Raw genomic sequence first — 144,179 nt, forward strand, 5'->3', positions numbered from 1 at the left:
CCAATAAATCTCATTTTTACCTTCATGTCATTTTAAAAAATGTGTGACCCACTGGGTTTAATTAGGGTATTTTGTATGGCCATAGATAGGAGGTTATTTGCTTAGGTAATATTTGCTTAGGTAATATTGATAGGAGGTTATTTACAGGAGCATCTTTAACTTACCAGTGGCCACACCGTTGACGAAAATTACGCCCTTTCCCCGGCTACCATTAACTGAGATACAGCCTCTCAGGGAAGCCAAGAGCTTCTGGAATTTATTAGTTCGTCTAGGCTGGCTGGCCAGTGTGTTTCAGAGACCTGCTGGTCTGAATCTTGCTGGTGCTGCCGGTGTCATTGCTCAGACTTTACTGGGTGCTGAGGAACTGAACTTGGTTCAGTTGATACTTTACAGGCTTCACCAACTCCCCACCCACTGAGCTCAGTCCTGGTAGCATGATAGTTTCGTGAGTTTGCAAATTTGTTAAAACTGATAGAAAGTATGCTTAATCTGGGTGTTGTGTTCTGTATATAAATTATATATCAATAACATCAATTTTCTTTTTTCATAATAATGGACCAGAATGACAGAAAATTACTGCTTTTGAAAGCAGATCCAGTTGGCTCTAGTTTTCTCTGTGACAAGACACACAGGGCCTCCATCTACATTAAGCTAATGACAATGGACATAGCTCTTGGGAGCAGACGGATGGGATACACGTCAGGAGTGCGGCAGCCCTGCATTACTGAGACTAGTCTTATAGGTTGAATGAACATTAACGAAGTACAACCAGAGAAAGGCAATTAGGGAGTCTGTGGAGCTGGGGGTACGGATCGATCGATGGGTGGAAATGTAGTCAAGCCTCTATCTCAGCACCACAGTGTGTCAAGAAGAACAGCCCGAGAAGGGGTCAACAGCTAGCACAAGGGCACAATTCTGGAGAGCGAACCCATCAGGCCCAGCGTCTTTTGCTGTTGTTTGGATCCGTGTGTTAAAGATTTGATCCTCAGGGTGGTACTACTCAGGTGTAGTATTAATTATTAATATGACACAGCAACTTAAGAGAAGAACAGCTTTAAAGATTTACTTTTATTTACGTGTGTGTGTGTTTGTGAATATCCACATGTTCGTGCAGATGCCCATGGAGACCACAAGAGAGTGTCAGATCCCCCAAGAACAGGAGGTACAGTTGAGTCATCTGACATCAGTCCTGGGAACCAAACCCCGGTCCTCTGCAAGAGCAGTACACACTCTTAGCTGCTGAGCCATCGCCCCAGGAAGAGTCTACTCACAGGTTGAGGGTACAGTCCGGGATGGGGGCAGGGGAGCTGGAGTGTGAGGTCACTTTGCACCCACAGTCAGTGAGCAAAGAGATAAACACAGGTGCTCTACTGGCGGTCTGCTATATGTGCATTCTGCATGGGCTCCCCCCCCCACAGATGTTAGCAGAGGCTAGCCTAATCCAGATGACACCTCCTAGGCTTGCCCAGAGATTTGTCTCCCTGGTGATTAGAGACTATCAGGTTGCCAATCAACATAAACATCAAAGAGGTGGAGGAGCCTTTAGGAGGTGGAGCCTATTCAGAGGTCTGTAGGTCATTGAGGGCATGCCCTGAAGGAGGTTGTTGTAGGGACTCACCCCCTTCCCCCCCCCCCTTTCTTTTTTGGCCGGGAGGTAAGCAATTTGTTCCATCACGTGCTCCCCACTATTGTCATTTGGATCACCAATCAGAGGGTATGATTGGCCTGATCTTGGGCTGGAACCTGGACAACTGAAAGTCCATATTAACCTTTTCTCTTTATTTTTTTTCTTTTTTTTTATTTTTATGTGCAGTGGTGTGAAGGTATCAGATTCCCTGCAACTGGATCTTCAGACAGTTGTGAGCTGCCATGTGGGTGCTGGGAATTGAACCCGGGTCCTCTGGAAGAGCAGTCAGTGCTCTTATCCACTGAGCCATTTCTCCAGCCCCCCAACCTTTTCTCTTTGTAAAGGGATTCTCTCCGGTGTTTTGTCCTAGAATAAAAAACTGAATAACATTCCTTTGGGGGTCTTATTTGCTTGTTTTGTTTTGTGGGTTTTGTTTGTTTGATCTGTTGGTTGATTGGATTTTTTTTTCAGACAGTCTCACTCTGTAGCCGTCACTGGCCTAGAGCTCCCTGTGAACCAAGGTAGTCTTTCAGCTTGTGGTACTCCTCTTAACGCCTGTTCCCGAGGGCTGAATTTACAGGTTAAATTTACAGGTTAAATCTCTTCCTAGATTGAAATGATCACTCTTTTGCAGGGAAGCTCCTCAAACAGGTAGGGAAACAACTCAAGAGAGCTTCAGGAAACCCCCCCCCCACACACACACACACTGATCAGATCCACTAGGTCCCTCCTTGCCAGAGTAGGCACTAAAAGCTGAAGTCACCCTCAGAAGAGCAGAGCCAAGCTGCAGGGAAGACTCAGATGAGCAAAGCTCCCATAAAGACTTGAGACCAGACCAGCTTCCTGGGTGAAGCCACAACCAAATAAGCTCCCTGGAAGAGGTTTTAAACCAGTTGTGGCCCCTGGAGGGGACAAGCTCCACCCTGTTGAGCTGCCTGCAGGCTGGGTAGTGTGTCCCAGATCCCCAGCTTTTTTTGAGTTGGAAAAAGCAGAAACCAGTGGCGCTCCCTGTAAGAGTTCTAAATCATCTGAGACGCCCAAAAGGGACACACTCCAGCCTGTTGAAATGCCTGTAGGATGTGCAGGGTGTCCAGGTCCCCAGCTTTTGTGAGCTGTCACTCATGCTGGGGTGAACTTTGGTGATGCAGCGTCTTTGAATCCTTTCTGCTCTGTAAATAACTTCTCACCCATAGCCCTGGAAGGAACACCAGTACAGCTCACAGGTTCAGTAAGTTGGACTTGGGTTGAATCTACATGGGTTCCCTGTCGGGGTGAGTAGATTTCTGTGTTGCGTTTCTCTAGGAAACGTTTTATCACACAACGTAGGCGCCACCGCACTTGGCTTAACCATCTTTGCTTCATTCCCCACGTTATTCCCAAACCTCACCCTAAGTTGTGGAGGTATATACCTATAATTCTAGGAATTCTAGCACTTGGGAGGAAATTGGCGGCCAGCCTGAGCTACATAGCTGGACCCTGTAACAATAACAATAATGCAGGAACTGAATCCTAGAAGCAGGGCCATAGGCTCTGTCACCCCCGCTCTTTGTGCCTCTGCTCTCTGGCCTTCTTTTCTGGTCTGGTCTGCCTTTGCACTCTAAGCAAAGTTCACATCCTGAAACATACTCCTTGGTTCTGTGTGTTACTGGTATTTGGAAATGGAGATTTTGAGATTAGATGAGGTTGTGAGGGTGGGGCTCTCACAATGACATCAGTGGCTTTATAAACAGGAAGAGACTCCCAAGCTAGGACAGGAAGTCTGTTTGTTTGTTTGTTTGTTTTGGTTTTTCGAGACCAGGGTTTCTCCACGGCTTTTAGAGCCTGTCCTTGAATTAGCTCTTGTAGACCAGGCTGGCCTTGAACTCACAGAGATCCGCTGTCCTCTGCCTCCCTCTTTTTGACAATGCAATGCTTTCTACTATTTTTATGCTTCAGTATTGAGTTTCTCTCCTGATCCACAGTGCCTTCTGGCCTTTGGACTTCCCAGCAAGAACACAAGTTCAAAGTCAGACTAAGCTCTGTAGTGAGTTCAAGGCCAGCCTAAATAATCTAGTAAACTCTTACCTCAAAATTTAAATAAAAGTAAAAGAGAGGGAAGGAAATGTAATTCAGCATTTGGCAGCTTACCTAGCATGTACATGTATGAGATCTGGGGTTCAATCTCAGCAACACACACATACACACACACACATGCATCCACTAATAAAACCCAAAACACAACTATAGAAATGGCTCAAAGGTTGAGAGTGCTTGCAACTTTACCAGAGGACCATAGTTCCAGAATGCCTAAGTCATGACTCAGAATAGCTCTAGGGGATCTGATGGCCTTTTCTAGACTCTGAAGTCATCTGCCCTTTACATCAAGCACGCACGCAACAAGTGTGCGTTCAAATTTAAAAACAAATTAAAACATACCCAAACCAAACAAAATACACAGTAACTTAAGTTTTTTGATTTTTTTTTCATGGAGAAACAGGTTTTTTATTTATTTATTTATTTATTTAGAGACAGGGTTTCTCTGTATAAACTTGGTTGTCCTGGAACTCTTTTTTTTTTTTTTTTTTTTTTGGTTTTTCGAGACAGGGTTTCTCTGTGGTTTTGGAGCCTGTCCTGGCACTAGCTCTTGTAGACCAGGCTGGTCTCGAACTCACAGAGATCCGCCTGCCTCTGCCTCCCGAGTGCTGGGATTAAAGACATGAGTTACCACTCTGCTGTGAAATAAAATTTAATTATTTTTGTCTATTTTTAAAAATTTAATGTGTATGGGTGTTTTGTCTGAATGTTTATCTGTGTGCCACTTGTGTGCCCGCTGCCCACAGAGGCCAGGAGAGGTCGTCAGATCTTCTGAAACTGAAGTTACAGACTGTTTGGAGCTGCAAGGCAGGTGCTAGAATTTAAATCCGGGCTAGGGCTCTTAACCATTGAACCAGCTCTCCAGCCTTTATTTAACAAACGTTGAATAGGGGCTGGAGAGATGGCTCAGGGGCTAAGAGCATTGCCTGCTTTTCCAAAGGTCCTGAGTTCAATTCCCAGCAACCACATTCACAACCAACTGTAATGAGGTCTGGTGCCCTCTTCTGGCCTTCAGGCATACACAGAATATTGTATACATAATAAATAGCCGGGCGGTGGTGGCGCATGCCTTTAATCCCAGCACTTGGGAGGCAGAGGCAGGCAGATCTTTGTGAGTTCGAGACCAGCCTGGTCTACAAGAGCTAGTTCCAGGACAGGCTCCAAAACCACAGAGAAACCCTGTCTCGAAAAACCAAAAATAAATAAATATTTAAAAAAAAAAACAAACGTTGAATAGAATGTATGAATGTTTTATTCTTGACCAGATACCCTTGGGGGAGGGTCATTTTACCGACCCACCTGGTACAAAGAAAAACCTCAAGAGGGGACAGATAAGAGGTCAATCAGTTGATTCCATGATCAGCTGCCTATACCTCCCCAACCCCCAGCTTTAAGAGGAGACAATGACCCTGGGGTTCAACAGTTCCTTGTCCTCCTGCCACAAGGGGGAGTCAAGGCTCTGCCGCTGTGAAGCCCAGATGAAGGCCCGCTAGGCAGCCATCTCTATGGTCTGGCTCACCAGGCCCCTCCTCTCCGGCCCTCCGCGTGCCTCTATGGTTCTTCCTGTCATTAGTCGGGAGGGGGCGCTGCGCGCAGGCGCGAGGTAGACGCCGTGGCGCGGCCGGAAGGAACGCAGTAGCGGCCTCGGCGGCAACGGCGGCGGCAGCTGGGGCAGCGCCGAAGCTTTTCGAGCGGCTGCTTCAGGTGACTTGAGACTGAACTCCGGGCGCCGATCCGCGCTCGCGGACCTGGGCTAGCTGCGCGGCGGGTACGTGACGGACCCGCGCGCGTGGGCTCCTCGGGCGCGGGTCGAGTGAGGCGAGTGGCCTCCCGCCAGGGCGCCACTGGGGTGGGGGCGGGGGCCGAGGGGGGACGCGCTCGGGAGTCCCGGGGGTCCGGGGGGCTCCGCACAGGGGGTGTCGGGAGGGGAGCGGCGGAGACGGCCGCGGGCCAGCCGGTTCTCCTCCCGCCACTTGAGGAAGTTTCTCTGGCCGGCCTGCTGCCCCGGGGGCGACGAGCCGCCGAGAGAAACGGTTCTCTGGCGGCTCTGGCTTTGGTGGCCGCGCTTCCCACCGCGGCCTGGAGGAGCGGAAGAGGCGACGGACTGTTGACTTTGAACTCCAGCCCGGGATAGTTCGGGCCCCTCGGAGTCTTGAGTTGACAAGCCTGTCATCCCAAGCAGCGCTCCGGAGTAAGGGGACACACAGCTCTTGCAAACGGAACCCTGGTGCTCCCGTGGCGCGTGGCACGCTGGGTGAGCGCGAGACCCACGCTCGAGTGGACGAGGCGGCCCCTTGTGGCTCATCCCGTGATTCCCAAACTCCCCGCCTGTCCAAAGGGTGCAGTGACCCTGGGACCCTCTCCTGCGTTGTCGTTTCCCAGTTGGGGTTTGCTTGCCTTCTTTTGAGAGTCTCACTGCATAGCCGAGGCTGACCTGGAACCTGAGAAGTAGATGAGGTTGGCCCCTGGAACTCGTAGGAATTCATGTACCTCTGCCTTGGGAGTGACGGGGCTAAAGGTCTAGGCCTAGGAAAGCTGCGACTGCTTGCTATTTTAGCATATGAAGAGAAAGGGCTTGTGCCTGCCCTTCTTAGGAGGAAGGGACCAACAATATTTTGTTTTCAAAACAGGGTTTCTCTCTGTGTTGCCAGGCTGGCCTTGAACTCAGAACCTTTCTTTATGACCTCTTCCCACAGTTTAGTTTATACGAACTAAGAAATAACCAAGCTTTGCATTCTGTTTGAATCCAAATTGACAGTGCCTAGGGTATAGAAAAGGTGGTGAACTTCAGGAAGTGGCTGAGGATCTTGAGTTTAGTTTTTGAACAAATTCTTGAGCCTATTGCATTAGGGACTTGAGACTTTTAAATTTTATTTATATTTATTTTTATTTGTTTATTTATTTCTTTATTTTTGAGACAGGGTTTTTCTGTAGCTTTGGAGCCTGTCCTGAAACTAGCTCTTGTAGACCAGGCTGGCCTCAGAACTCACAGAGATTCGCCCTACTCTGTGAGTGCTGGGATTAAAGGTGTGTACGCCACCACCCAGCAGGGCATTTGAGATTTTTATCAAAAGAGGACAAGAATGGCTAATAAGAAGATCTTGAAGAGAAATCTAATAAAATTGTGACTCATGGAGATTGAAAGTTTATGAAGTCAGCCAGGCCATATTTAGTGCTCGCCTTTAATCCCAGCATTTGGGAGGCAGAAGCAGTCGGATCTCTGAGTTCAAGGCCAGCCTAGTCTACTAGTTCCAGGACCCGCCCAAAGCTACAGAGAAACCCTGTCTCAAGGGGTTAAAAAAGTGGTTTGTAAAACCTGGTGAGACTGTTTACTAACTATAGTATGAAGTACTCCTTTTATGATTACTGTATTCTAGGCTTTGCCATATTCCAGACATAATGAATTCTTATATTGCCATCACTTTTGTCAAAACAGTGTTTCTCTGTGTAGTCCTGGCTGTCCTGTAATTCACTCTGTAGATAAGACTGGCCTCAAACTCACAGAGATCTGCCTGCCTCTGCCTCCTGAGTGCTGGACTTAAAGGCGTGTGCCTCCACACTGGGCTCAAAACCTTTAATTTTTAAAAACATTTATTCAGCATGTATATGGGCACGTAATTTCACTTTATGGTCAGAGTACAGTTTTTGGAAATGAGTTCTCTTCCACCATTTGTGATTCAGGCAACTAACTCAGGCTTTCGGGTTTAGCAGCAAGTGCCCTTAACCTGTTGTGCTGACTCAACAGCCTTATCTGTACAAAACTGATGCTAAGTGTGATGTACGTACAACTCTTAAGCATTTTTCTTATTCTTAGCCCTATCAATTGAGGTAAGTGCTCCAGTATCACGCTTGCGCGCGCTCGCTCTCTCTCTCTCTCTCTCTCTCTCTCTCTCTCTCTCTCGTGTGTGTGTGTGTGTGTGTGTGTGTGTGTGTATGAAGGGAGGTGCTGAAAAATGAAACAAATGTAGTAAGGTTCAGAGCTAACTCTGAAACTCATTTGGTTGCACAGTTCTTGCCTCTAATTGATTACCCTGTTGTACCTTGTTAATGCTATTCAAAATGTGGTTTTAGACCAGCTTCTTGGTGCCTGGCTGTGTTCTTGTCCCCAGGCTTTGGAAGTATTGAGTAAGACATGGTCTTGCGCATTTGGAATTTAAGTTCCAGGAGAAGAGGTTAACATTAAGTATAGTTTCTTAAATTGTTGAAGTTACTCTGTAGTAGTTGAGAAATTGAGGGATGTTTTTTGAATAAACGGGTCAGGGACACTTACAGGTTAGTCAGGAAAGGTTTTTCTCTGAGGGAGTAGAGAATTGAGGGATGAACATAGGTAACTTGGCCAAAGAGGCAGTCTCACAAAGAGAATTCAGCCTGAGAAAGTAAGTTTGGTAAGATCAAGGAACCAAGACATTGTTGCTAGAGAATGGGGAAAAAACTATCAGGTGACACTACTTGGATCAGCAAATGCTTGATGAAACCTGTTTTATATACTGTGGTAAGGACTTGGGTTCTGTCATAGTGACACTTGTAATTTAAAAAGCAGCCAGGTGTGAAGGTGCATGCTTTTAATCCCAGCAGAGGCTGGTGTGGTCGACATAGCATGTTGCAGGTCAACCAGTCTGGAAAACAAAACAAACAAAAACAACCCCCAGTGCTAAATAGGTCAAAGTGTGGAGCCTAGAAGGCAGAACTTGAACTAAAAGCAAGATGCAATGCGTTGTAAGCTCCGAGATGATTTTCAAGGACTAGGGCTGTATGGGACTTAGCACCTGCCAGGCCCTGGGTTCAGCTCCTTGTACGGTGCCCCATCACCAGAAACATAATTGAAAATGTGAGTGACTGTTTACTTACCTGCTCCCATTTCAGAATCAATTTTCTAACAGTTGAGAAAAATCTTAACATTTTATGTTAACTTTTTCTAAAACAGTTTCTTGTCATGCAGGCAGTCTGATCTCAAACGCACTATGTAACTCAGGATGATCTTGAACTAGTACTATCTATCCATTCTGCCTTTTCTGAGTGCTGGAATCAAAGGTCTTTACCAACATTTCAGGATTATGTGGTACTCATTGAACTCGGCTTCCTGGCTACCAGGCAGACCTGTCCTTGTATTAAAATCGTCAGCTAACTCTGAGGCTATTAAAGAGCAGTTGCTGTTCTTGCAGAGGCTCTGGATTTGGTTTCCAGCATCCATGTGGTGGCTCATAAACACCTGTAACTCCAGCTTCAGTACCTCCTTTTGGCCTCTGTAGGTACTGGACACACGCATAATGCACGTACATATATTCAGACAAACATTTGTGTGCACAATTAAAATAAAAATATTTAAAAATGTTTAGCTAACCAACCTGAGGATTGTGAATTTAATTTTTGGTGTGAGTTTTAGTGTAGAAAAACACTGATATAGGACTTTTAGATTTTTTATTATCTGCACACTTACATTTGTAAACATGGATATTATACTTTACGTATTTTATTTTGACTATATATTAAAATTAACATACTAAATTTTCTTATTCTGAACTCCTTGTTTGTTTGTTTTTTTTTTAAAGATTTATTTATTATGTATTCAGTGTTCTGCCTTGCATGTATCCCTGCAGGCCAGAAGAGATGGCTGTGAACACATGTGGTTGCTGGGAATTGAACTCAGGACCTTTGGAAGAGCAGGCAAAGCTCTTAACCACTGAGCCATTTCTCCAGCCCCCTCCCTTTTTTTTTTTTTTTTTTTTTTTTAGTTTTTCAAGACAGGGTTTCTCTGTAGCTTTGGAGCCTGTCCTGGCACTAGCTCTTGTAGACCAGGCTGGCCTCGAACTCTCAGAGATCAGCCTGCCTCTGCCTCCCGAGTGCTGGGATTAAAGGCGTGCACGCACCACCACCGCCCGGCTCTTGTTTGTTCTTAATAGTCCTGCCATTCTCCACTTGATCTCACCATCTAGGTCAATTTAGACTCCTTTCTTTTTCTTGCCTCATAGCCAATTATATTCAAAATTCTACCTAAATCTAATTCTGTATTCAGTATCTGTGCCCCCTCCCCTTATATACTATTATCTCTAATTCAGGCTTCATAGGCTCTTGTTTACTGGGTTTCCTGGCACAAAATGTCCCTGCGTTGCCCATTGCGGCAAAGCTGATCTTCCTAATATGAAGCTCTCATTGTTCTGTTTCCCACTGGCTGGAAAACATAATTTGAACTTCAGTTCAGCATCCTATCAACACCACAAACTACCTCCAAACGTACTGGCAATATAATCATTTAATCTTTTGATAGGAGTAAAAGAGAGAGGGAGAAGGAGCGTGTGTGTGTGTGTGTGTGTGTGTGTGTGTGTGTGTTTTGAGAGGAGAGGAGAGTGTGTGTGTTCGATAGAAGAGCGAGTGTGTGTTTCTTGAGTCTGGGTCTTGATATGTAGACCAGGCTAAAGTTCCCAGCTTTTTTACGGTCTGGAGATAAAAGAGGACTCACCTGGTGCATGTTGTCAGCTAAAATGGCCATTTTTTTTTTTTTTTTACTCACAAGCCTTGTCAGAGATCAGAGACTGCTAGAAGTCTTGGGTTTTGTTGTCTATAGTGCCAGAGGATTCCATTTGACTCCAGCTGACCATGCAGACTTAGCCTTCCAGAGAGAGCTCTTAAAGGATAAGATGGATTATGGCACAGCACTTGGTGGTGTTTAAAGTGGCTGGCCTTGCTAAATGGTTCCTGTCTACCTCTCCTGCTTAGGATAATTTCTGTGTGTATGTGTGCACATGTACATTGTGTGCTTGGATGTGCAGGTGTGTGTGTGTGTGTGTGTAGACCAGAAATCAACTTCCTTAGGAGCTGTCCAACTTGTTCTTCTACTGGCCAGGAACAAGTCAAATGGGCTATACTGTCTAGCAAGTGGGCCCTGCAGATCTACCTCCACAGCACTGGAATTACAAGTTTGGGCCACCATACCTGGACTTCTGTTTTGATACTGAGGATCACAACTGTGTTCTCGTGCTTTCATGGTAAACATTTTACTAGCTGTTTGTCTCTCCAGTCTCAAGTGATTTATTTATTGCATGACTATCACATAGAATGTACTTGACTTTCTTTTACTCTTCCAAGTTTCCTTTATTTGGGGGGGAGGGGTTCAATTTTTTTTTGTTTTATTGATATTTATTGAGCTCTACATTTTTCTCTGCTCCCCTCACTGCCTCTCCCCTCTTCCCTTCAATCCTCCCCCCATGCTCCCAATTTACTCAGGAGATCTTGTCTTTTTCTACTTTCTACTTCCCACGTAGATTAGATCTGTGTAAGTCTCTCTTAGTGTCCGCATTGTTGTCTAAGTTCTCTGGGATTGTGGTTTGTAGGCTGGTTTTCTTTGCTTTATGTTTAAAAACCACCTATGAGTGAGTACATGTGATAATTGTCTTTCTGTGTCTGGGTTACCTCACTCAAAATAAAGTTTTCTAGCTCCATCCATTTTCCTGCAAAATTCAAGCTGACATATTTTTTTCTGCTGTGTAGTACTTCATTGTGTAAATGTACCACATTTTCCTTATCCATTCTTCAATTGAGGGGCATTTAGGTGTTTCCAGGTTCTGGCTATGACAAACAAAGCTGCTATGAACATAGTTGAGCACATGTCCTTGTGGCACGATTGAGCATCCTTTGGGTATATACCCAAAAGTGGTATTACTGGGTCTTGAGGAAGGTTGTTTCCTAATTTTCTGAGAAATCGCCACACTGACGTCCAAAGGGGTTGTACCAGCTTGCATTCCCACCAGCAATGCAGAAGTGTTCCCTTTTCCCCAAAACCTCTCCAACATAAGTTGTCATCAGTGTTTTTGATCTTGGCCATTCTTACAGGTATAAGATGGAATCTCAAGAGTTGTTTTGATTTGCATTTCTCTATGGCTAAGGATGTTGAACATTTCCTTACGTGTCTTTCAGTCATTTTAGATTCCTCTGTTGAGAGTTCTCTGTTTAGGTCTGTACTCCATTTTTTTGTTGGATTATATGATCTTTTGGTGTTCAGTTTCTTGAGTTCTTTGTATATTTTGGAGATCAGACCTCTGTCTGTGGGGCTGGTGAAGATCTTTTCCCATTCTGTAGGCTGTCATTTTGTCTTGTTGATCGTGTCCTTTGCTTTACAGAAGGTTTTCAGTTTCAGGAGGTTCCATTTTTTTTTTTTAGTATTTATTTATTATTTTGTCTGTGTGTATGACTGCAGGCCAGAAGAGGGCACCAGACCTCATTACAGATGGTTGTGAGCCACCATGTGGTTGCCGGGAATTGAACTCAGGACCTTTGGAAGATCAGGCAATGCTCTTAACCTCTGAACCATCTCTCCAGCCCAGAAGGTTCCATTTATTGTTTCTCGCAGTGTCTGTGCTGCTGGGGTTCTGTTTAGGACGTAGTTCCCTGTGCCAGTGTGTTCAAGTTTATTTCCCACTTTCTCTTCTATAAGGTTCAGTGTGGCTGGCTTTATATTGAGGTCTTTGATCCATTTGTACTTGAGTTTTGTGCATGGTGATAGATATGGGTCTATTTTCATTCTTCTACATGTTGATATCCAGTTTTGCCAGCAACACTTGTTAAATATGCTTTCTTTTTTCCATTTGATATTTTTTGTTTCTTTATCAAAGATCAGGTGTTTGAAGATGTGTGGATTGATATCCGGATCTTCTATTCGGTTCCATTGGTCCTTTTTTTTTCTTAATGTATATGTACTGAGCATTGGTAGTGCACACCTTTAATCCCAGCACTTAGGAGGCAGGGACAGATGGATCTCTGAGTTCAAGGCTAATCTTGTCTTTCAAGTTTCAGGAGAGGCTCCAAAGCTACACAGAGAAACCCTGTCTAAAAAAGGTGGGGGGGAGTAAAAATTGCATGTATGTGGTGGCAGTGTTTTACTAGCATGTGTATCTGTGCACTGTTTGCATGCAGTGCCTACAGAAGCCAGGAAGAGGATATTGGATCCCAGGGAACTACAATTATAGGAGGCTCTTAGCCACTACTTTGAGATCTGGGAATTAAACCTCTCTGGTCCTGGAAGATCATTCAGGGCCCTTTAGCACTTACCCATATTGCTCTAAGTTCTTTAAAACAATATTTTCCATGAGGGATTTTCTTTTGTATATCTTCCTCATGCATCATAAAATCTTTGTGCCATGTAGCAACACACTAAATATTTGCTGAATTCTTTATTGTTTGATTTTTTTGGGGGTTGGGGGCATGGTTTCTCTGTGTAGCTCTGGCTGTCCTGGAACTCGTTCTGTAGACCAGGCTGACCTCAAACTCATAGATCCAACTGCCTCCTAGATTGTTGGGGTTACCTCATGTACCACTACCATCCACCTTATGTTCTTAAGTTTATATTGTGGGCCAGTGAGATGGCTCTAGTCTGACATTGAACTCCCAGAGATCTGCCTACCTCTGCCTCCCAAGTGCTGATTAAGGCCATGCACTGCTATGCTCTGCTGCCCTTCCATATTCTTTTCTTAGAATTTATCTGTTGTTGAACTTGGTCCCCTAGACCTATGATTTCCCAGAGTCTTAATAAATATTTGTTAGCCTTAAATTACCATTTCCCTATATAGAATTGTTTAGAAATTTTTGCCCAGTTGGGGAGTGGTGGCACACGCCTTTAATCCCAGCTCTTGGGAGGCAGAGGCAGTTGGAGCTCTGTGAGTTCAAGGCCAGCCTGGTCTACAGAGTGAGTTCCAGGACTGCTCCAAAACTACAGAAAAACCCTGTCTCGAAAAATCAAAAAAAAAACAAAATAAAAACAAAAATCTTACTAAATTTCAACCAGGCACTGGTGGTGCACGCCTTTAATCACAGGTCTTGGGAGACAGAGGCAGATGGATCTCTCTGAGTTTGAGGCTAGCCTGGTCTACAAGAACTAGTTCCAGGACAGGCTCTAAAACTACAGTAAAACCCTGTCTGGGAAAAAAAAAATTTCCCTACATGTCTTTTTCTTGTTAAGTGCTGTGTAATGAAAAGTTCCTCAGGCTTTCATTCTAGAATGTGGCCTGATCAGACTTGCATTCTGTTTTGTTTGGCAATGTAACATTGTTTCCTTAAAAAGGGCTGATTCTTTTTTTTCTTTTTCGAGACGTGGTTTCTCTCTGGTTTTGGAGCCTGTCCTGGAGCTAGCTCTTGTAGACCACGCTGGTCTAGAACTCGCATAGATCCGCCTGCCTCTGCCTCCTGAGTGCTGGGATTAAAGGCGTGCGCCACCACCGCCCGGCAAAGGGCCTATTCTTGCCCCTAAAGAGTTTTCTCCAGTAGCCAGTACTTGTTAGTGTCTAGAGTTGGCAATTCATTGAAGGCTGAAAAATGATGGTTATCTTTTTTTGTTGTTGTTTTTTTGTTTTGTTTTGTTTGTTGTTGTTGTTTTTTTTGAGACAGGGTTTCTCTGTAGCTTTGGAGACTGTCCTGGAACTGGCTCTGTAGACCAGGCTGGCCTCGAACTCACAGAGATCCACCTACCTCTGCCTCCTGAGTGCTGAGATTAAAGGCGTGCGCCACCACCGCCCGGCTAATGATGGTTATCTTTTTATTAAGTTTTTATTTGTAGCCAGGCGGTGGTGCCACACACCTTTACTCTCAACACTCAGGAGGCAGAGGCAAGTGGATCTCTGAGTTCGAGGCCAGCCTAGTCTAGAGAGTTCTAGTACTGGCTTCATAGCTACTGAACAACCCTGTCTTGAAAAAACAAAAAATTTTGATTTGTTTTAGTTAGAATACTTTTATAAAGAAGCCACTTATTTGGTCACTCAGTTTATGTAGGAAAAGTAAGGGAATGTCAAATTATTTGTCCTTATTTAACAATTTATTGATTAATTTTGTATGTTTATTTCTTTGTAGTTTTGTTTTTTTCCTAGACAGGGTCTCTCTATGTAGTTCTGGTCATCCTAGAATTCACTATGTAGAACAAACAGGCTGGCCTCGAACTCACAGAGATCTTCCTTCCTCTGCCTCACAAGTGCTGGAATTAAAGACATACACCATTACATTCTGATGTGGTTTTTTGTTTGTTTGTTTGTTTGCTTGCTTGCTTGTTTTGAGACATGGTTTCACTGTAGCTTTGAAACTAATCCTGGAACTCACTAGGTCTAGCCAGTCTAGCCTTGAACCTGTCTGCCTCCTGAGGGCTGGGGTTAAAAGTTTGCAGCCACCACTGCCCAGCACGCATTGATGTGTTCTTGTTGTTGTTTGGTTGGGGTTTTTTTTGTTTGTTTGTTTGTTTATTTTTCCCCCTAGACAGGGTTTCTCTGGGTGTAGCTCTCATTGCCCCAGAACTAGCTCTCTAGACCAGGCTGGTCTCAAACTCAGGAATCTACTTGCTTCTGCCTCCTGAGTGCTGGAATTATAGATGTGTGCCACCACTGCCCTTTCTTTAGAAAGGGTCTAATGAGCCTAAGTAGGGCTCAAACTCATTCTGTAGTTGAGGAGAACCTTGAATCTAATCTCTTGACCTCCCAAATGCTGGAATCTCCACATTCAGCTTTCATTTGCTAGATAATTCATCTATTGCTTGTCATCATCTGAATATGACCTTTAACAAATTACAGAAGCTAAGGAGATAGCTCAGTTGGTAGAGTTGGCTGTGAAAGCATGAGAACTTAAGTATGATTACCAACAGCCCTGTAAAAAGTGTTAATCTTAGTGATGGGGAACTGGAGACAGGGGAATCCTTGGGACTTGTTGGCTAATTAGCCTAGCCGTATTGGTTGGTGAGTCCCATTTTTCAGTGAGAGAATTTGTCATAAAACCCAAAATTAAAAAGTGCCTGAGGAGCCAGGCAGTGATGGCACAAGCCTTTAATCCCAGCACTGGGGAGGCAGAGACAGGTGGATCTCCATGAGTTCAAGACCAGCCTGGTCTACCAAGTGTAGCTCCAAAGCTACAGAGATACCCTGACTTGGTGGGGGGGAGGAGGGGAAGTGCCCGAAGAATGATACTCAAGGTTTACCTCTGGCATCCACACACATGCGGGCACACACCACACAAAATTATAAACTCTCATTTATACACACTGAAGAATTCCATGTTAAATAAATTCATATCTTTATTGAAAGTGAAGATTTTCTGTTTTAGGGCAGTGGGAACTTCTCCAGACTTGTTTTCTAGTTTTGCCAGAACCCAGTTTTGACACATAGTCTTTGTTAACTCCTTTGATACTGAATGACAAGATGCTCCAGACTCATTTTGTATGTCTCCAGCCCAAACCTGTAGTTGGTAATTGTCCAAAATTACTTTTGGTAAAAAAAAATTTAAAAATTAGAGAAAGCCCTATTTTGTGTGGTTTTCTTCATTACCTTCAAAAAATTGTTTCATATATTTAGTCTTAACAGTAGTTTTATATAAAAAGGTTTCAAAGTTGGTCTATACGTGCTGAGTTATGGCCAAAATGAAAGACTCTAGAGGTCAGTAATAGTGTGTCAGTGGTCTCAGGGTTGATTGTGAGCATTGTCAACATTAACACAGAGAAGGTGATTAGAAATGCCTTACTTTAGTTTGTCATTATGTTGTTACTATCTCAGACAAGATCAAGGATCATAATTCAGATATCTGGTAAATACCACTCCCTTGGTATATCACCCTTAAAATTGTATAAGATTTCTCTTTTTTTGACTTTTTTTTTTTTTTTTTTTTTTTTTTTTGAGGCAAGAGTTTCTCTGTAGCTTTGGAGCCTGTCCTGGAACTAGCTCTTGTAGACCAGGCTGGCCTAAAACTCAGAGATCCACCTGCCTTTGCCTCCCAAGTACTGCAATTAAAGGTATGCGCCACCCACCACCTGGCAAGATTTTAATTTCAATTTTACAAAAAGGTTTTAAGTTTTAGTGGTAATGGAGTGGCTTTCTAAAATTTAGACTAGATTTCATTATCCATTTACTATGCTGTAGATGGTGTTTTTGGGTTTGTTTTTTTTTTGTTGTTTGTTTTTGTTTCTTTTTTTCGAGACAGGGTTTCTCTGTGGCTTTGGCGCTTGTCCACTGTCCACCTGCCTCTGCCTCCCCAGTGCTGGGATTAAAGGCCTGCGCCACCACCACCTGGCTGATTCTTTTAACTCTTTATGTGTTACACTGGCTGGCATTTGCAATAAAAATTGACTTTATTACTGTTCTGGAGGCTTGAAGTCTTGGAAATAGGATTGCCAGTCTGGCTCTCATGAGGACTTTCCTTTAGGATCACAGACAGCTGTCGTCTCCTCAGTGGTAATCGAGTAAAAACCTAAGCAAGCTCTTTGGTTCTGCTGCTTCTGAGGGTGCCAAATCATAATTGGGCTTCATCCCTTAGCGTTCTGTTATATTACCTTACAAAAGACCTGCCTGCAGCTCCTGTCATAGTGAAGGATTTGAGTCAATTCAGGGAGCAGGGAGATAGTTATTCTAGATTCCGGTTTCTCTTAATGAAGGGTTTTGTTTTGTTTTTGTTTTTTAGGGTGGGATTAAGTAGCTCTTTGAATAACTTTTGAGTGGTAAACCCTGCATATCTAAAAATAACTTAGGGGGGCTGGAGAGATGGCTCAGCGGTTAAGAGCATTGCCTGCTCTTCCAAAGGTCCTGAGTTCAATTCCCAGCAACCACATGGTGGCTCACAACCATCTGTAATGGGGTCTGGTGCCCTCTTCTGGCCTTCAGGCATACACGCAGAAAGAATATTGTATACATAATAAATAAATAAATATTTTAAAAAAAATAAAAAAATAAAAATAACTTAGTCCTTATTCAGAACTGTTTTAGCTGATTGATTCTAGTTTCATATTTATGTTTTATAACCCTTTGAAAGTAGTTTTCATTATCTGAAAAATTATTCCTTCTAAAGAGCCAATGTTTTATCTCTACAGTTTTTTGCCGTTTTGAGGCAGTGTTTCTATGTAGCTTTGGAATCTGTTCTGGAACTTGCTCTGTATACCTGGCTGGCCTCAAACTCACGGAGATCCACCTGCCTCTGCTTCCCAAATTTGGGATTAAAGGTGTGGGCCACCACCACCAGATTTATCTCTACAGTTTTTAATGGTTTTAATCTTTGTCTTTAGGATACATTTAGGCATACTTTTATTTGCATGCTAAATAGTTGTACTTTCATGACAGAAAAGTCATTAAGAAGTATCTGAGTTGAAGGCCAGCCTGGTCTATAAAGTGAGTTCCAAGAGAGCCAAAAAAAAAAATCACAAAAGAAAAAAATGAACAAATGAATAATTAATTTACCCAGGTATGGTGGCACATGATTTTAGTGGGAGGCAGAGGCAGGCAGATCTCTGTAAATTTGAGACCAGTCTGGTCTAAATAGTGAAATCCAAGTCATCACCCAGGGCTACACAGTGATGACACCATGTGTCAAAATAACAAACAGGAGTCTGAGGTTGGCATCCTTAGCAGGGGTGGGACTGGAAATTGCAAATGGCTCTGCTGCGAGGGGTAGAACTGCTCCAGAGGCTTTACTGGTCCTTGTTACATTGTTCCTGACAACTCTCAGCAAGCACACTATCAGGTCAGACAGTTTACAGTTTCACTGCTTGAAGAAAAGCCTGAGAGAATTCAGCAGATTATTAAAAAGAGCCATTGAAGATGTTGACTGAATCATGAATAAATATTAAAAGAAAGAAAAAATAGGGCTGAAGAGATGGCTCAGAAATTAAGAGCACTGCCGGGCGATGGTGGCGCATGCCTTTAATCCCAGCACTCGGGAGGCAGAGGCAGGCGGATCTCTGTGAGTTCGAGACCAGCCTGGTCTACAGAGCTAGTTCCAGGACGGGCTCCAAAGCCACAGAGAAACCCTGTCTCGAAAAACCAAAAAAAAAACCAAAAAAAAAGAAATTAAGAGCACTGACTGCTCTGCTCTTGCAGAGGACCCAGGTTTAGTTCCCATTACCAACATGATAGCTCACAACTGTCTGTAACTCCCATTCCAGGGAATCTGGCACATTCACATAGACATACGTGCACATAAAATAAAAATAAATTTTTTTAAAATATTTATTTATTTGTTATGTATACAATATTCTGTGTGTATGTCTGCAGGCCAGAAGAGGGCACCAGACCTCATTACAGATGGTTGTGAGCCACCATGTGGTTGCTGGGAATTGAACTCAGGACCTTTGGAAGAGCAGGCAATGCTCTTAACCTCTGAGCCATCTCTCCAGCCCCTCCGGTGACTTCCTTTTTTTTTTTTTTTTTTTTTTTTTTTTTTTTGGTTTTTCGAGACAGGGTTTCTTTGCAGCTTTGGAGCCTGTCCTGGAACTAGCTCTTGTAGACCAGGCTGGTCTCGAACTCACAGAGAACGGGTGACTTCTTATACAGAGGAAAGTGGGCTTCAGAATCAGGCAGCTATGGATCTGAATCCCAGAGCATACAGTTTCTCTCGAGTGCTGCTTGCAACTCAGTTTCCTCCCAGGGGAGGACTGAATGAAAAGGAAAAGTGCTAACACAGTCATTGTACATAGGGACCTTAAAAGGAAGCTAGTGCCCTGGTTTCTCTCCCAGCTCTAGATTTGCTCTTCCATACTCTGCATCTTCTCTTAAGAACTCATCTGAGCCGGGCGGTGGTGGTGCACGTCTTTAATCCCAGCACTTGGGAGGCAGAGGCAGGCGAATCTCTGTGAGTTCGAGACCAGCCTGGTCTACAAAAGCTAGATCCAGGACAGGCTCCAAAACCACAGAGAAACCCTGTCTCAAAAAACAAAAAAAACAAAAAAAAAAAGAACTCATCTGTGATCTTGTCCTGTCCCAGCTCAGACCTCCACCTGCCTTATCACTCACATGCCCTGCACTCTGCCAAATTGCTGCCCCTCCTGACCCTTTCACTCCATGCCCAGAGAAAGAAGTCCCAGTCCTTTGTGGTTTTAAAATATGTAATAATACGGGATGGAATACTCCCTGAGTATACTGAGCCAATATGTCCTTGCAGTTATGTGAGTCAAAGTGGCATCTGCCTCTGCCAAACTGATAATGAAGTAAGTGTATCAATTTGTGACAACTCAGAAAAAAAATCTTACCTTTTAAAATATTACTTTACATAATTGATTCTCAACTTTTCTAAAGCTGTAACCCTTTAATACAGTTCCTCATGTTGTGGTGACCCCAACCATAAAATTATTTTGGGGGGCTGGAAGAGAGGATGGCTTAGCAGTTAAGAGCACCATTGCTCATACAGAGTTCCTGAGTTCAATTCCCAGCAACCACATGGTGGCTCACAACCACCTGTAGTAAGATCTGGTGCCCTCTTCTGGCCTGCAGGCATACATGCAAACAGAACACTGTATACATAATAAATAAATCTTTTTAAAAATTATTATTGTTGCTACTCCATAAGTGTATTTTGCTAGTTATGAATCATAATGTAAATATCTGTGTTTCCCACTAGTCTTAGTTGACCCCTGTGAAAGTCTTTTGACCCCTACCCCCCAAGGGTTTGAGCTGAGAACTGCTGCTTCACATAATTTCTTATTTTCTTCTTCTGAATTCTCTGGCACTTCTGTGATAGAACGTTTGTCTTCTATGACTAACCTCTCAACATTTTTTTAGTATAATCTATATTTAAATGACATGAACAGATAACTGAGGATATAATATGACCCATTCCCAGTTTGCTCCATCTCAACAGGTGCATGTAATAGACTCATGTAATAGATAACCTCTTCGAACTCTAGAACACTTTTTCCCCTCAAAAAGTTGCTCCATAATCTTTGAGGTCATCTTTCCTTTCACAAAGTAGTTCTTGATTTTCTGTCATTATAAATTAGGTTTTTTCCAGCTGGGCAGACCTGTAATCCCAATGTTTCATAAATGAGGTTGAAGGATTATATGAATTCAAGGCCTACCTGGGTTACTGAGTGAGGCCCTGTGTGAAAAAGGAAGAAAAACTACATGGTGGTGAATGCCTTTAATCCCAGCACCCTGGAGGCAGAGACAGGAGGATCTCTCAAGACCAGTCAGGGCTACACAGTGAAACCCTGCCTCAAAAATTTTTTTTAAAAAGCCAAAAAGGTGTATTTGTGTAAATGTAACTCATATATTTATATGAACTTTCACATTTGCAGGTCTTTTTTGTTAGTTTGTTTTTTAAGACAGGGTTTATCTGGCCTGGACGGCCTGGATCTCACTCTGTAGACCTGCCTGACCTCAAACTCAGAGATCCACCTGCCTCTGCCTTCTGAGTGCCAGGATTAGAGGTGTGCACCTCCCCTCCAAGATCACACTTGTAGATTCCTTATTGCAATGAAATATTAGGCTTGTGGAGGGTATAGTTCAGTGGTAGATTGGTTGCCTAGCATATGCAAGGCCTTGAAGTTCCCCAGCAATTCAGTTTGTCAGTCATTAATTTTAAATTCGGTTTTTTATGTGTCATCATTAGCTTTTATTGAAATACTTAGGAAGTAAGTTTAAATCCTGTGAAAGTACCATAACACTGGGTTTAATGGTACAGCCTAGTCTTCACAGCAAGGTCCAGGTATGCCAGGGCAACAAAGAGAAACCCTATCTCTAGAAAAAGGAAAGTACTGTATGAAAAAAATTATTTTTCTCTTGGGACTGAAGATTGAACCTAGGCCCTTATTCTTTCTAAGCAAGAGCTCTGCCCCTGAGCTCGTCCCCAAATCTCTTTAATGGCACGTAAACTATATTCCCTTGTTGTATTTCTTTGATTCAGCATTCTGTTTCCGAGATTCATCCATGTTGCATATATTGTGTTGATTCCTTGTTTAAACAATATTCTTACTAATTTGAGAGTTTCATGCAGTGTATTTTGAATATTTTAACTCCCCCTAATATTAATTCCTTCTTTTGCTAAGCAGTCTGTATTTCATAAGTATCTACCAATTTAACTGTTTTTCTATTGATGGAGACCTGGGCTACTTTCAGTTATTGTCTGTAATGAAAGCAGTTATGTACATTTTTTTACATTTATTAAGCATACAATGTACTGCTGGCATGGAAGGCACCAGGTCTCATTACATATGGTTGTGAGCTACTATGTGGTTGCTGGGAATTGAACTCAGGACCTCTGGAAGAGCAGCCAGTGCTCTTACCCTCTGAGCCACCTCTCCAGCCCTTACATTTTATTTTACATGTGCACACATACACCTATGGAAGTCAGAACAGTTTGTAGGGGTTGATTCCCTTCTTCCATCATGTGAGTGGGTTCCAGGAACTAAATCATATTCCCAGAGGCACCCTTTCCCACTGCCCACTGTACTATCTAGCCTCTGAACATTGTTTATTTTAGATTGTTACTGATTTTTTTTTTAATTTTGTGTGTATGTATGATTGTTTGACACTTGCTTGCATGTGCCTGAGAAGGACAAAAGAGTGTGGCATTGCTTCTAACAAGAGTTAGAGACAGTTGTGAGTTGACCAGCATGGGTTCTGGGTTCCAAGTGTAGTCCTCTGAAATAGACATCACATACCAGGCCTGCATGTGGGGCCAGAGTACAACTTCTAGGGTCAATTTTTTCATTCTATCCTGTTGGTCACAGGAATCAGCTCAGGTAGTCAAGCTTCACAGCAAGCATCTTTCCCACTGAGCCTTCTTGCTGACTACCTGGACATTCTTAAATGGGTTTTTCCTGCAAATATTTGGGAGGGGTAAATTCTTTGGAGCAAAATAATATGTTTACATTGATAAAGATACATATTTAGCTTTTTTTTTCCTTAATAACATTTAGCTTTTAAAAGCTTCCAATTTCAGAGTTATTCCATTGTATTTTTTAACTATTGCTATGAGCTATATGGCAATATTTTTTGGGAATTTTTAGTATCCTGTTTTTTGTTTGTTTCAGAGTCAGGGTCTTTCTCTGTGTGTCTCAGGCTGGTCGTGGACTCCATGGTCATCCTGCCTCAGTCTCCCCAGTCAGAGGATTTTAGGTCTATACTGCCATTGTTTGTTTCTTTGGTTGGTTGGTTTTCATTTTTTTCTGTCCTGGAACTTGATGTGTAAACGAAGCTGGCCTTGAACTGAGATCTACCTGCCTCTGCCTCCCGAGTGCTTGGATTACAGGCATACACCAACTTCCAATCTTATTCTGATGTTTTTGTTTTGTTTTGCTTTTTGAAACAGGGTCTCTTTGTGTAACAGCCCTGGCTATCCTGGAACTCATCCTGCAGACTAGGCTAGCCTCAAGCTTACTGTATTTCTCTGTGTATTCCTGGCTGTTCCAGAACTCACTTTGTAGACCAGGGTGACCTCAAATTCATCCCTCTATTCTGCCTCCTGAGTGCTGGGATTAAAGATATGCACCACCATCGCCCAACTATACTGCTGTTGTTAATGTTATTTTCTCTTCTTTTACAGACCCTGTGGAATAGATGATTGCCATGTTTGGGTACTAACAATCACATTATTTATATTGGAATTTGAAAATGGCAGAAGGAAACAACAAAGAAGAGGTCATTCACTTGAACAACTTTCACTGCCACCAGGGAGAGGGTAAATTGCTTGTCTTTTCGCCCTTTACTCAATGCTTTTTCTTTACTGCAATGGTTGTATCTTTGAAATGATCCTGTTTTGTACCATATATAAACCAGGGAGACGGCAGAGGCAGGCAGATCCCTGTGAGTTCGAGGCCAGCCTGGTCTACAAGAGCTAGTTCCAGGATAGGCTCCAAAGCTACAGAGAAACCCTGTCTCAAAAAACCAGGGGGACTCCACTGCTAGACCTAGATCAGGCTTAAAATGTCAAAGTAGAATTATGCAGATTTATACTGTATTGATTTGCCTCTAGAGGTTTTTGAGGAAATGGAGGTCATACAGGAGCACTCCGGGCCTGTCAAATTTAAAATACCAGACAATGCTAGGCATTCTTGTTCTTAGATACTTAATTTCTTTTTTTTTCTAGTTTTGAGATTCTGACTTAGCCTCATTGAGAATGTTAGGACATAGTTCTTTGTTTTATATATAGTCCTTAAAATTTTGACAAATTCATTGATTTGCAAAGAGCAAAAGAGTACCAGCATTTGCATAACATTCCTAAATGTGTGGGAAATTTCCTGTCAAATCTGAATGTACATTTATTAATACTTGGTCCAAAAGAGAAAAATCATGTTGATGAATAAAGAAAATTCTTAATATATTCATTTCTTTTGAGTACAAATTCCATGATGAGGCTAAACTAGCTTTGTTTTTTCTCCTGATGACATTTTATAATTGTGACAACAATTTTTTCCTAGTATGAAATAAATCATGTATTTTGCCTTCAGCAATTTGAAGTGTAGGAAATTATAACACGTGAATAAATTTAGAGGACACAGAATCATTCAAACTGTACAAATTATAGGTACAAAAGAAATACTGAGTTTAAGAGTTTGTTGATAATGTATTATGACTTGGGTAGTGATTGTAATAGCCATAACTTGTTATTCAGAAAGTTTGAAATCTTAGCTATAATTTGTACCCACACTCATTTCTGACTTCTGCACATGCATATTGAATTAATGTTAGAATTTTTTAATTAGGCCTTAAATGCAGTTGAACAGTGTTTTTCAAAAACAATTACTAGGCGAGGTGTGGTGACACGTTCTTTTAATCCTAGCACACAGGAGGCAGAGGCAGGTGAATCTCTGTCAGTTTGAGACCTGTCTAGTCTATATAGTTCTGTAATAGCCAAAGGTACACAGTGAGAGTTTGTCTCAAGAAAACTAGACACACAGACAATTACTTCCTTATGGAAAATTGCTGACTTTGGAAATGGTTTTTTTATTGTTGTTTTTGTTTTGTTTTGTTTTTTTGCTCAACAAATATAAACATGCTTTACCCATTATAAGGATATTTGTAAGGTGTGTAGAGTTGATTAGTAGTTTTATTGTGCCAATCTCTTAAGCTTTTTTGTTTGTTTTGTTTTGTTTTGCTTTGCTTTTTCTCTGTAGCCTTGGAGCCTGTCCTGGAACTAGCTCTGGCCTCAAACTAACAGAGATCCACCTGCCTCCCAAGTGCTGGGATTCAAGGCATGTGCCACCACCACCTGACAAGTTTTTTCTTCTTAAGAGTTCTGAAAAACAAACTTGCAATCTCACAATTGTGAGCAGACCATTTCTGTCACCTTATGAAGATTCCTATGTTTTTTTTTGCAGGCGTGCCCCACTCCATCTTGCCTTGAGGAGGGCACTAATCTACTTTGTGTCACTACTCGGTTTCCTTTTCATGGATCCGCAGTACACAGTTTTTTGGGGGAGGGGGGTCTGGCTAGAATTTTTCTGCCCAAACATATTAGAATGAAGACAAATTACAAGTTGTTGTTTTTATTTTTTTTATTTTTATTTATTTATTTTTTTAAATATGGAACGCTTCACGAATTTGCGTGTCATCCTTGCGCAGGGGCCATGCTAATCTTCTCTGTATCGTTCCAATTTTAGTATATGTGCTGCCGAAGCGAGCACAAGTTGTTGTTTTTAAAATATATTTATGTATTTGGATGTTTTGTCTTCATGTATATCTGCACTCCAGAAAAGGGCATTCAATTCTATTATAGACATTTGTGAGCCTGTGAATGCTGGGAACTGAACTCAGGACCTTTGGAAGGGTTGCCAGTGATCTTAAGCACTGAGCCATCTCTTTAGGCCCACAAGTTCTTATTAGAAAATCCTTATATATGTGGAAGATAAGAATAGACTTCAGGCCAGGCAGTGGTGGCACATGCCTTTAATCTCAGCATTTGGGAGGCAGAGGCAGGCAGATCTCTTGAGTTCAAGGCTAGCCTGGTCTACAGAGCAAATTTTAGGACAACTAGGGATACACAGAGAAACCCTGTCTCAGGAAAGGAAGAAAAAGAATAGATTTCAAACTAACCTATCACAATGGAAATTCATGTTTTGAAGAAAATTTAAGGCCTAAAAATGCATGTATTATATATCAAGTAAAACTGGGAAATTAAGAATCCAAGTTAGGGATCAGTAAATGGTAGGTCCAAATAATCAGTACAGCCTTGTAGACCATGTGTCTCTGTTGTATCAACTTATCAATACAGTGTGTCTCCTAAGATTGAACATATGCTTCCCCTTGTGACTCAGCATTTCCATTCCTAGAATGTTCCCAACTGAGATGAGCACATAAAAGCATGTACATAACAGCAGTATCCAGAATAGCCCATGTTAGCACCAACTCAGACGTCCATCAGGGAAGAATGAGTAGTTTATGAAGTCCTCTTTTGAGGATAGAAGGCAGTGATGGGAAGAGGAACAAGGAGGTTGCTAATGGGCTAGAAATAAATAGTTCATGATTTTTTCATGGTTGTACGGTCATTTTGTGGCAATTCATGGAGATAAACCCTTGATTGGTAGTGTCTGCTTAGTGAGCTCTGTTCTAGCCTGAACTACAGTGTAAGACCCTGTCTAAAGGAAAAAAAAATGTAAAAACAAAATCAGGACTAGCAGTATAGCTAGCTCAGTGATAGTGCTCTTGTCTAGCATGCATGAAGCCCTGGGAGATGGGTAGCTATTGAGCAGAACCTTTCTTTGGCTCCCCCTCTCTGTCCCCCAGAACCTACATAAAGACAGACACGATAGTGTTTGTCTACAGTACTGGTGTTTCTGCAGCAGGATGGGAGGTGGAAACAGAAGAATGTCTAGAAGCTTGCAGGCCAGCTAGTCTGGTTACATAGCAGCGCACAAAAGACCTTCTCAGACAAAGTAGAAAGTAAGGACTAAACATCTGATGTTGTCCTCTGATGGGAATACATATGCCCTGGTGTCACTCTCACAAAGGAACTCATGTGCGCTCACATACACCACAAAAATTTATTTAAAAAAAAAAAAAGGCATGTCACTCTTGTGCTCAGAATCTGGACGACCCACCCCCCCCAAAGCCACCAAGAGACCAGATCTGAGGCAAAGCAGAGTATTTTTATTTCTGAGTTAACGCGGGTCCTCCATTGGTCCAACACGGTGGAGTAAGTAAAAGGGGCCCTGAACTGCAGTGGGTCAGGGCGTATTTTGGGGGTAGAACAAGATGGGCCATCTGGGGGTCTTCTATTTGCACAGTAACAGTCTCAGGATTGGCACACCTCCTTGCTAGGGGGAACCTGTCCGAGCTGATAACTGTAGCTGCAGAAAGGTTGCTATAGCTGGAGGCCATGGCGGTCACCGCATTCCGTCATTATTAGTAAAGCCCGTCCAGAGAAAAACTTCTGATCCTCTCAGTAGTTAGGGCAAGGTCGGGGGCTCAGCACATTCTGCTGAGTCAGGGGCCTATTGCTAGGTCTTTTCTGCAGCCTGTCCTGGCTGCTAAAGGTGTGTGGGGGGAGGGAGAAGTGGGGGGGAAGGTCTGGGCCCTTCAGTCATAGCAATATATATCTGTGATCCTAGTGCTGGGTAATCGTAGACAGAAGTGTGACTGAATCAGACAGTTCCAGGTTTAGTGAGTGACTCTGTCTAGAAAACAAGGTGGAGAGTAATTGAGGATGACACTTGATATTCCTCCTCTAGCCTTCACACACAAGTGCTTGTGGGCCCCCACATTCAAATAAATAAGAAACTTTTTTCTTTAAGCAAAAAGGCAAAAATAGATAATATCCCCAATGGGGAAAACAGCCTCCACAGCTGGATCCACACTCACCCACAGATTAGAGCAAGCAACAACTATTGTTTACCTGCAGAGCTTGTTTTTAGTTTTTCGAGACAGGGTTTCTCTGTGGTTTTGGAGCCTGTCCTGGAACTAGCTCTTGTAGACCAGGCTGGCCTCGAACTCACAGAGATCCGCCTGCCTCTGCCTCCCAAGCAGAGCTGGGTTTTTGGATTTAACTATGGTTTATTTAAAAGAAGAGCAGGCAAGTTAAATTGCCCAGTGTCACAGATGTATCCTTGGTAGGTGATTGCTTGGTAGATGCTAAGTGTTTGGTTGAAATGGAAGTTCTGCTTAAATAGCTTATTATAAAGTAAGCTGATTTTTAAATCTTAAATAAATATATTACTATTTTTGAGTGCTAATTTTTTTTTGAGATGTAGCTGTTTAAATTAAACCGGTCTTTTATTTCTTCAAGGAGTAAACATGGGAAATCTCTAAAGAAACTGGCAGTTCTATGTCAGTGTCATAATTAGAAAAGTTTTATGTGGGAAAAAAAGAAATTTGTGGTTGGCCTAATAACTCATTCAGGAAAGTTGTTTTTTGAGGCAAAGTCTCACTCCCTCAGGCTGACTTTCCTAACTTTCTGTGCTGTGACTGCTAGAATCTGAAACACGTACCAATGCGCCCAACTAAAGAGCAAATTAAATGCCTGTGTTCCTAGGATTTGGAAGGCTGAGGTGGAGGATTGCCAAGAATTTGAGGCTAGTCTGGTCTGCATAGTACGAAGCTAGCCAGGCTTGACATAAGATCCTGTCATAAAACAAAACCAAAAAACCTTCAGATTTCTCTCATTTAACAAAAGAAAAATTTGATACATTTTGAGCATTTTATCTGTCATCTCTTAGTGTTATTGGCAAAAATAAACAAGGAAACAGTTCTTACTGCTTGAATCTGTGTGCACTTGAGGTGGTAAGTTAACTGTTAGTAGCTTTGAACTTGGCTTGACTTGGACCAACAGTGAATATAGGGACTGAATGTGCTCATACTGGCCTCACAGTGACCATGTTTTTTGCTTCCATGTAGAATGGATGAGTGTCAGAGATGGGCCCATCACCATATCTGACTCCTCTGATGAGGAAGGGATTCCCATGCTTGTTACTCCTGCTACTGAGCAACATGAAGATGATGACCTGGATGATGATGTCATACTGACAGAAGTGAGTGTTTTATGAACTTGAAATTGACTTCATGAGAAGAGTTTTTCTTTCTTTATGGTTTTGAATATATAGAAACAGTTAAATTAAAGCTTTTTCTTTTTACTTCTCCTGCAGCTTTTCCAGTTTCCTTTTCTTTCTTTTGTTTTTTTGTTTTGTTTTTTTTTGGTGGTGCTTGCATTTGTTTTCTCATGCATGGATTTCTGCTTTGGTGTTTATTAGTTCTCTTGTGCTTTTATCATGTTGACACACTTCGTTTATTACGTGGTTTCTTTACTACTTATTTTTTCATTGTGTGTTTACCTTTTTATAGTTGATTTTTTTTTTTTTTTTTTTGAGACAGGATTTTTCTGTTTAGCAACTCTGGATGTTCTGGAACTCACTCTGTAGACCAGGCTGGCCTCAAACTCAGAGAGATCCATTTTTCTCTGTGTCTGAGGGCTGGGATTAAAGGTGTGTGTCACCACAACCCAGCTGCATCTTTATCCTCTTATTACATCACATTACAGCTTAATGACTGCAGGCCTATTATGCATGCTTTTAGTTTGCACAAGTGCTTTTAGTGTAAATTAAGAATTATACAGATACGTCCACAGTTTGATTTCAGAACATTAACATTTAGAATATTTTAGAACAGATGACGGTCATTTAAATTGTACTTTTTGACTCCCATGAATAATGTATAGTTCTGTTGTAAATATTCATGTAAAGGTTTGTGTGTGACTATATATTTTTATTTCTATTTGTATATGCCAAGAAGTAGAGTTGCTGAATCACTCAGAAATTGTTAAGTTCTGCCAACAGCTATGCCATTTTACATTCCTACTAGTTTTACCTTTTTTTTGGTATTTTGAGAGATGGTTTCTTTGTAGCTTTGGAGCCTGTCCTAGCTCTTGTAGACCAGGCTGGCTTTGAAATCACAAAGATCCGCCTGCCTCTGCCTTCGGAGTGCTGGGATTAAAGGCCTGCGCCACCACCGCCTGGCTACTGATTTTTTTGTGTGTTTTGATAATACTGATTTTTGTGGTTTGATTTACACTTACCAGCGACCAGTGATTTGAGCATTTTGTGTGTGTGTTGTATGCATAGGCATGCATAGACAAGTGGGCATACATATGCATATGGAGACTTTAGGGATTACTGTCTTCTTTGTTGTTTTCTACCTAATGTTTTTGATTTTGTCTCTCAGTGAACCCAGAACTCACCATTTTGGCTAGACTGGGTAGCCAGGAGGCCATTGCAATCTGCCTGTCTCTTCCTCCTTGACATTGGTATCACACACATGCGCTGGGCATTAAACTCGGGTCCTTGTGCTTGTGTCAGATACTTCACCTCAGTAAGCCATCTCCCCATCACCTAGAAGGTGTAGCAGGTGGATCTCTATGGGTTAGAGACCAGCTGTGAGTACATAATGAGATCCTCCCTACCTTAAAGAAAAGATAGTATTTTTTCTCAGGTGATGCTTCTAGTTTTGTTTCTTTCCTCTCCTTTCACTGTAAGTTCAGAAGCAGGCATAGATACAGGAAAGAAATAGAATTTTTATTATTAAAATTTCATTTTTTTCTTAGAAACATAAACCTCAGACATTCCGACCCAATCTCATCAAACCAGCTGCCCAGTGGCAAGATCTGAACAGATTGGGAGAAGAAAGGCCTAGAAAGTCTAGAGAAAACTGTGAAGCAGATCCCCACAGCTATTTTTCCTTTTGTAATGACTCACTGTTTGATTCTGGGGCACAGGATGATTCTGAGGATGAATACAGTCAATTTCTGGATCTTGGGAGTAGCAAAAAAGGAGAAACCAAATCTGGACCGAGCAATAAGCAGACAGCAAACAACATTGTCAACCCCAAATTGGAGCAGAAAGTCATTATAGTGGGAGAAAATGGCATTCTTTTCCCAAAAAGTGAGCCTTTGAAAGCTCAGAACCAATCATCTGAAGACTCAGAGACAGATCTCTTATCAAATCCTGGAGAGTCAACTGCCTCAGTAGATGACCAAGTAATCGAAGAAGCGTACTGGCTGGACCATCCATACTTCCAGGCTCTGAATCCACAGCCTCAGGAGAGAACAAATCAGGTTGTGCCCCAAGAGCGACATTCAGAAGCAGAAATGGGCCCAATGTTCTTCCGCCATGATTTCCCAGAGCCAGCTTTTCCAAGGCCAGAACCTCAGCAGGAGGGGATTCCAGGCCCTGCTTCTCCTCAGCCAGCCCATCCTCTAGGAGAACTTGAAGACCAGCAGTTAGCAATTGATGAAGACCCTGGACCAGCTTTCCCCCTTCCAGGATCTCAGCAGGCTAATTTGGAAAACATGTGGGGACAAGAAGCTGCTGAAGGAGATCAAGAACTTATTACACTATTAGTTAAAGAAACAGTAAGTTTAATTTTTTTAAATTATGATTTAAATAATACTGTACTAGTAATCCTCTTTACTGTTCTCTTGTTTTCTGTCATTGCAGTAAACAAAGATATGCTTTGTGTAAACTTTATTTTCCTAAGAAGTATATATCTAGAAAGGATGCAGATACCTCTAAAACCTGCAGCCCAGACTATACACTCTACCTTCAAGAAGTGCTCTTGTATATCATGGTGTCTGGTGCTGGCATTCCTGTAAACTCCTATTTAATGGATTTCCTAGATCTAGGCCATCTAGTACAGCAGCACTAGCTAGCCCCTGTGGGTATTTACATTTAAGTCTCTGGCAACTGAGTGAAGTAACAAATTGTACTTCCAGTGCATCAGTCATTTTAATAGCCATGATTCTGGAGGATACCTGTAGTAAAGAGCAAAGCAGGTATTTGTTTTCTGGGGTCAGAAAACCAGTTTTCTGCTTGTTGCTCTTCCTGGGTTTCTTAATCCTGATTTGCCATGTCTTTTTGACATTGTGAGGTGTGTCCTTGAAGGCAGGCAGGGGATTGTGCCTTCCTCATACTCAGTAGTTATTGGAAGAATGAAGACTGGAGCTATAAAGTGAGACAGGGTAGATGACCTTTAAGTCCTCATCTGTGCTCTCTAACCTGGGAACTAAGGGCTGCTTTTAAGCCAGGCACAGAACTGCTTTACAGCTGTTCTCTGGTCTTTAGGCATTCTATATACTTTTTGCCGTACAGTTTTATTGCCTTCCAGAACCATTATAAGGAACAAAATATAAGTACTGTTTACTACTTTGTAGGAAGCAAGATTTCCAGATGTAGCAAATGGATATGTTAAAGAGATAATTCATTTGAAGAATTACTATGATTTGAATGTGTAAGTATTCTACCATGCTTTCGCTCTCTTTCTGGTGGTAAAATACAGGTAATGTTTTTTCCATTTTTAACCATACACTTGGATGTCATTAAACACATTTCTCATTATTATGTAGACCTTTCAAATGTTGATCTCCAGAAATTGTATCATCTCAAACTGAGACACTATTCATTGAACACTTCCTCATCCCCTCTCTTAGCCCCCAAGATCACCATTATTTCAGTCTCAGGAAATTAGATTATTCTAGGCATCTCTTAACTCTGAAATCATAAGGCATTTGTCCTTTTCTGAAACTGGGGGAAAAAAAGGTCCTGGATCAGACTTGGAAGAGATGCTTGCAGCTAGTTTCCATGTCTCTTTAATGATCCTCTGATTTATTTTTTGAGACAGCGTCTTACTATGTAGCCCTGGATGGGCTACTCAACCTTCCTCTGCTTCCTGAGTGCTGAGATTAACGGTGTATGCAACTACACCCAGCTTGTCAATGCCCCTTACATATGATACCTCTTTTAGGTAACTCCTTTGGCACCTGGGTAAAATAGGGAACATCTGTCATACTGTTCTGGGATACACTACTGACATTGGGCAAGAAAGAAACTGGGTGAGAGTTTTTAAGAGAAGGGATTGTCCTACAAATATGCCCAAGCAAGGAGAGGAGAACACAAAGAAAATCCTGATTCCCTATTAGCTGACACTTTCTTTTGCTACTGAGCCCTATTCACCACTGTTGTACCTTCCTCTGTCCAGCCTTCTGATTTGGCTTGGTTACTGGATGAAGAGCCTGGATAGTTGACTTTGCTTGAGTTTTTACATTTATGTGTCATTGTGAATTAGCTTGTACTACCTTATCTTATCTTGAAGTACTCCAACAGTGATGTGGAGAATTAATATTCTTCAGTGAATAGAGAAAGCCTCATAAGTTTGGTATATAGAGGATCTGTCTAAGAAGACATGGTCTGCTCATCAGTCTTATAGTTAGCTAATAAGCTGAGCCTGACTCACATAGTCAGTCTTGCATTACCAAGTCTTATAAAGAGAATTGATGTCTCAGGGTTCATTTATTTGCACAACAACTAAATCTCATAGCAAATGTGTTTGTGAGTGTGAATACACACTTTCTTGTAGTTGGATTTTTCTTTTTGTGACCTCCAGCTCACAAATAAGGACATGGAGACTTAGTAGTCATAAAAGTTTGGCCTACCTTAGACTTGTTCCTATCTAGTTCTTATAACTTAAATTAACCAATATTTTTAAATCTATGTTCTTCCATAAAGCATCTCCATACTGCCTATCCTGCTTCCTCTGTGTCTGGCTGGTGATACCACCTTTCTTCTTCCTAGAGTTCTCTCTGTCTAAAAGTCCCACCTAGCTATTTTCCATTTAGCTTTTTATTTCAGTAATGATAACAATGTCTTCACACAGTGTACAAATATTCCACAACATTTACTCTTGTTGATATGCTTATTGTTTTCTTTTTTGTTTGTTTTTCAAGACAGGGCTTCCCTGTGTAGTCCTAACTGTCCTGCAACTCGCTGTATAGACCAGGGTAATCTCAAACTCATAGAGATCCACCTGCTTCTGTCTCCCAAGTGCTGGGATTAAAGGCATCACCACCGCCCAGCGCTCATAGTTCTTTTATTAGCTACTTCTATATTCTCTTGTTCCATGCAGTTTAAGCGTTACTCATTTCAGTGACTTCCCATCATAGAGAAAGCTCTGAGGAGTCTGCTTTTGTCAGCGTGTTCATTGTTTTTGTTCTGTTCCAGCTAGAGTCCTGCTGTGCAGCCTCAGCTGGCTATGACTTTAGAGTCTTCTGCTCCAGCCTTCCTGAATCCTGGGCTTTTAACATGTGTACCACCACATCAAGCAAAGTGAACCCAGAAACCTGATGTGGCTGTCTTACTTGTTTAGTTTTTCTTGGGTACAGCATCTTAATTCTTTTTCTTTCCTTTCCTTTTAAACTGAAGCAGTATCATATTTGAGACCCTCCTGTCTCAACCCTCTGAGTATAAGGATTACAGGAGTGTGTCAACACTGGTACATCTTAAATTCTTTTTTTTTAAATTAATTTATTTATTATGTATATAGTGTTCTGTCTGCGTGCCAGAAGAGGGAACCAGATCGAATTACAGATGGTTGTGAGCCACCATGTGGGTGCTGGGAATTGCACTCAGGATCTCTGGAAGAGCAGCCAGTGCTCCTAACCTCTGAGCCATCTCTCCAGCCCACATCTTAAATTCTTGATAACTCTAACTAGAGGCTTTTTTAAAAAAAAAAAATATTTCATATGACTCTGGGCAAGCATGGGATTTAGAAAGTTCTAGGAGTAATGAAAGTAACATTGTGTGGGGATTTTTGCAGACTTTGTAATTTTCTTCTGGAAAACCCAGATTATCCAAAGAGAGAAGACCGAATTATTATCCACCCCAGCAGCAGCCTGCTCGCCAGCCAGGATGATGTGAAGGCAAGTGTCCGTAGTTTGTTTTTTTTAAAATATTTATTTATTTATTATGTATACAATGTTCTGTCTGTGTGTATGTCTGCAGGCCAGAAGAGGGCACCAGACCCCATTATAGATGGCTGTGAGCCACCATGTGGTTGCCGGGAATTGAACTCAGGACCTTTGGAAAGAACATGCAATACTCTTAATCACTGAGCCATCTCTCCAGCCCCGTAGTTTGTTTTTTTAATCTTACTATCTTTTTATTTTTTTCTTTTTTAAGACAGGATTTAGGATTTCTCTGCATAGCTCTGGCTGTCCTGGAACTCACTCTGTAGACCAGGCTGACCTGAGCTCACAGAGATCGCCTGCCTCTGCCTCTTGAGTACTGGGATTAAAGGCATGCTCCATGACATCCTAGCTAGTTTGTTTTTCTTAATATTTTGCAGTTGTATAAAAATTGAAATACTTCACATGAATTGTTGGTATACTTAACACTAGTACTATAAAAATTTTATTAGCCACTCTTAATATCTCTGTCTTCGATCTCCACTTATTAGAATACTGCAAAAGCATTACTACACTTCCCTGCGAATTCTTAAGCTTGCAGATAGCTGTCCTTACAACATTTGTGTTCAACCTATTGAGCCACATCCCATGTCAGGATGTCAGAAGTTTCAAAACTTTTATTCTTAGCCAAAAATTGGTCTAAGATAATGTTGAATATATATATGTGTGTATATGAATAGACATACATATATGTGTGTATATATGTAATATATAAAATTAAAATAAGCAACCTGGACTAGAAGGAAGGAAGGTGTATAATGTCTGCAGGGACATTATTGAACTCCCATGCTCAAGTTTCTATGACTAAGGAGACAGTTCATTTTATACATATATATTTTTTGAGGGGGTATGTTTTAGTTTTTTTTCCCCCCTGAGAGAGATGAGTCTTTTTTTTTTTTTTTTAAAGTGGGGGGTTTGAGGCAGGGTTTCTCTGTAGCTTTGGAGCCTGTCCTGGAACCAGCTCTTGTAGACCAGGCTGGCCTCAAACTCAAACAGAGATCCACCTGCCTTTGCCTCCCAAGTGCTGGGATTAAAGGTGTGTGCCACCACCCTCCGACCGAGAGATGAGTTCTTAATGTGTTGCCTCAGCTGGTCTTGGACTCATCATCCCCTGCCTCAGCCTTCTGAGTGCCAGAATTACAGACATGTACCACCATGTCCAAGATTATCCACCACTTCTTCATTTTGTTTCAGTTTGGTCACCTCCTTATAGAGTAATTTTGAGAATAAACAAGATTCTTTCCTGTAATACATACTTTTTAAAATATTTATTTCTTTGTTTTTTGGTTTGAATTTTTGAGACAAGATTTCACTGTGTAGCTGTCCTATAACTAGCTCTGTAGACCAGGCTGCCCTGGAATTCAGAGATGCATCTGCTTCTGTATCCCAAGTGGGATTGAAAACTTATGTGTTATTTTTTGCGGGGTGGGAAATGGGTGTGTATAAATGTATACCATGGTGTGCATGAAGTTATCCATGGGGACTAGAAGTTAGCATTAGATTCCCTGAAACTGAGCTGTCTGGTATGTGTCCTGTAATCAAACCCCTCTCCTCTGGAAGAACAACAATTGCTCTTAACTGTTGAACCTTCTCTCCAGCTCCTGTTATTCCTTGTGGAGCAATATACTCTCATCTCTAACTTTATGCTTTTTGTCTCAATTTAGTTGCCTAAAATAGACTTTTTTGACTATTCCAAATTGACTCCACTTGACCAACGATGCTTCATCCAAGCTGCTGACCTCTTGATGGCTGATTTCAAGATGCTCAGCAGCCAGGACATCAAGTGGGCCCTACATGAGCTCAAAGGACACTATGCAATCACCCGTAAGGTATGTCCTTGGGCTTCCTTTTGAGATCACTCCTTGATTCTCCTTCAGAGACAAAAGTGTACAGATTACATAGATTGAGGGGGCTTGTGATGGCAAAGTCCTTTAGAGTTTGTCATGGACAGTAATTGCTGATCAGAAGAAATTAATGAGAAGAAATGCTACTGAGAAATAGGGAATCCCAAACCTCTGTAAGACCCTACAAGATGTGGAAAACAGGTTGCCTGGAGTATGTTGTGTGTCTACCACTTTATAGCTTGTTTTAAGTTAAACCTATTTAAAGCTATTGGTTACTAAGTGTCTCTTTCCTGCTTTATCTTTTTCTTGAAACTTGTTTGTTGAAGAAAAAGTTGTTATCCCATAGGTTTCAAGAGTCTGGATTTTTGTCAGCTGTGCCCCCAGGTGTCATCTGCTTATGTTCCCTGTATTTCTAGATCTTGAGTCTGATAAAATGTAGGGGTGATTACTTTTTCTCTTTCCCTGACTTTAAACATTAAGGTCTGCTGCTTCCTAGGCTGTGATTTGAGCAAGTGTCTGGTGCACACTGAGTTTAAGTTTACTTGCAGTATAGAAAGGTTCTCTAATCCTTCTCTAGATCTGGATAATAGTGTAGAGCTTTTACCTGGTGTCTGGCTCATGTGGGGCTTCAGTAAGCAAGTTCCAGCCATAACACACTTAATACCTCTAGTCTCAGGGGCTCTGACACCCTCTCTGGTCCCTGAGAGCACTGCATGTATGTGGTGTACAGGCATACATACATGCAGAACACTCATACATATAACATAAAAATAAGTCTTCTTTTAAAAAATCAAATATTGTTCAAATACCTGTATGCAGTTTTTGTTTTGTCTTTTGTTGGTTTGTTTTTTGAGACAGGGTTTCTCCATCTAGCCCTAGCTGTCCTGGAATTCACTCTGTAGACCAGGCTGGCCCCAAACTCACAGAGATCTGCCTGCTTCTGCCTTCCGAGTGCTGAGATTAAAAGTTGTGTGCCATTTCTGTCTGTTTTTTTGGTATTTTGAGGCAGGGTTTCTCTGTAGCTTTGGAGCCTTTTCTGGAACTAGCTCTAGTAGACCAGGGTGGCCTTGAACTCACAGAGATCTGCCTGCCTCTGCCTCCTGAGTGCTAGGATTAAAAATGTGCACTACCATTGCCTGGCCTGTATGCAGTTTCAGAGTGTCAGGCAGGAGGCTTCTCTCTTGAAGCAGCTCAGTTCTATATATTTTGTAGCATTTGCCTTCATGATTTGCGCATAAGTCATTAATGAATCATTTTGAAAACTTCACAGCTCTCTCATGGTGATAGGGAGGTCTTATACATGCACATCTCGTTTTTAAATTGTTTCTATTGAGCTACACATTTTTCTCCATTCCCCTCCCTTCCTGCCCCTCTTCTTCTCCCCTCTCTTATGACCCCCACAGTCCCAATTTACTCAGGAGGTCTTCTCTTTTTCTCCTTTCTATGTAGATCCATGTATGTCTCTCTTAGGGTCTTCTTTGTTCTTCTAGGTTATTTGAGATTGTAGACTGTAGGTTGGTTTTTTTCTTTGCTTTATGTCTAGAAGCCACTTATGAGTGAGTTCATATTTTGTCTTTCTGGGTCTAGGTTACCTCATTCAATATGGTTTTTCTAGATCCATCTATTTGTATGCAAATTTCAAGATGTCATTGATTTTTACCGCTGAGTAATATTCCATTATGTAAATGTATTACATTTTCTTTTTTTTTTTTTTTTTTTTTTTTTTTGGTTTTTCGAGACAGGGTTTCTCTGTGGTTTTGGAGCCTGTCCTGGAACTAGCTCTTGTAGACCAGGCTGATCTCGAACTCACAGAGATCCGCCTGCCTCTGCCTCCCGAGTACTGGGATTAAAGGCGTGCGCCACCACTGCCTGTTCTTTGATTGAGACTCTATTCTTTGATTGAGGGGCATCTAGGTTGTTTCTAGGTTCTGGCTATGACAAATAGTGCTGCTATAAGCATAGTTGAGCACATGTCCTTGTGCTATGATTGTGCATCCTTTGGGTATATACCCATCAGCAGTATTATTGCTGGGTCTTAAGGTAGATTGTTTCCTAATTTTCTGAGAAATCGCCGCATTGATATCCAAAGGGGCTGTACAAGTTTGCACTCCCACCAGCAATGGAGGAGTGTTCCCCTTACCCCACAACCTCTCCCCCATAAATTGTCATCAGTGCTTTTGATCTTGGCCATTCTTACAGGTGTAAGATGGAATCTCAGAGTTGTTTTGATTTGCATTTCTCTGATGACTAGGGATGTTGAGCATTTCCTTAATTATCTTTCAGCCATTTTAGATTCCTCTGTTGAGAGTTCTCTGTTTAGGTTTGCACATTTTTTATTGGATTATTTATTCTGTGATGTCAAATTTCTTGAGTTTTTTGTATATTTTGGAGATCAGTCCCGTGTCTGCCTGCCTGTCCTCCACAAGAGACGTCTCTTATTTTTACTTATTTTGAGTCAGTCTCATTGTGGCCTGGAATTTATATAGATCAAATGGTTTTGAGATCCTGCTTCTACTTCCCAAATGCTGGGATTAAAGGGTGCACAACCTCACCCTGCTTGCTTTGGTAAAGAGAGGTCTCACTGTATAGCTCTGACTGGCCTGAAATTTGCTGTGTAGACCAGGCTGGCCTCAAACTGATCTGGCTGCCACTGCTTCCGAAGTGCTGGCATTAAACCTACCTGGCTTACACACTGTTTATTATACACATACTTTTTGGAAAATCTGTTTTCAGGATTTTTTTTAAATCAACATAGTTTTTTGTTTGTTTGTTTTGTTTTGTTTTGTTTTTTTAAGACAGGGTTTCTTTGTGTAGCCTTGGCTGTTCTGGAACTAGCTCTGTAGACCAGGCTGTCCTTGAACTCACAGAGATCCACCTGCCTCTGCCTCCTGAATACTAGAATTAAAAGTGTGCTCCACCATCATCCGGCTTCAGGATTTTCTTTATTAAGACTTTTGGGATGTATTTGTTACTCAGACAAATAACGTACTCTTTATTATGTTTTCTTTCTTGAGGTTTCAGGGGGATTTGTAGTTAAAATTAAGGGTGGTGGTGGTGGAGGTGGTGGTAGCAGCCATAGGCTAGATACACACTTCTGCACAGGCAGAGGCAAGAAAGCAAAATCAATAGCTTTTCCCTTGGACCTTCTTATATCTGGGCCATTGCTTGGACATGTAACACACCATGGTGAATGTGAGGAGGTCAAAGGGGAAACTCTCTGAGGACACTGCTTTCCAGCTTTTATGTGGTTCTGGGAATTGGGCTCAAGTTTCAAACACTTTACCTGCTTAGTCATCTGTCTGGTACAATGTTTTGTTTTTATTGAGCTATACATTTTTTTCCCATCCTTTCAGGCTTTTTTATCACCTGTCCTAGCCCACACATCAGGAATATCAAAGGAACATTTAAGACCTCTAATGGTGCCGGTCATCTCTAACTTGGTCTTGCTCCAGGCTTCCAAGTTTTCTCCTGCCATGTAACTTTAGTAGTCATCTTATGTTCTGTGTGAGTGGCATTTCCTTTACCCTTCCTCCTTCACATGGCTCTAGTCTTTTCCTGCCCCAATTCTTTAAGATATCAACATGCCTATTATGTTTATGAGTGTTTTGTCTGAAATATATCTAGGCACCACATGCTTGTGTAGTGCTAGGGAAGGCTAAACGGTATCAGATTCCCTGGCCATTGTGAGCCACTATGTGGATACTGTGAATCAAACTCAGGTCCTCTGTAAGAATAGCCATTGCTCTTAACTTCTGTGTCATATCTATAGTCCAAAGATGATGAATATAATATCTTACAGCCAAGTACTAAGATACAATTTTAAGATTGCTGCATGAGGGTTTGGAAATTCTGGAAAGAGGAAATGGGAAGTTCCACAGTCAAAGGAGAGCACCAAGGAAGCATGTTGGGTTTTGCCTTTTGCAGGCTTTGGTGTGGTTTCTCCAGATCTGTATGAGGATGAGGTAGTATTGTCAAAGAGGGGAGCTTCAGTTCTAGCCTGTTTGCAAATCTAGCCTTTTTTTTTCTTTTTTTTTTTTTTTTTGGAGATTTACTTGGGGTAGCCCTTCCTCTCTCAACTTTTTTTAACAGGTCTTGGAAGGTCCTACAGAAGAGGTAGATACGGTGGAAGGTGCTCCTTCTCTCTTTGTTAGCTAAAATGCTTATTTTCTTTTGATGCATCAGTATGTTGTTTTTTCTTCCCCCAAGATGAACAGATTCTAGGCCGGTCGGTGGTGGTGCACGCCTTTCAATCCCAGCACTCGGGAGGCAGAGGCAGGCGGATCTCTGTGAGTTCGAGGCCAGCCTGGTCTACAAAGGGAGTTCCAGGACAGGCTCCAAAGCTACAGAGAAACCCTGTCTCGAAAAACAAAAACAAACAACAAAAAAAGATGAACAGATTCTAAATGTGCATTTTAGCCTTTGGCACACATATCTCCCTGTTTATTTATCTCCATTTAAGTGGTGCATACAAACTGTAGGTTACCAAGGGTCTACCGTGAGCTATGCTGCAAGATTCTGTCCTCCAGAGGCTCACAGTGTGCTGGAGGGAATGACTTTAAGCAGAGAAGCAAACAAATAATCATGCTGTTGGTGACTGAGATGTATCTGAAAGGAAAAAATAAAGTATGTTTACAGAAGACACAACCGGAGGCATGGAAGAAGACTGTATAGAGGGAAACTGAAAAGAACTGACTTGCAGGGACAGAATAAGGTGCAACTTTAATGTAGTGTTTGTGTGGCAGCCAATATGTTAGGTGGTTGAATGGACAGAAAAGGCTAGAGAAATTGTTGGAGATGGGATTCTGAGGTTTACCAGTTTGTAGAAGGCAAACCTGCACTGTGATATATCTAGAGAATCTGTCAGGTAGAGAGGACTTACTACGGGGGGCTGGGATAGCCGAGGAATGAGGAAGAGTAGGTGGGAGCATTAGCACATGGACACCGCCAGGGATGTCAGGGAGATGAGGCCTTGTGTGGAGGGCTGTGCTTGACCCCTTATTAGTACATGGACTGAATCGAGGTTGAATCAGAAGCATGGCCTCTGTAATTTCATGCCTTTTGGAGAGGGAGGGGTGAAACAGCATCTGATGCTATTTTGACCACAAAGAGGTAAAGAGGGGTGGGCTTAGAACTGAAAGGGGAATGAGGTCTTTTTATGTGCTGATTGGAAAATCTAAGAAATGAAGAAGAAGCTGGAGTTGGAAGAAGATACTAGTTTAAGGATTTCAGACTGTAGTGTGTGTGTGTGTGTGTGTGTGTGTGTGTGTGTGTAGTAAAGAGCCTTGGCGTGCTAGAGAAGGAATCTGTGGGGGCTAGAGAAGGACTGCTACCATAAATACTGTGTAGGCTGAGACTGTGGAACCAGAGCACTGTTCACAGGTACTTAGCCTCTGCTCATGCATAGGCACCTTTCGTTTCTTTATGTTGCCTTTTAGCCTGTTAGAAAGCATTTTGTTGTCACACTAGGCAGTACTGGCACTGTGAGGGAAGATGAGGTTTAAGGATTAACTTTTTTTGTTTTATTACATTTATGATGGTAACCTTTCCCTTTCTCAATTTTTAGGCCTTTTCTGATGCCATTAAAAAATGGCAGGAGCTGTCACCTGAAGCCAGTGGAAAACGGAAAAAGAGGAAAGAAATGAACCAGTATTCTTTCATAGATTTCAAATTTGAACAAGGTAATGATAAGCTTAATGTCAGTGATAACAATGTAAAGTTGTAATCTTTTTTGTGAGGTCACGAAGCAGGTCACGTCCAAGAGTAACTGAGAGGACTGTTTCAACAGCAAACCACAGTTTCTAGACATTAGCTGCAGTTGTTGGCCTTTTTTTCCCTTGGGTACATTCTATCAGGAAAATACTGTGTAGTGGAGGATTTTGTATGAACTAAAGGGAATGATGCTAATCATGGATAAACACTGCTCTCGAAATGTATCAGCTATATAGTTGTACTGACCTTTAGTCACTAATCACTTTATGATTAATTGCTATAGGGAGACAGTTTTGTACCTGATCAGCCAGATACAAAAGTCAGGTATCAGTGTACCTGATAGCCAGGTTTTTATAAAATTCCCTTTGGAATAACTTCAGAAAGTCTTTCAAAGAAATCACTTGGTTCTGAAACCCCATTACACAGACTGCAGGATTTTATAACATTTCATGTGACTCTGTTACATCAACAAGGAACTAATTGCTCTTAGTTCACATCAGAAATGGGAAGTTGCCATTTCTCTTTTGTTATGTGTGTGTTTCTAAAACTCATCCAAGTATGATTAAATAAAATTTAAAAGGTTTTAGATTTGTAAGTTTTCTGTTGTGGCTTTCATTCCCTGAGACTGTGGTTCAGAGCTCGTGTTCCTCAGCAGTCTGAGGAGCAGTACCTTCTTATGTAACAGTCTCATTGGTCCCTGGTTATGATGTCAGTATCTCTCACTCAGCTATACTAATGCAGTTTCTGTCAATCCTAAAATGTAGCCATAAGGATATTGTTTCTGGTGTTCAGTAGTGGAGAGCATGTTCCTTACAATATGTTTTACCCCTTGTTGGCCAGCTCTGTCTTTCACAAAGAAATCTCTTCTTTATATCAGACAAAACACTCGTGGAGCTTCCTGTCACAATTGCTGGTCATGTGGCTGAAGAGAAAGAAAAACTGATGCATAAAAGGGCTGAGCGCCTTGCCAGTGCATCAATAAGTAAATGAGCTGAGATTCCAGTTCTAATGACCTGACTTCACACATGAATCTTAGCACCGTGCTTCACTATCCCTAAAGCAAAAGACTGGTTTTTAAATCAAAAGTTACATATTTTATTTGTTTTTTCTGAGACTGTTTCTCTGTCCTGGAATTAGCTCTATAGACCAGGCTGGCCTCAAATTCAGAGATCTGCCTGCCTCTGTTTCCTGAGTGCTGGGATTAGGGATGTGCATTACCATCGCCCGGCAGAAGTTTACATTTTTAAAAGCTTAAGAACAAGAGAAAAGAGGATAAATATATGAGGAACCAGACAGTAAATACTGTTAAAATTAAAAGATTATCAAAAATAAACGAGTAGTAATTGGATATCTGGATATAATCATTTTCTGGATAAATTAACAGAAGAAAACAATGCTTGGAGGCCAGTTGTTCTGACTTTCAATGTGATTTTGGTGAATTTAGGTGCTGATCTTTTAGATAGTCTAAGTAGTTGAAGATTTTCATGACTAACAGTTTAATATGTGGCTGGGTGGTGGTGGCACACACCTTGATCCCAGCATTTGGGAGGCAGAAGCATGTGGATCTCTGAGTTCCAGACCAGGGTAGTTATAGAGCAAGTTCTAGGACAGCCAGAGCTACACAGAAAAACCCTTTCTCAAGAAAACAAACAAAAAGTTCAGCGTGCATAATGTATGTTTGCATTTGCCCCAGTGACTGAAAGAAGCATCTGGTAATATCAGGTGTGGACCAAGGACATGAAGCAGATGGAACCCATACATTGCTGTTGGTTAGGGGTAATATATTGGAAAGACCACTTTGGAAAAACTGCAGTTATTTTCTATAGCTTAATGTAAAGCATGTCCTAACTACTACCTATAAGCCCTGGTGACTGGCAAATTGACCAGAAAACAAACACAGGACATTCTAGCTGTATCTGTAATAGTTAAGAACTTTAAAGCCGCTGTTATGCTAATAAACTGTATGCTCTAGAACTGGAGAAATGGCATGAAGGTTAAGAGCACTGATTGCTCCCCCAGAAGACCTGGGTTCAATTCCCAACACCCACATGTCAGCTCTCAACCGTAGCGCCTGTTCCAGGATTTCTGACTCATAGCATGGACATACATGCAGGCAAAAGACCAATGAGCATATAAATAAATAAAAATAACTATATACTCACCTAGTGCAGTGCTGTCAGAATGGGAGAGGCTTTACAGTTGGTGCTCACAAAGAAAAAATGAAAAAGGACGAAAGCCTTACCACAGATTAAGCATGATAAGGCGTATGGTCTCAACTGTAAGATGAGTTGTTGGAAGCTGTAGTGCCCTGCCACAGGGCTGGTGGGGTGGTGCTAAGTTGTAGAAGACAGAATGGCTGGCCTGTATTCCTAGTAAACAGTCGTTCTGTGATTTCACTTTGTCATATGTCTTGTAGGTAACATAAAAATAGAAAAGAGAATGTTCTTTCTGGAAAACAAGCGTCGACACTGCAGATCCTATGACCAGCAGGCTCTCCTTCCAGCTGTGCAGCAAGAGCAGGAATTCTACGAGCAGAAAGTCAGAGAGATGGCAGAGGTAGGAAGCTGTGCTCTGATCTTGGAATGTGGTTCTGGAGTTCTAGTTTGTTCCCTGTTGGATTAAGAGTTCCTTTGGGTGCTGCGGATATAGCCCAGCTTGGGTTCCATCACTAATATCACACCAATGCTTCCTTTTCAAGAAAAGTGTGGTTGTTCCATCCCTTAAGCCTAGCACTGAAAGCTAAAACAGGAGAATCTTGAATTGGAGGGTTTGTTTATCCTCATATTGAGGATTGAACCTGCAGTTGGAATTCTGCCACCAAGCTACAACATCTAGCCCAAATTTTCCCCTTTTTGATTGATTATGTGGTAAAGTTTAGTTTGCTTTTAGTTTGGGTCTTCTTTTTTTTTTTTTTTTTTTTTAAACCAGTCTGTCTTGGTACTCAGTTATGTGGTTCAGCCTGATAATGGAAATCTTGCTGCCTCATTACTCCAACTGCTTAGGTTACAGTTACAGGTGTGCACCACCACACCCAACTCAAAGTTTTTGTTTTGTTTATTCCCTTCTTACTATATGTTTGTATTGTGTATGTTTTGTATTCATTTTGCTTACTTTTTTATGGACTAAAACAAGTTTTAATACTTTGTGAAGAGGGCTTCTGTGATTTCTTCAGGTTTGTTTTCAGCACAGAAAGGTTTTTTTTTTTTAATTTTATTTATTTACTTATTATGTATACAATATTCTGTCTGCATGTATGCCTGTAGGCCAGAAGAGGGCACCAGACATCATTACAGATGGTTGTGAGCCACCTTTGGAAGAGCAGGCAATGCTCTTAACCACTGAGCCATCTCTCCAGCCCGAAAGGTTTTAAACAAAACAAAACTATCGTTTAAATTTTTTGTTGCAGTTATTTATGTATATGTTTGTAGGCACACTTGTACCGAAGCATGTAAGATATGTCTTTAACTTCTCATTTAGCTCTATAACTTTCCCAAATGTTATAAAACATTCAATTCAATTGGAGTACACCTATATTAATTATTTAAAAATCTTCTAGGCTTTGGTGACGCCAAGTTCTGAGGTCACATTTGGCGGCGGGGGTGGTGGTGGTGGTGGGGGTGGTGGTGGTGGTGGTGGTGGTGTTTGTTCCAGCGTGGTTTTTTGTTTTGTGTTTTTGAGACAAGATCTCTCTACATGGTTTTGCGTGTACTGGAATTCTCTATGTAGACCAGACTGGCTTTGAACTCCCAGAGATAAACTTTGCTCACTCTGGAATTAAAGGTGTATACCACCTTGTCTCACCTGAAGCCACATTTTTTTCTTAGAAGGATGAATAGAATTTGCTTTTTTAATTTTTTTATTATTTGTTTCAAATTTGGAGCAATAGAAAAAAGGAATGGTGACTTAGCAGTCTCCCTGCACTCAGTATTTTAAGATGCCAGTCTTATCCATGTGTGGTGTTGTAATTCCAGCTACCTTGGAGGCTGAGACTCCAAGGATTAGTGAAAGTTCCAAGGCTAGCCTAGATAACTTAGAGCCAAGGATGTGACTGAGTGGTTCAATGTTTAATTCCCAGACCACCAAGATAATAATAGAATATGCAGATCTCTGAGTCTGAGGTCAGCCTGGTCTACAAAGAAATCCTGCCAGAAAAAAAAACCCTGTCTTGAAAAACCAAAAACATAGAAGCAGTACATAAGTGTTCTGGCAGCATCTAGATATAAGAGCTGATCCTGAGGAGAGGTACTTGTCAACTTGAGAACAGCTGAATCTTTATTATTTCTCTACCACTCATAGAATATCATTTTTACTTTTAAGAAAACAACATGAAAATTATTGATTAATCAGTATTGAGTATTTGGATAGACACTATCTCATAACGAAGTGGTGGTTTGTTTGTGTAGATAAAATTCTACATCTCAAGCCGGCATTAGAATTTGAAGAAAGTTTTCATCTTGATCCATCCATTTATTAATACTACCATGGAGGGTTACAGAGAAAGCTCAGAGTTTAAGAGCACTGTCTGCTCTTCCAAAGGAATTAGGCTCAATCCCCAGCACCCACATGGTGGCTCAAAACTATCTGTATGTAACTCCAGTCCCAGGGGATCTGAAGCCTTCCTCTAGCCCTCTATTGGCACCAGACACACACATAGGACAGAGACGTTGTAGGAAAAACACCCATATACATAAGATTGAAATAAAATTTAAAAGTCATCACAGAGCTTATCCAAGAGCAATTTATAGAATTAATAGATTATCTGTTATTTGTAGTTATTATTAACCTTATATCCAAACTATCCTCTGATCATTGGCAGCCCCTTTGTTCTAACCTGATAGTCTCTGACCATATCCTTGCTCTAACATGGTGAAATGGTCTAGTCTCTCTCGCTTGTCTTAGTTAGAGTTTTATTGCTGTGATAAAGCACCATAAGGAAAAAGGTGTTTATTTGGCTTTTATTAACCATATCAACTTTCATCATCTTAGAAAGTCAGGACAGGAACTCAAATACAACAAAAACCTGGAGGCTGGATCTGATACAGAGGGTATGGAGGGGTGCTGCTTACTGGCTTGTTCACCGTGCTTGCTCAGCCTTCCTCCCTCCCTCCCTCCTTCCCTCCCCTCCCTTCCTTCCTAACTCTTTTTGGTTTTTAGAGACAGGGTTTCTCTGTGTGCCCTTGCTGTCTTGGAACTAGCTTTGAAGACTAGGGTGGCCTCTAACTCACAGAGATCTACCTGCCTCTGCCTCCTGAGTGCGGGGGATTAAAGGCATGTACCACCACCACCCTGCCTGAAATAAATTGTTTTTAAAAAGGAAATAAGGCTAGCAAGATGACCTAGTGGGTAAAGGCATGTGCTGATCAAAGCCTGGGGACCTGAGTTTGACTCCCAGAACCCATGTGAAGGCATATGGAAAGAACTGGCTTCACAAAGTTGTCTTCTGACACATGCCCACCCCCCATGTGTAGCATTTTCAAGTAATTTTTAAGAGAGATACTCTTAAGTTCCTGCTATTTCACTTAGCACCGCATCCTAGCAGACATTCCCTGATGTGGAATTTCCCTCTTTATGCTGTAAATATGATTCTTAATCATTGGTTAATAAATAAGTGGCTTTGGGCCTGTTGCAGTGCAGAATAGGGCAAGGCAGAAATTGCAGGCAGATGGAGGAGAGGATAGGCAGAGTCAGGGAGACGCCATGTAGCCACTGGAGGAGAAAGACACCAGCATAACACTTGTATAATATAATAGAAATGGGTTAATTTAAGATATAAGAGCTAGCTAAAAATACATTTAAGCTATTGGCCAAACAGTATTGCAGTTATTACAGTTTCTGTGTGATTATTTCGGGTCTGGGTGGCTGAGAAATGAAGAAGCATCCTCTGCCTACAGAATGGCAATTTCCGTCTTTATGCTGTAAATATGCTTTAATTACCGTTGGTTAATAAAGAAGTTGCTTTGGGCTGATGACAGCGCAGAATAGGGCAAGGTGGCGAATTCCAAGCAGAGATTGAAGGGAAAAGAAGGCAGAGTCAAAGAGATGCCAGGTACCCGCCAGAGGAGAAAGATGCCCACACTTCAGTACTGCTAAACCATGAGCCTCGTGGTAAAATATAAAATGAAAAAAATTGGTTAATTTAAGATATAAGAGCTAGTTAGCAATACGCCTAAGAGATTGGCCAAGCAGTTTTTTAATTAATACAGTTTCTATGTGGTTAATTCGGGTCTGGGCAGCCGGGAGCAAACAAGCAGCCTCTGCCCACAAACCATAGAGGTCTTCCTCTTTGCTTTTTAAAACTGCCTGTAACATTGTTTGATGAGGGTCAAGGCTTGTTTCTAGGGTTTGCTGTCTGTAAATATGTTTGTGTAAATATGTCAGTTCATATTTATACCTAAGAGCATCTTGGGGACAATTTCCTGAGCATGACTTTGATAGCATATAGCTTTAATCCTAGCACTTGGGAAGCAAGGGCAGGCAGATCTTCATGAGTTCGAGGCCAGCCTGGGCTATATAGTGTGTCTCTGTCACAAAAGTTCTGGGCAGACATTGTGGCTCATGCCTTTAATCCCAGCACTTGAAGTGGGGGAGGAGGCAAGCTGATTTTTGAGTTTGATTTACAGAGTGAGTTTTAAGTCAGACCAGTACTACATAGAGAGATCCTATCTCAAAAAACAATCAAACAATTTTTTTTCCACTGTTGAGTTTACACCACGTGCTTCCTTCATAGTCAGCCATTTTACTCTTCTGCAGCAATAGATGGTACTGGTTGGTTCCCAACTTGACCAGCAAATCGTGTTATCAGACTTGGTTTTGGCACCTGTAGCTTCCTGTTTATTCTTGCTGTTCTTTGTTATCCCAGACAACAGACAACATCTGTGTTGATGTGTTCCTTGTTCATTCTGCAGATTTATCCTTTGGTAACCTTTTCAACTACTAAACCATGTTAACTGAAGGGATACCTATTAATAATGTGTATAAATTGAAATCCATGCTTGTGCCTTATAATCTCCTTTCTACATCTGAATGTTTGATTCTTTTGTTTCTCAGCACGAAGACTTTTTGCTTGCTCTTCAGATGAATGAAGAACAATATCAAAAGGTATTTTTAAATCTCAACAAGTTCATTTATTCTGGCTTTTCAAAGCAAACTTTTTTTTTATAACCTCCTCTTGACTTGTGAATTTGCAGTTGACTTAAGTCACAGTCAGTATAACAGCTAGTGGATGTTATCATAATACAAGACCAAAACAGAACTGGAAGGAGATAGATATGTTCCCAAAGAGCACGAACAGAAATTTACTAGACAGTTGCCAGAAGGGACGGTTCTACATTCCTACACTCAGATTCCCTGTGTGTAGCCTTGGGCTAGGGGTTTTGTGCCATATTTGCCCACTTGCTTATTGGCATGGCTGAGAGCAGGCTGCTGACTGGATCTGTCTTCTCAATGAGCAGTGGCATCACATCTCTGCATGTACTTAAGGATGCGATTTTATTTTCCTTAGTCCTTTAACCAAAAGCTAGGGCCAGCTGATGGTCTCTTCGCATCCTATCTTCTGACAAGAGGAACAAATCCAGCATTAGACAGCTTCTTGGGTAATGTGCCATGCCGTTAGCCCTTTTATAGTCACGTCAGTATCTGTTGCAGCAGTTGCTCGCTATGGTATAGTGTCATACTGACAGTCTCAATTGGATTTATGTTTTTTGTTTACCTACTTTTTGAGACCAGGTCTCACTCCATAGCCCTGGTTGACCTCAAAGTCTAATTTCTCCTTTCTTAGTGTCTTAAGAATTGTCATTATACATATATTGTCATGATACCAGCTTCTGTGCTAGGGTTAGATAGCAAAAAAAGTTCACTGTTATTTGGTGTCACCTCATTGTGAATCTGTTTCAAGGAAGATAAGGCCACAGTTCTTGAATGGCATATGGGGGTGTTCATGTGTATCTTCTTTGGCTTTCAGGATGGACAGCTGATTGAGTGTCGCTGCTGCTATGGGGAATTTCCATTTGAGGAGCTGACACAATGTGCTGATGCTCACTTGTTCTGCAAAGAATGTCTCATCAGATATGCCCAAGAGGCGGTATTTGGGTCTGGAAAGGTAAGAAGTATGTCATGCACGTAAATATGAAAGATGACTGTACTTGTGTGGGGAGGAAAATTCTGATGATAGGTGATATGTTGGTTCTGACTCCTTCATGCCCTGTGTCTAGCTCCACAGGGCCTCCTGCCTCAGCGCTCACTTTCCTGGTCACAATTAGATAAAGGGTGAACTCAGGAAGAGTTTATTTTTTGAGCATATGAAAGTGTAGTAATATATTTTTACATAAAGATTTTGTAGTTCATTTAAAAAGTCATAATAGATGTAAGATCATATTTCTCTTTCCAAAGTCCCTTTCACTTAACACCAACAAATAGTATTAAGAGGTGTTGCATATTGTTTTATATCTCTTTCAGCACTCATACCAAAGTGATATTGAGCCAAGTGGCTCAGGTCTGTAATTTTAGCTACATCGAAGGCTGAGACAGAAGGATCACAGATTCAAAAATAGCTTGAACAAGTTAGTTGATATCCTGTCTCAAAGTTTTTTTTTTTTTTTTTTTAAATAGGACTGGGGACCTGGGGCTATAAGACCTTATAGACCTAGCAGTTAGAGTCCTTGCCTAATATGTGTAAGACCCCGGGTTCCTTTGGGGCTGTAAGACCTTATAGACCTAGCAGTTAGAGTGCTTGCCTAACATGTGTAAGACCCCGTGTTCCTTCCCTAGTTCAGACAGGGTAAGGCAAAGAGGGAGAGGGGAAAGAGAAGAAGACAGAGAAGAAACTAACATCGTGATCTAAAACGTGGACTTTTATTTTTAAGGATTGTCATATGCATGTACTATATTTACATCACACACACTCCAACCATCCGTTGTCTCCTGTGACTACCATCCTTACATTTTTGGCCTCTTTAACTTTTGGTTTTTCAAGACAGGGTTTCTCTCTGTAGCCCTGACTGTCCTAGAACTCACTATGTCAGCAGGTTTGCCTCAAACTCAGAGATCTGCCTGCTTCTGTCTCCTGAGTGCTGGGATTAAAGGTGTGTGCCACCAACACCCATGCAGCCTCGTTTTCTTTAATTTGAGAGAAGAGAGAAAAAGAATAAACACATATAACCTGCTAAGTTATTTTAGTGTTATATGTGTGTTTAAGGGGTTCATCCCTAGAGAAGACGGATTCTCCCTCCATCAGCAGCCATTTATCACCTGAATGTCTTCATTTCAGGTGTTACCTTCATTAAGGTGTTGACATGTAGAAATTTTGTGGGTACAGTCTTCCCATAAAATATAGAAGACATTTTCTTGTAGCCTACATCTTGGTCCTCTGGCTCTTAGAACCTTTCCATACCTTCTGTGATGTTCCTTTGGCCTTAGATGTAGGCTAGCTTGATGGAGGATCAGAGCTATACTTACAGTACAGGGATTAGTATTTAGAATGTAATTTGAAATTATACTGGCTCAGTGAAACTAAGGGTAGTAGGTTTTCCTTAATGGCCTTACATCCATGGGTAGTAGACTAGATTTACAGTATCAAAGATGAATTCCCTCCTATTAAACTGGCCTTAAGTCCAATGGCTGTTGGTTACCCTTAGGATATAAATGCCTCCGCTGCTTATACTTGAGGTTTATACAAAGGTTGTTGTAAAGCTCCAGATCAGCAGACCAAGCTATCTAGTATAAGAGCTCTGTCCCTAACTAGGATGCACCATCCTCCTAGCAAGGCGGGGGTGGGGTGGGGGGGATTGCAGGGTTTTTCTGTAGCTTTGGAACCTGTCCAGGAACTAGCTCTTATAAACCAGGCTGGCCTTGAACTCAGAAATCCGCCTGCCTCTGCCTCCCAAGTGCTGGGATTAAAGTGCCACCAATGCCCTGCAGGGTTGGAGTTTTATTCCCCTTCCTGTAAGCCTCCAGTATTCAACATCCAGAAGTTCTCTAGACCCTGTCCTTTAAGTTTTTATAGAGACTTTATTGCATTGATAGGATTGAAGTATGGACAACCTGTGAAAATGGCATCAGAGTTTGATAGACTAAAGAAACTCAGCGAGACTGTATGTTCAGATTTTTCCTGGGCTCTCTGTACCAATCCTGTAGGTATGGAGTATGACCCCTTCTGAAACAGGTGTTCTTGAGGCCACACTCGACCCTGAACATTCCCTCCTTTATGTTGATTGCCATCCATAAAATCAGAATAGAAGCCCAAACTATTCCCTCACCATTTCTTACCTAGTTACCACCTTTCCTCTCCCCTTCCAAGAAGCAGCTTACTTCAGACACTATAACCAGCGTCGTCTGCCAGCTGAACCATGTCACCTTAGCTATTGGTGTTCAGTCTTTATAGATTGTAGTTTGGACTGCTGAAGGTAGTCTACTAACATTGAGGAGAGCCCTTATGTGCTTGTTAATGCTTCCTGGTTTAAAGAATGATTTCTCAGAGAACAGGAGGACTTTGCTACAACTGTGTCATTGCCACCACTGTCCCTTAGCTTTAGTTATTCTGAATCCCTGGTTAACTTTTTTTTTCTTACCTGCTTACTTTATTCTAGTCAGAACTCAGTTGCATGGAAGGCAGCTGCACATGTTCCTTCCCAACCAGTGAACTGGAGAAGGTGCTTCCCCAGACCATTCTGTTCAAATACTATGAACGGAAAGCTGAAGAGGAAGTCGCTGCAGCCTATGCTGATGAACTTGTTCGGTGAGTTCTGAGAGTCTACTGATTCCCCAAATTTAAAAAAAGTAAAGTCTGCTGGAGCATTGATCAGGCGAGAAGATTCAGTGGTGTAGCTGGTTTGTCTGGGTTTTCTGGCACTCCTTGCTGAGAAATGAAATAATTAACTAAGTTTTATAACGAAAGCATCTATCAATAGACTCTGTGTACCTTATTTACTACTCAATCTTCCAGACTGTAGCTAAGTCACTGTATCCTGATTGGGAGGAAAAGTAATGGTTACAAAGAATTCTTGAAAGCTTGTGGTGTTTGGTTGACAGTAAATTTGAACACTGGGATGGTGCCTATATTCCCTGGTAAGTCCAAGTAAAGGAAGAAGCTCAGTCTATGTTAGAATGAAAACTAAAGGAGTACACAGCACTGTCTGTTTTACGTAACACTCCATTTGATAACACAGTCCCATGAAGTCTACTTTAACCAACTTGAGTGATCTGCCTGTCCTTTTTATTTCAGATGCCCCTCATGTAGCTTCCCTGCTCTGTTGGACAGCGATGTGAAGAGGTTCAGCTGTCCTAATCCTCGCTGCCGAAAGGTAAGGAACACAGTTTTTTCCTGACACATTGCTTGAATTTTGGTGCTTTGCATTATCCCGATGACGTATATAGTTTATGGTCTGTCTGCATGCTGATGCATGCATGAGAACAGTTTGCCTGGTCCTTTTCATGAAGTCACTGAAGATCTAGTCAGCATTGTTAGAGATGAGATTACTTGTGGGATTCCAGTTTTCAAAGCTCAGGATCTCTTTTCTATGTTATTTTATAAAGACAGGTACTTTGACACAACACGTGAGGGGTTTTTTCTTTTGCTTAGTTGTATTTGTTGCTTGCTCTTTTCCCTATTCTGTGTTCAAATGCAGCACGTACACAGATATACTTCCTACCAGTTTCAAAGTCCAAGTGTCACTTTTTGATTAAGGAGCTAAACACTGTGTTAGCATCTCTGTCTTATCTGGTAGGTTTTCACGTGACTCTTTCAAAATAATCAGCCATTTCAGGTGAGCAGAGCTATGCAGTCACCTCACTACTGAAAGTCATTTAATAAGGCTTCTACTCTATAAAAATGTCCTAAAATTTACCAGCTATTTATAAACCACTTAGGGGTTTTAGTTAGTGGACATTGCCTTCCCTCTAAACAGATGTGTATTTCTGTGTGAAAGTTTTATGTATTCTTATAGTTGATGTAACCATTCTGTAAGTTGTCCCTACTTCAGTTTGTTGTGTATGAATTGTTCTCTCACAATTCTGACCTCTTGGAATAGGAAGGCACAGTAAGATGTCCCTGTGGGTATCTGGTGTGTCAGGCACTGGAATGTTTGAGCAGTCGGCACCTGAGCTAAGACACAAAGAAATAGAAACATAACTAAAGCAAGTGAATGGTGAAGGGATGTTCTGGCCAGGAGTAGTATCAGCCTGGACTTTGGCAGATAGAACAAGTGAAGGAAGCTCATGAACTGGGTGAGAGCAGGCATTGCATCCTGAGTAAAGGAGAGGCAAAGTATTGAAGACCTGTTTGGCTGGTAAGAAGTGTACAGCAAGTTGTCCTCTGATCTCTACTCATGGTGCTGTGGTACATGTACCCACATACACACATACATACAAAGTAAATACATTAAAAAATGGGGCTGGAGAGATGGCTCAGAGGTTGAGAGCACTGACTCTTCTTCCAGAGTACCTGTGTTGAATTCCCAGCACCAACACAGCAGCTCAAAACAATTTGTAACTCCAATTCTAAAGGATCCAATGCCTTTCTATCCTCCTTAAGCACCAGGGACACACACAGATATAAATATAGGCAAAATATTCATACACATTTTAAAAAGGAAGAAAGAACAAACAAACAAAAAAAATGTGGTGATTCATACCTTTGATCCCAGCACTAAGGAGGCAGAGGCAATTAAATAGATCTCTGTGAGTTATAGGCCAGTGTGGTCTACATAGTAAGTTCCACTTTAGCCAGGGGATACTCTATAAGACACCTCCTCCCTCTTTTTTTTCTCCCTCATGTGAAGCATGCATAAAATTCAGTGGATTTTTCAGCAGAAACCTTGCAAACAAGGAAGTCTGGTAGCTGAAAGAAATTGAATGGGGCCAGGCCCAGTGACACACACCCTTAATTTCCAGTACTCAGGAGGCAGAGGCAAGAAGAGCAATGAGTTTCAGGCTATCATAACAAGTTCCAGACCACCTAAGGCTATCTAGTAAAATACTATCTTTAAAAAAATAAAAATAAAGCCGGGCAGTGGTGGTGCACACCTTTAATTCCAGCACTCTGGTGGCAGAGGCAGGTGGATCTCTCTGAGTTCGAGGCCAACCAGGTCTATAAGAACTAGTTCTAGGACAGGCTCCAAAGCTACAGAGAATCCCTAAACCAAAGATAGACAGATGGACAGACAGACAGATAAAAGCTTTTTAAAAATGAAGAAAAAGAAGAATAAAGCAAGGCTTAGAAAAAGCACAATCAGTAAAGTACTTGCTACATAAGTGTGAGATCCTGCCTTCAGTTCCAGGTATGGTGGCACACCCACAACCTCAGCACTTGGGAGGCAGAAATTGACTCTCACCGGTGAACCTAAGTTCCAGCGAGAGACCACCCCCCCCCCTTTAAAAGATTTATTTACTTCTGTATAAGTGATCTGTCTACATGCACACCTTTATTCCAGAAGAGGACATTAGATCCCACTGTAGATGGTTGTGTCCTTCTGTATGAACTCAGGATCCGCGTGCATACATATATACACACATAAATGAACGTGCACATATACACGGAAATTAGGGGAAGAGAAACCAGGTATTTTCCTGTATTCCCAGTATTTGGGGGAAAAGACTAAATAAATAGCAGCACAAATGTATATAAAATTATAAAGTCGATTATCAAGTAAGTATACAAATATTTCCTGATTTAGGGTTTTTCTACCCTAAAAAAAAAAACCCTGTATTTTTAAAATTGCATTTATTTGTGTGTGCATGTGAGTCTGTGTGTTGGTGTATGCACATGTGGAAGTCAGGGCAGCTTACGGGAATGGGTTCTCTCTTTATACTATGTGGAACCCAGGAATCAAAATCAAGTCATCAGACTTGGAAGTAAGCTTTAACCCACAAAGGCATCTGCTCAGCCTAATATACTGTACTTTGAATTTTGATCTTTTTGTCAGACTAGTAATGTATTATAATAATACTCTTCTAATATGATACTGTGCAACAACAGCAAGCTACAGTTACCAGTCAGCCACACAACCACAAGTAAACAGTGAGCCTTCTATACTGTGCTGTATTGCTAAGTTTTGGTGTTTGGGAAGTTAGGTGAATCAAATGCATTTTCAGCTTACAGTGGGCCTATTGGTATAAAACTTTATTGTATGTTAGGGAGAATTTGTATGGACATACAGAATTATGTAATATGGTGGTTATATATAAATAATACAGATTTTAAAAGACAAAAACTATTAAAGTACTAATAGATTCACAACAACAAAAAAAGATGTAATTTGTGATGTCAATCCACAGTGGGTGGATGTAAGAAAGTAGAGTGTATAAATCAGTTTAAAAAAATTGTTATGAGCCGGGCGGTGGTGGCGCACACCTTTAATCCCAGCACTCGGGAGGCAGAGGAAGGCGGATCTCTGGGAGTTCGAGGCCAGCCTGGTCTACAAGAGCTAGTTCCGGGACAGGCACCAAAAGCTACAGAGAAACCCTGCCTCGAAAAACAAAAAAAGATTGTTATGAATGCAAGATATTTTATGTATGTCCCATGGTAACCTCAGGGAAGACTTCTATAGAGAATATGCAAAAGAAAACCGAAAAAGGAATCTTGGTAAGAAATCCAAGCATAAAGGGATACAGGAAACAAAGGACCAGAAAAGACACACACACACACACCAAAAAAAAAAAAAAAAAAAAAAAAAAAAGGTGATATTAAGTTCCTTCTTACTGGTGATGCTTTAAATGCAACATGGAATAAATTCGTGAACAAACGACATGCAGAATGACTGTACTTTAACTCATGCTCTGGAGTTATGCTATCTACAAAAGCCTATACTGGGTTTGTGAATATATGCTGGCTGAAGGTGAAAGGAAAGGTATTATGCAGAAATGATAACCAAGAGAGCAGGTTGACTATTCTTCAACAAAATAAACTTAAAAACGATCATGTGAAAGAGAAGACAGTTATAAATACATGACCATCCTGTGTATCCATGGGATCTGTAGCCATAGATTCAGCTAATCACAGATAAAAATACCTGGAGGAAAAATGGCTCCTGCTTTAAACATGTGTAGACTTCTTTTTATCATTCTTCCCTAAGAGGTTGTTTTAAGTGAGGGTGTGCATAGGTTATACACAAATACTGTTGCAATTTCATATAGGGAACTAGAGCATTAGCAAAATTGGCTACCCAAAGGGGTTGATCGTTACTTCTCTGTTGCTATGACATCATGATCAAGGAAAGCACTTTATAGAAGAAGAAATTATAAGGGCAAGGAAGTATGGTGGCAGAAGCAGGAAACTGACAGATCACATCTTTAACAGCAAACATGAAGCAGAAAGAGCAAATTAGAAGTGTAGGGTAAACCTATTTCATCTCAAAGCCACCCCCCAGCATATACTTTCTTCCATCAAGGCCGCACCTCCTCTAACTCCCCAAGCAGCACCACTGCTAGTGTTCAAATGCCTGAGCCAGTAGAGCAGCATTCTCATTCAGATCACACAGGAAGCCTGAATCCAGTCACCTAAGAGATGACTGACTGTATGCACCCTTTATGAAGCAGACATTAATAGAATTCAAGAAAGTTTTGGATCGTAGCACACAAACAAGATCTATGATGGATAGAGCAGCCCAACAGAAGACTGAAAAAGTGGCAGACTTCAGTGACATTATAGGCTGAGTAGGACCTAACAGACACACAACATTCTGCCAATCAGAAGTAAAAGAACCCCTTGCAAGCACACATGAATATGCTATCTTCAGGATAGAATGACAGTTCACAATGCAAGTACTAAGACTTAAGATTGTCATCATACCAAGTGTCTTTTCTGACCACAGTGGAGTGAAGCTAAAAATCAGTAGCAGCAAGAAAACAGAAAAATTCAAATGTATGGAAAGTTTCTTTGCTGAGACCAAGAACAAGGTAACTGTGTTAGTTTTCTATTACTATAACAGATGCTTGAAATACCAGATTACCAAGAGAAAAGACATATTTTGGCTTCTTGGAGGTGAATTTCTTTTTTTAAAAAAATATTTATTTATCTATTTATTTATTATGTATACGATATTCTGTCTGTATGCCTGAAGGCCAGAAGAGGGCGCCAGACCTCTTTACAGATGGTTGTGAGCCACCGTGTGGTTGCTGGGAATTGAACTCAGGACCTTTGGAAGAACAGGCAATGCTCTTAACCTCTGAGCCATCTCTCCAGCCCCTCTCAGGTTTTTTTTAGATAGGTTCTCTATATGTAGTCCTGTCTTGGAACTCACTTGGAAGAGCAGGCAATGCTCTTAACCACTGAGCCATCTCTCCAGCCCCTGGAGGTGAATTTCTTTGTGTTTCTGTTGCACAAGCAGAATGTCATGTCAGAAGGTTGTGGTAGGAGAAAAGTACATACAGTTTTTAAAGCAACCAGATGCAAGCAGCAGGGTTCTGAACAGTAATTGCCAGGTCTAAGAAGAGAGGAAATAAAAGAATTACTGTTCAATGAGTAGTTTGAATTAGAAAAGTTGTTGGTATCTGCTTATACAACATATTGTTTTTAGCTAGCAGTTCCTAATGGATGTCATGTTAATTTTTGTCACAGGTTTTGGAGAGGGCAGGGCATGTATAGTTCACTTTCTGTTCCCCTGTTAAGATGGAGGTGCACCATAAGGTTCAAGTTTGTCTCAGCAATAACTTCCAATCTCAAGGACCAGAAGTGACTGGGAGTTTTTGAGAAGAGGATCCCAGGTCAGGGTTGTAAGTTACAGGCTAAATGTGGGAAAGGCAAGAAAGGTACAGGTGAGTCTTCTGCTTTGATCCACTGCATGATGGAATGGGGATCTCGCAGGATCTCAGCAGAAAAAAAAAGTTGATGTTGCTTTTAGCATATTTGGATTTCAAGGTGGAAGTAAAATATCTTGTCTGTGTGTGTTTGCCAGTTCCTCAGTGCACATTTGCAAAGTGACAGGTCACGCAGTCTGAAGAGGTTGAGGGGAGAAAGAGCTTGGAGCCTGTAGTTTGATACTGTGCAAACGGTTAGGTGGTTCTCAGAGGATCAAGCTTTTTCATCCTTACGTACACAGTACTCACAGTGAAGAGAATGCAGCACAGGGTGGCAAAGCTTCCAGGGCCATGTGCTTCAGACTTTTCCCTAAGGAAAATGGCACTCATGTTCTAGGTTCCTTTTTTGTTCTTTGAGGAAGGGGTCTGTGGGAGATAAAATAAAGCTCATAACAGACAACATCCATGTTAGGCTGTCTTGTGTGTGCTATGAAACAAAATGCCACTAGGTGGCACTAGTACTCCACAGTTAGGGTTCCTCTTCCCTTTGGGTATTTACAAAGTATTTTTGTCAGCACAACTGTCTTGTAAACAGAATTGATAAAATTCTTCTAGGTTAGTGCTAAAGCAAACCAATACATGCATTCAGAACTTCACTGCAGAGATGGATGCACTGTTAGGAAGGACACCTACCTTTTCTTCTGTACTTGCCCTAATTCTCTAGGTGACCTTTCTCTTCAACAAGATTGCTAAACTGGCAGTTAATCCTTGAGGATTTTGCATGTGCAAAAAATGAGCCACGAGCTAATTTTGGCCTGGGCAAGACCAAAGGCATCTGCTTTCTCATTGCATGCAGTGTTTGCCAGTAACCTACACTCCAGTTGGATTTCCAGGAATCTGTCACTCTGAGATAAGGCATTTATAGTGAGGCGTTATCTGAAAGAGGAAGGCTTGCAGCCCAAATCCCTGAAGAGTGAGACTGTCTTATGTGAAATAGGTTGCGTCTCATGGATGTGATGAAGTGTTTGTCTGTTCAGTTTCCTGGTATGCTTGCAAAGCATTGTTTTGCCATGCTGCTTTCAGCAGTGGATAAGGGTGTATTTGGTATGGAATGGAAGAATGGTAGATTTTGTAGGTTCTGAGATGGCTTCAAATATTCTGTGTAATATCAGACATTTCCGTGTTGAACCTCTATCTTTTTGGAGTTACAACTCTACTATATGCTCCACAGTACACGTAGAGCTTCCTAGAAAATTGGCCAGGGTCATAAGGTAGATATTCACCAGTCCACAATAAGCAAGTGCTAAGGAAAGACAGCCAGTATAAAGAGTTGAATGAAAATAACATGAAGATCTTGTATGGGGTCTTTTAGTAGACACTGAGAATGTGATCTCTGCCCAAGATCACTTGGGTTTGCTTTATTTGTCCATTTCACCTACAAATCCTCTTCCTTGCCCATCTTTTTTTTTTTCCTTAAAAAAAAAAAAAGCTGTCAGGCCCTATTCCATCCCATTTCCAGTGCTCTTAACTCTTATGTCTATGAAATATAACCAAAAATCACATCTGCAAGAAAACAGTTTGCTGTTAAAAACTATGCATCTGTAGCTTCCTGCAGTAGCTGAATGAATGTGTGGAGAGAATGTAAATTAATCTGGTCCAGCTGTCGTTTGTCAGAACAGCTCCAACTGTGGTTGTAAGGCCATCGGCACTTACTAACCACACGATATTGAGGGGATCCAGTTAGTGTGCTGACTCTTTGACAAACCAAGCTTTCACATTGTCCAGAGATGATGAAGCCTAGACTCATGTTCTGTCAGAGAGGACCTTTAATCAGGAAGTTGGCATTGACAAGAACCGAATGTCTTGCTGACAAAAAGATTGCTAAGCCTTATGTGAAGGCTCTCTTCATACTACATAATTGGAGTCAGAAAAGGGAGGGGTTAGAATAGGGAATCCTCAGCTGGGCGGTGGTGTCATAGGCCTTTAATCCCAGCACTCAGGAGGCAGAGGCAGGCGGATCTCTGTGAGCTTGAGGTTAGCCTGGTCTATAAGAGCTAGTTCCAGGACAGGCTCCAAAGCTACAGAGAAACCCTGTGTCGAAACCCTCCCCCCCCAAAAAAAAAGTAAAGATAAGATATGCGTATCTGTGTGACTTGGTCATATTTTTTTACTTAATTGAAAGTTGTAGCCCTTGGAGTCCAAGCTACTTCCCCTGCCTCTGCTTCAAGTCAGGACTGCTATTGTCTGCTGATTTTGAAGCAGAACATACCTGCCACCTCTTGTGTTTGTTCTGTACTACTTACAGAAAAAGATGGGATTTTTAATCTATTGAAATAGAAACTGCCCCCTTAGTTGCTTTATGGTTTAGCTTTGCTTTTCAGGCTCATCACAGCCCCATCTCATTTGCACAGTCTACCAGGAACTCTTTCTAAAAACCACACACCAGTTTACTTATGTTTTAATGAAAAGTTTCTGTGTTTTTTACTTCACTGAAAGAAAAATGTGTTTTTGTTGTCTTTAAAAATCTCATGTTAAAAATCTCTCAAGAATCAATAATCAGCAAACCCTTTATAAACAGTGATTTACCCCGTCTTATTTTCACTAATTGTGAACTACCAGGTGTCAGCCCTTTAATTTGTTTTAATGATTTCATTGTAATGTCCTTGAGCAAGGGCTCTGTATGAGAGAGTACGCATGTGCAATGAGGTGCCAGAGAGAGCATGGGCAATGGGGTCTCCTTTGCATTCTCAGCACATAGCACTGCAGGGTTTCCAGCTTTTCCAGGTAGAAGAGACATTGTTGCTATGGCAATATCAGAGGCAGGAAGCTCCTCAGTCCTAGAGGGGCTGTGTGTGTCAAGGCATAGAACATGGGAGGGAAGTGGTAGCAAAGAGATGGGGGACCATTTACTAAGCAAAATGAGAGCAACTCTGGGACCATAGGTGCTCTTTGTGGATTTTACATTTTCTCTGAATTCAGGTTCTTTCATGGCCTCTGACCCTTTAGTCCTCCCTGAACTAGAGACAGGAAGCAGAGTGGAAACAACTGTTAACTCACTCGTCCCCGCACTCTCCATGACCTTCTCACAGACCACAGTTAAAAAAACAAAGTCTCTTTCTGGCCTGCTACCCTGACCTGGAAAACCTCACTGCCCGCAATAGGGGAAGATGTCGGCCCCTTTGAAACTGTGGTGCACTGTGTGCTCTGTGTCTGCACTGCATGGTAATGAACCCTGAGATGACTCGGTAACCTTGGTTACTCAGAGTTAGTAGTGGAGAAAAATAGATTCTGATCTGCTGAGGTCAGGCCTAACTCAGTATGTGTAGTCATGACTCCCTAGCTTGAGAGCTTGACACCATCCTTAGACTGAAATCCAGAGACATGTCTAATGGAGCTCTCCCCTAGTGGGTGTGAGCTACCTTATGCTTGGAATCACACAGTAGCAAGTGCTGTCAGTGGGAGTCAAACCTAGGGCTTCCAGTCGCTCTTTCTGTATTTTTGGAATGATTTTATTGTGTCAGTTTCAGAGTTTTTATCTTTTAGAGATAGACACTGAATTGTTTATAAGTGAACCAAGTAGTCTGGAATTTGTTTCATGGTTATACAGTAGGGGATGGAAGAAGATGAAGTGGGCAGATAAGCTAGGATAGGCCATGAGTCAATCATTAGTAGCCATTAGTGGCTGGGTGTGTGGGATTCTTTATATTATCTGCCTTTGCATTTTTCTTACCAAAAATAATTAGTATTAAAATATTACTAAGTGTTGGAGGTGTAGTTTGGTGGTGGAGCACTTGCTTAGCCATGTGCAAGGCCCTGGGTTCAAGTTCCAGCAGTGCAGTAACTAAATATAATACCCAGTAAACATATCTGTATCTTCTCATTTTAGCTATCTGTGCTCCTGTCTGCTTTGCTTTGCTAGTATGCATCTGCCTACCCAACAGGGACTGGAAAGACCTCACTCAAATGGCTTGTCCTAGGGCTGTCAGTCACTTTTCTGAGATGAGAAAATTGGTAATGTAACAGAAAAATGGCAGCAACTGCCTGTGGGAGGGCAAAGACCTCATCATCCTGGAAGAAGGAGGGTTTTGTGTCGAATTTTTCAGAGTCTGTTTTTTTTTAACCAGTACCTGGGAGGTGGGGCAGGCAGAATCTATCAGGGCTACACACATGGAATTCATCCTGACCCAAAGGGCAATAGTGTGGCCCGCAGAAAGGCTGCTGAAAACTGGAGACCCTGCATCAGTGTGGCCTCCTCCTCCCTTTCTTACTATGGAGGCTGGGGTGTGGCTACAGCTGACTGGTCCATCCAGGGCAGCTTGCAGACAGGATATTCTACCTGAAGGCCAGAAGAGAGGCAAGTCATCTTTTTAGTGTCCTTCCGGTCCAAAGTCAATGCTTTCTAGAAACCTAGGATTGGCATTTGCTTTTCAAAAAGAAATAGACTAAGAGTCTCTCAGATTAAATCCCAGTAGCCTCATAAAAGCACTTTCCCCCCCAAATTTATTATCCATCAGAGGTTCATATGAAAAGCATTTCTGCTACAAAAGCTCCCTGTGCCTGAGAAGCTGATCCAGATTCTAGCCCAGAGTGAATAAAATACCACAATCTCTTTTTTTTCTTGTCTTTGACTACAGCTTGTCTTTTTTCTTTCATCTCTACTGTCAGTCTTTGGAGGCTAAAAACACCTCTAGTTTCCATAGCCCTCTGAGTTCGAAGCTCTCTCACCCATGAAAGCCTCCCCTTTGCCCTCAAGGCCAGTGCTTGTGTTCCTTTAAGGGTCTCCTTGCTGCTTCTTACCTAGACTGTCATGTGCTGCCCTCTTCCTCTGCCCCCCCACATCTCCTGCACAGAGGAAATGGAGCACCACAGTAATAGGAACAGTTTGGTAATTCAACAGCTGTAGTTTAAAGAATGCTATAGGCTGACTCGTCTAAACAGCAGTGGGAGATAGTGGGACTCCCAGGAAGCAAACGTCACTAGGATTTGCCACACCGAGTGAGTAAACCACTGATGTGAGCTGTCTTTTGACCTGACTATGCTACAGTGAGACCTAATATGTGGAGACAAAATTTTGCTGTGGTCCTAGAGAATCATGTGAGCCAGGCTGTATTCGTGGTCAGCCAATAGACAAGTATGACCATAGTGGGAAGAAGTAGAATAAGGTAGCAAAATAGACTCCAGATCATGGACTATCACAGTGTAGAACAAGGAGTGTGAAGTTAGTTCTGCAGATACCAGGGAACTATTACATTGGTCACAGTGGGTTCACGGTGCTTTAGAGGGTAAACCTTTAACTTCGAAAAAAAGCAGTTATAGAAAGAGACCTTCAGGGAGCCTTGTCAACATACCACGACAGGTCATCACTGGCGACCTTGCAGTCCTTAATTAATTTTACCCTAAAGCCTGTTAACAAATCTCCTAGTGTTTGCATGGCTCTTTCTCCAGAAAGCTGAGATGGTAGTGGCTGAAGAAGCACCAATCCTTTGTTAAAACTATAGATACCAATGAGAGGTGGCTTTGGGCCAGACAGGCCAGTCCAGGGCCATATGGGGTAAAGACCAACATGCATGCCCAGGAGTATCATTCCTCTTTCTTGTAGTTTCCTGTGGTTGCCCCTGGAGCAGATTCCTGGGCAGTTGGTGTGTCCCTACAATTTGACAGGCCAGCTTGCCTTTTGTGTTCTGTTTTATTTTGTTTTTTTGTCCTTGCAAACTTTAAATGTGGAAAAAACTGCAAGCATCACAGTTGTATGCTACCCACCCCCCATTTTAAAAGGCTTGTTTTCCAGCTGAAAGCATGTTGGATAAGCTTAATTTCTCTCACTCAGATAAGCTTAATTTCCCTAACTCTTGATGGGCCTACAGAGAATTGCCTAATTCTCCTTTTGCAATGTGTGTCTGCAGCTGCTGGGAAGCCTGCTTTTTTTCTGTGGGCCTCTTGACAGAAATGCAAACAATTTAAGGACTGTGTTGCAAACTACTGCTTTATCAGCAGAAGGCCCTGGGACATTGCTGTGCTTTCCTGGGGTGGACTCATCTGCAGTAGATGGCTGTTTTCCTGGCCCTCTGTGCTTCATAGGAGGATGGGGAACCCTTGGCCACACTGGTCTCCTCTATCTTGTACACTATACAACCTGAGTCCCACTAGCTTGTGACAAGGTACTTGATTCCAGTGGTTGGAACTCTAACTTCTGGGGCAACTCTGCTTAGACCTTTCACACAAAACAAAACATTTTCATGCTTTGTTTTTATAAAAAGAACACTTCCACAAAACCAAGGCTCACCACTCCTCATAAATGGCTTATCTATTCACAGGCAGGCTAAGGGAGAATGCCTCCAACAGTTAACCAGGCCTCTCTTCCTTAGCAGATGTCTGGTGTACACCATATATCCAAGGGTGGCTGAAGTAAGAACACTATTCTGTGGCTGCCAAAAACCACAACCCCTTCTGTCATCTCTGGGGCCCAACACTGGGCAAGCAATTCATTTTTCTACCATAAAAGGACAATGAGATTTGTCTATAGCTGCCATGTCTGCTGTACCATGGGAGAAAGCAGAGACAGGCAAGGAGAGCTGCTCTGATTAGCCCTGGTCTGCTTAGTGCAGGCTCCAGTATGACGGTAGAAGCGGTAGGAGAACTCATCTGCACTGCCCTGCCTGCAGTAAGACTGGAGCACAGAAGCTCAAGATAGATGCGGTGTTTGTTTACCTTTCTGTTGGTCCAGTGGAGCCTGCTCAGGTGTTTAATATTGACTTTTGGTCTCATGGCTTGTAATTGTAGAGATCCAGTTTTTAAAAGAGACTTGGGAGATCATGTACCCCAGATATCCTCAATGTTCTTAGCCAATAGAAATTTTAATTGGTAGGTTTATGTTAGTCACCCAGAGTGTTTTGGAAAGCATAAAATTTGAGTAAAGTGTAAATTGTTAAAACAAAACAAAACCCTGTTCTGGGCGGTGGTGGCAAACACCTTTAATCACAGCACCCAGGAGGCAGAAGCAGATGGATCTCTGAATTCCAGGATAGTCGCGGCTGTTGGAAAGTAAAACCCTGTCTTGAAAAAAAAAAATCCTGGATAATAATTGTTAGAACCAACATAGAAGCACTTTTTAAAAAGTAAATACTCAAGTTTGGTAGTGCACATCTGCAGTATTAGCACTTCAGAGGCAAGGACAGCCTGGGCTACATGAAACCCTGTCTCAAAAAAAAAAAAATCAAAAGAGAAAGCAAACACCCAGCCCCTTTGACACCATTATAATACTTTGAGTGGGGATGGAGCTTTAGTTGGCTTAGTGCTTAAGAGCACCCGTTGCTCTTGGTAAGAACCCAAGTTCACTTCCCAGCAACCAAGGTTAGGCAGCTCACAAAGAGATGTAACTCCAGCTTCAGGGGACCTGAAGTCTCTGGCCTTCACAGTCACCACTCTCTCTCACACACACATCAACATAATTAAAGATAATAAAATAAATATTTTATAATGATATTTTTATTTTATTTGCATTATGTTTTGCGTGTATGTATGTCTGTGTGAGGGTGCCGGATCTTGGAATTAATTACAGACAATTGTTAGCTGCCATGTAGATGCTGGGAATTAAACCCCAGTCCTCTAGAGGAGTAGCCAGTGTTCCTAACCCCTGAGCCATCTCTCAAGCCCCTAAAATTAATGAATGCTTTTAATAGAATACTTTTAAGATAGTCGCTGTGGAGTTCCTGCCCTGTGCTCCCTAGCCAAAAGGGCTAGGATAACATCCTAACACGGCTGGGCAAGTGTCTGAAAGGAAAAGCTGCCTCAAGACAAAGTAAGGTTCCTATAAAGAACCGCAGTTTGCTTTATCTTTTAAATCTCCATTCTGGCCAGTTTCATTGTGGAAGCTGGAACTGTGTGGAGCACTTTTTTTTTTTTTTAAGGAAATAAAGATCATCCAAGATTCTTGCTGATTCAGAAATTTGGGAGGAAAACAAGGCTAAGGTTGAACGTTGTTACTCAGATAGTGCTGGTTGGACTAGGTTCTGTATTCAGCTGGCTCCCATTCAGAAATTAATCACAAATCATTCCTGAAAGAGAGAATTTTTAATTAGAAGTGGCAGAACAAGGTCCATGGGAGTCAAGTATCACATAACTAAACCCTGTTTTGAAGCTGTAAGACCAACTTGAAGCATCACTGTTCCGGCAAGTAGAGCAGGTGGATAGGTAACATGAAAAGTTACCATAGAAATTTTTTTCCCTTTCTTACTTTTTTCCTGTCTTTAAAGTAGACTTTTCTCTGTTCCTTCTTCTTTCTTTCTAGCCAAAACCCGAGGTTTTGCATTTGCCCGGCAACTGCTCTGCCACCAGCCATATCTTCAGCTCTTGATTCTGTTAATCTATTGAAATGCTGATTAATGCCATATCCCTGGCCTATCTTACCTGTGCTGTCCTGGGACTGTATAAGAAGATGGGTGGCACATTTTACTGGTCCACATGGTTTGTTTCTGGAAAATTCCTGTCTTTCTGCCTTCTCCCCCATCTTACTATGTATGTACCCCAGGCTAGAATCAAACTTGTGTGCTGTACTGCTCCTCCTCCACAGGAGTGCTGGATCACAAATGTGCACTGCCACACCTAGCCTTTTGGAAGCATGTGTCCACCCCCCCCCCTTTTTTTTTTCTTTTTGGACTGCCACAGCAAGAAAAATTATTAATTCTGAATAACTGTAATTTTTAAGCTTGATTTCTCAAGCAAATAGCATTTCCTTCTGGAACTGATAGTCCCTTCCCATCCATCACTGTCTCTGCATGCCTGTACATCCTGACCATGTGGTGACCACTTAAGAGATAGCAGCCAGCTTGTTTCCTAATTTGGTTACGGTAAGTTCCAAGCAGTGTTGCCTAACCTTAGAAAAACACAAACACAAGGAATAGCTCCCATACAGCAGAGGGGGATTTCCTCTTATCAAAAACCCATGGTTCCCTTCTTACTTCCTCTACAAAGAAGAAGTAACATTTTGAAGAGGTGGTTGCTCTCTCTGAAGTTCCCTCTTGAATCTTGACTTCTTCCTCATCCTTAATTCTTCCCAAGTATAAGTTTTAATTCTATTATTTTGTTGGTCTTTGCTTTATTTTGATTTTTGAGACTAGGTTTCTCTGTGTAGACCAGCTGTCCTGGAACTTGCTCTATAGACCAGACTGGCCTCTACCAGTGCTGGGATTAAAAACGTGTTGTCATCACCAGGCCATATTTTTATTCTTAAGGATATCCATTTCCAAGACCAGAGTTAATGGTTCATGCCTGTAATCCTAGCCTTCGGGAGTCAGAGACAGGAAGAATTTGAGGCCCAACTGGCTGCAGAATGAGACCTTGTCAAAAAATGGGGAGGAAGCTATCCATTTTCTCTTTGGATAGTTATGAATAGGAAATAAATAGCTACGTTATTACTATGGCATTTGCTAGATAGGAGGCGCCAAACCTCTTTTTTTAAAGAGACCATACATACACTCTTGTCTGACTGCTCACTTCTGCTTTTGGCATGGAAGTAACTGTAGGTTACACATAAACAAGTAAATAGGCTGTGTTAAGTTGGTTTGGTTTGGTTTGGTTTAGACACAGAGACCTTCTGTTCTCAGTGCTGTGGTGACAGGCATGCACTACCATACTCATTTCTACATTGACATCTTAAATGGAATGAAAAAGGTATTAACATGCATTAAGCTGGATTGGAAGGCTAGACACGGAATTGATAGGAGACATCTCTACATAGGCCTGCTGAGGGTCAAGAGAAGAAGCATATATATTATGTTTTTAACAAAAAATTACAGTTGTCACCAACTTGTCATTTTTTTTCTGCTTGAATATCTGTACACTATGTGTGTGCAGTACCCATAGAAACCAGAAGAGGACACTGGATCCTCAGGAACTGGAGTTTCAAATGGGTATAAGCTCCTGTGTGCGTTCTGAAAATCAAACCTGTGCATTCTGCAGGAACAGCTATTGCGTTTTACTGCTGAGTTCTCTCCAGCCCCCATTCAGTCTTTAAGAGAGAGCTAAAGAGTTTTGTTCCTTTCAAGAGAACTCAAACGGAAGAAAATGGAATTGTCAAAATAAGTTTGTGTGTTTCTAATTTTATATCTGTGTGTCTCTGGTCCCCATGAGGGCTGCATGCCTCAGTGTTTCGGTCATAGGTGAAGTGCTAGATTTGTGTGAATGGAAAGAGCTGCACCACTTTTCTTGAGGCGTTTCTGCCCCAGCTCCAGTCACAGCAATTGCTTTGGAGCTGCCACTGCTGTGCTAGATGTGAACTGTAATACAGCCTTTGTAATTGAGATTCAAGATGGCTTCTAGTGCTTCCCTTTCCCACAGAGACCCTCCTGACTAGCAGGTCAGGATGGGTTCTGAGTCAAGAAGCGTTGCCATGACAGGCTTTTAAAATGTCTGGTTCGGGTTGTGAGAACAGCTGATAGAGTCACTGCTTTCCTAGTATGTGACACAGCTTGCTTTTTGGTACGTGCTGAAGGCTGAGTAGCAAATCCCTCTGCTGAGGGGGCAGTGTGGGGTATAAACAGCCGAAGAATTCACATATGGCTGCAGCCTCCTCCCAAACAGATGCTCTTCAAATAGCCAAACTAAGCCTTTCCCAGGCATAATTCGCAGGCTTCTTTGCCATCATTCAGTTTGTCTACAAAGCTCTGCATAGGAATGTCAGAAGTGGGAGCTTTTGAAATCCCTTCTTGCAGACATGGAAATTTGTGGAGCCAGGCAGGCAGTAGCAGCAATACTGACTCTCCCCTACCCCCCCCCCCCCGCACCCAAGCAGAGGGGAGAGCTGCCACAACCCAGGCTGCTGTGTGCTGATGCCCTTGGCTATGGCTGAAAAAGTGGTCAGCAGGCACATTCTGCTGAACAAGCAGGCCTGGCCCTTTATGAAATAAGTTGTTTCAGATATTGGAAGTTGGTTTAAAAGATGCCAGCATAGTTCCTCTGACCTCAGTTTATCCACTGGCAGCTCTCCAGTGCTGATGGACTGTATATGACAGGTGGCCAGGGATGTGGGTTCACTCCCAGACAGAGAAAAAAGCCATGCCTGCAGTAGCTGTGCTTCATCATGCTTGGGACTGGGCATTTCAAAGAGTCTCTTTGAAGCTGGCATTGTTTCCCACACGTGCATGCACCCTTTCTTCTCTCGCTACCCCCACCCAAGCTCGTTCCTATGCTGCTTTTAACCTTGAAACCTCTGTTGCATATTTGTGCATTCTTCCCAGTCCTGCTCTTCCAGTATTAGTGGGCCTGAAGCAATTTACCAAAGACCTGACACTGCTGATCACTACGTGGAACTCAAAAGTGAGAAGCATAGAGGAAAGAGTCCTTAGACACTCTTTCTGGCAATACAGCCCCAACTCTCAAGCGAGAGGGTGTCTGTTGTGAGTGTTTAGGGGTTGGTTTGTTCCCTCAGACAAGCAGACCCAGCTGGGTGGACATTAAGATAATCTTTAATTTGTAACTTTGGGCATGGATTTAGAGAAGAGGATGTGCCTCACCTCACCTGCAACATCACCAGCAGGTCCCTGAGTGAGGACAGGGTTCTTTGTGTATGAAAATAGCAGAATGCAGGGAAGTGTTGAATACTCACTGGCTTAGGGTACTTGGATAAGCATGTGCCTATCAGAGTGATTTCCTGGTGATTGTGTACATTGTGCATGGTGCAAGTATATGATTAGAATATTTGAAGTTCCTGGAACATAGCTGTGGCAGCAGAACATGCACATAAAGGAGAATAAGGAGTTAGAGGCCCATTTGGGATATATATTGAGACCCTGTCTCAAAGGATGGTCTGTTTAAAAATTATTGCCAAGGAAGAAAAGGATGGGGAGCACAAGCTTAAATTTTTCTTGAAAAAGAAAAAAGAGAGCTCCGTGAAAACAAGGAGTCATTGATTGTGGGGCAACAAGAAGGAACAGTGCCGTTGTTTAGTCTTTTTTTTTTTTTTTTTTTTAAAGATTATACAGTGTTCTGTCTGGCTTGCAGGCCAGAAGAGGGCACCAGATCTCATTATGGATGTACATTATGGTGGCTATGAACCACCATGTGGTTGCTGGGAATTGAACTCAGGACCTCTAGAAGAGCAGTCAGTGCTCTTAACCTCTGAGCCATCTCTCCAGCCCCATTTGTTTAGTTTTTTTTTTTTTTTTAACACTTCTTGCTTTCCTTCCTACATTCAGTCAACATTGGCATTCAGTCTCATTAATTTTACCAATTCATTTGTTTCGTTGATTCTCCTTCCACCTGGCCTGGGCTTACAGTTAGATATCACCATGCATACACTAAGTTGTACTTTTATGAGCCGTGTTTGAGCCAGGTGGTTGTGGTGGTGTACACCCTTAATCCCTACACTCAGGCAGCAGGGACAGGTGGATCTCTGTGAGTTTGAGGCTAGCCTCATCCACAGATTGTGTTCCAGGACAACCAGGAATATACAGAGGAAAACCCTGTTTCAAATAAAACAAACTAAAATAAAATAAAATAAAAGCAAAATAAAAGTGTTTTATGTCTTGATGTTTCTCATGCATGAGATCATGTGTCATAGTTATCTAAAGCAACCCTTTCATTGATAAGAAAGTGAAACGCATAGAATTAGTGTTAGTCATCAATTTTCATATCCCATTACAAAAACATGAGGCATGTAAGTGCTAATAAGGAAATCTTTTGTCAAGAGATCAGAGCAAGACATGAAACATAGTGTGAGCTTCCTGTTCTTTGTGTCTAAATGTCCAGTATCTGAATAGAGGCATAATTTTTTGCTTTGTTTTTCTGGGAGGAATCCAACAACTAAAGGATGGTTTGGCACAAGTGTCCACTCTTTAATATGATATGCCTTTTTGTACTTCTTGGTATGCACATATGTTAGCAGAGATTTAAAATAGTCCTGATTTGGCTGAACATCCCTCCCCTGTTCTTCCTAGAATGAACCAAGTGGTATTTCTTTTTTGGCTCCTAGGTTTATGAGGATGTGATAGAATTTGCAGTGTGCAGTTCAGCTTCATTTCATTTGCTGTCAGGTTGCATTTTTTCTTATGTTTTACTTTTTCTCTCCGTCAACTAATAATGAAAAGAAGACTAAACATTGCTGGAAGTGCTTTCTACTGCTTTTAACAACAAAATGAAAGCCTGGAGTTTCCCTGCCAGCTGTAGCCTTGGTGATGTCAGCAGAAATGTGCTGTCCTAAGCCAGTGCCTCCCATCTTTTAGGTGGCCATCTTACCCCCACCTCCACTAGGAAACAGGAAGGTTTATTGACAGAGAGTAACAGATGTTAAGAGTTCTAGGCCATTCTTAACGATAAGAGCAAATCCTTAGGCTGGAGAGATGGCTCAGAGGTTAAGAGCACTGGCTGCTCTTCCAGAGGTCTTGAGTTCAATTCCCAGCAACCACACGGGGGCTCACAAACCATCGATAATGAGATCTGGTGCCCTCTTCTGGTGTGTATATGTTAACAGAACATTGTATGCATAATAAGTAAGTAAATAAATAAATAAATCTTTAAAAAAAAAAAAAAGAGCAAATCCTTGATCCCTTAGCAAAATGGCTTCCAGCTGGGATGCAGCTCAGTTGGTAGAGTACTTGCCTAAACTGGATGAAATCCTGGGTTTGTAATTCCCAGCACTGAATAAACTAGACACTGAATAAACTAGACACAATTGGCACATGCTTATAATCCTAGCACTCAGGAGATTGAGGGAGGGGGGACCAGACGTTTAAGGCCACTGGGGCCGTAGCGCATACCTTTAATCCCAGCAGAGGCAGGTGGATCTCTGAGATCAAGGCCAGCCTGGCCAAGAAGAGCTAGTTCCAGAACAGCTAGGGCTGTTACACAGAGAAACCCTGTCTCAAAAAGCAAAAAATAAAAAAGTTAAGGCCAAGGCCAACCAATCTGGGATACAAGACCACCCCCCCAAAAGATGCATTGCATCACATATTTATAAACCTAGTTTAATAACTCATGAAGTGGTTACTGCCAGAAGAGAGTAAGAGGAAAACAGGACCGTTTGTGGTGTCACAGACCTTTAATTCTAACACTCAGGTGGCAAAGGTAAGCTGATTTCTGAGTTCAAGGCCAGCCTGTTCTACTTAGTGAGTTCCAGGACAGCCAGCCCTACACATAGAAATACTGAAGGGTGAGTGGGCTGGGGGCATCTACAAAATTATTTTAGCACCTTTCAGCTTCAGTCTCTTGGAAATGCAAATTGATTCTTTTATCCCTTCCCTCTGCTGTGCTGCTCTTTGGCTTGTTTTTTGTTTTTCTGGCTCGTGTAACCTTCATGGGGTTCATCCTATTTCTGAGACCCCCTTACCTTGGAATCTTGTAAAGAGCAGAGGATTGAGTCCTTGGTGCTGAGAAGAGGATCCTTCAGCACTCTTTGCTCAGAGCTAACTGTCCTTGGACTCTTTAATATCTAGAGATTTCACACATTCCTTAATTTTTAGCTCTTAATTCTGAACCAGGCACAATCAATTGACCGTGGTAATGAATCCAGTTGGGCTGGTCAGGGCTTCTGCTTTCATTTTTAAGACCTTCTATAGGTAATAGTCCATTGCTGAAAATAACACTGCCTTTGACAGTACTTTGGCAAGTTTCCTAAGCCCTACTCATGTATTTTAAAGAAGTGAATGATTCTAGCAGAGCAGAAAGTAGACACTCGATACTCCATAGGTAACTGTGCACCATGGCTCTGATAATTCCCTACAGCCGCTGTGCTGTGTGATCATCAACAGAGTATTCACCCTGACTTTCTCACCAGAGAAACAGACATTCTCTTTCCCCAGGGTGCTTTGACAGAGATCAGAGAGCTATGGCAGTCCAAGTCTCCTTGGGAATTTTGAGACACACATTACTTCTGCAAGGAAAGCCGTGCTGCCTTGGCTGCCCTCCTTCAGAAAGTAATGTTGGGGTTAGCACCCCACCTTTAAACAGAAGGTGGGCCCTGGAGGACTGAGGAGCTCAGAACTCCGGAAACGAAAAGTCTTTCCAAGGTGCTGGGGGCAACCCAGAGAGTCCAGATCAGATTGCAGAAAGGAAGTGGAGGCTATTATTTGCAGGCTCAGTTATTCAAGTCCTTTTAAGTGAATCTGTGAGGGCTTAAGAATGTAGCTCAGTGAATCATTTACCTTACAGGAGTGAAGCCCTCGACTCAGGTCTAGCACTGAAACAGAAAGAAAAGAGGAGTAAAACTGTTTACTTGGGCACATTTTTACGACTCAGTATGGGCTGAAATTGTATCTACATTCTTCCACCAGTTTTTACAGTGTATTCTTCATGGAATTTCTTACATAGTTTTCTACAAGGTCAGAACAAAAATGCATACTAATGCTAACAGATTTAAATACACATTTTGAAAGTGTTTTTTGCTTTTGTCCAAGCCTTCTTAGCATACATATTTAATTACAAGGCATGAGGATTAATGGGGCTTTGAATATTTAAAGCTCTTCTCCTGGGATTCATTTGATTTAATTACTCCTGAGATACGCTTTTGCAGCTTGGTGACTTGCCATTTGGATGAGAGTGTCAGAGGATAGGGGATGAATCTGTGACTTCTGACAGGTTCAGCTTTGAGCTTTTTACTTCCCCACAATGTCCCCTTCCCTTTGGTTTTTAGTGCATGCATCTCTTTGTCTCGTGTCTGGAGAGGAGAGAGGAAGGGTTAATAGAGTTTGCCTTTATGAGGTTCTTCTCATAGCACTGTTTGCAGCAGCAGTACTGCTTCGTGTGCCTGCCCTGGCTCCTGGGGAAGTGGGTAATAGAACAGTTTCTCTAGCTCTGTGTCTTTATGTCTTTTCCTGTTGCTGTTATTTAAAAAAAATAATTCCCAGCCTAAGAGAGAAAGGGTTTCTTCTGCTTGCAGTTCAAGGGTACAGTCCACTGTAATGGGGAGGGCAAGGCAAGGGGAGCTTGAAGGAGTTGTTCACAGCACATTCAGAAAGCAGAGCATGATGAATGTGTATTACTGCTCTGCTCCTTTTATGTTATAGTCTAGGACTCCAGCCAAGTGCCATCTACAGTCAACAGGTCTAACTGCCTCAATTAAAGTAACCAAGGTAATCCCCCATAGGCATGTCCAGAGGCCTGTCTCCCAGGAAATTCTAGATTCTGTCAAGTTGACAGTTAATGCTAACCAATGACCGCTTACTCTCCAAAAGACCAAAATCCTCTCTAGCCCCTGGCCTGAGTCCCAGAGACCTATGTGGAGTAAGGGCCTGGGAAACAATGACCCAGCCCCATGCTGTCATAGTCCTGAGGGCCATAGAGCAGGGGCTCATTTTTCCCCCAGCTCATTTCTGTCTTTGACTCTGCATGTATTTGTAGTGGTGGTGACCATGATTTCACAACTGCCAGGCCCACTGTGGCATGAGCAACCAGTAGCCAATACAGAGGGTTCACCAGGAGAGCCAGTACTATCCAGAGTTGTGGCTCACAACCCTTAAGAGACCCAGGAACCTTGTCATTTGGAGGCCTGCCCTCTGGAAAGACCATGGTTGTTGGACATTTGTTCTGTTCAGTTCTATGTCCTCTTTAGCTGCCTGAAGCCTGTTTGGTAAAGGAGACTTACCCTTTCCCAAACTGGTCTGGGTACCCAAGCCTCTTTCCTTCTTGGAGAAGTGAATAAGTTACTTGACTAAGAGAATACCTTAGAGCACATGTATTTAAAGTTTCATGCCAAAACCCCTTTTCATTCCAGCCCTCTAGAGGGCATCTCTGAATTTAAGGCCATGGTCTACATACAGAGTTCCTGGGCAGTCAAAACTACACAGTGACCTTGTCTCAATAACAAAGGTCTAATAAAGTGATTGTTTTACTCTGTGCTCCTGTATCTACCTCAGAAATAAAGAAACGTATTCACTTGCTTTATCAGAAGCAGAAACCACAAAAGTATAAGTTGTTTTTCTTCGCATTCATAAGGTGGCTCAGTAGACATGAGTGCCCATTGGAACAGCTGCTGTTCCTGCTAAGATAGCTGTAAGGTGCCCTTCCCTCTGCAGTGGGGAAAAGCACCGGCTAGAGAATGGAAACATTACATGGGCATATGAGGTGCTTCCCCCCTCCCCCTACTTCCTCAGCCAGCTTCTGTTTTCAGAAACCCTGGGGACCTATGCTGCCTAGACACTTGAGAAGTACAGCTGGTGCCTCCCCTAGTCACTGTGAGTCCTCTTCCCTTCACAAAAAGGGTTCCACAAAGCCCAACCATGGACACATGTGCTATGCCAGAACCAGGGCCAGTTTCAGTGTTGCCTCCCTGTTCTGCTCATGCCTCAATCTGTTTAACCTCATATCAGCCCGGTCTGCCTTCTCATCTGACCTAACTGGTAATAGGATGGCACTGTCTGTCTGTAAATGGTAGGAGTGTAAATACCAATCCTCTACAGGAGCCAGAATGTGGTTTCTTGTTTGTTTCTTCTCTGAGCAATAGACAGCCGAGGACTGCTTATACAGCTCAGGGCATATCTACTGCTATGTTGTCGTTATTCTGAGGCTGCTTGATGAGAACACCAAGGTAAGTTTACACTTAGGGCAGAGTTAGCGAATTCCTTTTCACATATTCATTTAAAAGGTTATGATGATGGTTAATTGGGCTATGTCCTGTGTGTGTAGCTCCAGTCTGTTCATACAGGGTGGAATAAAGCAGTGCTAAAACCAGTCTTAGTTTTTTGAAAAATAATTTTGATAGCAATTTGGTAAACGGGCTGAAAGTAAGAGACTTTTGGAAACCTGTTCGAGGGCTCCATTAGTGAGGACAAGTGAAGCCACCTTACTCACCTGCCTTGAGACTCTTGATGGTCGATAGAAAGACTGATCTCTGAGGGTCGCCAGGTTGCTAGGGTGAGGCTGACTCTTTCATCCATGCATGTTATCATGATGAAATCAGTGCTATGACAGGCAGTTTTAAAACGGTACTTACTCCCATGAGACCAGTTAAGGAAAATGTCAGCAGACCAAGAAAGGCCTTCTATGAATAGAGTAAACCTGTGCCTCCACCTTTCTCCCATCCACTTCCTGCAGTAGTATATATTCATTTGTTGGGCAGAATCCTTAATAAGGATGTTCTGTCTTTCTTGCCTGGTTTCAGGGTCTTAATTTCATGGTCCCTTGCCATAGGTCCAAAGCACAGTCTCTATCAAACACTCATTCCATGAACACTCAGACTCCAGAAACAGGAGACAACTCTTTACTGCTGCCCTAGCTCCTTACCACGTTTCTATGGCGCACCAGCAGCCTCATTAACACCATATCTATCTCTTCATGTCAGTGGACTCCTGTTACCTGCCCACCTCTTGCAGCTGGCGACTCAACTCTTTGCCCTATTCCACACCCACCATTCTGGAGCTAGCCAATTTGCCCAAAGTCATGTTCCTAGATGGAGTAGAGCAGATCCTTTGTTCAGAGGACTGAATTGACTGTTGACCTGTGTTTGGATGACCTCCACTGGCACCTCGAATATCAGTTACAGTTCTCTGTGGCTAGGAAAGGGAATTGAAGATAATTAGCTTGGTAAGTGAGGTTTAGCCCTAAAAGATCCTCAGAGGTAGCTGTCACTATTCTTGCTGTGCACAGTCTTTCCTCCTCCTTAGACTTACACAACTCCATTCCTTTTTAAGATGCTAGGCATAGTGCTACACGCCTTTAATCCCAGCACTTGGGAGGCAGAGGCAGGTAACTCTCTGAATTTGAAGCCAGCCTGGCCTACTAGCTTCATAGTGAATTCTAGGACAGACTACCCTTACATATAGAACTATATAGTGAGATCCAAAAACAAAAAAGAAATCGTCCCTTGTTGCTCTCCTCGTTGTCAGAGTTGTTGGGGAAGTCATTGACAAAATGGTTCTTGCCATGTATTTAGCTTTTCGTTGTTAAGTCTGCAGAACTAGCTCCAGTTTTTTAGTACTCTTGCTATACCTTTCTGGAAGTTTCTTTCTGTCTTTAGGTTGTCCAGTCAAGTTCTCACTCTTTCCTAGAGTCTGGGTCTGTCCAGAAATGTGATCTGTCCCCATCTGTGTGGAGAGTGGCCTTTCCAGCTCATCCCAATGAGCAGGCAGAGTCACTGTACCAGGAACCCAGGCTGACATGGTGAGAGCACAGTAGAACAGCACTGCTGGGGGCCAGCCACCTTGCTGAGTGCTTAGAGTGTATCTCCTTTATCCCTGATAACTCATTTTATACATAAGGAAACTGAAGCTAGGGCACAAGGCCACTTGCTCAGAGCTGCTGCTTAGTTTTGAGTGATTAAGGAGAACTAGATCTGTCTAGGATCAGGCTCTGGGCCAAATCATGTAAGCCATAGAATCTGTCCTGCAAGATGAGGTTGCTATTAAGTGTGTGGCAAGATAGTGATGCCCGTTAACTTCTAGTGAGAGTTTGTATTTTTTAAGCCTGACACAAGCTTTATTCTTCGGTCTCATTATAAAATGTAGATAAAGTATTTATATTGCAGAATACACCATAGAAAACACATAAGAACTGTATAGTTCTTTTACGTGTTTCAGTGAGCTTGAATGTTGAGAATCAATTGTGAGCCTCAGAGGTGGTATAGCAACCTAGGAAGATTTTGTTGGTCTAAAGAAGAATACCTGAAAGTAGCCAGTAGATGTCCCTAGAGCCTCACAAATAAACCTACATTCCAGCCAGCATAAGCCTGACTTTCCCAAGCTAGTAACCAGCAGCCTCCCTTCACCTGTAACACAGAGAAGATGTAGAGGGGTCTAATATTGGGGCTTCTGTGCATGTTTCTATTACTATAATCTGCCAGAAGCTAATTTGCAGATATGTAGCCTTTAAACTGTGGTCCTGTAGCTGGGCAGTGGTGGCACACATCTTCAATCCCAGCACTTGGGAGGCAGAGGCCAATGGATCTCTGAGTTCGAGGATAGCTTGTTCTACAGAAGGAGTTCCAGGACAGCCAGAGCTACACAGAGAAACCCTGTCTAGATAGATAGATGAATGGATGGATGCGTAGGTGGGTGAGTGGATGGAGGTCCTGCATGTCATTCCTCCTATTATTCTAGACTTCTTCTTTCTTTCCTCCTCCTCTTCCTCCTCCTCCTCCTCCTCCTCCCTCCTCCCTCCTCCTCCTCCTTCTCCTCCCCCCCTCCCCTCCTCCTCCTCCTCCTCCTCCTCTCCTCCTCCTTCTTCTAATAGAGGAGAGCTTAAAACAATAGCAAGAAAGCCCTCAAACAAACAAAAAAGAACCCCAGCAATACCACATGGTTCTCTAAGTAACAGTCACAGGGAACTACCTGTCCAATGCCACCTTTAATGACAGCGTGTGACATTGACCACACTATCCAGCAAGCAGAGGGTAGGACTTCCTAAAAGCATAGCCAAGTGGGGCTGGAGAGGTTAAGAGTACTGGCTGTTCTTGCAGAACCAGGTTGTTCCATTCCCAGCAACCACACGTTGGTTCACAGCAATCAGTAATGAGATCTCATGCCCTCTTTTGGCACGCAAGTAGAACACTGCATACATAATAAATAAATGAATAAATAAGCCAAAAAAAAAAAAGAATGGCCAAGAATTGGAGAGATGTGGCTGTTATTTCCAGAGGACCCAGGTTCAATTCCCAGCACTCACATGGTGACTTATAACCATCCATAACTGCAGTCCCAGGAGATCTGACTCACTCTTCTGGCCTCCATGAGCACTATACACAAATAGTGCACAGACATAAGCAGGCAAAACACCCATACTTGTAAAATAAAAATAAAATCTCGATGGGAGGGAATACTCCTTGCTTGAGGCTGAGGAGTCTCCAGGTGAAGGGCATCTACTCCCAGGTGAACACTTTGTTCAGAGGCCATGCTAGTAGAAAACTCCTTAAACAGTTTATTATAGCACAGGCTTATAATCTCAGCACTCAGGAAGCTGGGGAAGGATAATTGTGAGTCTGGAACCAGCCTGTTTCAAAGAATGGAAGCAGAGGAATGAAGTTGTTACTGTAAGCCATACTTTTTGATTATCCTAAATCTGTTGCAGGATATATGTGGTCTATACAGTGTTTTACTGAGATCAGGCCCTCTTGTTCCTTAGGATCATTTCATGTGTCTGGTATGCCTTAGTTTTGTTTTGTTACTTCATAACAATGATTTCTTCTACCCATGGGAAATAATGGACCTTGGATGAGGTTATATCCGCACCCCTGGTCCCATGTGGGCCCACACCTGCTTCACAGGCCCAAGGCCAACATGAAATTAGAAGCATAGGACAATGGCTAGAAGGGAAGTGCCTGAATCCTGAGGCGGTGACTTTTAAGTGTCATGGCACAACTGAACCAGGTTAGGGATCTTTTCTTTCTTTCCCAGTTTAAGCCTAAAATGCCATTCTTTCAGAATAGGAACTTAGGATTCCCCACAGCGCGCACGCACACGCACCATGTTCTTTTTAGTGGTATGTGGATTCCCTTCCCTGCTATGCCTGTCCACACAAAAAGTGGCCTTTGTGTTCCAAGAGCCCCTTGGACAATGGCAGCTAAACAGCTGGGCATCAGGACAGGCTAAGAGGCAATTGAGAGACAGGGCTACCGACTCAGCCTTGAGCTGTAATTGCTTCCAGGAGGTTCCACAACTCTTCTGATGGTAGAGCTTCTGTTGGTTTGGAGCCTTACCATCTTCACCTGATGTTAACAACGATACAGACATTTTTTTTTTTTTCGAGACAGGGTTTCTCTGTGGTTTTGGAGCCTGTCCTGGAACTAGCTCTTGTAGACCAGGCTGGTCTCGAACTCACAGAGATCCGCCTGCCTCTGCCTCCCGAGTGCTGGGATTAAAGGCGTGCGCCACCACCGCCCGGCTACAGACATTTTTTTTTTTATTTTTTTAAAATATTTATTTACTTATTATGTATACAATATTCTGTCTGTATGCCTGAAGGCCAGTTGAGGGTGCCAGACGTCTTTACAGATGGTTGTGAGCCACCATGTGGTTGCTGGGAATTGAACTCAGGACCTTTGGAAGAGCAGGCAATGCTCTTAACCACTGAGCCATCTCTCCAGCCCCCAGACATTTTTTAAAAAATATTTATTTATTATGTATACAATCTTCTGTCTGTGTGTATGCTTGAAGGCCAGAAGAGGGCACCAGATCTCATTACAGATGGTTGTGAGCCACCATGTGGTTGCTGGGAATTGAACTCAGGACCTTTGGAAGAGCAGGTAGTGCTCTTAACTGCTGAACCATCTCTCCAGCCCCCGATACAGACATTTTTAAGGTCAAATAAAATTCTAAAGTTGATGTCTGTGAGAAAGAGAATGTCTTTGGAATGGAAAGAACTCATCAAGGAGCACTCGGGCCTCTCCTGGCTTGTGTGGTTCCTGTTTGCAGTGGTTTGAATGAATGAACAAGGATGTGAGTCATGAAGACATGCTGCCACTTGAGGGTGCAGGCTGGTGTCGGTAACCTTTTAGAGAGGCCAGGTGATCAAAGAGAAGCAGGAAGAGAACATTCTCTTGAACAGGACAGAGGCAGGAGGGGCTTGAGGCTGAGTAAGAACCACCGCAAAGTTCAGTTTATGTGCTAGCAACTCAGCATGTTCTAGTGGTCTGCTAGAATGCCCCTCGTCTGTGCATACCCAGAGGTGGTGATCTGGGCCTCTAGAACATAAGTACCATAGGCCCTACTAAATGTGTTTGGTCAACACCAGCAATATAAATGGAACTGCACGCAACCAGATTTTACTTGGAATTGCATCCTGCCTGGTAGCTCCTCATCATCCCTGATGTTACAAATTTTCAGCTCACATTGCTGCTTTCCATGTAGGCATTTTGTGTTCATGAAATTTGGGTTAGACCATGCTCCACTGAAGTCAGAGACAGAGTCATGACTACCATTAATTTTTACTTTTCAACTGTGTCTGGCGTGCTTGAATTCAATAAGTGCTGAAATAGGTCTGGCCAATCACACTAAATACCATAACTACAAATTTGATTCAATATGGATTCTGTGAATTCTGGAACATTTAATCCTAGCACTTGGGAAGCAGAGGCCAGTGGTTCACTCAGCTTCAAGCCTAAAAACTCAGAGGCAGATATTGGAGTTCAACCTAAAGGTCAGAAAAGCAAAACAGTCAGTCACTGACTCTTAACTCTGTCTCAGTCCAAAATGGTGAATATGCCTCCAGGATTCCTCAGAATGAGACTGTGTGAGAGCTGACTCCTCCTGTCTTGTATTCCTCTCTAGGGCTGGGATTAAAGGCATGCATCACTACCATCCGGTTTCTGTGGCAAACTAGTGTGGCTACTGGGATTAAAGGTGTATGTTGCCATTGCCTAGTCTGTAAGGCTGACCAGTGGGGCTGTTTTGCTCTCTTGTCTTCAGGCAAGATTTATTAAAATAAAAATGAAATATCACTATAGCTACATAGTTAAGACACTATCTAAGAAAAAGAAGAAAAAAACAGAGCCAAACATGGTAGCACAACAACAAAAATAATAAAATAAGATCAAAATCTTCTTGTTAGCTCGGTAGCCCTTTTTTTATTATTATTATTTTATTTTTTTTTATTTTTCGAGACAGAACCGGTTTCTCTGAAACAGTTCTGGCTATTTTGGAACTCATTATGTGTACTAGGCTGGTCTTGAACTCACAGAGATCTGCCAGCCATGCCAGCGCCCTCAAGACCTTTTTGGAGGCCAGTGCATGAACTCTGTTAGTCCTTCAGCGACACAAAAATGAAGTCTCCAGAGGGCTCACCTAGTCAGAACAGGTGTTCAAGTGGTTAGTAAAACCAAGACCTGTCAAACAAGCCAGGGCTTCCCAGACCGTGCAGTGTGTTGAAATCACTCAATAATCTTGTCAAAATGCCTTTTTGAGGGGCTGGAGAGATGGCTCAGTGGTTAAGAGCATTGCCTGCTCTTCCAAAGGTCCTGAGTTCAATTCCCGGCAACCACATGGTGGCTCACAACCATCTGGAATGAGGTCTAGTGCCCTCTTCTGGCCTGCAGACATACACACAGACAGAATATTGTATACATAATAAATAAATAAATAAATATTTTAAAAAAATGCCTTTTTGATTAGTGGGTTCAGGACTGGCCTTCGTACCACTGTGTCAAGTCCCCAGGTTACAATACAGCTGCTCATCCGGAGTAGCAAGAACTAGATGATCAGTGTTTGAGCTTGGTTGAACTATCTCTATTCTGTGTTAGCTTGACCTGTGTTTTAAAAAGTTTATAATTTTTTTCAGGGGTGGGGGTTGTTTGTTTGTTTTGCATTTTAGAGAAAGGGTTTCTCCATGTAGCTTTGGTAACTGTCCTGGGACCCGCTCTGTAGACCAGGCTGGCCTCAACTCACAGAGATCCTCCTGCCTCTGCCTCCCAAGTGCTGGAATTTAAAGGTATGCACCTAGGTTACTAAAAGTCATTATTAAACTGCTTTATATTTCTGATGCCAACACGGAATCTGCCCTAAAAACCTTTTGTCAGAGAAGTATAGACAAATGTCCGGGGGGCAGAGCCAAGCCATCCATGAGGTCAGTGATCAGGACAGCCTACTGCGTGCCAGGAGCTGTACCCTCACTGGTCCTTACACAGCCCAGAGGATAGCAGAGCCAAGGCATTGAACTCTAGCCTATTTCCGTCCCTAAAATCTGCGCTCCTCCCACACACATACATTCTGTTTCTGTTCCTCTCAGGACACTGGGCAGCAGATGGGGGGACATGAACTTCAAAATAAAAGTGGAAGGAAAACCACTGGGATTTCCCACTTAGCAACCTTAAAATAAATATACCTGAAACCAGGACTCAGAGTCCATGACTGCAAATTATAGCTAACTTTTTGTTTATCATTTATACGTACAATCCATCCAGGATGGGGAACAGTAAAATGTGTCTCATAAGACACGTCTGACTGACTGACTGTCTGTGGGAACAGAAAGAAAGGGAGAGTTGGATGGTGGGATTACTCAGTGAAATAGATCCTTAAATCTACTCAGAGTAGAAAGGTGATGCAAGACTGAACACTAGAATGAACACCTTGTTGTCCTCATGCTAATCCAGGAGTCGCACATCTCTCTGTTCAAATTATTGGGAAAGCATAGCTAGCAATAGGTGTTAGAGCCAATACAAAAAGGACTGTATATCTGAGTTAATCATTACCTCTACTCCAAAGCATACCTCCACCCCATCAGCACTGTCCTTTTTAAGGGCCCCCTCTCAGGTTTGTTGGGTTTTGTTTTGGTTTGGTTTGGTTTTGGTCTTTTGGTCCTAGGGATCAAACCTAGACTTTGCACATGATAGGCAAGCACTCTACCACTTAGCTACTTCCTGATACTCTTTGCTTTTATGTGTATCTTGAAAAGGTGAGCTTCTGTGCTTAAAGCTTTCTTGTGGGCTGGTATGTGCTGTGGATCCTATTAAGGGCTTTAATGTAGGTTGTAGGCTGTTCCTGAGGGAACAGACTATTGTGATTTGGCTGTTCCTTCTGGGGATGATGACAGTGGAAGCTGAGCAGGGACAAGTTGAGTTTACTAGCTTCTCCTGCCAGGCCAAGATTCCCAGAAAATGCTAGGAAGCCCAGAGTAGCACAGGCATTGAGCAGAAGTGTTTATTTTTGAATTTGAAGTGTCTGTTGTTAGTTAGGTCCCCCACTTTGTACCATATCACCTACTCTTTGGCGACAGTTAAGCCTCTGTTAGTGTCTGATGCTCATGCAATATTCTTCCACTTCGTCTCAATTATCCTAGGGACTTCTCTGTATAAGAATGACCCTCAGGTGCTTTCTTTTCATTTCTCTTCTTTTCTTTTTTTTAATGTACATTAGTGTTTTCCCTACATACATGTCTATATGAGGGTGTTAAATTCCCTGAAGCTGAACAGAGTTGAGCTGTCACGTGGGTGCTGGAAATTGAACCCCAATCCTTTAGAAGAGCAAACAGTCTCTTAACTGCTGAGCCATCTCTCCAGCCCCATCAGGTTTTCTTTTTTACTTTTTTGGGGTTTTTTTCGAGATAGGGTTTTTCTGTAGCTTTGGAACGTGTCCTGGGACTAGCTCTTGTAGACCAGGCTGGCATCAAACTCACAGAGATCCGCCTGCCTCTGCCTCCAAACTAATTTTTGAATGATTAAATTTGTATTAGCTTATGCACATATTGATTTAACATAAATTCAGGGCATGAGTATATAAATATCTAACTGAAATAACAGTTCAACAAAACAGTATGTGGGGTGCACAATTTTCTGTCCTAGTTCAAAACCCACTAATCATAATCTTATGGGATGATTTCACCTCCTTACCAAAGGGATACAGTTCTTAAAGTCATTGCTGTAGTGACTTTGACTCCACAAACGCCAATTGTGTGGAACCTATATATTAGGCAGATGCTTCTGAAAGGGTGTGAGTCATGGCCTCTTCCCTCCTGTCCTTTCAGAGCTATGAGAACTGAACCCCTGGGCACAGAAGCAGACAAGACCCCATCCTAACAGAGGGTGTAGTTCAAGCCTGAGAGTGTCCCCCTTAAAAGGGCAGCCAGCAGCTTTATGTACAATCACTGTGGGGAGACTCTGCCTACTCTGGGTGTTAGCCAGGCTCTAGTTATCACCTTCCCAAACCAGGCAGCCTCATACCCCCACAGCCCCTTGCTTGATTCTCTTGACTAGTCACCTGCCTCTCTCCTTGCAGTTCCCCAAGACATCACAAGACATACCACCTTGGCTTCTGTGCACCTTTCGTTTACTTCGTTACAGCCCTTCCCTGATATCCATCTGACTGAAAACTTTAGCCCTGAGCCCTAACCCTGGTGACCTACCTTCCTGCATGTATCCCTTTAGTACTTATAATCCTGTCTTATTTGTATTTCACTTATTTAACCTGTCATCAGCCCTCTCCAGTGTAACTTACTAGTGGGCACGGAATTGATTGTAATCTTTTATCCCTCAGAACAGGACCTAGAAGGGAACTCAGATGTTGTTTCTAAACGTCTGTGTCCACTTGCCCAGGTGTTGCAGATGATCTGTTAAAGGGCCTCAAATAAACCAGACTCAGTTTTAGTTTTTAATAACTTCTGGGAGAGTATTGGTGAGTTAAATTTGAAGTCAATTCTGATAAAAGTAAACTGAATTGTTATTGATGCCAAGAAGGCTTCGGCAGCCACTTTTTATCCCACAATCCTGATCCCAACTTTATCAAATACCAAAATACCCAAATCAAATACCCAAAGGGTAGATTGAGACCAGGGTGCTTTTATACCCGCTTATCCCTAGAGGGCAGTATGAGGACAGAAATCCAGATCTTCCTGAAAAGAGTACTTGACTAGTTCTAGCCTATGAGAGTAACACTGAGTGATTCCTTTACTGTAGAGAAATAGTACGGCACATCCTTTGGATTTAGTGTGTGTCTATAATTTTTTTAAGGGCAGTCTTTTCCTTCTGAAGCTCTTTGCTGGAGACTAGAGAGGAAACCAGGGTCATTTTTAAGATTTCACAGTACTTGGCTGGCCACACCAAGTTGAAGTTTCTGAGAGATGGTTTGTTTTGAAACAGTGAAAAAACCCCTGCAAATATAGCACAACTTCATGTAAAGATGTGAGCTGATTGTCAAGTACCACATCTTTAAAATGAGTGGGAGAAGAGTAGGGACATAGAATCTAGCATTTGGGAAGCTGAGATATGATACAAGGCCAGCCTGAGTTACAGTGAGACCATTTCTAAATGGTGTAGCTGGGCAATGGTGGTGCACGCCTTTAGTTCCAGCACTCAGGAGGCAGAGGCAAGCAGATCTCTAAGTTTGAAGTCAGCATGGTCTACAGAACGAGTTCCAGGACAATCAGGGCTACACAGAGAAATCCTTTCTCTAATAATAATAATAATAATAATAATAATAATAATAATAATAATAATAATATAAGAATTGTAAGCCAAGTGCCCCAGGTATTCAGGAAAAGAGCACCATCTTATTTCCAGATCATCAAAATTTCCCAGATGCCCTGATATTTGACACAGCTATGCTATTAGTAAATGTAGAGGGTGTGTACATTGGCAAGGGGCTACTGGTCTTGGCCATAGATACTGACTAGTCAGTCGTTTCTCTAGACTCCTCACTCCAGCTCTCTAAGGGAAGGGAAGCTGCTGTACCTGCATACCCTACCTTTCTGACCTGACCTCATCATGCTCAATCCTCAGAGGAGTGCAAGGCTTGATAATGTCCCACCAGCCTAGAGGGAGATGGAGAAGGGAGGGCCTCATAATGCCCTCCTCTTGGGCCTTTGCAGAGAGAAACCCTGCCAGATGGCTTGACATTCAGTAGCACTGGATAAAGAGGCAAGAATGGGCAAGTGAAAATGTTTTTTCATTACTTCAGTGCAGAAATCATTGCTGTTTCGAATATCACTCTAAACCAGAACTTTGACCCAATTCTGTGACAGTAATAATCACCAGCAAATCCTAACAGCTGGTCACAGTGACATATCTAAAGTCCCAGGACTCAGGAGGCAGACACTATAAGCTAGTGGCCTATAAGCTAGTCTGTGCTATATAGTGAGACTCCCAAAAACAAAAAGAATTAAAAATCCAAATGGTCAGAGTCTTAGCTACTGTTGAAAAGGCAATTGATGAGTATTCACAGGAAGGATCCAGGACTAGCCAGCCATGGAGAATGACTGACTGATCCTTGGCTCTGGTGTGGAAAGCACACATTGAGCCTGTCTTTGTCTGTATATACGTCTTTCTATTGCCCCACCAGATGTACAAAGTGGCTGAAGGAGGGAGGAACAGCCACTTCCTTTCATGTGACCAGTTTAAGGATATACTGATTAGCAAGCTCCTGTGATGATCTGAAAGAAGGGGTGGCCTCATATTTGATCCCATTCCATTGTTCTTTTGTCTGTGTCATTCTCAGCTCTCCAGGAAGCCCATTTAGGAAGCACCATCCTGCACAGCTGCAACTGGGCAGCCTTGCCAGTTGCCCATCTGTGGCCTCTTTACACGAGATTCCATTGAGACCTAATGGCTTGTCTCATGATTCTGTGCCTTGAGTTTTCTGCTAAACAATGACCAGTTCTTGCCAGCAACTACCACACAGGGAAGCAGTGGAAGCAGGGGGAAAGAGCAAGCCTGCTTGGAACCAGGCTGAATTGTGTCTACAGTTCCATGGCCTTGACCAAGTAATGTGACAGCTTCCTTTCTCGTTTACTTCAAAACACATACCTATATATGGCGGAGGCTCTTCCTCACAGAGGAAGAGGGTACTCAATACTCTGGAACTGGAGTTATAGACAGTTGTAAGCTGCCATGTGGGCACTGGGAATTGAACCTGGGTTCCCTGGAAAAACAGCCAGTGCTCCTAACCACTGAGCAATCTCTCCAACCTCCAGCTCACCCTCCTTTTTTTAAAGATACATTTTTCATTATATTTGTGTTTGTATGTAAGGTTGAGTTTATGTTCACCATGACCATGCTGGAGCCCAGGGAGGCCCGAAGAAGGAATCAGATCCACCACTATCACCACCTCTGCTACTGCAACCATCAAGTCATCATACTTCCTTCCACTCTCCCTGACTTCCTGTAGCCTTGGCACCAGCAACCTGCTGACCCAGGTCTTCCTTTTGCATCTCTACCACCCCTGAACATGCACTTTCCTATCACTGACTGACTCCTACTCACCTTCTGGGTTCAATCTCAATATCTCATCCCCCACAGATCTCTCTAGCCACTAGTCTGACTGGCTGTGGCCGTACCAGTGCCATGTCCTGCCTACTTGGCAGCTCTGGATCCTGCATACTATGTTCCCTTAAAACACAAATTTGGCCTGGGCATGGCGGTGCACAGCTTTAATCCCAGCACTTTGGAGGCAGAGGCAGGCAGAGCCTCTGGTCTAAAGAGCGAGTTCTAGGACAGCCAGGGCTGTTACACAGAGAAACCCAAACCCTGTCTCGAAAAGTTTAAAAAAAAAAAAGTTCCAGGAAGGCAGAAACTGAGTCTCACTTGCCCACGGCCACAGCCCTATCATTTTACAAGTGGTAGAAACTTCAGCCCTGACTCATACCCATCTGGCATCACTATTTATTTATTTATTTGTTTATTTATCTATCTATTTATTTATTTATTTTTAAGGTATGGTCTCATTGTATTACCCAAGCTTACCTCAAACTGACGAATCTCCTGACTACCCCAAGTAGCACCAACCCAGCTTGTAATGAACCATACCCCGAAATCCCTGAAATAAGTTTTGTTTATTAATATGAAACCCTTCTGTGTTCATTGGAGGTTCAACTTATGGAATGCGTCTCGTTGTCGAGCTGCTTGGTTCAAGGGTCTGTTTTGAATGTTTGATATTTGGTTATTGTTGGTAGCAGAGCCTGGAAAGACGCCTTACCAGACAGTGTCGGTCCAAACTGGGTAACTGTTTTATCAGTTATGTGGGCGTGTGTTCCCCAAGAATTTTAGTTTAAGACCTCAGGCAGTTATTAAAATATACACCTTTAATCCCAGCATTCAGGAGACAGAGGCAGGCAGATCTCTGTAAGTTCAAGGCTAGCCTGATCTACAGAGAGAGTTTCCGGCTCTGTAGAGAGACCCCTGTCTCAAAACAAACAATCCGGGAAGTGGTGATGCATGCCTTTAATCCCAGCACTCAGGAGGCAGAAGCAGGCGGATGCTCTAGATCGGTTAGACTACAAAGCTACCCAGAGAAATCCTGTCTCAAAAAGAAAAAAAAACAAAAACAATACCAAGAAAGATATTATCAGCTCCTTAGAGTGCACTTGCCACCACCCCTCTCACACTAGATACATGTGTATGCATCCACACTGTCACCTCATACCACTGCACCCTACTTGCTTTACTGAGCTAGCTAGCTACTGAAATTTTGGATGAGGATCAGGCTCCTGCTGATGTTATTTCTTCCTTGTATGGAAGAAAGGGAATTCCCTGGGGTCTCCAGTGACTTCCTTCAATAACAGAAACTCACTGAATCTGCCTGGGCTTTGATTTAACTGAGCTACATTGATTCTCACAACTTACTGCATCTGTCACAGTGTCTCTAAATCAATGTCCTTCTAGATCTTCTGGTTCTTACCCATATGACTTTGGGAGATGGCGGTGAGGGGGTACTAGCATCTTCAACAGCTGGAGGACACAGGTGGCCTAAAAGCGTGTATCCCTGTGGTCCCTAGAGTTGGCTAGGCATTAATGGACCCTAGGGAATTGACCAGGATGGCTGGTATTTGTTTGTTTAGTGTGTGTGTGTGTGTGTGTGTGTGTGTGTGTGTGTACACATGAATGCAGCAATCAATCTCCAGTGGTGTTCCTCTGCCTTGTTTTTAGAAATAAGATCTCTCATTGAGGGCTTGCTAATTGCTATAGGCTGGCTGGCCTTGAGGCCTCTGGGATCATCCTCCCCAGAACTAAGATTACAAGGACTATCTACTATGCCTGACTTTTTTTTTTTTTTTGATGTGGGTTCTGGGGGTTGAACTCAGATCCTAATGCTTGCAAGGCAAACACTTTACCAACTGAGCCATCTCCCCAGCCACCTATATTTTCTCTATATTACAAGATATCTTAGCGTTTCAAGGATCCATGGGCCCCATAAGACTTAGGCATAACAAGCAGCAGCTGGTAGCAACTCCTTTAATGATTTGCCTAGGTTAGCTAGCACCTGTGTCCCCTCTCTTTTTCCTGGGGTGAAGTCACCAGGAAAGGGATGGGCCTGAAAGCTCAGGCCTGGCTGGGTTGGGTGGACATGGTGTGCTGTGCTTCATGTTGGTAAGTTACTTGTCAGGGTGCTCTGCCCTCCTCCAAAATAGCCTTCTGGCATTTCTCATTCTCCCCAGTTTAAAGAACATAGTTGTTGTCACATTACAGAAGCTTCTTGATATTTAGGAACAAAGCCTAGCTGAGTTTGGGAGAAGAAAATTACAATGCTTAAAAGAGATGATGCAGAGTGCTCCACATGATAAAGTCTGCCCAGCCTACTCTGTGCTGGGTTTAGAGTCTAGCTACAGTGCCTCTTCAGAATACAATTGAGGCTTATTCTTTGAGACCCTTGGGCCCTTTACTGTGAAGGAATATAACCAACAGGCTGACCACTGTAGGATAGAATACAAGCCAGAGGACTTCCCTTTGACACTCATAAACCATAAGCTATTTTGTGGGCTTGGGCCTTACCTGGAGAATGAGGTTTCTTCACATAAGAAGACAGGCCATGAATTAAGTAAGGATGTTCAGAAGAACTGCCTTCCTGCCATGCATTGTTTTCAAGCTGTCATTTCTGTGTGTGGTTTGTTGTTCTTGTTTAGGAGGAGGACAGAATCAGACACCAGCTCATCTATTTTCCAGATGTTGTTTATGCGATTTTCCTGGAATAGTCACAAAGTCTTTTTTTTTCTTTTCTTTCTTTTTATTCTTTTTTGAGACAGGGTCTTTCTATGTAGCCTTGACTGTCTTGGAACTCTCTACATAAACCAGGCTGGCCTTGTGTTCATAGAATCCACTTGCCCCTGCCTCTTGAATACTGGATTAAAGATCTTTTAAGAATCTACAGATTCTTAAATATGTGCAAATACCGATTTTTGTTGGGAAGTAATTATATACAGTATTGACTTAGCTTTGTTTTCTAAATGGAATGCAAGCATTAGAGAGAGAGAACATCTGTGTCCCTAGAAGAAGTAACTCACGTGAACTCATCTATACCACCACACCATTGATTGGAGCCTTTGAACCACATTCTGCTCAAAAGTGTGCATGTTCCAGACTCTTGTGGCCATCCATATCATTTTTATCCCTAAAATTAAATGTTTCTTTTGTTATTAGCATATATATGTCATATACAATTTAAAAGTAAAAAAGAAGACTAGAAATATACCTCAGTTGTTAAAGTAATTTCTCAACATGCCACAAGGTCCTTGGCTCCATCCCAAGCACAAAATAGCCAGGTGTGCCATCTATCTCTCATCTTAGCACTCAAATCTAGAAGTTCAAGGCAGGAGGCTAGAGAAATGGCTCATTGGTTAAAAGCAGCGACTGTTCACCCCACAGTCTTACTGTGAAAAGTATTGTGTCTTCTGTCAGTTCACACCACACCACCCCCTTTCAGCTGCCTGGGGGGGCCATTAGTGCTGCAGTGTCCTTGCTGCTGATTGTATCTGCTCCACCAGCTGTTTTCAGACTCCATTCTCTTTTCTCCCACCAAGGCTGGTACTACCATGTACTTATGTAGAAGTAATAGTCTCTGGCTGAGAAGATGGATCAGTGTGCTGTTCAGGCCTAACAACCTGAGTTCAGATCTCCAGAACTTACATAAAAACTGAATTTGACAGCCGTCGATACCATGAGATAGAAGGTAGAGACTGGAGGATGGTCTGGACACTCTTGGGCTTAGGCTAGTTAGCCTGGAGTATGCAATGGTGAACAGCAAGAGAAACCCTATTCCAAACAAGATGAAAGGCAGGGTTGTCCTCTAAACTCTATACACACACACGCAAGCACCCTTGTGTGCTGTGGTAGTGTCTATATGTACCGTCCTAAGCCTAGAGTCACCTAAGTCACCAGTTACTTATGGAGAGTAGAATTGTCGTGAAGCTCTTATAGAGCTAAGCAGCATCTGTGCTGCCCTCTCCCTAAGTTTAAAATTTGCCACCAACCCCCTACTTCACATTCCCAAGAGATGTCTATTGTGTTACCACCATCCAGATCAGATAGGGTTTTTGTCTGCTTCCCACTCAAAATATGTCAGTGTTGCTGTTAATATCTTGTCCAAACCAGAAAAAAGTCAGTCCTCTTGGAGCCTCATCCCCACACTCAAACCTGCTGAGCTTGCTTTCTGAAGTTTCTCCCATATCAATTAACTTTCAGCTTCTCTGCAGGGTCTCATGGACCTTCATTCATCATTTGACTAGGTGGCCATACTAGCTCCCAGCTGTCCTGATTATTTTATGTTCATGAGTGTTTTGCCTATGTGAATATAGATGTGCCACATGTATGGCTGCTACCCACAGAGGTCAGAAGAAGGCCATGGATCCCCTGAAACTGTTAATGCAAACAGTTTTAAACTGACATGTAGTTGCTGAATCCAGGTCCTCTGCAAGAACAACAGATGCTGCTTCCTTCCTTTTTGGTTTTTCGAAGCAGGATTTCTCTGTGCAACCCTGTCCAGAACACTCTCTGTAGACCAGGCTGGCCTCAAACTCATAAATCCACCTGCCTCTGCCTCCTGAGTGCTGAGACGAAAGGTATGCACTGCCACAGCCACCCAGTGCAACAAGTGCTCTTTAACAGCTTGAACCATTTCTTCAGCCATCCAGCTGTGTTTCGAACATTATATTCTTTCCTCCCCTTAGTCTGAATCTCACCCAGAATGCTCTAGTAAAATCACAAATTTACTCACGTTACCTTCATGCTTCTTGATGTTCTGGAATCAAAACTAAACTGATAAGTAGGTCACTGTAGGGTCTACATGAACTGCCCTGGCCCATGCGTGTTTGTTCAAGCCTGCTTGTATCATCTGTACCAGCCACAGTACCCTAGAGCCCAGTTTTCTCCACCAGTATCTTCTGACCAGAATGTTGTTTTCTTTAGGTATCAACGGCAGACTTGTTAAATCCCTGATTTTTGTATCCTCCCCTGACAAGGCCGGAGCCCAGGCACCATCTTTTCCTGTGCTATACTGAGCAGAATTTCAGTTTCCACTTCTGCCCATGATGGATCATTGGTTTAATGTTTTCTTATGTTCTTGTTACTAATATAAAAGGTAATGATGTTTATGTGCACACACATGCTCCAAAAGCAAACACTTTCACAAACAATCTCCTCATCCCCAAAGTAATGACATTTTTTTTTCAGTTTGTGTTTGTAATGAAGTGAAACTATGAATGCTTATATCCATGCTTATGAATGATAGGTGTAAGAAGGAATGTCTTCCTTAGTTCCCCTGGTGATCATATTCCTCAGTTCTATGCCAAGAGCCTGGCTGGAAGAATTGTGGAGGGTAAGATCCTAACAGATACACCCTCAAACAGCTCACAGTACTTTAGAAGACTTCACTCTTCTGCTGCTGCTCTATCTTTAGAAGTAGCCTTGCTCATTGGGACAGCAGTTCTCAGAGACTCAGACCCAAGAAGCTCATTTCAAAGGCATTTATTTTGTGAACAGAAGCTTGTGTGGCACTCACCAGAAACTTTGTATCTGTCTTTCGTCTCCAGGAGACCTGTAGGAAGTGTCAAGGACTCTGGAAAGAGCATAATGGCCTGACCTGTGAAGAGCTGGCAGAAAAGGATGACATCAAGTACCGGACATCTATGTAAGTAATGTGATGGCTGAGCTGGCCCTGAGAGGAGCCAAGGGTTCTAAGGGAAGTGCCAGTTTGAGCCATCCCCACCCAGAGGAATCTTAGGCAGGACTCTAACCGATTTCTTTGTTTCTAAACCTATAGCTATTCAAATGTCAGGTAGTAGTACTGCCTAGCCAGTAAGCAGGTGTACCAGGTCTTCATAGGCAAGAATGCATTGATGTTGTTTCTGCCTGTGTTGTAGGATACTGCTGGCCTGAGACAGTAAGTAGAATTGCCAACCTCCAGAAGGCAAAAGACTGTATCAATTATTTTAATGACCGGCACTGTGTGGTGCTCCCTTTGTGGCTGAGCAATTTCTAAATGTTAACTTATGAAAATGCAGTCACCTGCCAGGCAGTGGCCATACACACCTTTATTCCCAGCACTCAGTAGGCAGAGGCAGGCACATCTGTGAGTTCGAAGCCAGCCTGCTCTACAAGAGCTAGTTCAAGGACAGGATCCAAAACAACACAGAGAAACCCTGTCTGATAAAACCATAAAAAGAAAGAAGGGAGGGAAAGAAATGAAATGCAGCCACTAGGTGCTATAGAAGTCTGTTTCTTTCATATAGAATCCAGCTCTGCCAGGCTAGTGGGCTGTATCCCATTAAGTCACACTGACTCCTGAATCCCTATGTGTGGTGTGATCCTCTCTGTGGTTGTGTATAAGAAAGGAGGAATGAGATAGGTTATTAGGTAGGCAACTTTTCCTCAAATTGAAAGTAATGTAGAAATGATGTATATGACCTCCAAGTGAATGACTTCATTCATGTTCCGCTTAAATATGGAGAATGGGCATGGGAGTTTGTTGCTTAGAAGATGAAGAATGATATTTGGGACAGCTAGAAATCTGTGGATCTGTATCACAGATAGGTCCTGTTGTCCTCACTTTGCAGTCTAGTTAAGGAAAACCCAATTAGCATGATCATTGTCACACAGCATTACAGGGACTTTAACCTAGGGACTTGGCTTCTGGTTGTGCTCTGTGTCATAACTGTGGTAGGTAGAATAATGGCCCCCATGATGTTTTTGCATATGAAACAGGGGCCTTACCAATCAATTTAAAAGTTAGGGACCGGGGGAGGGGGAGGGAAATGGGAAGCGGTTGTGGGGACGAGGCAGAAATCCTTAATAAATAAATAAATTTAAAAAATAAAAAATAAAAAAAAAAAAAAAGTTAGGGACCTAAGGTAGTGTACTCATCTGATTGGGGGTTCTTTAATAGAATGCCTTTTTTGGAAGTAGTCAGATAAGAAATGACTGTGGGCTTGGAGACATTAGGACCTGACTTTCCATTGCTGTCTTTAAAGCTGGAGGAAGGGGCCCTGAGCCAAGGAGTGAGATCTCTCCTAAAAGCTAAGGGCAACCATTACCCTTCAGCCCCCCAAAAATGGAGAACTTGTTTCTCTGTATCAAGTAGCTGAATCTTGCCAGCAGGCCATGGATGTTTCTCAGGGAGATTGTGGTTGTTTTAGAGTAGACACTCCTGTTCTGCATCTCTGATTGCCCTGGAATTTAGCTTGACAGTCCTCTAGATCAACAAACCTATCAGAGTAGAGCATCCAATACAATGTCTGTCAGTTCCAGAATTCAAAAATACCTTCCCCAAATGCTTCACTGTATGTAGAAGAGGGTTGAGATACACAGCACACACTTGCTTTTAGGAAGACTGACTGTCCTGGTGCAAAACTGGCCTCCCAACCACCAGAACTTTGTAGAAATGTCACACACCACTGTTCCTTACTAGTGCATGCTAGGTCACCTGCTGCTTTGTTCATCAAGTCAGATGTGTCTATGTGTCACCTGAATCACAGACTAGTATATTGTCTTGGTGGGAGACAGATGAGATCCTTGTCAGCTGCTATTCTCTACCATTGAACAAAAGAACAAAAGCATTTTCCATATCAGTACCTGTGTGTCATTGCCAGGAGCTGTTTATTGCTACAGTAAGAATAGCATCTGAACCAGCAGCTGCAGTTACTCAGTACATGATAAGCCATCAGCAGTGTACCTGCCATACTGCTCTCTTAGGCCCATTCTTCTTGCAGGCCACACAGACAAGTAAAGAACAGAAGAGGAGAAGTCAACATTGTAAACCTTGAAGTCAGTGGGAGTTAGATGCTGGTTTTAGGTAGCTTTAACTTGCCTTCCTTACCATATAGCCATTCCTCCATTGACCTCGGGGGATCATACTTGTGCCAAGTAGCAAAAATAAGAAAGCTCGGGATGTACACAGGGAAATGCTATGAGGTAATGCTCTAACTGGATACCCTGGCAAGGCACTATTCTGAGCTGGGTATGGTGGCACGGGCCATAATCCTAGCACTTAAGATGCTTATACACTGGGTTACAGAGTAAGACCTGTAAAAAGACATTTCTGTCCCAGCCACCTATTCCCAAATAACCACTCTGAGGCCTATATTAATTAAATTCTCAGGCGATGACTCAGACTAGTTACTAGCTAACTCTTACATTTTAAGTTAACCCATATTCCTATTTACTCTCTGCCATGTGGCAGTACCTTTATTAGCATCTTCTGCTCCCTCTGCATCTGGCTAGTGACTCCTAACTCTGCCTTTTTTTGTTCCAGCATCCTCTTAGTCTGGTTTTCCCACCTGACCTTCTCCTGCCCAGCTATAGGCCAGTGAGCTCTTTATTAGCCAGTGAGAGTAATAACATATTCATAGTGTACAAAGATTGTTCTACAGCAAATACCTTTTTTCAAAAATATAGCCACGCACACAGAGCAAAGCTGTAGAAGGCTAAGTGCAGAACATTTGCCTAACTTACATTAGGCTTTGGATGTAATTGTTTCTCTTAAAGGTTCATGAGCTAGAAGCTTTGCCCCTAATGTAGTGGGTGGTCACCACACAGCCCAGCTGACCCAAGACTTACGGTTCTTCTACCTCTGCCTCCCAAGTGCTGGCATAGCTTACCATGTTGGTGACTTCTGACAAAAACAGTCGGCCTACAGAATACTGTCAGATGACTTTAGTGAGGAAATTTCACAGAGGAGCTGAGCTACTTAGTGTCCACCTGGTCCATCATCAGATGCTCTTTTTTTTTTTTTTTTTTTTGGTTTTTCGAGACAGGGTTTCTCTGTGGTTTTGGAGCCTGTCCTGGAACTAGCTCTTGTAGACCAGGCTGGTCTCGAACTCACAGAGATCCGCCTGCCTCTGCCTCCCGAGTGCTGGGATTAAAGGTGTGCGCCACCACCGCCCGGCCCATCAGATGCTCTTAAACAACAATTGTTAGGCCCAGACATCTTGGAGTTGATGGCTACATGGGTAGCTTTAACAAAAAATAAGGTAGGATTAGAAAGAGGCAGGCATATGGAACCCCCATAGTTCCAGCATTCGGGAGATGAAAGCAGCAGAGGCAGAAGTTGTCTGGTGGTGCATACTGTTAATCCCAGCACTCGGGAGGCAGAGGCAGGCGGATCTCTGTGAGATCTCAAAAAACCAAGAGAGAGACAGACAGACAGAATACACCTTCCAAGACTTTGGGCAGAATTACATAGAAATTAGAGGAAGATAATACATAGAGATTAGAGACAAGAGAAAGGAGTAGCTGAAATCTCAGGTTAGCATCCTCTGTGGGTAGTCACAGCTACTCAGATGAAAATAGTGAAGGCTGTTATGCTCAAAGGACAGCTTTCTTTGGCAGTATCTCTCCCTACAGCCCTGAATTTCCTAGAACTTTTTTACGTACATCAGCCTCCTCTGCCTCCCAACTGCTGGGTTTAAAGGTGTACATCACCATGCCTGGCAGAGGACAGTGTTCCATAATAGAATTTCAAGTAACCTATATTATACAGTGAGCTGAAGACCAGAATGGACTAGGAACGACTCTGTATGTTTGGCTTCAAAGCTTAAAAATATCTCTCCATTCTAGCACTGATCATAACCTCACACAATGGAAAATACAATGCTTATGAAACAGCTTTAAAAAGCCTCATTACTGCCAAACCTGCAAGAAGCAGTCTGATTTGCAATTTCCACTTACAGTATTAAAAATACCCAATTTTCAACAATAATTTACAGGGCATTCAAAGAAACTAGGGAAGTGTGACCTATTCGCAGGAGGAAATACTGCATACAAATCCTTAAAATCTATTGTCATCAACAGAGAGTAAAAAGAAGCCATGGACAGAAAGTACCAGTACCAGTGAAAAAATATGAAAAAAATGTAATAACAGATTTGAGCAAAAGAATGAATCAGAGGCTGGGTGGTGATGGCGCATGCCTTTAATCCCAACACTTGGGAGGCAGAGGCAGGCAGATGTATCTCTGAGTTTGAGGCCAACATAGGCTATAGAGTGAGTCCCAGGATGGTCAGGACTGTTCAGTAGAGAAAGCCTGTCTTGGGAGAGAAAAAAAGAATCTGAGAGTGCTAAAAGTTAGCTCAATTGGTAAAGGGGTTTACCTTATATACACAAAGCCCTGAGTTGAATTCCCAGCACTTCATAAGACTGGTTACAATGGTACATGCCTATAATCCCAACCCTTAGGCTGTCAAAACTGGAGGATCAGGAGTTCAAGGTCATCTTCGGCTAATACCAAATTTGAGGCCTGCATTAGACTATGTCCCAAAAGAAAAGGGGACTCGGGATTGCTCAGTGGTTAACACATTACGTTGGCTGTTCTTTCAAATGACCCAGGTTTGATTCCCAGCACCCACATAGCAGCTCACAAGTATCTGTAACTTCAGTTCCAGAGAGGATCCAAGGCTCGCTTCTGGCCTTTGAGGGCACTGGTACACAAGTGGTGCACTGCCATATGTGAAATCAGAACACTTGTACACATTGAAAAAAATCAAAAAATGAATTAAAGAAAAAAAATGAGCCTGGCTTAGTGACACATGCCTTTAGTCCCAGCACTCAAGAGGTAGAGGCACCACATGGATCTCTGTGAATTCAAGGCCAGCCTGGACTACAGAGTGAGTTTCAGGACAGCCAGAGCTATGTAGATGAGACCCTGTCTGAGGCGGGGGGGGGTGATTTTTGAAGATTGTTGAATTGACATCATCCAGTTGGAAAAATGGAGAGAAAATAATTAAGAAAAGGAACAAACTGATCTTTGTGTTAGTTTGGGGGGGGGGGGTTCATACTTTGGTTCATTTTCAATTTTAGAAATATTAACCTAAGGACTTAAACGTGCCTGCAAGTGCTCTCCTGCAGAGCTAGTCTCAGCCCAAATAGAGATCTTCAAAGCAGCAAGAGAATGCAGTCGAACCCAAAGACAGATAATTTCTGTAGGTATTCTTTAAGAAAATGAGGGAGCAATAAGCAGTCACTAGTGTTCAGTTGCATCGGAGAAGTCCAAGTCAAACCATAGCAAAGTAACTGCTAGAGTGGCTGCAGACAAAATGATTGGTTTCTGGATAAAAGTGGGAGGCTGAGTGGCTGGAGAGATGGCTTAGAGGGTAAGAGCATTGCCTGCTCTTCCAAAGGTCCTAAGTTCAATTCCCAGCAACCACATCGTGGCTCACAACCATCTGTAATGGGGTCTGGTGTCCTCTTCTGGCCTGCAGGCATACACACAGACAGAATATTGTTTGTTTGTTTAATTAATTAATTAATTAATTGATTGATTAATTTAAAAAGTGGGAGGCTGATATGTGTCTTCCTTAGTCCACTCTCCAGCTTTTTTGTTGTTGTTGTTGTTAAAAGATACACTGTTTTATTTGGACTAGAGAGATGGTTCAGCATTGAAGAGCACTTAATTTCTCTTGGTCTTAATTGGTATTACTGTGATGAAACACCATGACCAAAGCAACTTAGGGAGGAAAGGGTTTGTTTGGCTTATGCTTCCACATCCATAGTCTATCGGTGAAGAAAGGTCAGGACAGGAACTCAAGCAAGGCAGGAATCCCTCTGAAGTCGGGAGCTGATGCAGAGCCCGTGGAAGGGTGCTGCTTACTGGCCTGTTTGACCTGCTTCTTTATAGTGCCCAGGATCACCAGACCAAGGATGGTAACAACTCAGTAAATTGCTGGGCCCTTCTCCATCAGTCATTAATTAAGAAAATGTCCTACTGATGTGTCTTATGGAGGCTTTTGTTGTAAGGAGGCTGCTTGTTGGTTCCAAGCTGCTCTGCCCCTAGATAATCACACAGAAACTGTATTATTTATTTAAATTACTGCTTGGCCCATTAGCTCTAGCTTCTTCTTGGCTAACTCTCCCTGACTCTGCCTCCTTTCTCCCAACATTCAGTTTAGTTTTCCCTACCTAGCTAAGTTCTGCCCTATCAACAGACCAAGGCAGTTTCTTTATTAACCAGTGGTATTCACAGCATACAGAGGGGAATCCCACATCACCTCCCCTTTTTTGATTAAGTAAAAAGGAAGATTTTAACTTTAACATAGTAAAATTACTATATATATATATATATATATATATATATAACAAAACAGGTATCAAACAAGAATTAAAGTTACAATATTTATATCTATTTTATCTTTTATCATAACTAAGGAAAACTATATTATTACTACCTATTTTTTAACTCCAAAGACTCTAGAAGGATATAATGCCTAAGTAAACAGGAAGTCCAAAGCTTTAGAAATGACAGAGACATCTTGCTGCCTGGACAGTCACCCAAAGTTCTTCTGCACCATGGGGGTACCTACAGGCCCATAGTATCCAGCAGACTTTTTCACGAGCAAGAAATTTCAAAGACAGTTCCGCCAATGTTGGTAGTTTTGTCAGTCACTTTTTTCTGTGTCCTGCAGAATGTCTGCAGACTCTTTTATGAAATAGGAACCTTGAAGGACAGTCTCACCTTTAGGCAAGTCATTTCTCTGCAGGTCCTACGTATCCAGTTCATCAAGCAGTCCAGGCAAGAGCAGTTTCTTGCCCAAATGGCTAACCAACTCCATAAGGAGCCTCTTAAATGCCCATCTTCCTCTTGAAGTAATTGGTGCTGCCAGGAGCAGATGTGTCTCATTATCATGTAAAGTCCTAAGTTCTGAAAACATTTAAATGCCATATTCCGTAGGTCTTTGAAAGATTTGAAGAATACCCATCTAACTGAAATATATCTCTATATATATAGAAAACCTAACTAGCATGACTACAAGCTTGACTATTATAGATGACTTTCTATTAACCTATATTTCTTAATTATACATTACATTCCTAAATGAGCTACACAAACACAATACCTTAATCAAGAGCAGAAATGTACATACACATATAACAAAATTGACCTTAAATTTCTATCAATAAACCAAGATCCATATCAATGCAAATCTCTATAGCAGGCATTTTCTCAAATGAGGTTTCCTCCTTTCAGATGACTCAAGTTTGTGTCAAGTTGACATAAAATGAGCTAGCACATTCTTGTAGAAGACCCAAGTTTATTTCCTAGCACCCACATGGTGGCTCACAAACCACCCATAACTCCCCTCCAAGGGGATCAGACACCTGTTTTTCAATTTCATAGACACCAGGCATGTTCATGTTGCACACGCAGTTTTAGGCAGAACACTCATACAAAGACTAAGTAAACTTTTTTTTATGTGCTTGGTACAGTATGTACACTTTTAATTCCAGCACTAATGAAGTAGAGACAGGTGTATTTCTGTGGTTTAGTGGTCAACCTGGCCTACATAGCAAATTCCTGGCCAGCCAGAACTACACAATGAGACCCTGTCTGTTTCTTTTGTCTGTCTTGTTGTTTTGGGGGGGGGGGGTTGTTTGTTTGTTTATGGGAACAGGGTTTCTCTATGTAGTCCTAGTTGTCCTGGAGCTCGCTCTGTAGACTAAGCTGTCAAACTTACAGAGATCCCGCCTGCCTCTGCCTTCTAAGTGCTAGGATTAAAAGCATTTGCCACCACTGCCCAGGCAAGACCTTGACTGTCTTAATGGCTTTTCAAAACAAGGCTTCTCTATATAGTCCTGGAATTCACTTTGTAGAGCATGTATGTTATCCTCGAACTCAGAGATCTGCCTGCCTATGCCTATGCTAATGCCTCTCAAGTGCTAGGATTAAAGGTGTGTACTGCCACCTGGCCAAGACCCTATCTCTTAAGAGAGAGAGAAGAAAAAGTGTACACATTCATGGATTGGGAGATCAAAGGACAATATTCAGGAGGCATTCCCTCCCTCTATTATGTGGGTCCCAGGACCGGTAGCAATCGCCCCTACCCACTAAGCCATCTCACCAGCATTTAGCCTTATTTTTTGAGACAGGATTTCTCATTGAACCTTGAACCTAACAATTGAACAAGACTAGTTAGCCAGCAAACTTTAGGGATCTTCCTGTCTCTACCTCTCCAGTACTAGGCTGAGACACCTGCCTTTTACATGGGTGCTGAGAATCTCAATTCAAGTTATGCTTGTATATGGTGAACACTTTAACCAACTGAGCTATCCAACCCTTTTTCTTAATTTTTTTTTAAAAGAAATTGCCCTAGTTGTGACATGAATTTATAATCCCAACACTTAAAGAGGTTTCAAGTCATCCTTGTCTACATAGTAAGTTATGGACCAGCCATGACTGCATAGTAAGAGTTAGCAGGGGCTGGGGAGGTGTAGAGAGAACAGAAGAGAAGGAAGCCCCCTAAGATTACTTCCCATTATCCTTGGGTAATGAAGCACAAGTAGTGCCAGAATCATGGGATGTCAGTGGCTGCACAGAGGATGTCTCTGAGTCTTCCTGTTAAACATTAGGTCAGCAAACATAGCCAGCCTCAGCTTAGACTTCTCTTCCTGTCCTGCTTCTGGAAGCACATCCTGTGGGACTCTTTCCTGCCTAGTTTACAGTCTTGTTGCCGGATCACTCTAACAAAGGAAGCAACTATGGCTTCTCAGTTCCCTGCAACAATGCACTCTCATAGTGGCAGTCCTTTTTGGTGTGGGCCCATTCTTGCCCTTTCTGGTTTGTTTGTGTTTGTTCTTGTTTTGGATTTTCAAGACAGGCTTTCTGTGTAGACCTGGCTGTCCTGTAACTTGCTCTGTAGACCAGGCTAGCCTAGAACTCAGCGATCTACCTGCCTCTGCCCCCTAAATGCTAGGATTGAAGGCATGCACCACCACTGCCCAGCAAAACCTTGAGTCTTACTGAGCAACATTGAGAAGTTCATTTACTCATGTACTACTCTCATTTGGCAGTAGTAATGAAGTGACTTTAAACCTGATCTCCTGGACACACTCCTAATCCTAATAGAGGAGGCAGAGACAGGCTTTGTGAATTTGAGGCCAGCCTAGCCTATGTGATGAGCTCCAGGCCAGCCAAGGCACAGTGAGATCTTTTTTTTTTTTTTTTTGGTTTTTCGAGACAGGGTTTCTCTGTGGTTTTGGAGCCTGTCCTGGAACGAACTCTTGTAGACCAGGCTGGCCTCGAACTCACAGAGATCCGCCTGCCTCTGCGTCCCGAGTGCTGGGATTAAAGGCGTGCGCCACCACCGCCCGGCCACAGTGAGATCTTAATTCCAAAAGAAAATAATGATTAAGCTTGTTCTCCCTATTCAACAAAATTTAAAATTTGCCTATTGTTCTGTAACTTGAACTGGGTGTAAATTCTTTCCACACTAAAGTTCTGCTTTCTTCATCTCAGGCCACAGAAAGATTGTACCTAAATTAAAGTAGCAGCCAGTTTTCTGGTACATTTGGTTATTTTTAGATAGTGATCGGGTGTCTAGGGAGGAAACTGCAGCAGTATTTAAGTATCTGTAGTGCAGTGGAAGCACTTCCTGCCTAGATTGCAGCACGTCCTGCTGAACCCACCCCACTGGTTCCATCTTGTAGCTGGCCACCCTCTGTCTCAGTTGCAAATTTGTTTTGATCCTGCTGCCCTCTCTCTGCCTTTTGAAGGCCCTTGATGTAACAGAGAAAGGTGGAAATGTTGGTTTGTAATTGGGAGCCGCACTACAAAATACCAACACAACAAGAAGTCCCTGGCAAAAAGTTAGGGTGCCCTTCTTATCAGTTCAGATGGTTCTAGGAACAATCGCACTTTGAAAGCATGAGCTTTTGACTTGGGATGCCTGCTCTTTCGATAGGGAAGTAATAGGACTGGCCGTAGAATTGCTCATTCTCGGGCCAAGTGCTCAAAGGCCCAGGTTGTATAAGGTTTGGGCTCCCATGTCTTTTTTTTTTTTTTAAGATTTATTGATTTATTTATTATGTATACAGTGTTCTGTCTTCATGTATGCTTGCACTCCAGAAGAGAGCACCAGATCTCATTACACCATGTGGTTGCTGGGAACTGAACTCAGGATCTCTGGAAGAGTAGTCATTGCTCTTAACCTTTGAACTATCTCTCCAGCCCTGGGCTCCCAGTTTTTAGGTACTAGCTTTGTATATATAAAATTTGAATTAGGAAAAGGCTGAGTTTCTTCCCATTGTCAGCCTGTAGGGTTCCTAGAATGGTGAAGTCATTTTTCTAAATGTTAAGTGCCAGGCATTATGCCTAATGAGTTTAAATGTTATTTGGATTCCAAAAACAACAATAGAATGTTATGTTTTTCTAATTTAAAAGGGAGGAAACTGAGTCTCCTGGCAGTTGGGAAATTTACCCAAGGTAATATAGCTGATAAACTTTAACCTGGTACTTAGACTCCAAAACATAGGCCCTTTTCACTGTTTAAATGTCACCAAAAGCCTCAAATACCATTACATGTGGAAAAAATAATATTAATGATCATACTATTTTTCATTTACCTTCCCTGCCAACTCCAATTGTTTTTTTCTTTTCTCAGTGAAGAAAAAATGACTGCTGCTCGCATCAGAAAATGCCACAAGTGTGGGACTAGCCTCATCAAATCCGAAGGCTGCAACCGCATGTCTTGCCGCTGTGGTGCCCAGATGTGCTACCTCTGTCGAGTTTCTATCAATGGCTATGACCATTTCTGCCAGCATCCTCGTTCTCCAGGAGCCCCTTGCCAGGAATGTTCCAGGTGCTCCCTCTGGACCGACCCCACTGTAAGTAGATGCGTGAGAGCCCAGTTCCATATATGGGAAAACAGCCACACATTTCTGTAATGAAAACTATTTTGTTTATATGTAACAGGTTCTGACTCATGGAAACATACAAGAGATTACATAGACCAGTAACCATAGGAAAAACTTAAGAATGTCATCAAAAGGGGCTGGAGAGATGGCTCAGCGGTTTAAGAGCATTGCCTGCTCTTCCAAAGGTCCTGAGTTCAATTCCCAGCAAACCACATGGTGGCTCACAGCCATCTGTAATGGAGTCTGGTGCCCTCTTCTGGCCTGCAGGCATACACACAGACAGAATATTGTATACATACTAAATAAATAAATATTTAAAATAAAATAAGAATGTCATCAAAAAATGTTCATCACAATATGATGGGTGTGATGGGCATGCTTTGTAGCTGTTCTCAGAAGGTTGAGGTCAGAGACTCACTGAGATCAACCGAGCAACAGAGTGTGACCCCCATCTTTAAAAAAAAAAAAAGGCTTGTGGGCAAATTCCTCCAGTGCTCTGGGAAATAAACATTTTCTCTGTCATCTGAAGTATTGTGCAGAACGATGGAGTGTTACCAACAAAACAATACTGCCACCAAAGCCCCACAGCTTTCACTAGAAAGAGTGCTGCAGAGTTTTCAGGGCTGTCACAGACAGACATGACCCCACACTTGTAATTCCAATATTCAGAGGATGAGGCAGGAGGATTACAAGTTTACGGCTATGTAGGGGGATTTGGGACCCTTCCCAAAAATCTAAAAACCAAAGAAATGTATTATAGGTCTAGAATACAGTATCTCATAGAAACACAAGGAAGGGTAGCTTCATATCGGCAGCATTTTTGTTTTTCTTCTTTTGTAGCCCTGGCTGTCATGGAACTCACTGTATGGACCAGGCTGGCCTTAAACTTGGAGGTTCTCCTGCCTCTGCTTCCTGAGTGCTGGGATTAAAGGCATCAATCCCCCACCCCCCATTGTAATTTTAAGAAGCAACACACTAGAGAAAAACAACATGCAACAGAGTTTATGTGGAGGGGTTTTTATTAGGGAAAAAGGAGTGTAAAATGGGGGAAGGGGAGCTAGGACATCTGCTCCTCTGGGGACAGGAGCAGCAGAAGAAAAAGGCAGAGAGAGAGATGGGGGAGAAACAGAGACAGGCAGAGAAAGAGAAATAGAGAGAGAGATAGGAGGTGGGCAGGGTCCTTTTAAAAGGGAACATAGTGAGTGTGCACAGGAGGTACTCTTAGTGGCTACAGCTGAGGGTGTATCCTGTCAGAACCTTCAAGGGCAGGCCAGTACAGGTGCCTGAATACTAACACCCCCTCACCCTGCCCGCCCAGCTTTGTTCTTGATATAAATTTCAAAAATGTTATGCTGGGCGGTAGTAGTATACACCTTTAATGCCAGCACTAAAGATGTCAGAAGCATGCGAATCTCTGAGTTCAAGCACAGCCTGGTCTACAGAACTAGTTCCAGAGTTTTTTTGACTGTCAGGGCCACAAAGAGAAACCCTGTCTCAAAAACAAACTAATAATAATAATGTTGTTGTTGTTAGAATACTTGCCTAGCATGCAAGAGGTCCTCTGTTCAAAATCCAATACCACAGAAGAATAATAAAATAGGGGACTGAAGAAATGGGTCAGCAATTAAGAGCACTTGTTGTTTTTGCAGAGAACCTGGGTTCCAGTACCCACATTGTAGCAAATCCATGGCTCTAGTTTTAGGAGATCTGATAGTCTCAACGACCTTCATGATTTACAAGCATAAATGCAGGCAAAACAATCATACATATAAAATCTTTTTAAGAAATAGTAGCATTAGAAGAATATTTTTCTTTATGGTGGGAATGATATCAGTTGTTAGGGTGCTTGCATGGTATGCATGAAACCTGGATTTCATCCCTGGCACCACATAAACCTGGAGTGTTGTTGAACACCTACACTCCCATCACTGGTGAAGTAAAAGGAAATCATAAATTCTAAGTCATCTTGACTACATACAGGTTTCAGGCCCTCCTAGGCTATATGAAACTAAACCTATCTATCACCAAGAGGCTGGAGAGATGGCTCTGCAGTTAAGAGTCATTCTTAAGGAAGACCCATGTTTCATACCCAGCACCTACTTGTTGGCTCATAACCTCCTGTAACTCTAGCTCTAGAGGTTCCTATACCCTCCCTGGCTTCAGAGGATATTACACACATGTGGTACACGGACATGCAGACAAAACCACCCATACACATAAAATAAATAGATTTTTTAAAAAGGGGGGGCAGGGTAATGGCACGCACCTTTAATTCTAGCACCAGAGGCAGAGACATTCACATCTCTATGAGTTCTACCAAGTAAGTTTCAGGACAGCCAAAGCTACACAGAGAGACCCTGTCTTAAATAACAAAACAAAAAAAGAGAGAGCACCCTTTTCCTCCTAGGTTGCCTTGTGTTAATATAGGGGTTTGTGCCTCTTGTTAGGCCGTATTTGTTTGAGATCACTGGGAAGCCTGCTCTTTTCTGAAGGGAAATTAAGGAACAGTGGATGGAGGAGGTGTGGGGAGGAGCAACTGGGAGAAGTGGAGGGAGGGAAACCTTGGTCAGAATGTATTGTATGAAAAAAAGAATTTTTGAAAAAAAAAGACACTGTCAGCCGGACATGGTGGGTGCCCACCTTTAATCCCAACACTCCAGAGGCAGAGATAGACAGATCTCCAAGTTCAAGGCCAGCCTGGTCTACATATGAAGTTCCAGGACAACCTATTACACATAGAAACCCTGTCAGGAGGGAGCAGGGGGAGGACATTAGTATTTAGACATCAGTACTGGCCTGCCCTTGAGGTCCTGACATGATATATTCTCAGCTGCAGCCAGTAAGAGTACCTTCTGCCCACAATCCCTACATTCCCTCTCTGTGTGTGTGTCTGTCTGTCTCTGCCTCTCTGTCTCCAGAGGCCGGTCTCCCTTCCCTCCCCCTTTTTCCCATTCACTTTCCCTGATACAAAACCCCTCCACCTGAGCTCTCGCATCACATTGTTCTCTCTTGCACCACATTTTAAAATTACAACAGGGGACTCTGTCTCAAAAGGAAAAAACAAAAACAGGTATCTATGGCAGTTCTAGTACTCAGGAGGCTGAGGTAAAAGGCTCTCTCCTTCTACCTATCTAACTCAAGAATGTTAAGCTTCTCTATAGACGCTACCTCTTGTCGCCTCTGCTTTGGTTCCATTAGCAGAATCGTAATCCTGTGATCTCAGTAGCAACAGAGATAGGAACTTTGCCTGTATTTTAGATCGGGATGGACCCAACTAATCTTCCCTTCCTGTGGCAGAGACAAATAAGAGACAAATGTTCTGCTGTGAGTCAACTCAGTTGACTCCTGCTGGAAGAGATGGGTAGGAAAGTGAAAAGTTACAGGAAGCAGAGAAGCTCATACAAAGCTGCCAGCTTCCTGCCTATCCACAGCCTATTGGGGTTATGGTACTGACACCCCTAATCATCTAGAACATGGAGATGGCATATTACCTGTAAAGTTTGCTTCCTTTTGTAGGAGCCATGTTGTTGAGGGATTGGGAAGGTGCCAGTATGCACATTGAAGTAACAGAGCCAGTGTGGGGGCAGCAGTGTACAAAAGGGGTTTGTTGTTTCAATAGGTTCTCACTGTGCTACCTGTGTGGCCTTAATTGACCACTTGCAGTCCTCCTGCTTAAGCCTTCCAAGGAACTGGGATTATGGCCACATGCATGTTCCCAGCAAGAGCAGAAATTTGAATGTGTATCAATTAATGTGTTAATGGCCAGTTAAGAAAGGTATACAAAACTGCTCTGTAGTAAAAGATTGTACATTTAGAAACACATTTTAATTAATTTATTTTTGTTACATGTGTACTCATTTGATTGCGTGTATATCTGTGTGAAGGTGTCAGATCACCTGAAACTGAAGTTACAGGCAGTTATGAACTGCCATGTGAGTGCTGGGAATTGAATCCAGGTCCTCTGGAAGAGCAGCCAGTGCTCTTAACCACTGAGCCATCTCTCCAGTCCCTAGAATCACGTTTTTTTACATAGCTGAAACCATGATATATGTCATACTTTATATATGCGCAGTTTAGAATAATACAAAAATGCTATATGCATGTCAGTTTTTTCAAATATGGGAAAAAGAATGTGAAAGATTGCTATGTAGAAAGGGTTATATGGGCTGGGCGGAGGTGGCATGTGTGTTTAAGCTCAGCACTTGGGAGGCAGCTCCCTATGAGTTCAAGGCCAGCCTGTTCTACAAAGCAAGTTCCAGAACAGGTTCCAAAGCTACAGGGAAACCCTGTCTCAAAAAAAAAAAAAAAAAAAAGGAAGAAAGAAAGAAGAGTTATGAATAACTGGGACCACAGACCAATTACCATAGGGCCAGCTGGCAACCAGGACTAAGGACTGTGGAACCAGCATGGTAAGGGCCTATTTCAGGGACTGCTATTCACCTTGGCATTTATGCCGGTCACATGAGGCTGCTTAGAGTTGCCATGACTTCCAGCTCCCAGAGCTGAAAATCTGTTCCTTGGTGTAGAATCTTCTGGTTGTAGAAATTTATATTTTTCCAATTATCTGAAAACCATGTTCTAGGCAGGATTCTGTCACCCAAAGCAAAGACTGCTTTCTGCCTTTGGTGTGGAAATGCACTTCAATATCACAAGAAGGAGCCAGGTCACTAGTTAGTCACTCTGGTAGCCATGGATTATCTTGGAGATTGACTTAAATACATGTTAGAGGGGGATAAAATCAGACCACCTCCAGAGCCACCGCAGTGGTAAAGCAGTGCCGCTCTGAGGGCCAGGCATGCCTGCATCAGTAATCCTCCGCCATGAGCAGGCTTCTGCTGCTATTGTTCCAGTGCAGGCTCAACACTTACCTGGTTGTGCTGAAACCTCCAGCCAGCCTGTCCTCTGTCTTCAAGGGGGGGGGGGGGGTCTGTGAAACAAAGAGGTTTTATGGGTAGAAAGTATAATCTTCCCAAATTGCTGGTTGTGGTGAGGCAGCCTGCAAGGAAAGTGGTACACTTGAGATGCTTAGGAGGTCCCTTGAGCTAGGCTTGGTCATTCGCTGACTCCTGCAACCACCTCTCTAGCTTGCATCTCTAGAGGCTCAGGAGGAAATGGAGTCTTACTCCTAATCTGGGGCTCTTTCTAGAGCTATATTTCATCTATAGAAACAGCACAGTGGGCATTGCCACACAAGGTTGGGAGTTCAGCAGCTTTTTCCTCCATACCTCCTCTTTCCCTACATGAAATGCTGTTTTGCACCTTTTCTGTCTACCATAGTAGGTATTTTTCCCTGTTTTCTTGAATTGCCATCTTGTAGGCTGAGGAAAGTTCTGTAGTCACTTAAAGTTTGAAAAGAAGGTCAAGCAAATGGCAGTCCCCCTGATTTCCTCTGGACCATAGTGGAGATTTTGTTCCACTTGTCCCATTCTCATCAAACCAGGGATCAGCCTGGTTTCCTTGATTCTCACCAGGATACGGATTGAATTCCAACCCAGCATCTGCTGAGTCCTCTGAGAACACAAAGCCATTCAGAATCGCCTGAGACAAAGCTTACACTGTCCTGCTCCAGCCTCTGCTTCATTAACTAGCAGGCCAGGAAGAAGCTCGCATTGTCAGTTGGGGAATTGTTCCTGCACAACTTGGGGTGAAGAAAAGTTTGAGCCCTTAATAACTAGAGGTAGCTTAGGAGCCTGAAAGGACTCTGTGCTGAGGGCTTAGATGGCAAGTAGTAGTTGTCTTTGTTTGCTACCACAAATACCTGAGTATGCCAGAAACAAGTCATGAAGCATGTTGCATGTCTTCATCTATAGCATTAAACCCAAAAACAGTTGACCTCCTTGTCCCTCTTGAATCCCAGTTTCAAAACCTTCTAGCTAGCTATCAGACACTTGGGATATAGAGTTCAGGCTAGCCTGATCTACATAACAAGTTCCAGGACATCTGGGGCTACATAATAGAGACTGTCTCAAAATAAACAAAACAAAACAAAAAATGCTTGCAGTCACCAATTCCAACAGCTGGCCTTGGCTTTTATTCGCAGTCACTGTCTTCAATCCCAGTGTTTCTGTGAGAAAATGCGAGGAGGAGGGCAAGGAAAGTGAGTGTCATCGTTTGAAGTGTCTGTGAAACTTCCTCACGGTACACAGCACTCTGCTTTGCAAGTGTTAGGTGGGATTTTGACAGCATGGCGGCGGGGGGGGGCAGTGGTTTCTGTCCAGCATCCTGGACTTGGTAAAAACAGAAAGCCTAGGTCTTCTGCCCATCGTTGCACAAAAACAGGAGGTGGCCTAGAGGTGCCCACAGGGTCTCAGTCCTGTGAACCAGGCAGGCCTTGTAGAGATTGGGGACTCAGTGACCTCCTTCCCAGCTGAGCAAGCTGCAGGTGGCAGGAGAAGCCCCACCTCAGCACCTTGATGGGGTACTGGACTGTCCCGGTAGCAGCAGCAGTCCGGTGAGTGCCCATGCACACCATCTTCAGCAGAGCCTGAACACTTGACCCTGCCTGGAGTCAGAACTTGATGCATTCCACCTCTTCAGGACCTGTGGAGAAGGTGCCACGCCCCCCACCACACACACACACACACACACACACACACACACACACACACACACAGGCGTACCCACCCACCTTCCGTCAGAAGCATTTGAATGTCTGGCTTCTATGACTAAGAAGATGGCTGCTGGAGCTAGAGCCTGTGTAATCTTTGCTCCTCCCCAGCACACCATTTCCTCTGCACAGCATGTGCCTCCCTGAGCTGGGTTTTCCCTTCCACCACCACCGCTCCACTTTCCTGTTGTGGGAAGACAGCTGGGGGTGGGGGCTAGGGCTGCTGTTGTTCAGCCAGTCCCACAACTGAGCTGGGAATAATTTGAAACTAAATCTCTAGCCCTTTAGAAGCCTTTCGCAAAATCCTTGGAAGTTTATTAACAACAGCTGTGACCACACATGACCAGAATCATGGAGGGAAGGTGCTGGGGTCGGGCAGCAGCAGGCTTGCCTGTCACTTTTTTTTTTTTTTTTTAGTTTTTCGAGGCAGGGTTTCTCTGTAGCTTTGGAGCCTGTCCTGGCACTAGCTCCTGTAGACCAGGCTGGCCTAGAACTCACAGAGATCCGCCTGTCTCTGCCTCCCGAGTGCTGGGATTAAAGGCGTGCGCCACCACCGCCCGGCTGCCTGTCACTTTTCTAGGAGGAGAGAAAACTAAATCAAGTCTCCCGTGGTCATATGATCCTAGCCAGCAGACAATCCAGTAATGAAAAATAAGATTGGGGTTTGGGTTCATCAAGTCTTGGAAGGTCTTAGCAGGAACAGCTCTCTGCCAAGTACTCGGGCATCCATCTTGGGCCCCACAAGCTGTGGCTGGTGGCGGCTGTTAGTAGCTGACCTGCAAAGACAACCTCTGTCTCCGCTGCACTACTTGTAGTTTCTCTTCTGCAGTTTCTTTGTCCAAACCCCACTTTGTGAACAGCTGTGGCACTTGTGCTTGAGGGACAAGCAAAGGTCTTTGCATTTCTCCTCTTAATGAAAACTTCTCTGGTGATTTTTTTTTACCTCACTTCCTGTGAGTGTCTAGAACAGCTGCTTTTTCCCTCAAACTTTGTACCCAGCTCCCCTCCCCACCCACCCGCCTTGTAGCCTTGAATGAGAAACAAGTTTTGCCAGGGCCTTCTGAGTCCTGAGCTCAAAAATTTCAAGGATGGAAAATAAAACCTCTCCCACCCTCCTTGTCCTATTGAAAGCACTCTTCCAGGGATCTGCTGGGTGTGAGGCTCCACTTACACCTTCCTCTTTTGTCCTGACCCTGCAGCTGGATGTGCTGTCCCGCTGTGGAGTGCTTGACATACTTGATTCTCACCCAGTTCAGGTGACCGTAGGGCTTGCTGCTTAAGATTAGCTGCAGTGCCATAGAGACATTTCATGACTCACTTCCATGTCAGCCTGCTGTGGCCTCGCTCCCTTTCCTCTGAGACCCTGTTTGTCTTGGGACAGTGTCAACACTAACCGGTGTCCACCCACTTCCTAGCAGCTGGCCCTGCTCTTCAGAAAGGAACTGTGTAGATGTGCTTAAAGTAAATACCTGCCCCACCCCCAAAGACTGGGATAAGTCAACAACGGATACAAAGAGAAACTCATTCAGACCTGTAGCATCCTTTTACAGCCAGGGCCCAGGGAAGGCCAGGAGAGAACACTGCAGGATTCTACCCACAGTTTCCCCTGGCCAAGACAGGCAGGTGGGGGTAGAGCTCAAGATAGCTTGAGGTCCTATAGAGCACTGCCTGGAGTCTAGACCTCCTGCCCTATCCCCACTGCACTCTCACTTAGACTGACTCTCAGGATGTCTCTGGATCTCCAGCTTCAGTGCCCTCTTTTTGTACCCTGCCAGTCCCTATGTGAACATAAGCCATGGGTGACAGGTGCGGGCCAGCCTTCCAGTGTGAAATCTCAAGAATTAAAGTGGAGTCAGAAAAAAAATTGTTGAAAATATACCAAAATGACAAGGTTGTGGTGACACGCGCCTTTTAATCCCACCCAGCTCTGAGGAGGCAGAGGCAGGCTGATCTCTGAGTTTGAGGCTAGCCTGGTCTACAAGAGCTATTTCCAGGATAGGCTCCAAAGCTACAGAGAAACCCTGTCTTGAAAAACCTTTAAAAAAAAAAAAAAGAAAAGAAAAGAAAATATACCAAAGTATTCCTAGGAGTTGATTCTGGTAAGAAATTATCAGTAGGTGGTTGATTGGTCAGTTTTGCTTGTTTGGTGGGGGTCTTTGTTTGCTTGCTGATTTGGGGGGATCTTATTTGTATATTCAGAGCTGGAGGTTAAACCCAGGGCCTTGTTCATGCCATGGAACATTTTGCTATTGAGCTACACCATCCGCTGTCAATAGTTATTGCATTACTTTAAACAAGACCTACTAGAAGACCTAAATTTAGGGCTCTAGACCCAGGCTTGGGGTCTAGCTCTGACCCTGCTTCCCAACCTGTTCTTTGAGAAACTGTTGTGCGAAGGAAATGGAAGGGACTCGGTGATGATTGATCTTGGTTGGCAGTCTAACACTCCTGGGAAGAAGGAACCTCATTTGAGGAATTCCTTCTATCAGATTGACCTGTGGGCATGTCTGCTTTTTACTTTAAGAATAGACTCATTGTATGATATTGGCCAGCCTGGAACTCAACTATGTAGACCAGACTGGCATTAAAATCATAGAGATCCACCTGCTTCTGCTTCCCAAGTACTGGGATTAAAATATGTATCACTGTACCCAGCAAATAGTATATAATACTATTTTAAAGATTTCTTATGGTAGGGTTTTACTGTATAGCCCCCTGGCTGACCTGAAACTTTCTATTTATAGCAGGCTAGCTTGGAACTCACAGAGATCCAACTGCCTCTGCCTTCAATTAAAGGTGCACACCACCTTGTCCTGATTTTATTTTTTAGCTTTATGTGTGTTACTGTTTTACTTGCATGTATGTGTGTGTAACGCATGTGTGCTTGCTGTCCACTGAGATCAGAGCATTGGATCATACAGAACCAGTTACAGATGTGTAAGCAACCATGTTGATAATAGGAATAGGTCCTCTATAACAGCAGCTGGTGCTTTTAAGTCACTGAGCCATCTCTCCAGCCCTCTTTTATTATTTTTCAGTGTGTGTGTGTGTGTGTGTGTGTGCGCGCGCGCGCGCGCGCGCAGGTGCACATGCCCACAGTACAAAGATGTTAGATACAATGAATCTGAAGTTATAGGTGGTTGTGAGCCTCTACCCCCTGTGGGTACTGTGAACCAAACTCAGCTCCTCTATAAAAGTAGTAGTTTGTGCACTTAACCACTGAACAACCATCTCTAACCATGTATTCTAATACGAATACCTTGGCCCTCTAGCCAACCATGAACTGAAAGTATTTGGGAGCAGAGGAAATAGCGTCTGTTCAGAGCAAGACAGAGCTTGCATGAAGTAGGCCTCTAACTTGCCTTACTTTTCTCTGGAGTAATTAGGAATTCTTTTGTCTGTTTGTTTTCTGGTTTGGTTTGGTTTGGTTTGGTTTTTTTTGTTTTTTAAGACAGGTTTCTCTGTGAAACAGTACTGGCTGTCTGCAGCTCACTCTGTAGACCACGTTGGCTGCTTGGATTAAAGGTGTGCACCAACACTGCCCAGCGTAGTTAGGAGTTCTTAATTCCCCAGAGTTGCCTGTGATGGGTCTGGTGGACATAATTTCTCAATTGAAGATGCCTCTACCTGGGTGGGGAGTGGTGTTAGGGCTAAGTCCCAAACCTGGGTGTGGAGACCCTAAAGTTGTAGGTGTTCTGTTCACATCCATTACTTACCCTATGGCTGTGGCAGGCAGGCTCCAGCTTCCTGTAGGTGACTCAGCCAAAAGAGCTGGAAGTCTAGCCTGTCATCCTCTTTCCTCCTGTTGTTCCCATTTTCATAGGCCCCACAGCAAACCCTTCCTCGGTGTCCCTCACTCAGGTGGCCTGGAATGTCTCCATAGAGCATCTGTCTTCAGACCAAAGAATCAGAATCAACCCTAAACCCTAGCCTTCCCTCATTCTTTTTAACATTACTGGTTTTTCTTCAATTGTGATAAAGTAGATGTTAGATAAAGATTTTTATGTCGGTCCACCCTGCATCAGCTTGAGGAAATGTAAACTGAAGGGGACTGCCACTCAGTGAAATACAAAGTGACCAAAGTACACATACTGAGTGTGTGGCCTTTTCTCTCTCTTTTTAAGAAAGACAAATTCCTTTAAAGTTGCTAAACACAACAAAAGCCCACTGGTGCAATATTTGCTCAGAGTTCTTTATTTTTGTTTTTTCTCATAGTTTAGTTTTGTTTTGAAATAGGACCCTAGCTAAATCACCCAGGCTGTCCTGGAAGTCACAGACCCTCCTCCATCTAAGGGTATGGACCACAGGTCTATGCAACAAGGTGTCCGGGATTGTGATCTTTGTCACTTTCGGGCTCTACTGTAGCCTTTTTCATCTCAGAACACTTCTTGGGTATCATCAGATCAGCCTGAGGAGCCTAATGGCACAACACTCAGGTGGCTGAGGCAAGAGGATCACAAGTACCAGGCCTTGTCTCGAAAAGAGCCAGAGCCAACTTCTGCCAGCAGTCCTCTGACCTCCACACAGGTGTCAGAGCAGGCACACACACCACATACACAAAAGAAAGAAAACCAACATTAGCGAAGATAGGCTGGTGACCTGGTCCTGCAGAGAATCACGTGTTTCCAAGTCTTAACCTCATTGAAACTTGCCTCATCCCCCATGTTGGTTTTTGAGACAAGCCCAAGATGGCCTTGAACTCCTGACCTTACTTCCACCATCCAAGTGCTGGAATTGCAGGCACACAGCAGCACACTCAGTTTTGGATAGTATCTCACTGAGTAACCTAGACCAGCCTAGAACTCACCACATTCCTGCCTCTGCTTTCCAAGTGCTAGGATCACAGGCATGCACTAAATTTGGCTGTTTATAAGTCTTAGCAAGTTCTTTCACTTACTCCCAATCAGTTCTGTTGATTTATCAAAGTCTGCTATGGCGCTGTGCCCTACTTCTGATGGGCCACCACCCCTTGAGACCTCCAGCTGGCCAGAAAAGATGTTCACCATCTTGGTAGATTTTGTTTAGAGAGCATCTCCCTATGCAGCTTTCACTAGAACTATCTAGAGATCAGGCTGGCCTCAAACTCACAGAGATCTTCCTGCCTCTGCCTTCCAGGGCAGAGATTAAAAGCATGCACCACCATGCCCAGCCCTTGGTGAGGGTTTTCAAAACAGTGAAGTCTTTTGGTCCCACTGTTAACTAGAGGGACTTTGCAGGCTGCTCAAGAATGGAATGACCCTAGCCCCTGGCATGAAGCAAGCATGGGCCTTGGTTCTGACAAAAATCCAGGTCTTCTTCTGAGCACATGGCACAAACCTAGCCACTCACAGTTGCAGGGTGCCTCTAGTTCCTCTCCCAACAAGGGACAACTGGCTTTCTTACTGCCCTCTTCTCTCCTTTCTGCCTCCCTGAGGCCAACCTCTGCTGCAGAGGCACCACAGGCAGCATCCACTTAGCAGATTGCCCATGTTCAGAAAGGTGGGTCCAAAGACCTGCTGTCCCCAGAGATGCACCGTGGAGATGAGAAATGTTTCAAATCATCTGCCCTCTGCCTTCATGTAGTTCACTGGGAGCCCAAGCAATCACCTTTCTGGCATAGACCCCACTCAACAGCCCCCAGCCTCCTCATTAGAAGGCTAACCAGCTGTGAAGGAAGAGGGTGTGTGAGATGGGAAAGTGCTATAAGGAGCCACCGCCCTCTGCCCCACCATGGCCTTACTGCAGTGCTGCAGGCTCACCCTTGATGTTGATTGTATTCTAGGAAGATGACGAAAAGCTGATTGAAGAAATCCAAAAGGAGGCTGAAGAAGAACAGAAAAGGAAGAATGGAGGCAAGTGTTCTTCTCAGGCACAGATGGGGCTGGGTGAGACTGTCCCTCGGGGGTTACTTCTCAAACCATGCGTTCCTCATGATGGGACACTCCCAAGAGTGAGTTTGAGCTCTGGAGGCAAATAGAAGCCTAAGGAGACTGCCTCGCCACAGTGGAGGTTTGCTGAGATGACAGCAAGTTCCTGAGGCTGTGAAGGGACATCTCACATGGGCTGTTCCAAGCTAGATAAACAACATACCACCCTCTGTGGGGTATAGGAGTGACCAGTGGGAAAGTGTAGATTTGCCTGCCTTTGGCATATTGCTCTGACAGGCAGTGGGTGTCTTTTGTCTTGAATTTGATTTCAGCCTACTCTTGAGCCACTATTTCTGGGCCCAGAGGAAAGAATACTGAGGGTCAGAAGTAGCCCTCCTCTGTTGGGCTGTCCCTATAGGCTTCCAAGCCCTGGTCATAAGTGTCATATGTTGCTCTAGTCACAAGCAGAAGTGTATTAGATCTGGTTCTGTCTGTGTATTTGCTTCCTCTGAACCCCACTTTTCTTTCAGAGAACACCTTCAAGCGCATTGGACCCCCACTGGAGAAGCCAGCTGAGAAAGTACAGCGTGTGGAAGCCCTGCCACGGCCTGTCCCACAGAACCTGCACCCACAGATGCCACCCTACGCCTTTGTGCACCCACCTTTCCCCCTGCCACCTGTGCGGCCTGTGTTCAACAACTTCCCCATTAACATTCGTCCTCTGCCCGCACCCTATGTTCCCCCTCTGCCCAATGTGCGTGTCAACTATGAGTTTGGCCATGTGCATGTGCCCCTGGAGCACAATCTGCCCATGCACTTTGGTCCCCAGCCACGGCATCGCTTCTGACACTTAAAGCCCTGTCCAGCCACATTGAGTCTGCAAGAAGACCCAGTCTCACCTTAATAGGCGTGGAGTCTTTGCTTCCCTCCCTCATGAGAGTGGGCTCATGTCCTCTTGCTCTTTTCTTTGCAAGGTTCACAGACCCTTCAGGTCCGATACCCTTTGGGTGCTGTCACTGGGGCAGTGTTACAGCAGCTCCCTGGTTGTGCCATCTTAGCAGCCAGTATAATGGCTCTGACCATGAAGAGGGCCCCTTAATCACTTGCCACACTCCCTCCCCAGCAGACAACTGAAAGCCTAAGGGAGGTGGCCTGCATCCCCAGGCCGGGCCTCTCATTCCTTGTTGCCCAAGGCCCACTCAGGTTCAAGGGCCTCCAAGACACATCTATGGCGCAAGTTTTGTTCTGTTATCAAAGCAGTTGCTCCTGTTCACGTAGTTTGAGCTGAAGTTGTTCGTGAGCTATTCAAGTTTGTCCCCACTCTTGAAAAGTCAAGTTGAAAGTATTTCCCCAGGGCCGGCAACTGCTGAGAGCCTCATCCTAACACTTGACATCAGACAAAAAGGCTATTTTGCAAAATCGTCACTTATTACTGGGCTACCCCTTTTCTGGGGGAGATGTCACTTGTCACCAGCCTGGGATGAGCATCACCTCCTCTAAGGTGTTTCTGGGTTTTCCTGGGGCAGAGCCCCTCCACCCCGCTCCAGGATGAGAGCGACTGCCTTCCCTGAAGTCAGGAGAATGTTCCCGCTGCCTGTGTCCCCTCCTGTCCAGACTGTTTGCGGAGCAGGACTGGCAGCAGATATTTTCTCCGTTGTGTTGACTACCCTTGTCCTCCCATTGCTGTGGGGTGCTCCACGATCAAAGTGTACAGACTTGGAAGTGGGAAGATGTCCGTAGGAAGGGGGAAAGACTCCTTGAGGTACCCCTGGTCACCTGAGTGTGGGTGGGGCACACACAGTGGTGACTCGGGAGCCCTGCTGTGGGTCACCTGAACAGTGCTACTAGTCTGAATGACAGTGCCTTGGAAAGATGGGCCACGTGCTGCAGGACAGGATCCTCCAAGTACCTTAACTATTAGTGTGTTTGTGTTCCCTGTACATCTCCGGGGCCCCACATATGGGTGGTTACTTCAAGCACTGCCCTCCACGGCCTCATGAGGCGCTGGACTGGGCACTCAGTTCTGGTTCTACACAGTACTCCTATCACATTATCCACCAAGAGGCCAGGTGAGGAGCCTGGCAGTTTCTGGGGTTACTGGAAGAACAGGTGCCACCCAAAACTTGGCCCTCGGAGAAGTAAAGCCAGGGTCATGTCCTCTGAAATGTAGTCTGTCTGTGGCCACACATGGCTGCAGAGAAGGCTGCTGTTGCCTGTCTCCATCAAGGCCTCTCGTCCTTAGTGTCCTCCCAGAACCTGTGTGCCAGCAGGGATCGCCAAGGCAGCTGGCACCTTAACCTCTGGGGCTGAGAAACTGCCTAGCCACTCCCAGTGTATTTGCCTTAAAACTGGAGAAAATCTAGTATTTGCACTTAGCAAAATATTTCAGAAGAGAAAAGTGCATGATCTCGCTTTATATATAAAAAAAATTTTAAAAAAAATGAAGTAGATGGCTAAATGTTTTTCTTTACCTTTTTGGTAGTAAAAATAGAGAAACTATGTCTGTTTAAACTACTGTGTAAAAAGACTGTATCATATGTAACTTGAATTTTGTGTAAATAAATGTTTGTGAGCTTTACTCTTGGCTGTTTGTCCTGCTCCAATCACAGATTCCAAGCAGCCCTCAAGTGCAGACAAGCACCAAGTGCCACTGGCTTCCCCAGTGAAGGGTGTGGAACTCCTGATGCAGCAGTGTGGAGCGGGGAGAAGTGCTCCTTTCTCCTGCCAGGAAGAAACCCAGTCCCAACCACGCATGGCACAGGAAGTCCTTAGAGGATACTTCTCCAGATGCTCCCAGTGTGTCATTAGAGGGTAGCCCTCAAATGTGTGACGTTTTACTCTTGGCTTTTTTGGCTCTTTGGGGTACCCACCCACTCAGTTCCCAGATAAGTCACACAGATACGTATTTTTTCTTATAATTGCCTGCCTTAGCTTGACCTGTTTCTTACCAGCTTTTCTTAACCCTTCTACCTTTTGTCTCTGGGCTTTTATCTTTCTTCCTTACTCCGTGGGTGGCTAGGTGGCTAGGTGGCTGGCCCCTGATGTCCCCCTCTCCTTGTTTCTACTGTTTATACTCTCTGCCTGCCAGCCTCACATATCCTTGCTCCTGCCTCACTATTGACCATTCATCTCTTAATTAGACCACGGGGCAAAGAATCATAGCTTCACAGAGTTAAATTCAGCATAAACAAAAGAAACACATCTTTACATCATTAAATGTTCTGCGGCATAAATAAAAGTAACACAGTTTAAAATAATATTCCCCAACATCCAGATCCTGGGCTAGCCTCATCCAGCTGACAGGGACAAGAGAACAGCACTGAATCTGGCATGGGAGTTTCTGGCCTGGCTGACAAAATGGACAGGAACCCTCTGACAGCTCACTCACCAGACAACAAAACTGCAGACAGGAGAGCCAAAACAACACTCTGGGAAGACACCACGGCCTTTCCTGCCGCTTGTCTTACAGGACTTGTTTCATATCTGAAAGAATTTTTGCTGAAGTAAAATTTGGGGATGAAATTTCTTTATATTCCCAGGTTCCAAAGCAGTCATTGCCTACAGACTTCCTTAGTTGTCCCCTGCCATCCCGACCTACCCTACAATGGGTTACACATTGTGGTGGCTAAGGCTCAGCAGCTGGGTTGCATTAGTAAAAGCTGCCCATCCTCCCTTCTAGGTAACAAGTCTTTCCAGAATCTTCCTTACTACATACGCTTTCCTGGATACCATGCATGCTGGCATTGTTTAAAGACAAGGTCTCTCCATGTAGACCAGGTTGGTCTTGAACAGAACTGCCTGCCTCTGCCTCTCCTGTGCTGGAATTAAAGACGTTCCACCCAGAAACCTACAGGGTTTTTTCTCTGATACTTCACCTGGATTTGCTAGGTCTCTCAAATATTGCCCTAGTTAAAATAGAAGTCCAGAGGTCTCCAGTGTTGTCATTATACCTAGACCTTCAGTAAACACCCTGTACATAATGGGTCACATGCTAGACAAGAAGGACCACCCTCAAAAAAAAAAGCTGGGTAGTGGTGTAATCCCAGCGCTTGGGAGGCAGAGACAGGTGGATCTCTGTGAAATCCTCTTCAAGTTCCAGGACAGCCAGGACTGTTACACAAAGAAACCCTGTCTCAAAAAACCAAAAGGGGGGTAGGGAACACCCTCAAACATGGAGAGGGAGCTTTGTAGCCCAGGCTAGCCTTGCACTCTACAATGCCCCTGTCTCAGTGCCCCACATGCTGGGATTACACCTTGCCTATGTAGCATCTGTAAGGGTGCAGGGTACGGGGGCGTACATAGTGAGCCTATGGAGGATCTGCGTCTTTTATTGTGTTGTTCTGTGAAGCATAACAGGGTTTCACTACGCTGTGCTGACTGGCTTGGAACTCACTATGTAGGTTGCCTCTGCTGGGATCAAAGGTGTATACTACCAGGTAAATATGTTTTTTAGACCTCACTGAACCTAAATTCACCAACTTAGCTATGCTGGCTAACCAGCAGGCCCCAGGAATCCTGTTTCCACTGAGCTACTGCTCGATTACACATGCCTGCCGCCTGGCCTGCAGTTTGGTTTAGTTTTTATACAGATCTCAATCCTCATGCTTCTGTGGCAAGCCCTTTGCTGACTGAGCCATCTCTCCAGCCCCTTCTGAATAATATCTTTCGATAGGGGTATTTGTGTGGTTCTTTGCTGAGATACATACATGCTTCAGTTTTCTCCTTCCCTGTCATTTGATGGGTGGTAATCAAAATAGTCTCCCTACGCATTTTTTTAAAGGTGTGTGCCACCCCCCGACTATTGTATTTCTTTTTTTTAATTTATTGATTATGTATACAATATTCTATCTGTATATATGTCTGCAGGCCAAAAGAGGGCACAAGACCTCATTACAGATGGTTGTGAGCCACCATGTGGTTGCTGGGAATTGAACTCAGGAACTTTTGGAAGAGCAGGCGGTGCTCTTAACCACTGAGCCATCTCTCCAGCCCCTCCCTATGCATCTTGAACTTGGACTCCTCCTACCTTGGCCACGTGCCAGTGTGCTCTGCCATTTTCCCCTTGGCTTGGCAAGGTTTCCCTCCCAGAATGGCAGCTGAGCTCCACACCCTCTTGCCACAGGCTCCACTCGCCTCCTTGAACATGGTGCCCTCATTGCTGTGACAGGTGTGGAGCCAGCACTCTGGCCTCGTGACCCCTGGGGAGGCAGTCACTGCCACAGTCCTGGGGGCTGTCTCAGTCCTCATCAAGCAGGATTCAATCAGCGTCAGTTCCTCCCATTGCTTCCTCTGCCGGGGGCTGTTTTACTTGACTGGTAGAGATGTGGGGGGATGAAGGCCCCATCTCTCCCGTCACTCTCAGCCCACCCCAGCTGTCAGAGGTAATCGACAGCTCAGCCGTGGTGGTCCCAGGAAGTCTGGCACATTTGTTCAGTGAGTACTCCAGGCGATTGGAGCCCAAGCTCTGAGACCTGTCATGAAGTAGGAATCAAGATGCATTCTAGCCAGGCATGGTGGGCCAAGCCTTTGATCCCAGCACTTGGGAGGTAGAGATTATAGATCTCTGTGAGTTCCAGACCAGCCTGGTCTGTATAGTGAGATTTCCTGTCTGAAAGGCAAAGACTGCATTCTAGGGTGAGCAGCCCCTGCCACCCAAGCCTGAGGATGTAAATGTGGAAGGAGACAATTATCTCTGACCTTCACTACACACACTTAAAGCACACACTTAGTAGTAATAAAAAGAAATTAAGACTGTACACTAGAAGGGCATGGTGGTGCAGGCCTGTAATCCCTGAGTTCGAGGCCAGCCCGTACTACAGAGTGAGTTCCAGGACAACCATGGCAACAACTCTGTCTTGAAAAAAAAAAAAAAAAAAGCTGGGTACGGTGGCACATGCCTGTAATACAGCACTCTAGAGGCAGGAGGATTACCAAAAAAAGTTCGAGGCCAGCCTGGAATACAGAGTAAGTGACAGAACAGCCAACACTACATAGTGAGACCCTGTCTCAGACAGAAGGGTTAGGGAGATGCCTCTACAGGTGAAGGCGCTAGCCGTGCAAACCTGACATCCTGAATTCAACTCCAGAAGCCGTGCAGAGAGCTGGGTGCTGTGGCATGCATCTGGAGCCTCATCAGCCGAGACTGGAAGCAAGAGATCCACCCAGCTCACAGGCCAGCTAGCATGGAAAACACAGCAGCTAAAATGGAAGAGCCGTCCTCAACAAGGTGAAAGGTAAGACGAGGTCACCAAAGGCTGTTGTTCTCTGACCTCCACATGGGTACAGTGACACATTTACCCCCTTGCCAGCACACACACACACACACACACACACATACACACACACACACACTATTAAAGATGTGTACCATCCTGCGCCTTTAAATGCATATTTAAAAAACACTAGGGGCTGGAGAGGTTAAGAGCCTTTGCTACTCTTTCAGAGGACCTGAGTTCAGTCCCCAACACTCAGGTCAGATGGCTCACAAACAGATCTATAAGTCTGGGACACTCTCTTGGGGCCTCCTCAGGCCCCTGAACACACATGGGTGGCACACATTCATACAGACACACGCACACATACACATACACATACACAATTTTAAAGTTTTTAGTTGGTTGGTTTTGTTTGTTTGTTTGTTTTGAGACAGGGTTTCTCTGTGTAGCTCTGGCTGTCCTGGAACTCGGTCTGTAGACCAGGCTGGTCTTTATTTATAGTAATAGAATCTGTATACTAGGGTCCTGAGACCAGCAGGCATAGAAATACCTGACACAGATACCATGATGCCCACTCCTTTCATGGGGCTCACACCTTCAAGTGCAGTGAGCTTGCCCCCTGCATCAGCTCTACCCCATGTCCGCCTTCCGCTCACAGGCGAGTGCTCGCCATGCCTGGGTGTAGCTGGGTCCACGCGGCAGGAAGCTCGGGCCAGCTTCTACGCGGATGACTCTGGTGGGTGCTGCTTCCTCTGAGCTGCCCAGCTCTCCTGTCCACGTGGTGACTCTACTGGTCCCTTCCTCTCAGTGTCTGAGTCCTCCCCTACAGTGCTTCCTCTTGGCTGGTCCCAAATAAACCATGTGGCCTTGAAGACCCGTATTTTCCCAGGGAAGCTTGTCTCTGCTCCTTGGGCTGACCTTCAACTCACTATGTAGCCAAGGATGCCCATGAAGTCCCCATCCTCCTGCCTCCATCTCCCACCCCAGGTGCCACCAGAACTGACCAGCCTGATTCATTCTTTTCTCTTTTTTTTAAATATTTATTTATTATGTATACAATATTCTGTCTGTGTGTGTGTCTGCAGGCCAGAAGAGGGTACCAGACCTCATTACAGATGGTTGTGAGCCACCATGTGGTTGCTGGGAATTGAACTCAGGACCTTTGGAAGAGCAGGCAATGCTCTTAACCGCTGAGCCATCTCTCCAGCCCCAGCCTGATTCATTCTTATAGGAACCCCAATCTTTTGGATCAGTTCTTGTCTAATGACCATATTGTATCATCTATCTATCTATCTATCTATCTATCTATCTATCTATCTATCATCTATCTACCTATCTTCATTGCTAGGGGTTGCACACGCTACATAAGCCTTCTACCACTAAGCTACACCCCCAGCCCATTTGACTTCACTTTAACTCATTCACCTCTTTCTTTATTTGCAGGGGAGGAATGGGAGACAGGCTGTCACGTAGCCCAGGCTGGCCTCCAACCCACCATTTAGTCAAACCTGGCCTTGAACTCCTGATCCTCCCAACTCCACCTGGGATTGCAGGCTTGCATCACCAGGCCCATCTTCTCTTTACCTCTTTAAAGGTCCTTTCTACAGGCACGACAGTAGTGGTGCATGCTTTTAATCCCAGCACTCAGGAGGCAAAAGCAAGTGAATTTCTGTGAGTTTGAGGCCAGGCTGGTCTACAGAGCAAACTCCAAGACAGTCAGGGCTATACAAAGAAATCCTTTCTCAAAAAACCAAACCAAACCAAACAAACAAGAAACTGTGCCTTGAGGGGGGAAAAAAGGGATTTCAAGTATGCTAGTAAGTGCCTTTAATCCTAGCACTCAGGAGACAGAGGCAGATCTCTAAAAGTTCAAGACTAACCTGGTCTTGGTAAGGAGTTCCAGGCCACAAGGCTACAGAGTAAGACCCTACCAAACAAAATGGGGTAAGGCTGCTGAGCAGATGGCTCAGTGGGGAAAGCTATTGCCAAATAAATATGAGGGCCAGAGTTGAGATCCCCGGCATTGGAGGCTGTGGGTATAGCGGAGAGCCTATAATACCAGCTCTCTAGAGACAGCGATGTGGTTTCTGCCGTGAGCTAGCTACACAGGAAGACTGTGCAGCTCCAGGTGCAGCGATGGCCCTGCTCGGTAAATAAGTTGAGTATGAAGGAGGCAGACACTCAGCATCGAATTCCTACTTCCCCGCAGCCGGGCATACACATCCGTTCACACACAGACATCCCCACACCCATACAAACAAACAAAAGAAAACCAAAAATAATATTGCCTCAAAATCAATATAAAAGGGTGAGCCGAGGATGCAAATTAGTGGGATGCCCTGGGTTCACTCCCCCATACTAGCCCCCCCAAAAAAGAGAATGCACTCACATCTTTGAGTCCCCTTTGATTTTATTTTTATGTATTTATTTTATGTGCATGAGTGTTTACCTGCTTGTGTATGTGTGCACCCCATGTGTGCAGTGTCCTCAGAAGCCAGAAGAGGGTGTCAGATCCCCTAGAACTGGAGTTAGGGTGCTGGGACTCAAACTTGGGTTCTCTGCAAGAACAGCAAGTGCTCTTAACCACTGAGCTGTCTTTCCAGACCCCTTTGATTTATATATATATATATATATATATATATATATATATATATATATATAATTTTTTTTATTGAGCTCTATATTTTTCTCTGCTCCCCTCGCTGACTCTCCCCTCCCCTTCAACCCTCTCCCAAGGTCCCCATGCTCCCAGTTTACTCAGGAGATCTCGTCTTTTTCTACTCCCCTCCCCTTTGATTTTATACCCCATTTATTTGTGATCTTAATTTCTTCTGGTGGGAGGTTGACGTAGCCTGGCCTGGCCTGAAACATGCTATATAAACCAGGCTGGTCCCCAACTCATGGAGATCCACCTGCCTCTGCCTCCTGAGTGCTGGGACTAAAGGTGGGCACCATCATGCCTATGGCGGGAAATCTGTTTGCAATGACTCTTCCAGACTGACAATAACATCTACCTTGAGTCAGAGGGCAGAGTCAGTGATTGGCTGACCAAAATTAGCCATAGAGGTTTTGGAGGACACAGGATACATATAGAGAGACACGGGAAGTAGTAGGGAGGGGTTTAGAATGATTCAAGGGCCCTTTTGCATCTGGGAAAGAAAGAAGAGGTCACTGATCAATTCTTCGATGCTTATCTGATCAGATTTTTACCTTGATATCTGACTCCCAAGTTTTTATTTATAATAAGCAGTATAAGTTAACCCTTCACATGCCCCTCTTGATTGTAACTTCTTTATTTTAAATTTTGTTTGTTTTTGAGCTAGTGTTTCTCTGTGTAGCCCTGAGTGTTCTGCAACTCACTCTATAGACCAGGTTGTCCTTGAACTCACAGAGATCTGCCTAGTTTATATTTTTATTACATTTACTCAATTATTTGCATGTGTGTGTGTGCATACGCACATTTGCATACAAAAGAGAGAGTGTATAGGCACACATGCAATTATACCACGCACACATGTGGACGTCATAGGACAGCTTACAAGAGTCCATTCTTTCCTTCCCTTATGTGGGTCTCAGAGATGGGCCCCAGGGTGTCAACAACCTTGCCCACTGAATTGTCTCACGGATCTTTATTCTTGCAGTGATAACAAAAATATTGGCATTATTTACTGAAACCTGGCCAGTAGTTAGGGAACTCAAGAAGACAGTGCCCCCATCCTCCCCTTCCCCACCAGGGTCAGCACTGGTACCAGGAAACGGGAAAGGAATGCTGACCATCCCGTCAGCCCTGGGGGGGGGGGGGGGATGACTTTGCTCACTGTGGGAGGCTTTAAGACAGAGGCCCAGGAAGAGGCTCCGGTTTCATGGTAAACTTAAAGCCCCCCTCCTCTTCTCTCCCAGACATCCCTCTCCCTGGGAGACCCCATCTGTTCCCTCTGCTGTTATCACCATCAAGGGACCCAGAGTCCCTTCCTATCTCCTCATCTAGACAAGAATGTGACAACCCAGAGAGGCCAGGAACTGACAGAAATTCAGAAAAAAAAACAGGCCAGCAGGATGTTCTTGGAGGCCTTTCAGACTTACAGTAACAGTAAGCATGCACACACATGAGCATGCGCGTGTACACACATGCACACACACACACACACACAGGCTGTGTGCTCAAATTATCTTTTGTCCCCCTCTTTGGTTTTTCAAGGCAGGGTTTCTCTGTGTAGCCTTAGCTGTCTTGAAACTCTGTAGACCAGGTTGGCCTTAAACTCACAGAAAATCACCTGCCTCTGCCTGCTGAGTGCTGGGATTAAAGGCGTGCACCACCACAGCAAGTTCCTTTCTGAAGGAAAGGCAGTAGCATCTTTTGGTTGGTTGGTTTTGAGACAGGGTCTTATGCTAGCTCAGCCTGGCCTGGAACTCTAGGCATCCTTGACCTCTTGAGTGTTGGGATTTGCGGTATGAGCCACCCCTCGAGCTGGAAACAGAGTCTCACTTAGTAATTGGATATGTAGACCAATTTGGCCTCAACCTGCAGGTGATCCTCTACCCCTGACTCCCAAGTACAAAAATTACATGCATGCACTCCCAAAAGGATTAGGGTTTTATATGAATATGTGCATGTGTGCAGACGTTTCTGTGCACACGTATATGGATGCCAGGGCTCAACCTAGGGTGCCAGTCCTCAAGAACCATTCATCTTGGTTTCTGAGCTCGCCAATTCAGATCACCTGGCGGAGGCCAATGAAACCCAGTGGGTTCCTACCTTCCCAGCTTGGGGGACCAAACTCAAGTCAACTGCTCGCTTGCAAGGTTTGAAAGAAAATGGCCGGGGGCTGGAGAGATGGCTCAGTGGTTAAGAGCATTGCCTGCTCTTCCAAAGGTCCTGAGTTCAATTCCCAGCAACCACATGGTGGCTCACAACCATCTGTAATGAGATCTGGTGCCCTCTTCTGGCCTGCAGGCATATACGTGTATACATAATAAATAAATTAATTAATTAAAAAAAAAGAAAGAAAATGGCCCTCAAAGGGAGTGGCTTTGTTGGAATGGGTGTGGCCTTGTTAGAGGAAGCATGTCATTGTGGGGGTGGCATTTGATGTCTTCTTTGCTCAAGCTAAGCCCAGTGATTCAGTTCACTTCCTGTTGCCTGAGGAGCAAGACATAAGGACTCTCAGCTCCTTCTCCAGCACCTTGTCTGCCTGCACACTGCCCTGCTTCCAACCATGATGGTAATGAACTAAACCCCGAACTGTAAGCCAGCCCTAATTAAATGTTTTCCTTTATAAGAGTTGCCATGGTCACGTTCACAGCACTAGAAACCCTGACTAAGACTCAAGGCAAGCATTTTACCCACATTTCCTCAGCTCCTTGCATTCAACATTTTAGTGAGGTCAGGTCTTGTCTCTCCAGTAGGAGAGGCCGAGAAAATGGGGCCCCGTGGGGACTCAGATGTCACTCCCATAGGTCCTTGCAGCAGGGATTAGAAGCAGGTCTTGGACAGGGTGTCCAGTGTGGATTTGGTCGGGAAATTCCCAGGTGACATTCATCAGCTCCCTACGAGAGAGATCTAGCCAGCACCAGTCAGGGCTGTGCCCCATCTCATCGAGGCTTCCTGAAGGCCAGACCTGTGGGATAGAACTCGAGGTGCTCAAGCCGGAGTCTGCCTGAGGAGCTCCAGAGGGGGCTGTCACCCACCCGCCAAGCCTTCTGAACTCTGACAGAACTGGAGGAACAAATGAGGACTGGAACAGCTTCCCCATTGTTCTTTCCTACAGTGGCTCAAGCCTGTAATGGCAGCATTTGGGAAACGGAAACAGGAAGTGAGTCTGAGAAGCCAGCCTGGGCTACATAGCAAGACCTCGTTCAGAACGGAAAAACAAAACAAGGATGTGGCTCAGCTGGTAGAGTGACCGCCAGGCATGCAGGAGGCTACGGGTTCAAAGGCAGTGCACCTGTGATGCCCAGCGCTCAGGAGGGGGAGGCAAAAGGCAGAAATTTAAGGTCACCTTTGACTACTGCCTGAGTCACAGAAGACCCTGTCTCCAAAAAACAAAATAAACCAGCAAAAATGGTGGTGGAGGTCACTGATGGCTCCATGGTTAAGAGCACCGGCTGCTCTTGCAGAGGGCCCGCACCCACGCGGTGGCCCACAACCATCCGTGACTCCAGTTCCAAGGACCGGACGCCTTCTGATCCCTGCAAGCAGCAGATACACATATGTGGTGTACATGCATGCACGAAGAACAGTCATCCACATACATTTTTTTTAATCTAGAGGGAGAAAACTCACCCACTAACCTGTGTTGTCCGCTTCCCTGAGACTCTGCCTCAATTTCCCTTCTGTTTAACAGGAGTGGGATTGGTACACTCACACACAAAAATGGATTTATAGAGATCCTTCTCAGAGCTGCGGGCTCCTGGTGGCCCCTGATTCAACTGGAAGAAACGAGGGGACAGGGGGCAGGGACATTGGTCCCCAGCCACAGCTGCTGTGTGTGCAGATGTGCTTCTGCATGCCCACCCACGTGCATGAGTGAGTTCAGGGTTCGGACATGGACGTATCTATGGTGTGTGCTAGCTCACGGGTGCCCCTTTCCCTCCAAGGTGCCTGGGCCCCTAAAACCTGGCTTCAATAGCCCAGACTTTCTCTGATAGCTTCCTCTACTCAGGGTCTGTGCTTCCGGAAGCCCCTTGGCCAGGACTTTCTTCTGCTGCTTTTTCTAGATTAGGTCCTTCACACCTCCCTAGTCAGCCTTGTCAGTCCTCCCTTAGACCCTGAACTTCCCAACACGCTGAACCCCCACCATTCAACTCAGCACGTGCCTCCTCCATCGGATCCTCCTCTCCAGTGCCGCAGGAGCCTAGAGTCACGTGTGGGACTTCCACAGTCATTAGGTGGCCATGCTGTGCTTGGTGGTGATGGACAAGGTGTCCCTTCCCCCCAGCGCGGGCCTGAGAGTTGGACTCGGCAGGTTTCATCTGTCTCTCCGTGTCACTGACACTTTCCTGGCTTGGGGCCGAGCTCCCACGAGGGGCCACTGGCCCCTTTGTGGCCATCTGCCCCAGTCAATCTCCCGCACGCCTTCCCTCGGGAACGGCCAATCACAGCACGCTCTCTTCATTTCGTCATCAGCAGCCAATCAGTGTGGCTCTCCAGCGGCCTCTGCGGAGCCTCCAGCTGCTGGGGCTTGGGGGTGCAGTCTCCCACACCAGCCAGCAAGGGTTGTTTTTATTTTTTTTTCCTTACACCCCAGTGTCTCCCTCCGTAAAATGGGACTCTGGATGCTCCAAAAGTCCCAGCAAAGTACCTACCTGTACATAGGCAAGCCACCGGAATCCTCTAGGCCCCAACCCGCGGCCCTCTGGCACACTACCAAGAACCTAGCTTGCCTTCCAGGCGTGAACGTGGTCTACCAGCAGCCTACACTCTCCTTCCCCCGCCGGAGTAGGTTTCTCTGTGTTAACAGTCCTGGCTGTCCTGGAACTCGGTTTGTAGACCAGGCTGTCCTCGAACTCGGAGATCTGCCTGCCTCTGCCTCCCCAGGGCTGGGATTAAAGGCGTGTGCCACCATGCCCGGTTTGACCCACTTTGTGCTGCCCACAAACTACATCCCATAGCCCAGTACTCGGGAGGCAGAGACAGGCGGATCTCTGCGAGTTCGAGGACAGCCTGGTCTACAGAGTTAGTTCCAGGACAGCTAGGACTGTTACATATAAAAACCGTCTCAAAAAAATCTAGCAAGGTGCCCAGGCTAGCCTTGAACTCACTCTGCAACTTAGACAGCCTTGAATCTGTGATCTTCCTGCCTCCACCTCACCGAGTAGCTGGGATGCCAGGACTGGCTTATTTTTCTTTTGTGTGTGTATGTGTGGAAGTCAGGTCTATTTGGGGTGTCTTCCTCAACCCATCTCCACCTTACTGAGACAGGGCCTCTCGCTGAACCCAGAGCTCCTCGATTAGGTAGGGCTGGGCAGCCAGCAAACTCCGGGGATCCTCCTGTCTCTCCCCTTCCCCCAAACCCTAGGGTGGGTGCACACCACTGTACAGGACTTCTCCACGTGGGTGTCAGACATCAGATTTGTCAAGTGACAGTGACGCTACCTGCTGAACCCTCTCCCCTGACCCTGGCCTGCACTTTTAAAGATCCAGCTCGGGGCTGGAGAGATGGTTCAGTGGTTAAGAGCACTGCCTGCTCTTCCAAAGGTCCTGAGTTCAATTCCCAGCAACCACATGGTGGCTTACAACCATCTGTAATGAGGTCTGGTGCCCTCTTCTGGCCTGCAGACATACACACAGACAGAATATTGTATGCATAATAAATAAATATTTAACAAATAAAAAAATAAAGATCCAGCTTGCTAGACCCAGCAGCTCCACATTTAGCCATTTCTCAGCACAGGGCTACTACTGCGCCTGCAGCAGCCACCAGGGTCTGAGCTGTGAACACGGGACTGTCCTCTGACCATCGGTGCAGGCTCCCTCCCTGCAACCCTCGGCCCACTCCCACACCCACTTCCTCCGTGAGATGCGGCAGGCTGCAGACTTGGCATTATTTTATTTTCCAGTTCAAAGCTACTATCACGGGTCTTCAGAGTTAATACAAAGGACAGTTACAAAAAATAAAAGACCGAGACACCCCAAGTGAGTGAGATGCACGGTGTTGGGGAACTGGTAGAATGAGGTGTCTGGGAAGGGCCCCCCTGAGGTTTACTCCAGGGCTCCCCGGGAAGGGACACACCTGGTTTTCTCCCACCCCAGGAGCCCCGAGATGTCAGGATGACATGGAGCACCAATCACAGGGCCAGGGCTGGGGGTGAGCAGGCAGGAGGGAAGGAGGAAGGGAACCCACTGGGGAGGCCAGGTGTCAAGCGTCTCCTCCCAAGACCACTCACAGCTACAACCAATCAGGCAAGTTTGCCTGGGGCCCTTTCAACAGTGACATTTCCTTTAAAAAAAAAATACTGATTTGGTCATTTTTCTGCTTCCAGTCAGGCCAGGGTGAAGAGGAGAGATGTCAGCAAGGCCCACCCCCACCCCAGAGTGTGCAGGGGCCACATGGCAGTGCTACCCAGCTAGTTTTGAGTCAGGGAGCCAATTCGGACCTCTGCAGGGTCCGACAAAGACCGCTCTCCAGCCATGATCCAGAAAAAAAACTTGTGGGCAAACCAGGCCACACTTGCCTTCAGTCCCACGAAAGGCTTGCCTCCAGGTGGGGCCAGAACAGGTACACCAGAAAGAGGTGTGATCTCCAGGGGAGGGGCTTCCAGTTACAAGCTCAGGGATGGGGCCGCTCCCTCATGAGCCCTCCCCAACTTCTCCTAGGCCACTTCCTGGGGAAATAAGGCTCAGAAGAAAGGTGCCAGCATGCCCCATGACAAAGAAGGGTGCAGAGGGACCCGAAGTTCCTCCCAGGGACAGTCTGCAGCCGCTGACCCTCGGGGAGCAGAGAGTTAGGGGGGAGGGGACCCACAGAGGGCAACAGGCAAGGGCACCATTTTCTCTGGGGTTTCCAGTTTGAAAGGCAAGGGGTTTGCCACCTGCTGCAGGGCCACCTGGCAAGTGGGGATAGCAGGAGGGACTGGATGAGTGGCCCGCAGAGGGCAGGTGGCCCTAGTATTCCCAGAGCGAAGCGGGGTCGATGGTCTCCGCACAGGCCTTCAGGACCCCGGCGTGGTCTCCCTTCAGGTAGCGGCCGCCCACCTTGATGGCCACCTTATTGTAGTCGCAGAACTCCAGGAAGAAATCCACAGGGGTGTCGCTGCTGCTAGTGACGGAGGAATCACTGCCCACCATCCAGTACTTGCCCGTGGAGTCTGGGGAGGGCAACTACATGTCAGGCTGTGTTTCCCACCCCAAGGATTAATATTCCCTCCCGCAGTCAGCCTCAGAACCGAGTGTGGCCAGCTGGACGTGGGGCACACTCCTACAACGCTAATACTCAATCCTAATACCGAGGCTGGAGGATTATCTAAAATTCAAGGCCATTCTGGGACATTTCCTGACACCTCATTCCAAACTTAAAAGGGGGGGGGGTTAGGGGCTGGGCATGATGGTACGTGTATCTTTATTCCCAGCATCCTGGGGCAGAGGCAGGTAGATCTGACTTTAGGCCAGCCTAGTCTATAAAGCAAATTTTAGGACAGCTAGGGCCACATAATCATATTCCACCATAGATAGACAGACAGACAGACAGACAGACAGATGATAGGGATGTAGATCAGCAGCAGAGCCCCTGCCTAGAATCCCCCAGTGAGGGGCTGGGGTGTGACTCAGTGGTAGAACACCTGCCTGGAATCCCCCAGTGAGGGGCTGGGGTGTGGCTCAGTGGTAGAGCACCTGCCTAGAATCCCCCAGTGAGGGGCTGGGGTGTGGCTCAGTGGTGGAGCCCCTGCCTAGAATCCCCCAGTGAGGGGCTGGGCTCTGGCTCTTGAGTTCAGTCCTCAGCACTGTAAAGAAAGAAGGGGGTTTGCCTTGCCAAGACCACTCACAGCACAGGGTCCCATTCCAACTTACCACCTCTGGACTGCTGGGGTCCTCTCACTCTAGTTTTGGTCCTACAGTCAAGGTGTCATATCCTTATCTTCCATCTTTCATCCTTTCTTCTCTTGTCTAGTTAATCCTCCTGCCTCAGATTCCCAGATTAAGCCATTCCCCACCATCCCCAGGGTGCCTGGGACAGACTGGGAAAGTTCTCTCTACATACAAGGAGGGAAGCCGCTAGCCCCAATGGCCATAGGATACACGTTCCCTTATGACCGTGAATGGTTGTAAGTAGCCCCACCCAGAGAACCTGCCTTTGATGTTGTAGGCACCATCATTGAATTCCAGCTGGAAGACATCGTAGCTGGAGCGGTTGGCATCCAGAGTGCCCGTGACCTTGCGGCAGCCAATGAACCCGTGTTCTCCACGGAACACAATAATGGGGCGGTTAATCAGCTTCATGAGGAAGAGTTCAGAGTCCCCTGTCACAGAGAAAGGGGCCATTGAGTTTATAGCAACAGGGATGGGTCAGCCAGGGCATACCTCAGAGAAGGATCTCAAGAAGCTAAGGTGCCAGCCTGAGGGTACACCAACCTAAGGGAAGGCTTGCACACACAGAGAGGTTCAGGTGGGACAGGTGATTGACCATGCGGTGACCATCCCTCTAAGACATTAAGGCTTGGGGTGCATGCCCATGCGGCTACCTGCTGTCTCCACGGAGGCGGCCAGCTGACCATTTTTCTTGGCGGTCACAAACTTGCCATTGGATGCCCTTAGGGTGATGCGCCGGTCGCACCACTCGATGTCAAAGTAGCAGCTGGCATTCCTGGGGAAGAGGAGGAGGGTTGGCAGCATAGGGTCGAGCAGGCTGCCTGGCACGCAGCCAGCCCACGTGACTCAGGGGCGGGGTTTCACTCACTTGGTAGACGCAGTGGATTGCACCCCTCCGGTTGCCGTCAGTGTCCAGTACTTGCCCGTGTGGGTGCGGAAGGCACACTTCCTTGTGTCCCGGTCAATCTCCAGCTGGAAGGTCTCCTGATCAGTCTCTTCATCCTGATTGGCCGACAGGTCCATTCCTGCAGAGGGGGACCCCAGCCAATCAGGCCACTGTTGTCTCACCCACACTCAGAACACCACCGGGCAGAGGGTTTCCTCGAGTGTGGCTCAAATCCTTCAGATGGTACCTGCGCACTGGGCACGTGCTCAGACCCTAAATTCGGATCCCGAGAAACCACATTAAACCCAGGCATGGCAGCAGGGCCCATAATCACAGCACAGGGAAGCCAAGACACGTGGATCCTGGAGCTCAATGGCCAGTCAGCTCCAGGTCACTGAGACATCCTTTTCTTCTTTTTCTTTTTTGGTTTCCAGACAGGGTTTCTCTGTAGCTTTGGAGCCTGTGCTGGAACTAGCTCTTGTAGACCAGGTTGACCTTGAACTCACAGATCTGCCTGCCTCTGCCTCCTAAGTACTGGGATTAAAGGTGTGCGCCCCATATTCAACTGAGATTCTTGTCTCAAATTCAGAGTGGACCCTCAGGAGACAGAGGCAGGTGGATCTCTGTGTCTCTGAGGCCAACCTGGTCTACACAGTGAGTTATAGGACATCCAGAGTCGTAGTGAAGCTCCATCTCAGAGTGCAGAATGACAGAGATGTATCCAATGTTGACCTCTAGGCTCCGTGTTAGAGGTACACACAGAAAAAATAAAAGTCGAAATCAGTTGGGCGGTGGTGGCACATGCCTTTAATCCCAGCACTCAGGAGGCAGAAGCAGGCAGATCTCTGTGAGTTTGAGGCCAGCTTGGGCTACAGAGCTAGTCCAGGACAAACTCCAAAGCTACAGCGAAACCCTGTCTCGAAAAAGAAAAAAAGAAAGGAAGGAAGGAAGGAAGGAAAGAAGGAAAGAAAAGTTGAATGTGCCAGTCCTCAGAAGACTGAGGCAGGCCAGCCAGGATACATGAAACTCTCAAATATATATATTTGTATATGTATATATATAACTGGGGATTTAGCTCAGTCATTGGTGCGTTTCTTTAATCTCTAGCACCCCAAAGACAAGGAAGGAAGGAAGCCTTCAAACTTCAAAACGAACCACCCACAAAGATGTTCTAAAGCCAAGCAAGAGAACTCTCCTGTGGCCGAGACTGGTTTTAAAGATTGCTGCCATTATGTAAGGTAGGCCTGGTTTCGTAGGTACAGATGGAGGCGTTTCCGGGTAAGTCGCCCCAGTGTCGGGAGTTTGCTTTAAATACAACCAAAACCATTGAATAAACACACAGATGGTGCCGGTTCTTCAGAATGTCACATTGTGGGGTGCTGGCAAAAGGGGGTTTGCTACCGGCTTCCTGTGGAGGGGATGTGTAAAAGTAAAAGAATATGAAGAATGAGCTATACTCTGCCACCCACGCCTATCATCCCCGCGCTCAGGAGGCAAGAGTAGCCTCAGCTATAAGTGAGACCCTATCTCAGAAAATAAAATAGGGCAAAGTCCTAGGGTTCATCCCCAGAACTGCATAAAAGGATCAGAAGTTCATGGCTAGCCTGAGCTACATGAGACAACACTACCACCACCCCCTGCACATACACACACAAGGGCTGCAGGAACCTGCTACCAACACCAAGCCTAACAACTTGACTTCGATCTCTGGGACCAACACGGAGGAAGGGGAATTGACTCTGCCATCTAAACCTTTGCCACAGTTCGGGGGCCACCACCCTCACCATACAAGTGTGCCAGAGGCCCACGGGTTGAAGCGGACCTCTTTTGAAAGAAGGTGGGTGTGGTGGCACGTGCCTTTATCCCTAGCACTCTGGAGGCAGAGGTGAATCTCTGAGTTTGAGAGCACCCTAGTCTAGGTAATGAGTTCTCGGCCAAGGCTACAAATAAAATAAATACAATGTACAGGGGAAGGGAATATAACTCGGTGGCCAAGTGCTTGCCCAGCATGGTGGGAAGCCCAGGATTCCACCCCCAGTACCACACACACACACACAAAACCACACATCCCTTTGAAAACCTAAAAATGCTCAAAAAGGCTAAAGATGAAATCATACTCTAAGCCTGTCCCCGCCAGCCACAAACACGGAAGCCTCACCCTGCTCCGTAGCATCTGCCGGCCAGTGGACATGTCCACCCAGACAGGACCACTGAGCCTCCATCCTCTCCCTTGCTGTGGGAGGTCCTTTTGTCTGCGGGTTGCTTTTATTATTTATTATTATTATGTGTTGGTTAATAAATAAAGAACTGCATTGAGCCTATGGCAGGGAAGAACAGAACTAGGTGGGAAAAGCTAGACTATATGCTGGGAAGAAGAAGGCCGGAGTCGGGGCTGGAGAGATGGCTCAGTGGTTAAGAGCATTGTCTGCTCTTCCAAAGGTCCTGAGTTCAATTCCCAGCAACCACATGGTAGCTCACAACCATCTGTAATGAGGTCTGGTGCTCTCTTCTGGCCTTCAGGCATACACGCAGAAAGAATATTGTATACAAAATAAATAAATATTAAAAAAAAAAAAAAGAAGGGTGGAGTCAGAGAAAAGCCATGGAGCTCCTGGAAACAGATGCAGGAACTTTAGCCGGTAAGCCACAGCCACGTGGCCATATACAGATTAAGAAAAATGGGTTAAATTAATATAAGAGTTAGTCAATAAGAAGCTAGAGCTAATGGGCCAAGTAGTGATTTAAACAATACAGTTTCTGTGTGATTATTTCATGGCTGAGTAGCCAGGAATGAACAGGCAGCCTCCTTAAAACATCCTCTTTTTAAAATTGGTTTTCTTTAATTTTAAAGAAGATTTCTTGCTAGGCAGTGGTGGCATATGCCTTTAATCCCAGCACCCGGGAGGCAGAAACCGGCAGATCTCTGTGAGTTGGAGGTCAGTCTGTCCCCCACCAACTCAAAAAAAAAAAAAAAAAAGAAAGAAAAAAAGAAAGAAAAGATTTCTTGTATTTTCTATGTCTGAATGCTTTGCCTGTTTGTAGGGGTGTGTACCACACGTGTGCCTGGTGCCCTCAGAGGCCAGATCTCCTGGAACTGGGTTACACATGGCTGTGAGCCACCATGTAAGTGCTGGTGAGAACAAGAGGCAGGCAGTGGTGGCGCACGCCTTTCACCCCAGCACTCCTGAGTTAGAGTTCAGCCTGGTCTACAGAGTGAGTTCCAGGACAGCCAGAGTGGTTATAGAGAGGATACCTTGCTCCACCCCTCCAAAAAAGGGGTTATAAAGCGTTGAGCCATCTCTCCATTGCCAGCTCTCGTTTTTGGTCTGGCTGGAGACAGGATCTCACTGTGTATCCCAGGCTGGCCTCGAACTCAGATCTACCTGCCTCCACCTCCTGAGTGCTGGAATTATAGTTGTGCACCCCAAGCATGGCTTGCTGAGTTCTTGCACAATTTCTGGGTCACATGACCCCACTGAGCCCAAATAAGGTGTTGCCCCCAAGGCGTTCTCCGCCACCATGCTCTGTACACTGGCTTTGACTCCACCTGGAAGCAGGGTCTTGGGTCCTAGACAGACGCGTTTCTAGAATATCCTCAGCCAGGTCACAGTGTACTCTGCCGGGCTCCCTGTTTGTCTTTATGAAGCATGGACCAAGTAGAAGATGGCAGATGCCACCTACGCCACCCTTGCCCTTAGGAGCCCATCCTTAGTTGACAATCCACCCAAGGGTGTACCAGTGCCACCCTAACCCAACGATGTCTCTGTCTGTGCTGTCTGTGCAGCTGGGATCTTTACCCCACAGAGTGGGAGATGAGATTGAGAGGTGGCATGACCTAGGCAAAGTCACCCAGCAAGACCAAGAGGCTTCTTGGCTCTCAGGAGTGGGCATGGACAAATGCCTGGCCATGCCTTATCAATCCCTTCTAGACCTATGGATCAGCAGGTGTGGCTTCCATGGTGGGTCACCCGTGATCCTGACCCAGTGTCCCCACAGGGTCTACCACTGAATCATGGTAGAGGGGAGAGAGGCCCTCTCAGGCTAGTGGCCACCCTGAAGCCACAGCTCCAGACTGGAGTCTGCTCAACCTTCTCGCTCCTGTCCCTGGCCCATACTAGAGACTGCTAAGCATTGAGGAGACAGCTGGCCACGTGAATGTGAGGTGCTGCCCACTGTCCCCTCTGCCTGCCTGGAATTGGGCTGCCACGTGCAGGGAAAGCTGAGTCAGCACAGCCCACTGGGCCGAACAGCCACACCCAGTGCCAGCAAGGGCAAGGAATCCATAGGGTGACGGAACAGCCAGTAAAAGCCAGCATTGGGACCTCAGTGGGTAAAGGCTCTTGTCACCAGGCCTCCAGACTTCCATCTCCAGAGCCCAACTGGTTGAAGGAGAAAACTGATTCCCATGTCATCCCCTGGGCTTCATGTGTATGTTGTGACCCTATATACACGCCCCCACATACAAATAATATACACTATACACACCCCCACATACAAATAATATACACCATACACACGCCCCCACATACAAATAATATACACCATACACACGCCCCCACATACAAATAATATACACCATACACACGCCCCCACATACAAATAATATACACCATACACACGCCCCCACATACAAATAATATACACCATTCACATGCCCCCACATACAAATAATATACACCATTACACACGCCCCCACATACAAATAATATACACTATACACACCCCCATACAAATAATATACACCATACACACGCCCCCACATACAAATAATATACACTATACACACCCCACATACAAATTATATGCACTACACAAACACCCCCACATACAAATAACTCCATAAAGGAAATTAGATTACATTTTTATTTTGAAAAAAAGAAGGAAAGAAAAAAAAGCCAGCATTGGGGGGTGTGGGTCAGTGACTGGGCATTTGTCTAGAATCCCCTCCTGGAGGGGCTGAGGGTGTGGCCATTGGTAGAGTACTTGCCTGTCCTGCTCAGGGCCTCAAGTCTCAACATCACATTCCCACAATAAGAGAAAAGCACACTTTTAATCCCAGCACACAGTCGCCAGAGGCAGGCGGATCTCTGAGTTTAACTCTCAAATGATAGAAGCTGCCCAGCAGTGGTGGCTCACACCTTTAATCCCAGCTCTTGGGAGGCAGAGGCAGGTGGATCTCTGAGTTCAAGGCCAGCCTGGTCTACTGAGTGAGTTCCAGAATTGTCAGGGTCACACAGAGAAACCCTGTCTCAGGAAAAAAGGAAAAGAAAAAAGAAAAGCCCCTCCCAGCCACCCCAGGCGCAGAATGCTGTTCCAAGATACGTTGAGCAGGAGGGGGTGGGAAGCCAACCAGAACTGGTGGCCCAGGCCCCTCATCTCAGCACACTCAAGACTGAGGCAGGAAAATAGAGTTGAAAACCAGACGGGCTTCAAGACAAAAACCAAAACTAAGGTGAGCGGGTTTAAGGAGTCAGAAGAGTCGGCTTCCCCACATGCTAGCCATCCCTGAACAAGGGTCAAGAAGTTGTGGGCACCGAGTTCAAGGTGGGGCAGTGCAGGGGACAGACAGACACCAACCTCAGCCTTGTAGTGATTCAGAGAACCAAGTCATCCTGATGAGGACAAAAAGCACTCATCCAGGCCAGCATCTGGCTCTCATCGCCAGGTACTGGGACAAAGGGCCTGTTGCATCTAATCTGTGTCAAAAGGCCTAGGAGGCTGGTGAGGCACCAAAGGTGGCCTCCAGGCAGCCTTTGTTAGAAGGCTTTCTCCCCTCTCTGCCTCAGTTTCCCTACCCTGTCAAAAAGGACCATCTCTGTTGGGACCCCAAAAGGATGTGAAGGCCTGTTGCCAATGAGACAGGGGGTCCTCCCAACTCAGCAGGAAGGGCTGGGAAAGCAGTTAGCCCCCTTGCAGAGAGGCCCCTCCAAGGCCCAGCCCAGTGGGGGAAAGGTCCCACTTGGCCTTGGAATCACATTGGAGCTGCGTTGCCATGGTAACAGAATTTCTGTGGGATTTTTTTTTTTTTCCAACAGTGGCAGCACAGAAAACCTGAGTCACAGGCTCCTAGGAGCCCACGGGAGGGGGCGTTGAGGGGGCGTGGCTATCTTCCAGCTTCACAGGCTGTGGTGACTCAGAGGGTCCCCCAACCCTCACCCTCTTTCCTGAGCTTAGCAACTTGCCAGATTCTCTTGCCTTGTTCCAAATAAGCAACCTCCACAACCCATCTTTCTCATTTAGGAAGAGGGCTTAGCTTAGAATCCTCCAAGACTTCACCTCACCCCATCAGAGTCTACTCAGTGGTCAAAACTGTGCCATTCCTGCCAAGGATGGGGACCTCTTAGACATCCTACAAAGCCCAGCCTCACCCTCTACTCCTCAGCCAGCCACCCTAGGAAGGGTGGGGACAAGATCCTTCTAAATAAAAGACATGCTCAAGGATTAGAACCCTACATGTGAATGAGGCTGAGGAGTGTAGGAAGACACAACAGGGGTCTCTTGAGCCAGCAAGGGCTTGTGGGGATTTGGGGGTACCCTCCCCCCCAATCCTGAGTTAGGTACTACTCACTCCTCTCATGTGATCTCCATCTCCAAGGAACAAAGCCTAGCCCCAAGTACCTCCGTTTTACAAATGGGGAAACTGAGGCCGAGGAGCGGGAAGCAACTCAGCAAGGGTGATTCACAACCCCAGACTGCGGATTTCCTCCCCCTAATCCTGGCCAGCAGTTCCCAACACGTGTTTCCGAAGCGCAGTCCCGCCTCCCTGCCACGCAGGCCTGCCCAAAATGGCCTCCCCGGCACACCCACCCAACAGCTCACCCCAAAAAGCAAGGGGAGGAGTTGGCTGACATGGGAATGAGGCTCAGACCCCGACATATGAGGACAGAAGAGGTCTAACCATGACCCCACGTTCCCTTTACCTCCAATTTCCGCCCCCTCCTGCCCCATCAGCGTGAATCACGCACAATCAGGACACTCAAGATGATACCTGCCCAGGCTCGCAAAAACACACCCTCTAGCTCCTTCGTGGCCCCAAGGGTCACCTAACCTTCCCCAGGGCAGCAAGCCTTGGACACAGTTCACAGCGAGCCAGTATCTCTATGCTAGGAAGTCCCTAGCATCTGCAGGGTTCCCTCCAGTCCCAAATCCCTGGCTGACTTCCTCCAGCCTTCCAGAAATGCAGGGCTTGCTCACTGCCCCTCCCTGCCGGGGCTTTGGCACAGGCTGAGCCCTCTGCCTGCAAGACCAGCCCATACATACAATTGATGCCTGCTAACTTCTGTCCACTCTCCTGGGGCAGCTCATGTATGCTCAGAAAGGACCTCTGACCCCGATCATCTAGTACCCTGGTTCTGGACCCCCAATCTTGCTTTACGTGCCAGTCACGTTCCCAAGAGACACTTACTCTCTCTTGTATCTCAGTGTTTGCTAAACAGGTGGGAACTCTGACTCCCTTCACCCAGCTATGTGAAACAAGAGAAGCGGACACGCGTTGGAGTGTGAGTGTGTGTGTGTGTAAAATGAGAGAACATTCTGGAATCAAATACACCCAGTGCAGCATGTTGCTGCTGATTTACTGTGTAACCTAAAGCAAACGGCTATACCTTTCTGAGCGTTAATTCAACCAAACTCAGGCAGGCCCCACCCAGGGCTTAGCCCTCTGCATTGGGGGAGGGGGGTCTTCCTCGCCACAGACTCAGCTCCCATCCAGCTATCTCCAAGGCTTGGAGCCCAATTTCCCACCCAAGGAAGCGAGATCTCACAAGCGCCTGCCAGTAGACAGCAAAGACCCTTTGGCAAAAAAATAGGGGATACACCAGAAAGGAGGCGCCTACTTGTGGCACGCCCATGCCCATGCCGGTCGGAATGGCCTTCCAGCCTGTTAGAGGCCCTGGATGGGGAAGATCCAGTTGCAAACGATTGTTCCCAGCCAGGGCCTTGGGGACCGGTTCACTCGAGGGTAGAGGCTTCTAGAGCGAGCTGGACACTCGCAGGGCCAAGAGCCGGACGGCGAGGTGTGCACGAGAGGGCAAGAGTGCCTGGCGCGCAGCCACCCACCCGGGCCACGCCGCCCGCCTGGCGGGGTGCGAAGGAAGACCCAGGCGTTTGCGCTCCGCGCCTCCGCACAGGACCCAGGACCAAGGACGACGCTGGGGGGGGGGGGTTGTTAGGGGTGGCTCCTCCGCAGAGGGAACCGCCTAAGTCTATCCCCTCCCCCCCAGCCCCGCTGCATCTGGTTTTCCCATCTGCAGAGCCCTAGCAGGACAAAGGGGACGAGGGAGGGCCCAGCCGAGGCGACCCGCCCCCCTGCTCACAAAGGCCGCGGCCCGGAGCGCCAGGCCTTAGCGAAGGGAGGCGGGGTGGGGGAGGGGCAGCCCCCGTGGACGCCCCCCCTCCCCATAGCAGTGCCGACCCCGCCCCGCACACCCCGCCGCGATCAAAAGCCCCGCCAAACCTCCACCACCTCGCCAGGAAAGGCAGGAAGAGCAGGGGTGACTGTCCCCTGGCCCTCTGGCCAAAGGCCTGCGGAACAGGAGGAAGAGTGCACGAGGAAATGGACAAGGGGGAAACCTTCCTTCCCAAGACCGCGGGCAACCTATCCTTGAGGATCAGCCCACGAATAGGGACAACCCAGATTGGGAAAAGGGGACAGAGAAGATCTACCCAAGGTCTAGGGAGCCCCACGCCCCCAAAAGGGGTCGGGGAGGTGGGCAGTACTGCTTTAGGATGTGCTAGGCCGCACCCCACGTCACCTCCTCCCGGCAAAAGTGCACGTCCCGGACAGGGGGTGGTAGCATATGCCTTTAATCCCAGCACTCAAGAGACAGAGGCAGGAGGATTTCTGCGAGTTCAAGGCTAGCCTGGTCTACAGAGAGAGTTCCATGCCAGCCAGGGCTACACAGTGAGACCGGGTTTTTCAAAACAGAAGACCACCTCCCCAAGGCGGGGCATAGAGGCCTGTGGGCCTAACGGAAGCGCACGGGGAGATCGGGAAACAGAAGGATGCAGGAGTCGGGGAATGCTTTTGTGCACTTTATCGGGACCTAAGAAGGGGACATGTCCCCAACTCACCCTGGCGCGTGGACACGTTCCTCTCGTTGGCCGCCTGCAGCACCACCTGAGCGCAGCTCTGCTCCAGAGCGAAGAGCTCATCTTTGCCCACCTTGGTGGCCTTGCCAGCCTTGAGGGTGCCACTGGGCCCGGACGGGGCCAGGTAGCGACCTTCGCAGTCGCGAAAGGCCACCTTGCCGGAGCGGAACTCGAGCGTGTAGCCCGTGGCGGGCTCGGGCCGAGCCACCAGGCGCCCGTCGTGGCGCAGGAAGCGGTGGTCCGACGTCTGCACGCTGTAGCGCTGGTCCTGGAAGGCCAAAGTGATGAGCGAGTCGACGCCCCAAGGCACGTCGCGGTCTACAGCGATCTCGTCGGCCGGTCGCGCGCTCAGATGCGCGTAGCGCTTG

The 144,179-nt window shown here is 44.4% G+C and overlaps 2 protein-coding genes and 1 non-coding gene across 4 annotated transcripts in view; 1 reads left to right on the plus strand and 2 right to left on the minus strand.

Moving 5' to 3' along the window:
• Window positions 1-5,335: 5,335 nt before the first annotated feature.
• LOC121446296 (E3 ubiquitin-protein ligase RNF216-like) lies at window positions 5,336-119,673 on the plus strand. 2 transcript variants are annotated; one of them, XM_041648827.1, is made up of 17 exons: window positions 5,336-5,404; window positions 22,964-23,098; window positions 28,249-28,382; window positions 29,948-30,754; window positions 31,553-31,629; window positions 33,991-34,093; window positions 35,803-35,967; window positions 41,546-41,660; window positions 44,108-44,247; window positions 48,739-48,789; window positions 49,652-49,789; window positions 52,275-52,423; window positions 52,910-52,988; window positions 93,559-93,656; window positions 104,390-104,612; window positions 117,011-117,080; window positions 117,626-119,673. In XM_041648827.1, exons 2-17 carry the CDS (start codon window positions 23,032-23,034, stop codon window positions 117,940-117,942), a joined length of 2,733 nt encoding a protein of 910 aa, XP_041504761.1. In that variant the 5' UTR covers window positions 5,336-5,404; window positions 22,964-23,031; the 3' UTR covers window positions 117,943-119,673. The 2 variants fall into 2 exon arrangements, with proteins under 2 accessions (XP_041504761.1, XP_041504762.1); XM_041648828.1 differs by having other exon boundaries at window positions 30,119-30,754.
• LOC121446653 lies at window positions 24,937-25,043 on the minus strand. The gene has a single exon (XR_005974088.1). It is a non-coding gene; the product is annotated as a U6 spliceosomal RNA (small nuclear RNA).
• A 12,167-nt stretch (window positions 119,674-131,840) lies between the features above and the next one.
• The window catches only part of LOC121446421 (fascin), a 12,895-nt gene continuing 556 nt past the window's right edge, over window positions 131,841-144,179 (minus strand). The window contains exons 1-5 of the mRNA XM_041649039.1: window positions 143,794-144,179; window positions 134,704-134,860; window positions 134,489-134,610; window positions 134,099-134,266; window positions 131,841-133,117 (exon numbers count right to left, since the gene is read on the minus strand). The exon at window positions 143,794-144,179 is cut by the window's right edge and continues 556 nt beyond it. Of these exons, the coding sequence (XP_041504973.1) occupies window positions 132,915-133,117; window positions 134,099-134,266; window positions 134,489-134,610; window positions 134,704-134,860; window positions 143,794-144,179 (1,036 nt within the window). The 3' untranslated portion in view covers window positions 131,841-132,914. The remainder of the gene's footprint in view (window positions 133,118-134,098; window positions 134,267-134,488; window positions 134,611-134,703; window positions 134,861-143,793) is intronic.

The sequence above is a fragment of the Microtus oregoni genome, unplaced genomic scaffold, assembly GCF_018167655.1.
Source record: "Microtus oregoni isolate MIOR12 unplaced genomic scaffold, Mior012 000003F_ref0000135, whole genome shotgun sequence".
Lineage (NCBI taxonomy): Eukaryota > Metazoa > Chordata > Mammalia > Rodentia > Cricetidae > Microtus > Microtus oregoni.

Coding starts and splice junctions, on each gene's coding strand:
- LOC121446296 (XM_041648827.1), top strand. CDS start 23,032: ATGGCAGAAGGAAACAACAAAGAAGAGGTCATTCACTTGAACAACTTT. Junction 23,099..28,248: donor TCACTGCCACCAGGGAGAGG/GTAAATTGCTTG, acceptor GCTTCCATGTAG/AATGGATGAGTGTCAGAGAT. Junction 41,661..44,107: donor AGATTTCAAATTTGAACAAG/GTAATGATAAGC, acceptor TATGTCTTGTAG/GTAACATAAAAATAGAAAAG.